The 130,489-nt window shown below is 43.3% G+C and overlaps 1 protein-coding gene across 4 annotated transcripts; it reads left to right on the forward strand.

Annotated features, from left to right (window-relative positions):
- Positions 1-8,218: 8,218 nt before the first annotated feature.
- Positions 8,219-116,185, forward strand: NUP93 (nucleoporin 93). 4 transcript variants are annotated; one of them, XM_058527860.1, is made up of 23 exons: positions 8,292-8,312; positions 10,083-10,169; positions 27,330-27,522; positions 37,249-37,366; positions 75,643-75,705; positions 81,073-81,201; positions 92,283-92,357; positions 94,767-94,856; positions 96,425-96,564; positions 101,530-101,662; positions 103,169-103,326; positions 104,503-104,668; positions 104,954-105,047; positions 105,852-106,043; positions 106,714-106,840; positions 106,957-107,029; positions 107,316-107,360; positions 108,957-109,073; positions 109,831-109,949; positions 110,845-110,962; positions 111,670-111,753; positions 113,218-113,346; positions 115,920-116,185. In XM_058527860.1, exons 3-23 carry the CDS (start codon positions 27,344-27,346, stop codon positions 116,028-116,030), a joined length of 2,460 nt encoding a protein of 819 aa, XP_058383843.1. In that variant the 5' UTR covers positions 8,292-8,312; positions 10,083-10,169; positions 27,330-27,343; the 3' UTR covers positions 116,031-116,185. The 4 variants fall into 4 exon arrangements, with proteins under 4 accessions (XP_058383844.1, XP_058383843.1, XP_058383846.1 ...); XM_058527861.1 differs by lacking the exon at positions 10,083-10,169 and having other exon boundaries at positions 8,219-8,312; XM_058527863.1 differs by lacking the exons at positions 8,292-8,312; positions 10,083-10,169; positions 27,330-27,522; positions 37,249-37,366 and adding an exon at positions 60,542-60,785.
- The last annotated feature ends 14,304 nt before the right edge of the window (positions 116,186-130,489 follow it).

The following is a 130,489-nucleotide window of genomic DNA, read 5'->3' on the forward strand; positions in this document are numbered from 1 at the left end:
CCTTACATTTACTTAGATCTTCTTTTGTTGCTCTCAGTAATGCCTTGTAGTTTTTAGTATCAAGATCTCGCACATTTTTTTGTGAAGTTTATTCCTAATTATATTATTTTTATGCTAATGCAATTTATATCATTAAATTTTTTTCATTTTCTAATTATTTTTGCTAATATATATAAATACAATTAATTTTTTTGTTTGATGAGGAAGATCGGCCTTGAGCTAACATCTGTTGCCAATCCTCTTCTTTTTGCTTGAGGAAGATTGTCACCAAGCTAACATCTGTGCTGTCTTCCTCTGGTTTACACGTGGGACATCACCACAGCATCGCCTGATGAGCAGTGCATAGGTCTGTGCCTGGGATCCAAACCCATGAACCCTGGGCCACCAAAGTAGAGTGTGCGAACTTAACCACCTGGCCAGCACCGAAATACCATTAATTTTTAAATATCAACTTGGTATTTTATAACCTTGCTAAATCATTGATTAATTTTAATATTTTATTTGCAGATTATTTTGCATTTTCTTCTTATGTAGTCATATCATCTGTCTGTGAAGACATTTTTATTTTTCTTTGCCAATCTTTCTACCTGGTATTTCTCTTTCTTGCCATATTGCACTGGTTAAGTCCTCTAGTACAATGTCAAACATAAATAGTAATAGCTGAAGTCTTTTTCTCATTTTTGACCTCAGGGGAAATATTTATATTTCATCATTAAGTGTGATGTTTGAGGAAGGCTTTTTGTAGCTACCCTGTATTAGATTAAGTTCCCAACTATTCATAGGTTGTTAAAAATTTTTTATCATAAATGATTGTTGAATTGTATAAAAGGCTTTTTTTTTGCATCTGTTGAGATAAAGTTATTTTTTCTCATTTACTCTGTTAGTGTGGAGAATTACATTATTCTCTAACGCTAAATTAACCTTGCATTTTTGGGGAAAAAAAATTCCTCATTTGGGCAGGGCTGCCCACTCTCACCACTCCTGTTCAACATAGTACTGGAGGTTTTGGCCAGAGCAATTAGGCAAGAAAAAGGAATAAAAGGAATCCAAATAGGTAACGAAGAAGTGAAACTCTCACTATTTGCAGATGACATGATTGTATATATAGAAAACCCTAAAGAATCTGTTGGAAAACTGTTAGAAACAATCAACAACTACAGCAAAGTTGCAGGGTACAAAATCAATCTACAAAAATCAGTTGCATTTCTATATGCTAATAATGAACTAACAGAAAGAGAGCTCAAAAAGATAATACCATTTACAATTGCATCAAAAAGAATAAAATACCTAGGAATAAATCTTACCAAGGAGGTGAAGGACCTATACAATGAGAACTACAAGACATTATTGAGGGAAATCAACGATGACATAAAGAAATGGAAAGATATACCATGCACGTGGATTGGAAGAATAAACATAGTTAAAATGTCTATATTACCTAAAGCAATCTACAGATTCAATGCAATCCCAATCAGAATCCCAATGACATTCTTCACAGAAATAGAAAAAAGAATACTAAAATTTATATGGGGCAACAAAAGACCCCGAATAGCTAAAGAAATCCTAAAGAAAAAGAACAAAGCAGGAGGCATCACAATTCCTGACTTCAAAACATACTACAAAGCAATAGTAATCAAAACAGCATGGTACTGGTACAAAAACAGACACACAGATCAATGGAACAGAATTGAAAGCCCAGAAATAAAACCACACATATACGGACAGCTAATTTTCGACAAAGGTGCTAAGGACATGCAATGGAGAAAGGAAAGTCTCTTCAATAAATGGTGTTGGGAAAACTGGACAGCCACATGCAAAAGAATGAAAGTGGACCATGTGCTATCGCCATACACAAAAATTAACTCAAAATGGATCAAAGACCTGAAGGTGAGACCTGAAACTATAAAACTCATAGAAGAAAATATAGGCAACACACTATTTGACATTGGGTTTAAAGGAATCTTTTCGGATGACATGCCTACCCAGACTAGGGAAACTAAAGAAAAAATAAACAAGTGGGACTTTATCAGACTAAAGAGCTTTTATAAGACAAATGAAATCAGAATCAAGATGAACAAACAACCAACCAGCTGGGAGAGAATATTTGCAAAACATACATCTGACAAGGGGTTGATCTCCATAATATATAAAGAACTCACACAATTGAACAACAAAAAAACAAACAACCCGATCAAAAAATGGGCAGAGGAAATGAACAGACACTTCTCCAAGGAAGATATACAGATGGCCAATAGGCACATGAAAAGATGCTCAACATCACTAATCATCAGGGAAATGCAAATCAAAACAACACTAAGATACCACCTCACGCCCGTTAGAATGGCTATAATCACCAAGACAAAAAACAACAAATGTTGGAGAGGATGTGGAGAAACAGGAACCCTCATACACAGCTGGTGGGAATGCAAATTGGTGCAGCCTCTATGGAAAACGGTATGGAGATTCCTCAAAGAATTAAAAATAGAGATGCCCTATGATCCAGCCATCCCACTACTGGGAATCTATCCAACGCACCTGAAATCAACAATCCAAAGAGGCTTATGCACCCCTATGTTCATTGCAGCATTATTCACCATAGCCAAGAAGTGGAAGCAACCTAAGTGTCCCTCGACGGACGATTGGATTAAGAAAATGTGGTATATATATACAATGGAATACTACTCAGCCATAAAAAAAGACAAAATCGTCCCATTTGCAACAACATGGATGGGCCTGGAGCGTATTATGTTAAGTGAAATAAGCCAGAAAGAGAAAGACAAACACTGTATGATCTCACTCATATGTGGAATATAAACAAACACATGGACAGAGAAAACTGGACTGTGGTTACCCGGGAAGTGGGGGTGGGGGGTGGGGGGTGGGCACAAGGGGTGAAGGGAGTCATATATGGGGTGAAGGACAAACAAAAATGTACAACCCAAAATCTCACAATGTTAGAAACCATTAAAATATCAATAAAAATGTAAAAAAAAAAAAAATTCCTCATTTGATCATTGTGTATTACCCTTTTGTTGTATTTGGTTTGTTAATATTTTATTTAGAATTTTTGCCTTTATGTTTACTAGGGCTATTGTTCTACTTTTTATTGTAAGATCATGCCAGGTTTTGGATTTAAGATTTTAAGAGCCTCATTGAACAAGTTGGAAACTGTTCTCATTTTCTCTATTCTCTGGAAGAGTTTATGTAAGATTAGTGTTATTTCTTCTTTAAATATTCAAAAGCATTCACGAGTGAAGCCATCTGGGCTTGGAGTTTTTTGGTTTGAGTGTGTTTGTTTTATTTTGGTGGAAGTAGAGGGCGTGTTTTGAAATCTTGTCTATCCTAGAGGCTGTGACACTTGCTGATCCTTCATGCCTCCGCACGGCTGCTCCTTCAGTGATTCAGTTTTCTGCCACCTCCTCAGAGAAGTCCTCCATGACAGCCCCAGCAAAAGTAGCATCCATTCCCCTCAGCTACCATTTCTATCCTTTTATAGGCTTATATTCCCTAAAATTAACCTTTCCAAAATTTGTTTACTTGTTTATTATCTGTCTCCTCTGGCAGATTGTGAGCTGCAGAGACCTTGTCAATCTTATTCTCCTCTGAATCCCCAGAGCTCAGCACACAGCAGATGCCCAACAAATATTTTTCAAGTGACTAAACGAATGAAAGGAAGTCAGATGAAGGCTATTTCCCCACAAAGTCACCAGAAGACAAGAGCAATGATGAGAATGATCATCATCAAGTCTTACCTTTTTTACGATAAAAATTGTCTAGGGTCTCAATCAGACTTAATAGAGAAACAAAAACCTGCCATATAATTCTGTAGTCTCTGCCAAGCTATGATGTCATTTTGAAACAAAATGTAATGAACATAAAATAAGACTTTCTCAGTTTCTTTCTTTGTAAATGGAACTATTTAATGTTATTTTTTAAATTTACAGAAGAAAATGTAATATGATGGTGAAAACAGTCTTCTTAACATTGTTGAAAGTACCACCTTATATTGCACGTGAGGGCCAAGGACATTCGATTGGGAAAAGCTTAATGAATTCTGGCCTACTGACATTGTAACAAGCGTGCTAGATGAGCTGCTAAAGGATTCAAGTGATGCCTGCATCCTTCAGGATTATTTTGATTGCAAGTGACAGAAAACCCAACTGAAAGTGAGGAAAACATGCACTTTTTTTTCTCATGCAACAGAACATTCCAGGAATAGGTTTAGCTTTAGCTTGATCCAGAAACACAATATACTGGATTCTAGCCTCTCTCTACATCACTGCATTGCTCTGTTCTGTAACGGCTTTGTTCCCAAGCAAGTTCTTCCCTCATGGCTAATAAACAATCAAAGTTTTAAAAGGTTAATTTCAGGGAGTGAGAACTTCTGTGAAAACACCTTCACAGTTCTAATTCCAGTGGTAAAGAGAACAATTGTCTGAGTGGAACATCTTGAGAGTGAATTTTCTTAAGTCATAGACCCATCCCCGAATCAGCCCTGTGGCCAGGGTACTGGAGTACTCTGATTGGCTAGGCCTGAGTCACATGCCACCAATCAAAATACAGGGACTGAGAGTAGGGGAGGGGCGGGTCGGCAAAGGGGAGCCAGGGTGCTGAACAGCAGATGTCCACTAGAGACCCACTGTCCAGTAATACAGTCTAGTGTACTGGATGCCCATCCCATATACTTAACGAGTTAATCTGAAGACTAAGGATATCTGACAGTGCTCCAATTCAACCAGACAAGAGTGCAAAGATTTGCATTTTTTAACGTGACCATGCAGGCAAAAAAGGTAAAGTTATGTACTTGGCATGTACATAACACATGCAAAATCTCTGCTATATGTAAGTGCTCCACCAAAGATTTCCTTTGAAAAAAGAGTTTTATTGGTAAAGAGTGTTTGGAAACCAACAGCGCAAATTGGGGGAGTTAAGGATTCCCTGCTGCTCCCCAGATCTCTTTTAAGCAGGAAAGAACGTGCAATTCCCCGACTCGGAGAAAGCGCAAGTCTTACGGGGACCCTGGAGCACACTTCAGGACAAGCCTCAGACAATGGTGCTTGGTAAGTTCTGAGCTCAGTTAAAAAGCGATGTTGGAGAAAACTCTTCTAAACTGTATAATTAATTAATAGACAGAAACAGCTCCACAAATCACACCGATACAGACCTTGTTGTCAGGAGAAAGAAACTCTTGTTTTTGTAGCATTTGGACAAGAAGACCATTCAAGGAGTGGGGTTGGAGGTAAGTTTGGAATCCTCAAAGGAAATTCTTTGGATTATATACCTGGGTAAATATTGGGAAGCTGATGTTTGTTTTAACTCTTGTGCAAACAAAATGAAAAAACAAGTTTTAGTTATTTTTTCTGATTATAGGAGCAATGCATGGTCATTTCACTGCAGAAACTATGAAAAGTGCACTAGCTTTTCAGGGCTTGCCTGTGCTTCCAACCACCCAGGAGAGACTCTGTCCCCGTCTTATCATATTTCCTTCTCTTTTTCTCTCTCTAATGTGTATTTTTAACAAAGTTGAAGTTACAGTTATATTGTTCTGCTTTTTTCCCCTTCTTGGTCATTTTATCCTTTATTATTTAAAAATATTATTTTACACATACAAAATTATTTATATGTAATATATATGTAATAGTGATTCATAATATAACCAACACCTATGAACCAACTACCCAACCCAAGAACTAGAACATATCCAATACCTTACATCTTCCCAGGTGGTCCTCCCCATATCCCTTCCTATCCCTAGAGATAATTACAATCTGTAATTTCCTATTTATCATTCTGATGTTTTATAGTTTTATCACAAATGTATCTATGCATAAACAATATATTGTTTAGTTTTACTTGCTTTTTAATTTTATTAGGAATTTTGAGCTCATATTATACTATATAGTCTTCTGACATTTGCTTTTTCCACGTAACATTATATTTCCAAGATCCACCCATGTTGTGTTTGTAGCTGTAGCACACTCATTTTTCTTTGTTGTGTAATATGCCATTGTGATAATATCCACAATTTATCCTTTTTCTGTTAATGGACATTTGGCTTGTTTTTTTGCTATTATGAACTGTGCTGCTATGAAGATTCTTGCAAATATCTCCTGGTGCACATGTGTAAGAGTTTCTCTTGAGCATATTTCTAGGAGTAGAATTGCTGGGTTTTACGATATGGAAATATCCAGCTTTAAAAGGTAAGTGTCCTGATTTTTCATTTGGCAATGTTTCATGAATATTTGTCTATGTCATTAAAAATTCTTCTTTACATAAAAGAAAAAGCAAGGTAAAAGGATAAAACATTATGCAGATGCAAGACTATTATATTTGTGAATATTGTCTGACCACAGCAGGCTCTGAATACATATTTAATAGCTTTAGGACAAAGGCCACACCCATACATATTGTCAATCAGCACCAATAATTTATACAGAACCCACAATATGCTAGTGTGAAGTGTTCAAGATAAACAAAGCTGGACACTAAAGTGGTAAGACCATATTTTAATCAGTAATATACTATTGCAATAGGGAAGAGTCCAGCAGGAACTGAACTCAACTTGGATTTGTACAGAGGTGACTGGGTGTTTCAAAGGGAGAATGAGAGAACAGGGAAGGGGGTGAGCTACACAGAGTCAGGGAAGTGAAAAATTACAAAAAGTGAGAAGGAAATGTTGGTCCACATGAAACCATCTGGGTTTGCTAACTGGCGATTATAGAAGTTAGGCTCCTACTCTCCCACAGAGGCTGGGAGACAGGGGCCCCATCTTCAGATATTGGCCAGAACAAACAGTAAATTCTTCTGGCAGCCTAGAGTTTTCTCAGTCAGGTACTTTAAGAGGGGCTAGGGTCACCTAGGGATACGACCTTGAGCTGTTAGAAACTATGTTAGTGTTTTGTTCAAGTCTTTATAGACCATGGTTGAGGCCTAGAAGAGAAAATGGCTCAGAGGAGCCTGGCTAGAGTTCTGTCAAGGAGGGAATCTTTGTTAGAGGATAGAGGAAAGACGTGGTGAGGGTGGGCAGAGCACTGTTCCTCTCCTCTCTACCTCTGCTTACTCCATTCCCTAGACCAGGAAAAACCTTCCCTCTCTCTTTGCTAGGCTAATCGCTACTCATCCTTATGGCTCAGTTAAGGTGTCACTTCCCCCAGGGAAGGTCTCCTTGACTTCCAACCCTCCAGACTGGGTTAAACTCCCTTAGCATCCTTACATAGCTCTGTCGTGCACTTAGCACATTACACTGAAATAAAATCTGTTTATGTACTTGCTTCCTGACCTGATGATAAGGACTGGGCCTTATTCATTTTGGGACGTTGTGAGCACTAATGTATGTTGCATGAATGGACATTGTGACACTCCTGGTCCCACTATCTTTATGTGCTGGACAAAGCAGTAATCTCCTAGTGCCACTCTGCTGCCTACTCTCCATTCTCCAACTAGAGGGCTAGGAGGATCTTTTACAAAGGTAAGTCACACCTCGTGTCATACCTCTGCTTCAAACCCTCCAGTGGCTTCCATTTGCATGAAGAATAACTTCAACTTTCTTGCCATGGCCTGAAGCACCTGCAAAGTCTGGCCCCAGCCAACTGTGAGTCTTACCCCACCTGTCCTCATTCATCCTCTGCCGGCCATATGCCCCTTCTTTCTATTCTTCAAACAACAAGTTTGTTTCCCTGAGGAGCCTTCATTCCTGTTCCCTCTGCTTGGAATGTTCCACAGCCACGACTTTGCAAGACTGACCCTTTCTCATCATTCATATTTCAGTGGAGACGTTGTCACCTCCTCAGAGAGGCCTTCCCTGACCACACAGGCATTCTCTTTTCCATCACCCTGCTTTTTTCGTCTTAGCTCTCCTTACAAACTGGCAGTTATTTATTATATTTTTCCCCCCACCAGCCTGAGAACTCCATTAAGTCAGGGATCTTGTCTGTCGTGGTCGCCACTGTGCCCCCAGCGCCTAGAATAGTGCCTGGCACTGGGATGGTATTCAATAAAGGGTAAGAAATCATTGCAGGCAGTTCTGGAATCACTTTCTCCAAGCAGGGCCGACTCTAACCACGTGGGAGGGGTGAGGGCTGTGGCCTCTGGCATGCCGTGAGTGACTGCTCAGCCGCAGGCCCCGCCCCCAGCCCCGCCCTTGTCCTTGTCCTCCTCCACAGGTCTCCATAAAGTTCATTTGGCGGCGCGCCGCGCGGGGGCTTCTGGGAGCGGCCGCCTCGGCCAATCAGGAAGCGCGGGCGAGCGGCGCGAGAAGTGGCGGCGGTGTTCTCCGGCCGGGACCCCAGCGGCGGAGGCGGCTGCGGTGCCAGGTAAGGGTGAGCTGGCCGCGTCCTTCGACCCGGGACTTGCCCTTGAACCCCGGGCCCCGACGTGGGCGGAGCCGGGTCCCCACGCTCGGAGCCATGCTGCTCACACTTCCCGTTCGCCTCATGGCAGCCGGGCACGCGTGACGCCGGCGACGCGGCGCCCTGGCGAACCGCCCCCCGTTATAGCGCGGGCCGCGCCCCGGAGTGCCTTCCGTCTGCCCTCGTTCTGGGTCCGGAGCCCGGGCCTCCCGACTCCCCTCTCCCGGCGCTGGAGCGCTCTGCCGCGGCGCGCCACGCCCCCACCCTTCCCCTGCTCTGCGAGCCCACCATCCCCACCACGACCTTCTGGTTACCTGCCGACCGCGCCCTGCTGGCTCGCTCGCCCCTCGGGGGTACACCTTGTCCGGAGGTGTTGCCCTCCGAGGGAAGGGGTCTTTAGGGCGAGGGCGACGACGCTGTGAGCCTCTCCCAGCCCTTGGCCTGGCTCCTCTACCAGCATCCGGGGGAATGCTCTTCCCCATCCAGGGAGATGCTAGTGATTAGAACCCGCAGGTGGCCTGCACTTTCTCGGGCCCACAGCACCCCACCTTCTGCAAAGACAGTGCCCAAGTTTACGGGGTCTCGTTTTTTAGCGCAGGGGTCTTTGGTCAAAGTTTAGGCGACCCTTTGACAGAGCCGCTGCTCTGGGTTTGCCCCTCTGTCAGGTGTGAGGAGAGTTTTTTTTTTTTCTGTTTTGGCCGAAATGTCTTTCAGCATACGAGGGTCACCTTTAGTATTCTGTCTGGGGGCGTGAGAGGGTGTCCTTGGGCATCGTAGCTTTTCTTTCGTTCCGCTCTTCTCCTTTGTGCGTTTGTTTGGAACGTTTTCATATTTCATTCATGGTAATCTCATCGAGGCTCATAGTTTTAAATACCTACATATTAGGCTAACATCTCATATTTATATCTCCAGCCTGGCTCTCTCCCTTCACCTGCAGCCAGCTGCCTGCTTGATATCTCCACTGGGATGGTTGATGGGAACTCAAACTGACGATGTCAAGATAGGGCTAGCAAGCCCTCCCCCCCATCCCCCTTCCCAAACTGCTCTTCTTGCTGGTTTTTTCTCATCTCAGTAATATAAAAGGCTTTGGCCAATAACCTTTGAGTCATCCTTGCCCCTGCTGTCTGTCTCACTCCACCTGCAATGATTGCCGCCCTGGGCCAAGTCACCACCACCTCTCACCTGGATTATTGAAATAGTCTCCCATCTGGTGCCTTGGCCCCTCTTCAGCACAGCAGCTAGAAGGATCCTTTTAAAACACAGGTCAGATCGTATCACTCTTTTACTCAAAAAATCCTCCAATGGGTCCCTCGTTTAAAGACAAACTCTTTACAGTGAGCTATAAGGCTTTACATAATCTGACCCACTGTTACTTTCCCACTCTCCTTTTCTGCTACCCCCCCCTTCCGCATGTCAGACATGCTTCAGCCTCAGGGCCTTTGCGCCTGCAGTTCAATATCTATGTGGTTTACATCCTCACTTCTTTGAGGTTTTTAGTCAGGGGTCACCTAGTGAGGCTGTCCCCACTTCCTGCCTTCCTTTACTGCTTTAGTTGTTGTTCTTAGCACTTATATTTTACTTACGTATATTGTGTGTTGTTGGTCTTCCCCTCTAGAATGTGAAGGGGGGCTTTTTGTCTGTTTTTTTCCCTGGTGTATCCCCAGCACCTAGATCTGGAACACAGTAGGTGCTCAATAAATATGAAATAAATGCATGTTTCTGGCGCCGTTACAGGCTTGGGGATACAGTGGTGAATGAGACAGGCCTGCCCTCATTGAACCGTTGTTCCTGTGGAGGACACCACCAGCAGTAAACACACAGGTATAGAATGTAGTGTCAGGACTGTTTTTTAAAGGAGAAGGATATCAGAACAGAGACCTGGTTGAAATGAGACAGCAAGTCATGGGAATGTCTGGGGCAGGAGCATTCTGGAAGGGGAAGAGCAAGTACAAAGACCCTGAGGTGGGATCAGCTGGAGATGTAGTGAACTTGAATGTCTGAACCTGCTTCTTGATGGACTGAAGTAGAAAATAAGGTAGAGGGAAAGATGCCAAGAAGAGTGAGGAGTGAGAGCAAAGACCTGGAGGTAAGGGCCTGAGGTGTGTTCAGGGAACAGGTCGCTTTAATTCAGGAAATATTTATTTGTTACTTGTTATATGCCTCTTAGCAGCTGAGGATTCAGTGTTGAGCAGTCTGTGGGCCTTACCCTATAGGAATTCTCCATGTGCAGAGAGAGACAGATGTGGCAAGAAATCATCACAACTCTTCCACTGGAGAAGCACAGTAGTAGGTTCAGAATAGTGTGAGAGGGGTTTGAGGTAGGTGGGACTGCCCCAGCTGACTTTGCAACATACATAGGAGTCCCCCATGTGACAAGGTAGGTTTGGGTATGTGTTACAGCAGAGTGTGCACCTGCATGTGCAGGGGTATGAAGGGAGGAAACAGCATGAGGCACCCCAAGGAGTAGTGAATTGCTAGGGTATATTTGGGGGGAAGGCAGTAAGAGATGAGGATGGTAGGGGTGGCAGTGCCCGTTCTTTGGAGGGCACCCCGTGTAGCCGTGTCAAGGTGCAAGCACTTCCTCCTGTAGGGGATGGAAGGTGTCCCTGAGAGGATTAAGGCAGGGGAGCATTTCAGAAAGACCTCTCCTGCCCAGGGGAAGGTGGGTTAGAGGAATGAGAAGGCTTAGACTGTTGAGATAATCAGGCGAAAAGCATGCGAGTCAGAATAGGGGCGAGAGAGATGAGGGTTCAACTTTACAAAATGTTTGAGAGGTAGACCTGGAGATTGGCTGGATGTTAAGGAGAGGAAGGGGAGCCTGAGGTGACTCCCAGGTGGTTGCTGGCTGAATTGAGTGGGTGCTGATTGTTTTACCAAGAGAGTCTGGGAACCCAGGAGGAAGAAGTGGTGGTGGCTGCTGAGAGGAGAGAGAAGTGAGGAATTTGGTTTGGGATATGTGTAGTTTGAGGCTCCCATGGGTCTTCCAGGTGTAGATGTGAGGTGGGCTGTTGGAAATGCTGGTTCCGGAGAGAGAGTTGGGCTGAACATAGAGATGTGGGAGTCACCTTTGTTTTGATAGATCAGGGTCCTTGCCTGGGCCCGGATAGTGCTCAGAGGTTCTTGGATGTACTTTCTGGGGAAGGGCAGCTTTGAGCCTCCTGATAGCACATCCTCAAGAGTGTGTGTGTGATTCTGTTGTGTGCACCTGTGTACGTGAACATCAGATTCAGAGAGGTCTGTGGCCGTCTGGAAGATTAATAGCCACTGGTAGGGATTGTAGTTGAAGCCATGGCCGAGGTGGATCTTATCCAGAGAAATATATAGTGTGAGAAGAGGAGGTCCAAGGGTAGAAGCTTGGCATTTGCGGGGGGAGGGTAGATGAAGAAGCCAGAACAGAAAAGGCTGAGAGAGGGAGGAGCTGGAGAAGCAGGAGAGGGTGGTGTCTCCAAGTCCAGGGAGGAGTGAGTTTCAGGAAGAAAGGAATGGTCAGGTGTCAAAGGCTGTGAGAAAGGAAGGATTAAAGAGTCCCTTGGATTTGGCAATTAGGTCATTGGTGGCTGTTGAGGAATTCAGGAAATGGGAGGGAGGCAAGCAGAAATTAGATTGCAGTGGGTGATAAATAAATGAGGTGTGACAAAAGATGGCTGGCTCTCTGAAGAGAGTGGGAGCTAGAGGAGGACATGGGGTTGAGGAATTTTTTTTTAGTTTTTTATTTTAGAATTGTTTTAGATTTACAGAAAATATGCAAGATAGTATGGAGTTATCAGTACCACCACCCAGTTTCCCCTATTGATGAGGAATTATTTTAGGAAAAGAGAGACTTGAATTCTAGGAGAAGGAACCAATGAAATTCGGGAAAAGGACTACCATCACTTCCTGAGCTCTGGCTTTGCACGAGTCCCTGCCACGGGCTTTACTTGTATAAGCTAATGTCATCTTCACGGCAGCCCTCTGGTGTCCAGACCTCTTCCCTTCCCTGTCTTCTTCATTTCAGTAAATGGCACCTTCATGCTCTGAGTTACTCAGGCCTAAAACCTTGGCGTTGGCCTTGACTTCTTTTCTCCTCTCACACTCTCGGCGATTCATGTCTACAAGAAATCTATTCTTAAAATACATACATTAATCAGATCCACTTTTGTCTCTTCCACCACTGTCACCCTGGTCCACGCTGCTCTCCTGTATTACATCTGGGTGAGAGATGTAATACTATACATCTGGGCTGGTCTCCCTGTTCTTACTTTGTCCCCTTCCTCCCCCAGCCTGTTCTCCACACAGGTGGGAATGGGCCTTAGAGAAGGCCCAACCCTTCCATAGCTCCCATCACAGAGACTAAAATCCACAGTCCTTACCTGATGCTTACCTGTGAAGCCCACACAATCTGACCCTGCCCCAGCCCCTTCTCCCACTGCTCTTGCCCATGACTGTGTGCTTCAGCTGTGTTGGCCTCCTGCTCATCTTCAAATATACTAGACACACTTCTCCCTTGGGGCTTTTGCATTTGCTGTTTCCCCTGCAAGAACGTTCTTCCCCCACATATCTACATAGCTCACCCCCTTACTTCATTCAGGTCTCTGCTCAAAGGTTTCCTTTTAAAAGTATCTTCTCAGAACATTCCAGCTAAAGCAGCCCCACTCTTCACTCCACCACATTTCCTTGTTTTATCTCCTTTGTAGCACTTTTCAAACCTGGCATCATGTGTCTATTTGTTTATGGATTTTATTGTCTGTCTCCTAACAGACATAAGCTCCTTGAGGCTGGGAACCTTGTCTGGTTTTTCCACAGCTTCATCCCCAGTGCCTTGAACAAACAGTATGCAGCGCATGGCGGATACTTAATGAATATTTGTTAAAGGAAGGAAGGAAGATGGGGCTCTAACTTTGGTGGACCTTATGAGGCCAACGTAGGCATTCAGAAAATAAGGAGTCATCAGACATTTTTGGCAAGGTTTGTGGAGGGTTATTCTTGCAGTTAGTGACTGTATTGAGGATCTAACTACTGTTTGAGGAGACTGTTGGAGTTATAGAAAAAATGTAAAGCTACAGAATGCCTTAAGCTTTAGGCTGTTTGGGGGAGCAGGGATCTAGGTATTAATAGACAATACTATAAGGCAAATAAAAGAGAGTGACAGGAGCAAGATGGCGAACTAAGAGGTCCCGATGCTCTTCACCCCATAAAAACAACAAAAACAGTGATAAACAACTACATATTGATGAAAGTAGCTCTGCGAGAGCTCTAAAGTGAAGTAAGGGGGCTGCAGAAACCCCGTGGAGCACAAAAACTGAGGACAGCTGCGTGGAAAAGTGTAAAACGAATGAATGAAGTAGAAGGAATTTAGATGAGGGGAGATTTCTGTGGGATGGGTATCAAGGAAAACCATTTGGCAGGTAGGACTTGAATTAGTGGTAAACATAACAGCTAATGTTTTTTGAGTGGTTACTGTGTACCAGGTGAATTAGGTACAATTATTTTTCCATCTTACAGGTGAGGCCCAGAGAGAGTAATTAACTTGCCCAAAGTCACCCAGCTAGAGAGTGGAGGAGCTGGTGGGATCTCAGGGGTGCAGTGGAAGGTGGATGGATGTTCCTGGTTGAGAAAAATGACGTGAGCCAGGGCGCAGAGCAGGCGTGCACAAAGATGGCTGGGGACAGAGCACATCAGGTAACGGGCACACAGGGTTTAGCCAAAAGCAGTGCCTCACCTGGACCCCTGTGAGTGGGAGGCAGTGAGGGCTTTTGGGTGGGAGCAACATAGGGAAAGTGGTGGTGGAAAGATTGAGGTGGCCACAGTGAGCAGAGTGACATGGAGTGGGAGGGGCTAGACAAAGGGAGACCATGTTCTAGCGTCTAGCAAGACTTGGGCTTAAAGGGATGGAAGTCTGGCCTCCTGTGATGGTGAGGAGGATAGAAGCAACAGTTAGGCTAACCTATTGTGGTAATCATTTGGTAATATATACATCTTTCAAATCAACACATTGTACATCATAAACATAACAATGTTATATATCAGTTATATCTCAGTAAGGCCGGAAAAAAAATGCCACAGTTAGAAGACACTGCAAAAATACAAATATCCCTTGCTATCTAAATCTGTTTAGGTAATGAGAGTTTGGATAACAAATTTGGAGAGAGAGGGATATCATGTTATCTGAATCTATAGTATTTGGTTTCCTGAGTTTTTGTTAGGGAGTAGCAATAGTTTGGGTAATGAGGAATACCTACCTGCTTTCAAAAAACATGTCTGCATCTGTTTGGTTTCTGAGTCTGGAGAGCAGAGAATACCTGTAAATAAACAATCTGAAGTCATGCACAGATGCAAAGGAGGAGGGTGAGTTAGAACCTGAGAGAGAGAAGCTAGGAGACAGGGTAGGAGGAATTGGGGAGGGCAGCTGATGGCAGTAGTGGGGGTTGGGGTTGGGGGTGGATAACTGCGTTTTGAGACAAGCTGGGTGTGCAGTGATATGCTTGAGTGGAAATGCACAGGCGGCGCCTGGAAACTCGGGGTTGGAGTGAGTGCAAGGAGAGGGGTGGAGGTGTGGATTAGACAAGTCATTGCCATCGAGGATTCGTGGGCAGTGGTGAGACAAACAGTCTGAAGCAGGGCGTTTAGAGCAGTTTAAAAATTAACAAGTTATTACAAATTAGAAAAGGTCACGTACACTCATGGAAGAGAGTTCAGACTGACAGAGAGTATAAAATGAAAAGTAGAAACCTCCCAACTCGTTAGCTTTGCTTTCCAGAGATAATGCTAAATTAAGTTTCTTGCTATGCTAATGTCATGTTTCTTGTGATTTCTTTTAAAAACTATCTGTGAACAAACCTTGAGTTATAGCTCAATGAATTTTTACGCATTTATTCACTCATGTGACCACTACCCCTACTGAGATATAGAACATTTCTAGTACCCCAGTGCCTTAGCCTGGGCTACCGTTACAAAATACCGTAGATTGAGTGGCTTAAACAACAGAAGTTTATCTCACAGTTCTGGAGGCTGGAAGTCTGAGATCAGGGTGCCAGCGTGGTTGGGTTCTGGTGAGAGCCCTCTTCCTGGCTTGTAGGAGCCACCATCTCGCTGTGTGCTCACATGTTCTTTCCTGGGTGACTTCATTCGGAGTGGGGGTGGGGGGTAGGAAGCAAGCTCTCTGGTGTCTCTTCTTAGTAGGACACTAATCCCGTTATGAAGGTCCCATCTTCATGATCTCATCTAAATCTAATTACCTCTCAAGGGCCCCTTCTCCACATACCATCACAATGGGAGTTAAGGACTTCAACCTATGTTTTTTGGAAGGACACATTTCAGTCCGTAGCACCCGGAAAGTTCTGTTGTGCTCCCTCCCAATCACCACCCCCCCATCAGGATAACCAGTGTTCTGATTTCTAGCATCGTAGGTTAATTTTTTCTGTTCTTAAAATCCATATAAATGGAATCATGCATCATGTCCTCTTTGTGTGTGTGTATGTGTGTGTGTGTGTGTGAGAGAGTGAGGAAGATCGACCCTGAGCTAACATCCGCGCCAATCCTCCTCATTTTGCTGAGGAAGACTGGCCCTGGGCATCTGTGCCCATCTTCCTCCGTTTTATATGGGAGGCCACCACAAGCGATGGCCTGACAAGCAATGCATCTGTGCACGCCCGGGATCGAACCTGGGCCACCAGCAGCGGAGCGCGTGCAGGTAACCAGTACGCCATGGGGCTAGCCCCTCATCATGTCGTTTTTTTTGTATTTGGCTGCTTTAGTTCATCATTTGTGAAATTTATCCTCTTGTTCCATGTAGCTGTAGTTTGATCTTCTCCGTTGCTGTATGGTACGCCAGGGTATGAATATACCAGGATAAAAATCCCAAATGGTATCCCATATAATTCTGTGTATACGTGGCGTTAAGATTTTGGGGGGGGGGGGGTGTGGGTGAGGCTCAGACCTTTGATAGAATCTGATAAAAAGTGTAGTGCTTTTCTTATATTAAAACAGAAGTATTCATATACTTCCAGGGGTTCCTAGTGCCTTTGATGCTGGTATCATGACCCTCAGGACAAGAAGCCTTCCTTGGTGTGTAGCAGGGTTTCTCAGCCTCAGCACTATTGTTATTTTGGGCTGCATAATTCTTTTTTTTTTGTTTTGTTTTGCTGAGGAAGATTCGCCCTGAGCTAACATCAGCAGCCAGTCTTCCTCTTTTTTTTGTATGTGAGCCACCACCACAGTATGGCCACTGACAGACGAGTGGTTTAGGTCCGAGCTCAGGAACTGAACCCAGGCTGCTGAAGCAGAGCGTGACAAACTTAACCACTAGGCCACCGGGGCTGGCTCTGAGCTGGATAATTCTTTGTTGTGGAGGCTATGATGTGCATTGTATGATGTTTAACAGCACCCGTTGCCTCTACCCTCTATATGTCAGTAGCCTGTGGCCCCCCTTCCTCAGTTGTGACAACCAAAAATTATCTAGGCGTTGCCAGTGACCCCTGGGGGGACAAATTTTTCCCCAGTTGAGAACACTTGGTTGAGGGAGAAGAGCCAGAGCCCAAGACCTTTTGGAGGCAGGCTTGGTGATCTGGCCCTGTTTGTGCCAGTTGTAAGGTGGGGCCAGTGTCATTCCTAAGGTTCTGGATACAGATAATTTCCATCACCACTAAAATGGAGCTGCTCCTTCTGAGGACACATTAAGTGAGTTTAAAGTCCGAATTGAAATACCCCACGTTGTAGATTCTTAATGGTGGGCAGGCCCTGAGCCAACCCCTTCATCTCACTCATGGTGAAACTGGGATTCAGAGAGGGAGACGTGCGAGTCCCAGGGTCAGAGGGCTGATGTGGGGCAAAGCCAGGCTGGGGCCCACAGTTCTCCACCCAGGCCCAGCTGCTACCCGGTGCACAGCTGAGAGTTGACGAGAAAGTAACCTATGTGGATACTTTCTGTTTCTGTGATGCCAGGCTGCTCCTCTGCTCACTGAAGATGAAATAATACAAGTGATATTTTATGTATCAGGAAAGCTGATACTGCACATTGCTTACTGCAAACACTGAATCATCCAGATCAGTACTAGTACTGAATCACGCAGGTCTTTAATTTCTTTTCTGTCTAGGATAATTTATTTTAGTTCTTTGTTTTCTCCAGAAGTCTACCTTCTGAATAATGATTAGGTCTAATCTCTTTTACTTAGTCTCACAGGACTATAAAGAAATATCCAACAACAGATTTTTTTTGTCATCCTTTTCCTCGTCTTCCAGAGGCATCTGAAACAATAGTATCTGTTAAGATATAATTTTCTTTTTGGTTGTTGTTATAATTGACAGCTGGCAGATACAGTAAAAAGTAGAATGAGATTGTCATCTGACCATAGTTTATGTATTCAGAAGAGGACAGGAGAATACAGAACCAGTCTTAAATTTTTGATACCTCGAGTAAGACTTGACTCATTTCATCTTTGTTGTTGAATATTGAACACTGTTGTGTTTTAATCCTGTTACAGTCTAATGAATAAGAAGATTCGAGGGCAAGATTTCCACTTGAAATTAAAAGCTAAATTTCTTTTGAGTCACACTTTCATTGTGGAAATTTGGAGTTATAATAAAAAGCATATTTGATAGTGGGGAATATAATGTATATTTAAAATTGTAACTGTCTTCCGGAAGTTCTTACTGAATGATCTGAAGTTGTGATTAAAGAAGTTATAATTTAGCATCACATATTTACTAGAAGATTTTTTGAAAAAGAGATGTTCATAATTAAATGACAAGATGTTGCCAAATTGGCAACTTTGGAAAAAAGCTAAAATAGCATTTTACAGTGATAGAAATCAGTAGAGTTTATGAAATACTTTCTGTGTATCATCAACTCCTTGAAGTAGGTAGGGATTATCATCTTTTTTTGTGTGTGAGGAAGATTAGCCCTGAGCTAATCTCTGTTGGCAATCCTCCTCTCTTTTCCTGAAGAAGACTGGCCCTGAGCTAACATCTGTGCCCATCTGCCTCTACTTTATCTGTGAGACGCTGCCACAGCATGGCTTGATAAGTGGTGCATATGTCCACGCCGGAGATCCAAACCTGCGAACCCCAGGCCACCGAAGTGGAGCGCGCGCACTTAACCACTATGCCGGCCAGCCCCATCTTCTCCTTGTTATAGATGAGGAAATTGAGAGGAGAGATTTGGGTTTTATCCCAGGGGTAAATCGACCCACCTTCAGCTAGTAAGTGAACATTCTGGATTTGAACCAGGTGTGTGGGTTCAAAGTCCAGTCTTTTCCTGTATACCTATTCTGTTTAAATATTTTTTTGAATTTATTTTACTGTCACATTAAAACTTTTAAAAATAATTGCAGAAAGGAATAACATTATTAGTTGTACATTTTGAAGAAAAAAGTTGTAAGTAGCTGCATCAGTTATTTCCTCTGATGTGTATAAAACTTCCCCCGACAGCATCCAAAAATATTTAGCTGTGGGGCCGGCCCCGTGGCTTAGCGGTTAAGTGCACGTGCTCCACTACTGGCGGCCTGGGTTTGGATCCCGGGTGTGCACCGACGCACCGCTTCTCCGGCCATGCTGAGGCCGCGTCCCACATACAGCAACTAGAAGGATGTGCAACTATGACGTACAACTATCTACTGGGGCTTTGGGGAAGAAAAAGGAGGAGGATTGGCAATAGATGTTAGCTCAGGGCCAGTCTTCCTCAGCAAAAAGAGGAGGATTAGCATGGTTGTTAGCTCAGGGCTGATCTTCCTCACAAAAAAAAAAATATATATATATATATATTTAGCTGTGCTAAATGCTCATTTGTTAGATTGCAGGATCTTTATAGTTGAAAGAGATAATATTTGGGTATTAGGTAAAATTAGAATTCCAGAGTGAGTGGTAATAAGTATTGTTTGAGTATATTGAAATTCTGCAGGGAAAGTAGTCGGTGTCATCTCCCTGTGCAAGTCGGTGAATTGAGAGAGGGTCCCTCAACACTAACGGAAAAACAAATGGCCTTGTCTTTATCCTTTCATCTCTTTCTCAGCTCTTGTGTTTCTTGGGTAACTGGGCTGTTTGGGTTGTGGGTGATAAGGAAAAGGAAAAATTAGGGAAAAATGGGTTTCATATATTGCATCGTACTTGGACAGAGCAGTGGGTTCCCTCTAGCATTCTGTGCGTTAGGTCAAAAGAACATTTACTGGACAGATTTCATCATTTACAAAACAGATTCCTTCCCCCAAATATATTCTCCAGATAAACAGCTTAAAGCAGGAAGGGGAAACAGGCGTATTGTGTCACTCATTTTATCTTTCTCTAACAGTGTTTTCACTGCTGAGGCCTCCTGAGGGTAGCTTGGCCAGGGGCACATAGCTTAGGAAGCGCTGGACCAGGTCTAGCTCAGATACCCTAGCAAACTAGGGGTTGGCAAACTCTGACCTGTGGGCCAAATAAGCTAAGAAGAGTTTTTACATCTTTAAATTGTTGAAAAAAATATCTAAAGAAGAGTATTTCATGACATGTGAAAATTATATGAAATTCAAATTCGAGTGGCCGTGATTAAAGTTTTGTTAAAGTACAGCCATGCTCATTTGTTTACATATCCACTTTCAAGCAGAGTTGAGTAGTTGCGACAGCCTGGCCCACAAAGCCTAAAATAGTCACTATCTGGCCCTTTACAGAAGTTGCTGACCCTCACCCACTCTCAAAGACTAGAAACTGGGAAGGAGTTTGGTAGACAGGTCTAGGATGGACAGCTGTGAGGCTCTCTCATACTTTCCTTTGTTTTCTGTCAGCTTTGAGGCTCTGAAGGCGCTAATTTTCGGGAGTATGTTCTAGAAGTAACATGGTCTTAAGTCAAGAAGACTAGTGAGTAACAGGCATTTCAGGGATCACCCAGTGATCTTTAAAGCGCTCAGTGGTTCCCGACTTGGGAGTCCGCAAAGCACTGGACGGGTGAAAAGACATATTCTACTTGTGGCTGATGCTCTGAGAAAAGAAACTAATGAACTAATAATTAATACCAGAAAACAGATGTGTAGACGTTTTAATGCAAGAAGCATGAATATTCTAAGAGACTAAGAATCAAACCACCTACAAAATCCTGAAGGGGCCTCTCTTTGAGATACTGATCTAAAATGGTCTAGAGGGGCCGGCCCGGTGGCGCAAGTGGTTAAGTGCGCGCGCTCCGCTTTGGTGGCCCGGGGTTTGCGTGTTCGGATCCTGGGCGCGCACCGACGCACTGCTTGTCACGCCATGCTGTGGCAGCGTCCCATATAAAATGGAGGAAGATGGGCATGGATGTTAGCTCAGGCCCAGTCTGCCTCAGAAAAAAGAGGAGGATTGGCAGATGTTAGCTCAGGGCCGATCTTCCTCACAAAAAAAACATGGTCTAGAAGTGCTCAGCAGTTTGGATATTTAAGTATCTACTTGTAAGGGACAAATAAACCCTCCTGTGTTTGCTTTACTCTCATACTACGCTACTACAGCACTGCTTCACTTCTGACACAGATGTATGGGTTTTCCACACTTTAAGCCGTTCTTAGATTCTCTGGCCACTAGCTGGGTAACTTACCATTTAACTCAGTTCTGACACTGTCTACCTGGAGATAGCGTCAGATCCCGCAGGTTAAAGGCGCAGTCCCACAAGGCACCCCCACCCCCCGCCCCCAACTTCAGACACCAATTGCAAGTCCAGGTTGCTGCCTCTGCTTCTGATGGACTGATTCCCACGACCCTCTCCTCAAGTTTGATTAATTTGCTAGAGCAGTTCACAGAACTCAAGAGAAACGTTTACTTATGTTTACCGGTTTATTATAAAGGATGCAGATAAACAGCCAGATTAAGAAGTACATAGGGGATGTTAGCTCAGGGCCAGTCTTCCTCAGCAAAAAGAGGAGGATTGGCATGGATGTTAGCTCAGGGCTGATCTTCACGCACATACACACACACACACACACACACACACACTCACACTCACACACTCACACTCACACACTAAATAAATAAATTTACAAAAAAAAGAAGTACATAGGGCAGGATCTGGAAGGGTCCTGAGTGCATGAGCTTCTGTCCCCATGGAACTGGAGTGCACCACCCTCCCAGCATGTAGGTGCATTTGCTAATGCAGAAGCTCATCAGATCTCGTTGCTCAAGAGTTAGGTTCTTTTTTGGTGAGGAAGATTGACCCTGAGCTAACATCTCTTGCCAATCCTCCTCTTGTTGCTAAGGAAGATTGTCCCCGAGCTAACACCTCTGCCAGTCCTCCTCTATTTTGTATGTGGGATGCCTCCTCAGCACGGCTTGATGAGCGGTGTGTAGGTCCGTGCCCAGGATCTGAACCCACGAACGCTGGGCCACCAGAGTGCGCCAATCTGACCACTACGCCACTGGGTCGGCCCCTGTTCAAGAGTTTTTATAGAGCTTAATCCGCAGCCCCCGTCTTCCCCTTCCCAGAGGTCAGTGTGTGGGCCTGAAAGTTCCAACCCTCTAATCACTTGGTCTTCTGGTCACCAGCCCCATCCTAAGGCTATCTAGCCACCCCCACCCAAGTCACCGCATTAGCATAAACTCAGGTGTGCTCAAAGAGGGCTCTTGGGAGGTTACAAAAGATTCCTAACCTCAAGGATATACTCCCGAAAATTAGCGCCTTCAGAGCCTCACAGCTGACAGAAAATAAAGGCAAGTATGAAAGAGCCTCACAGCCATCCATCCTAGACCTATCTACCCAACTCCTTCCCAGTTTCTAGTCTTTGAGAGTGGGTGAGGGTCAGCCACATTTTCTGTAAAACTTCCAAGGGTTTTAGGAGCTTTGTGCCGGGAACTGGGGACAAAGACCAAATATATTTCTTGTTATACTACATTTACTCTTTTCTGGCTTAATTAAGTATTTAACATGGTTATATTGAGAATGTGAAAATGACCATATTTTTCATAATTAAGACATGTTAATAGCAAGTGATCTGAAATTATTTGATGCATTTTTGCTCTGCCTTTTTTTTTTTTTTTTGTGAGGAGATCAGCCTTGAGCTAACATCCGCCAATCCTCCTCTTTTTTTTTTTGCTGAGAAAGACGGCCCTGGGCTAACATCTGTGCCTATCTTCCTCCACTTTATATGGGACGCTGCCACAGCATGGCTTACCAAGCAGTGCGTCGGTGCGCGCCCGGGATCCGAACCAGCGAACCCCGGGCCGCCGCAGCGGAGCGCGCGCACTTAACCGCTTGCGCCACCGGGCCGGCCCTGCTCTGCCTTTTTATTTAGTTGATTTCATCCTATATGCAAATTGGGGATTTTTTAAAATCTTATTTAAGAATGTTTATGTGCCTGGAAGGGGCATTTTTTTGGACACTGAATGATGCTGACTAATTTGAGGCAATGGAAGTCTGCCCAGCCCTTGGTTTTAGCTCCAGGTAGGAGCTGTCTCACTAAAGCTGTGGGCTTTTTCCCTCTAGTTAATTTTCTCAGCCTCTTCTAGGTGTGGTGAAGAGATCTGGATCACGAGAACTTCCCACTAAGAGCATTCCTCATTTCTGACATAGTGGGGGGTCCTGCTGCAGCCTCTGGAAAACAGTGGGTTGTCATCCTTTGTTTTGGGGTAACTTTTTTATTGAAGCGTGATACACAATTAGAAGTGCACAAATCATGAATCTAGCTCAGTGAATTTTCTCAAAGTGAGTACACTGTTAAGCAGCACCCAGATAAACAGAAAATTACCAGCCCCCCTCTGAAGCCTCCCTTCTGTCTTTCCCCTGCGAGGGGAACCAGTGGTGCCTTCTGACAGCAGTGGTGAGTTTGCCCTTCATTTTAAGTTCTCGGTTGCCTGGGTGGTTGGGGAGGTCTGTAGAGGCTCTGTAGGGCTTCTGCCAAGTGGTGTGGGAGAGTAGTTTGTTGCTCAGGGCCCTGGTGCCCAGGAGTGCTCTCTGAAGCCCCTGTCAGTGTTTCCAAAGGCCTCTCACAATCAGGGTCAGAGTCACTGCTGACAGAGAGGAGCCCTAGTGCTGTGCGTCTGGCCGTGCTGGCCTTGTCCCGTCCAGCCTTAGTTTTGCTGCATTGACTGTTCCATGTCCCACTTCCGTGGGTTTTCTATGTGGCTTCTTCCTGGCTCTCTCCTCCATAGCTCCCCAGGGGTGCAGCTGGCATCCAGTCTCTCAATGTGTCCTGGCCAGATGTTCTCAGCACAAAGCTTGAACTTCACTCCCCACCGCCGCCCCACCTCTAGTCATTTAAGTTCTCTCTGTTGGACAAAGCTAGTGAGGTTATTTTCTTTGATCAGTTTTCAGTATCTTGGGTCAAAATTGATATTTGGTTGGTTTAACCCCTATATTTTATGGCTAAGTTGACATTATTTTGCAGAGGGCATAAAAATTGTCCTTTAAATTTATGAAATTAACCATAAATTTAAAAATTTTAATGAAATAGGCTGACTATATCAAGGTATAGATTTGGAAACTTGAATAACTTTTTTGTAATTTCCACTGATTGAGTTATAATGCAGGACAGATCCAGTTTTTCCCAAATATAGTGTTATATACATATCTCTCTTCTCTCTAACAGCCATGGAAAAAGCTTATTTTCTACTCAAGTTGTATAGCAAAATCTTTCTATATGTATATTTATTCTTTTGGTTTGGAATTCTGTTCACTGGAAAACTGAACTATTTCTTCTATAATATCACTGGTTTTTGTCTGGGTATTTAGAGGGAAAGCACTAGTCTGGACCAAGTGTGATCTGAATTCATGCCATTTATACTGTCACTGCCTTATGCTGTGTAGCCTCAGAAATGTTAAGTATCAGTTGGTAGTCAGAAGGGAATGTTTTTGCTCTGGTCTCTGCTTGCCAGTGGGTGCCGATTTGGCACGGAGTGCAGAAAGCCTTCGAGAACAGACTCTCCACAAGTGGAAGACTAAAACTCCTCCTAGGCATTCAACTAATGAGCACCTACTATGTGCCAGACACTGTTCTAGGAGCTTGGGGTACATCAGTGAACAAAACAGACCACAATCCCTGTCCTTGTGTGACTGACATTCTAGCGGGGTGACAGACAGTCAGGGAGATGGGGGAGTGCTGGGGTGGTTGCAGGTTGCACTCTTCAATATTTTGTTCTAGTTGGCATCAAAGGCAAGGTGACAGTTTAGTTGAAACAGAGAGAGGGGGAGTCGGCCATCAGCTTATCTGGGAGAGGAGCGTTCCAGTAGAGGAAACAGGGAGTACAAAGGCTCTTGGGCAGGAATATGCCTGACTCACTGGGGGACTAGCAGGGAGACTCCAGGGTGGCTGGAACCCCGGGCGGAACGGGGACAGGGCTGGAGACGAGTGAGGAAGGTGGGCCCCATTTGTAGGACTTAACTCTCTACGAGAGGTGTAAGCAGAGGAGGGATGTAGTCTGACTTGAAAAGGATCGCTGGTTGCTGAGTTGAGAATAACACGAGGCAAGGGCTGAAGCAGGGAGGCCGGGGAAGAGGCGATGGTGACTCAGATGGGCAGAGGTGGGGGAAGAGCTGGATTCTGGATGTGTTTTGAAGGTAGATTTGAGAGGCTTTGTTGGCCTCTTGGCTGTAGGGTGTGAGTCATGGAGGCCTTCAAGGACTTTGGCCCAAGCCACTGAGTCTCCACACTGAGAAGGCCTTTGTAGACAAAAGGATAGAGTTCAGTTTTGGGCATATTAAGTTGAGGATGTTGTTTAGAGTTTCAGCCTTTATTTTACCATGGTCAAAATAATTCTATTTAGTTAACTTTAAAAAATCCTATTTATTGGACCATATTGAGTAAATAGTGACTTTTATTTTGCATTTATTACTTATACTCAAATCCTTCACTCTAAATCTTTGTATGGGCAGTTCATTTGAGAAGTTCAACGTTTCCTTTGTCTGAATTTGTCTGACATGGATGTGCAATGTTAGATGTATTTCTTTTTTCTTTTTTTAAACATAAAAAAGTTTTGTTTCATTCACTTCTTTATTCAGGGAGTTCCAAAATTTTCCTTATGAAAGAAGAAAAAAAGTATTTCCTTCTCCTTGGCTTTATTAGACAAGTTATTTTATCTTAGAGTAAAAATGGGGGGAAGAGGCAGCATATTACTGTTCTTTCCTCTTTTTGATGAGTGACCATGTTTCTGGTAGTTCGTAGAATGTCATTGGCCCTGACATAGGTTTCTGAGGAAGAACATTTCTCCATCACGCAGGAGTGTCTTTTTTGTGTGTGTGTGAGGAAGACCAGCCCTGAGCTAACATCCAATGCCAATCCTCCTCTTTTTGCTGAGGAAGACTGACCCTGGGCTAACATCCGTGCCCATCTTCCTCTACTTTATATGGGACGCCGCGACAGCATGGCTTGACAAGCGGTGCGTCAGTGTGCGCCCAGGATCCGAACCAGTGAACCCCGGGCCGCCGCAGTGGAGTGCGCGCACTTAACCGCTTTCGCCACCGGGCCGGCCCCAGGAGTGTCATTTAAAAATACTCTTCTGTTTCTTGCTTCTTCTAACCCTGAGAATGCCTTCCTCATTCAGCCATCCCCGTTTTCCCACAGGTAGAGATTACCAGTTACAGCCTGATTGTGTTGGGTCAAAAAAAATGACAGTGATTATCTAGAAACTTTAGGTAAAGAGTTATTGTGTATATGACTTTTTGTCTAAAGGTTAAAGTCAGCTTGGCACTTCATAAAGAATACCGAAGTTTTTCATGTTTACTCCAGCTGAGCTATTTTTGTTTTAACCTTGTGCCCTTGCCTTTAAAGTTAATGTCCTTTAATGTTCTTTTTAAAAAGTCCTTATTCTCCTGCTGTGGGTTTATGGTGGTAACATGCCCTTTTAACATTAACCTAATCATAGCTGATATATAATTGTGTATTACATTAACATTGAAACTACAATTCTAGACCAGTGAGATTTCAAAAGTGCAGTAGAAACCATGGGTTTAAAACAAGGAAGAAAAGTATAATCAACAAGAGCTCCTATTTAAAAAATTTTGTTTTTTTTTTAAAAATTCTAGTTTTGTTAACTTTTAGCAAATTTTTTTTTGTAATGGTCGTGATACTGTTTATCTCCTGTTTTAAAGAGTGGTAGGAGTTAAAAACATTCTCTTGGTCAATAACCTTATACAAGGATGGTGCTGTATATATAAGATTCATAAATGTGTAATATCCATTAAATATCAACACTTCATAAGGCTTTTCTGTAAGTTGTTAGAGAAACAGGTGGTCTTGCTAATAATAGTCACGGTCTAGAAGCCAGCTGCTATTTATATTAGTATAATTATTAGTAGCAATGGTATTTCTAAAAGTAATAGGTATAGTAACAATTAATTCTAAATCTGAATGTCATATGTAACAAGCAGACACATCTCTCCTCTCAGTAACCTTGTAAGCTAAAGAACGTGTGAATGGAGACTTGGACATGAATTTAAAAAGACTGTCTTTTATGTTAGTGAAGGAGCAGGTGTGTGAGAAAAATGAAGGATTAGTCAGAAGACCTGCGTTCTTCTGGTCTTGGTTCAGCCACATTGTAGCAGAGAGTATTCTGGGCACGGAACTGAGCTCTGTGGACTGGAGCTGCTTTTCCTCTCTGCTCAGGAGCCTCACAGAGTTGTTGAGAATCATATAAGATAAGGGCCTTATAAATTGCCTGGCACTCTGTGGGTAGTGGTGTTTTCTAAGACAGGTGGAGGAATAGGCAGTGTGGGGTGGTGATTCTTTAAGCCTCCCAGAGGTTGCTGCCATGGCTTCCATTTTCCTGTGGGCCTTGAGTCTGGAAGGAGGCAGGAATTCTGATCTGTGGTTTAATATCTTTGCATTTGTTCTGGTGGCAGGAATCAATCTTGGGGCTGCCAATATGCACAGAAATGATCTATTTCTTCACAGTCTGACTCATTTTCTCTGTCAGGCCTGTTCTTGGGCGATGTTCAGGAACCAATCCTGCTTGTTGATGAGCTGTCTCCTTGTCTGTTTACAAAAAGTCCTAGTGTTTCATTAATCTTGTAACAGATTCAGGCAGTGTTTGAAGCCTATCTTTCCCTTGATTTAGGTCTCCTCTTTTTTCTCCCCCATCTAGTTTCTGCATCTCCAATGGACACTGAGGGGTTTGGTGAGCTCCTTCAGCAAGCTGAACAGCTTGCCGCTGAGACCGAGGGCATCTCAGAGCTTCCCCATGTGGAACGGAACCTACAGGAGATCCAGCAGGCAGGCGAGCGCCTGCGTTCTCGTACCCTCACACGCACGTCCCAGGAGACAGCAGATGTCAAGGCGTGAGTACTGGTGGGGAGGCAGCGTTGGTACTGGGTGGCTCAGGGGCAGGATCCGTTTCTTCTTTCCTGCCTTGAGTTTGGATGCAGTCTGTAAGTGACAGACACAAGCCAGATTCTCGGGAACTTAGAGAGGTTTCGTAAACAGGTCAGCAGCCTTGCTTTGTCTCCCTGCCTTTCGGGTTTTCCAGGCGCTCTGCCTGACCGAGCTGAGAGCCCATATCACAGACAGAGATGATCAGGGTAGAAAAGGGCAAAGAGCTTTGTCATGCAGAAATCCATCACAGTAGTTCCTGCTTGGGTTCACTGATTGTTGGGTCATAAATGGCTCCCGTAAGTATCTTAGTAAATATGGGCCGCACAGCTGTTTCCAAAGCCAGCGAGCACACAGTGATGAGCAAAGTTTTTAAGAGCACTTGGAAGAATTGATGAGCAGTCAGTGACGAGAAGTCATCCTAGTGAGGAGTGGTTCTGTCTGCTTATTGTCAGTGACTCCAGAGGCTTCCTCTGAAAGGCCTTGGAAATGCAGTACCTGCCAGTTGATTGTAGAACAGGAAAGTGGGTGAGCCCCACGAGTGTGCAGATGGAGAAAAGTGCTGACTGACTGTCTGGCCATGGCTGCTGCTGCCACACAATATCGATTGAGTTGTTGATTCCATAGACATGTGTTTAGAGTCCCCACTGTGCCAGGCCTGGGCCATCTCTGGAGCTACAACCATGAGTTAGACATGGCCCTTGCCCACAAGGAGCTTATAATTTGGGAGGCAGAAAAAAAAACCTTGCTCCTTTCCATGAGAAATGTGATTTAGTGATTACTTACTGTGCGTCAGAAACTTGGCTAGACTTAAGATTTTGTTTAATCCTCACAATGAATATTAGGACTGTTGTACCCTATTACAGTTGAGCAGCTAAGACTCAAAGAGGGCAAATAATTCTCTCAGATCACACAGCTGGTGAGTGGTGAGCCAAGATTCAAACCCAGCAAGGCTGACTCCAGGGCACATATTCCTTTAACCCTGATGGAAAGGTCATGGAAGGATGGAGGGGTGCTGTTACTTGTGACCTTGGTGGGTCTGGAAAGTCACTGAGATTCTGTGTGAGAGATGTGGGAAATTGTCAGTCATCTGCTCAGTCCTCATTCCTGGAATTTGAGAAAGACCTAAGTGCTGGTGTTAATGTGGGGACATTGTTTTGGGTACATAATAAATGTCACAGGAGTGAGTATAAGGGCTATATTTTTTTTCCAACCAATCTTGAGAGCTGAATGTTTTGGCTGCTCTGCCAAGTCAGTAAGGATGTTGTGGAAATTCTTCTGTAAGCCTCTCCAGAATTTTATTTTTTAAAATACTAGTTGGTTTTGGTTCTGTTGGTATTGTTAAAGGCAAGTCAGAGGAACCCTGGCAGGGATTTTTTACTATCCAGTCTTGCACCTAAATGCAGCCAACTGCTCCCCTACAGTGTTCCCCAACGCTCCAGCCAGCCTTTAGATGTTTCTGCTAATTTGCCCTCCCTGCAGGCTCCTTCCTGCTGCTCCTGGTTGCCTGCAGTTACCCCCAGTCTTGAGCATGCAGCTTCTGTGCTTGTGTGCGAGGATGCTGCTGGAGCGAAAGGCCCGTGATGCCAGCTGAGTTGCTATAGTTATAATTTAATTGCATCAGCTTTACAGCCTATTAAGAGCAAAAAGGGAAAATGTTTTCTTGGTAACAATTATCAGTCATGCTCTCTTTCTTGTAAATTTCCATTCTTCCTCATCTCTTTCTACCTTCAAGTCATTATTTTAGGGAGGAGGAAGTTGGAACATTGAAAGAATGGGTATTGGGTGGGGCAGATGCTTAAAAAGAAACCAAAGGGCTGATGACTGTATTTTTCCATCTTCTTGATAGGCAGAGACATAAAGTGTGATGTGAATATTTTAGTATAGGATGAGGGCAGAGGAGAGAACAGAGTAGGAAAAATTTTCTTACATGAAATCAATTTTGAAAGAAAATTTTGTCTTTAGGATTTTAGTTAAGATTAGACTGTTTAGTTAAGATTTAAGATGGAATTGTTCTGTGCTGAATTCATTTGTTTAAATATACTTTGTTGGATTTTTCATTTTAGGGAACAGATTTGATAGCTTTTTTGCATGTGTATGTTTGATATTTTTAAATTGTTAAATTTCTTGACACACAAAGAAGAATATGCATAACATATATAAAGGTGTAAATCAGGGATTGGCAGACTGTGACCCGTGAGCCAAACCCAGCCAGCTGTCTGTTAAAGTTTTATTGGAACACAGCCACATTCATTCGTTTATGTATTGTCTGTACTGCTTTTGTGCTACAATAGCAGAGTTGAGTAGTTATGACAGAGACCGTATGGCCTGCAAAGCCTGAAATATTTACTGTCTGTCTTTTACAGAATAAGTTTGCTGACTCCTGGTGTAAATAATAATAAAATGAATGAATACCCCTGTACACATTGCACAGTTAAGACAGAGAATATTATCCGCAGCTGTGAAGCCCTCCAGAGAATATTATCTGCAGCTGTGAAGCCCTCCCTGGGTACCCATCGTCAATTGTATCCCCCTCTTTTCCCATCAGAGATGCCTCATTGGATTTTTCCATTCAACTCAACAGAAGCCAGACAACCTAGATATGTACAAAGAAAAAGCCACTCACTCTCTCTCCCTAACTTTACCCTCCAAAGTAACCAGTGTTATTAATTTCCTTATTCTTTCAGACTTTTCTCCATGTTCTTGCAAAGCATGTATAAACATTCATTTGCCCAAAGTTATGCAGCAAATTATAACTTTACTTATGATAATACTACTAACCTACCTTTTTAAGCACTTACTATTTATCAGGCTCTGTGTCAAGTACTTTACATTCATTACGTACTTTCTTCTTAAGATAACGCTGTGAAATAAGTGTTATTATCTCTGTTTTATAATTGAGGAAGGTCAGATAGCAAGTGATCATGCCAGAATTCAAATACAGCTTGGTCAGTAAGAATCTCTTACATTCGTATGGCACTTTTCAGTTCCCAAAGGATTGTCATAGGCATTCTCTTGGCTGGTCTTCACAAGCCTGCGAGATGAGAGAGGGAGGATTTTTCTCCACATTCCGCAGTCAGTAAGTGCCAGGTGGGACTAGCCCAAGGCCTCCTGACTTTTCTGCACCCCATGTGTACTGAGAACAGCTTTTGTCTTCCTACTCTCCTGGGACTGGAGTATTTGACTCCAGTCTGTGTGGCTTTCTGCTCAGGAGAAGCTGTGTGGCTTAAGAAAATTGGTGGAGGTAGAGGGCAGGGAACCTTTGGATTTTTCCACTCTTAGAAGCTGAAAGTTTCTGGTACAGCCTTTATTTGTAAAACCATCCATACCCTAGATTCCCTGCCTCCTTCTCTTCTGCGTATGCACTGCACAAGCCACGTACTGCACGGTTCCTCCAGGCATCACCCATCTGACTTTTCTAATAATTCTATTAGCTAGTTTTTTAATTCCAAGGTTCTCAACCCTCGTACACTTTAAAATCACCTGGGCACTGGGTACATTCTCACATATCACTGGTGGAAATATAGCACCTGTGGGACAGAATTTGGCAATATCTGGTGAATTTTACCCTGGACCCAGCAGTCCCACTTCCGAGGATCTATCCCAAACATAAACTGGCAAAAGTATGAAGAGATGTGTGCAAGAGGATATTCATTGCAGCATTATTTATAATAGCAAAAATTGGAAACAACTCAAACATCCATCAGTAGGGGACTGGTTGAATAAATGTGGTACATCTGTATAGTGAAGTGCTTTTCAGTAGTACAAAGGAATGAGAATATACACTACCATGGACTGACTCCAAGACATATTGTTAAGTGAAATAAAAAATACAAGATGGAGAAAAGAGTATAGTACTCTGTCATTTAAGAAAGCAGGTGAAAGATATCCCATGTTCATGGATTGGAAGACTTAATATTATTAAGATGTTAATTCTCCCCAAATTGGTCCACAGATTCAGTGCAATCCCTATTGAAATCCCAGCTTGTTTTTTTGCAGAAATTGACAGATTGATCCTAAAATCCATATGGAAATGCAGGAAACCTAGAATGGCCAAAACAATCTTTAAAAAGCAGAAGAAAGTTGTAAGACTCACACTTTCAATTTCAAAACTTACCACAAAGCTGCAGTAATCAAGACTATGGAATTGGCATACAGAAGACATATAGGTCAGTCAAATAGAATTATGAGTCCAGAAATAAACCCATGTGTCTGTGATTAACTGATTTTTAGCAAGGGCGCCAAGACCATTCAATGAGGAAAGAATACTCTTTTCAACAAATGATGCTGAGACAACTAGATATCTTACATGCAAAAGAATAAAGTTGGACACCTACGTCATGCCATACACAGAAATCAACTCCAAATGGATTACAGACCTAAATCTAAGAGCTTAAACTTGAAAACTCTTAGAAGAAAGCATAAGTGTAAACCTTCCTAACCTTAGGTTAGGCAGAGCCTTCTTAGATATGACACCAAAAGCGCAAGTGACTGAAGCAAAAATAGATAAATTGAACTTCATCAAAATTAAAACCTTTTGTGCTTTAAAGGACACTATCAAGAGAGAAAACCCATAGAAAGAGAGAAAATATTTGCAAATTATATATCTGATAAGGGATTTATCTAGAATATGTAAAAAACCCTTACAACTCAATAATAAAACGACAACCCAATTTTTAAATGAGCAAAACATCTGAATAGACATTTCTCCAAAGGAGGTATATAAATGTCCAATAAGCAAATGAAAGGATGCTCAAAACCACTAGCTGTCAGGGAAATGTCAATCAAAACCACAATAAGATACTACTTCACACTCACTAGGATAGCTATAATCAAAAAGACAGATAATAACAAGTGTTGATGAGGATGTGGAAAAAACTGAAACCCTCATATACTATTGAGAGGAATGTAGAGTGGTATGGCCACTTTGGAAAACAGTTTAGCAGTTCCTCAAAAGGTTAAATATAGAGTTACCATACGACTCAGGATTCCACTCCCAGGTTACCCAAGAGAAATGAAAACAGTTGTCTACGCAAAAACATGTACATGAGTGTTCATAGCAGCATTATTCATAATCACCAAAAAGTGGAAACGACCCAGATGTCTGACAACTGATGATAAATAAAATGTGGCATATCCAAATAATGGAATACTATTTTGCAATAAAAAAGAATGAACTACTAATACATGCTCCATCGTGGATGAACCTTGAAAACATTGTGCTAAGTGAAAGAAGCTTATCATGAAATACTACATATTGTATAGTTCCATTTATGTGCAGTGTCCAGAATAGGCAAATCTATGGAAACAGAAAGTAGGTTAGTGGTTGCCTGGGGAGTGGGTGGGTTAGGGGACGTGGAGAGTGACTGCTGATGGGTACAGTGTTTCTTTTTGGGGTGATAAAAATGTTCTAAAATCAGTTGTAGTGATGGTTGCACAACTCTGTAAATAAAAACCAGTGAATTATACACTTGAATTGGGTGATTGTCTAGTACATGAATTGTATCTCAATAAAGCTGTTTTAAAAGAGCAGGTGACACAAATGTATATACCTATCTGCTGATAAAAAAAAAAAGAAGAAAGGAGTTTTAAAAGTACTTGGGATTTGCTCTAATCAGATATGATAAGAAACGCAGACGTAGAAATGGCTGTCACAGTTCTCTAGAAACAGGAGGCAGGGCATGCCATGCAGGGCCACATGGGGAAGCACTGGGGTCAGGAGGCAGAGGGAGAAGGGGAAAAAGTGGGCATAAGCCTTTATTGTGGTTTCTGCAGGAAGACAAGGCGAGGTGGAGTAAGGCTTAGGATTGGCTATTTTGCATAACCTCAGCAGGCTCTGGGGTGTAGAGGCTATTTCTCGTTGTCTGGTACCTAGCCCTGGGATGATTAGGGCAGGGGATAGTGGCCCAGTAAAGGAGGTGGTTGGGGTATGGGCTCTGGTTTGATTGGTTTGCATGTGAAATACGCACTTGCAGGCCTCTGGGAATTAGCTAACCCAGGGAGGGGCCATCTCTCCAGTGTCAGCAAGGTACCAGATGTCAAAGCATCAAATACGAAAAATAAAAAGGCAAGTTAATATGAAAGTAAATAAACAAAAGAGTGCCTGTAGGAAAAGGGAGAGAATAAGGTGGAGAAGACAGGGACTTTTTTATAGATTTGACTTGGAATTATGTAAATATTTTACATAATTATAAAACAAAATTAAATTTCAAAAAAGGGAAAATAAATGCTTATCCACTTGGTGACATAACCACACAGCGAGGAAGTTCCAAGTAATATGTTAATCTATCTTCAGTTATCATATTGTTGGTGGAGGGGTTGTTACTGCTGTTTTGAGACTGTTGTATGTATAGTGTAGGATAAAGCAAGTAAGTAGTTATGGTGGTGATGCTGAGAAGTAGGACTTTTGATGTGGGAGAAAGGAGATACGGATAGAAAATCTGTGAGGTTAACCCAAAACCTTGTGTTTTTAACTTTGAATTGGAAGTATCAGTATGAATTCATGATATAATTTATCTAAAGGAAACTGAAACAAAAGTACAACTCCGTTTCTAGCTCTGCCTTTTGAAAAGGCCCAGAAGCAATTAGCAGTGAGTAATCCTAGTGCCCAGGTTGTGGTCCCTAAAATCCATTTCTTTTGGGCTCTTTGGAGAGTTGGCTGATTTCAGGTCTGGGGCAGGTCTGTATAAGATAAACATGAAACATCTTGTCATACCAGATAGCAAGGAAGTTATGAACATCTACTTGACTCATGTCAAAAGAACTCAGAAGCCAACTTGAAAAGGCTTCTGCTGGCCAAAGATGAGATGATTTGAGCATCATAAGGATAATAACTGCAGTGGATTGAAATACATCAGATATGTTTAAATTCAAGAGTTCATAATGATACTAAAACAAAACTCATCAGTCACCTTTGGAGGATGCTAGAGAACAACTCATTATTCAGAGTTATCACATAGTTGATGAAGAGAGTGTCTCTGAAAAGAAATATTCCAGCTAATAAAGATAGAATATCACCATTTTGCAACCTCTAAGGAATTAATGAATCTAAGCAATGATCATCAGTGTCTGCTAACATTCCAAAAAGGGATAATCAGACCTTCCATACCTCTTGATGAAAGTCTGAAGTAATATAACCAAAAAAATAATGCCACCTGAATTTGATCAAACCTTTAGCGCTTACTTTCAATTTACAGGAAACTGGACAGAAGAGGCCAGAGGAACATGTGAAATGACATCATGGAGATGTAGTCAGTAAAACCTGTTGTGTGGGAAACCGCAGCCTTGCTACTTTGAGGGTACTCCATGGATCAACAGCATAAGTGTCAACTGTGAGCTTTTTAGAAATGGAGACTTCCAGGCTTCATCCCAGACCTACTGAATCAGAATCTGCCTTTTAACAAGCTTCCCAGGTGATTCACATGCACATTTCAAGTTTGAGTAGCACTCCTCTACAGGACAAATAATCCAGAGTCTCTAACAAAGAAATTGTAAGAAGAAAAAAACATGAGATGGAGAGGCAACTTGTAGATTAAAAGAGATTTAGGAGGCGTATTAATCATTCACAAGTAGAGACCTTATTTGTATCCCATTCAAACAAACACAAATTTTAAAATTATGAAATAATTGGGGGCATATCTTGAATCTACTTCAAAGTATTCTGGGTGGTGGAGAGAGGAAAGTAGGTAGGGATGTAGATGAAACAGGGTTGGCTATGACATGCTAGTTGTTGAAGCTGGATAATGGGTACAAGGAGGTTTACTATTTTAATTTTGTGTTAAATCTTTTTTCCTATAATAACTTAAAAAGGGGGCGCTAAGATGGCTATAATCAAAAAGGTAGTAAGTATTGGCAAGGATGTGGAAAAGATTAGAACCACGTACATTGCTCCTGGGAATGTAAAATGGTATAGCTACTTTGAAAAACAGCCTGGCAGTTCTTCAAAAGGTTAAACAGAGAGTTACCATATGATCTAGCAATTCCACTCTTAGGTGTATACCCAAGAGAAATGAAAACATATGTTCACACAAAAACTTGTACGTGAATGTTCATGGCAGCATTTTTCATAATGCCCAAAAAGTGGAAACAACCCAAATGTCCAACAACTGAGGAATGGATACATTCATAAGTATAAAATGTGGCATATCCATATAATGGAATACTATTCAATAATAAAAAGAAATGAAGTACTGATACATTCTACAACATGGGTGAACCTTGAAAACATTTTGCTAAGTGAAAGAAGCTAGTACAGAAGACTACAGATTGTATTATTTCATTTATATGAAATGTCCAGAATAGGGAAATGTATAAAGATGGGAATTAGATTAGTGGTTGCCAGGGGCTGAGGAGGGATTTGGGGGACCTGGGGAGTGACTGCTGATGGGTAGGGAGATTATTTTGAGGGTGATAAAAATGGTGATGGTTGTACAACTCTGTATGCTGAAACCCACTGAATTGTACAGTTTAAATGGGTGAATTGTATGGTATGTGAATAATATCTCAGTAAAGCTGTTATTAAAAGAGGAAGAAGGGTGTTATACTGATACGCTCCAGGCTTCACCCGACACTGATCAGGATCGTTGAGAGGAAATTTGCCTAGGTGATTCTAATGTGCAACCAGGGCTGGGAACCACTGTATTAGAAAGTTAGCTATTAAGGATTGTTAGAAAAGAGAGGCAGGGTTATCTATTTGACATGGTAGCCTGTGAGGGAACCCTCAGACATAGCATTGTAATTGACCTGCCTACATGGAGGAGACAAAAATCTACAGCGAGGAGCCCTCTGGGTACACATCATCTATTTCTGTAGTACTTAGTAGAATGGAAATAAGCAACAATCTAAACAATTAATCTAATTCCCCAAAGTTTCTTTCTTCCAGAGAGTGTTCTAGATATTAGTAAGAATCTGTGATTTTTTTTTTTCTCTTCCATTGTTACATTGCCCCAGATAGTAGAAATAAAGCCAGCTGTGTTATTCCCATCTGTCTTCAAAAGCGTTCAATTAGTCAGGTGACAGCCTCCTGGATTATTGGCCTGGGCAGAGAGAGGGAACTTGAAAACGTACTGCATGTGGTGTTTGGCTTGTGGGAGCTGGCCTTGGATTCCGGTTTGACTGCCTTTTGCAAATCATTGATTGCCCTGGACTTTTAGTTTCCTCAACTAACGAATAAAGTTTAGGCGAGGCTACTCCTGAAGCTTCTGAAATTGTGTGGTGCACTATATCTGTCTTTGCTGATGCTGTGAATATAGGGTGGTTAGGAGTTGGTCTTCTGGAGCTTAATGACCTGACTGCTGTTTCCTGGCTCTGTGACTTTGGATAAGTTGGTTAACCTCTTTGCACCTTGGTTCTTCCATCTGTAAAATGGGGACTGAGAATAGCATCTACCTCGTGATTTTCCTTACTATAAAATGTTTGGAGCAGTCTAGCCTATCATTTTATTGATATACTATCATTTTATTCTAGATAAGTCCCTTACTCTAATTCAGGCATGATCAGAATATTCTCTCTTACTCCCAAAGGCAATGTTGTGTCTGTTATTCCAGGTGATAAGATCTTTATGGAAAGGATGCAACAACCATATAGAAGTGTCTGGGCAGTACATAAGTTTTGAATAAAAAATACTGTCTAGTATTTTATGAAGCATATTAGATGTCCTAATCCTACTTTTTTCTCCCTGCTCTGTATCCTCATAGGTCAGTTCTCCTCGGGTCTCGAGGACTTGACATATCCCACATTTCCCAGCGATTGGAGAGTCTGAGTGCAGCCACCACCTTTGAGCCTCTTGAGCCCGTGAAGGACACAGACATTCAGGTAAGGGCTGCCAGGTGCCAGGACCGGTGCAGGTTGGTCCCTGAGCATGCAACCCAGGCTGAAGGCTCTGGCCCTTTGTTGACCAGCTGCTTTAGGGACTCCGGATTGCTTTGTTACTTCTCTTCTTCCTTAGATATTAAGAGAATGGGAGACAGCTTTGGAGGTAGAGTGGGTATGTACGTTGGGTTATTATCAGAGTGCTCTGTGAGGCTGAATTTAAGAAAGTGATTCCAACCTGCACTTTTTAGATTATTGTAATTATAAGAACAGATTTTTTTTCCTTCCTTGTGCCTAATCCAGGGCACAGAGACATTAGTTGTACGTTTCTCTTGCTTTCTCTGCTAGGTCTCAAATAGTTTTGCTGTTCGTCTTCCACGTTTCTTTTCTACATCTTGCTTGTATTGGTTGGCAAAGAGCTGGGGAGAACTTGGAGTACTATTTACTGAAACCTACTCATCGATTTCTAGAAAGTATTTGGCTGTGTTAGTGGCCCCAGGAAATGGTCTAATAGAGCACTCCAGTCTCATTTAACGTAACATGCCACTGGCGCAATTGATTGCTATTTTAATCTAATCAGAAACTGATATCTTTTGTGTGTGTGTGTTCGCGTGTGTGCGCTTGCACACCCAAAATTGTTAAGGAAAAACTTGTGATCCATTTAGTTTTGAGGAATCGGAACACTGCGTTTGTGTTAGATTGAAGGGACATTGGGTACCATTTTTATCATTCATTTACCTTTGAAATAAAAGGATGCAGGTCCTGGGGCCGGCCCCGTGGCATAGCGGTTAAGTGCGTGCGCTCCGCTGCTGGCGGCCTGGGTTTGGATCCTGGGCATGCACCGAGGCATTGCTTGTCAGGCCATGCTGTGGCGGCGTCCCATATAAAGTAGAGGAAGGTGGGCACGGATGTTAGCTCAGGGCCAGTCTTCCTCAGCAGAAAAGAGGAAGATCGGCATGGATGTTAGCTCAGGGCTGATCTTCCTCACCAAAAAAAAAAAAAAAAAAAAAAAAGGATGCAGGTCCTACAAAGGCAAATCCTAATACAAACAGGTACTAATTGTGTTATTATTTGGGCTCAATTTAAATTAATACTCTCTACCCCACCACCTTTCCCAAGAACTGTTTTAATCCATCTAATGGCCACAGTTCTACTGCATTTATTGCAATGCAGAAACCTAAAATCCCTTAGACTTTATGAGTTGAGAGTTGAATAACTATCGATATTATTTTTCCTGTTATTGATATGTTCCCAGATTATGGAAGTCCATTTTTTTCCAGTTTTATGTACTAAATCATATTTGCCTGTCACCTTATAGATACTTTCTCATTTCCGTGTAATCTTAAAATCACATATATACTTAACTTTTTTTTTTTTTTTTTTTAGTTTTATCTGTCCCCTTCTCCCCTTCTATTTCAACTGCTTGATGCTCTATAAACAAATACTTGTAATAGGTGTGTGGTGGATGAATGGGATAGAGCTCAAATAATTTGAATAATCACCATATATTTTGAGGAGTATTCCTAATAGTGTGGAAAGAAATGGCACTTGCTGAAAGGTTGTTGTTTGTTTATTTTTTTGAGTGTTTTTAATGTTTAAAGTACCAAAGAAGTTGTTCATTTAAAAAACTAACTGCTTTTTAAATTTTCTTTGGCATGTTTGTAATATGTGAATACTCAGCAACATTTAGTGATGTACTTCATGAATCCATTTTTTGCTTTGAGACATTAATGACAGGTTTATAAATGTATTGAGTCATAACGATCATTTATTCTAACCTTCTGCTTAATGCATGAACACTCTCCGTCAACACCCCCATTAGATGGTTTCCTAGCAATATGTGCTTGGTCACATGAAAGAGAGTTTCTTAATTTGGAATGAGCATGGCTAAGAGTTTTGGTCCTGCACCACAGGGAAATCTTTGAACTTTGAGAGGAAAGATGCTTCCATTTGAAAATTTTACTGCTCAGTTGGGCTTTTCCAGAATAGCTTCAAAAATGCAAAATGGTCAGTCTAAGATAACTTTGGATTGATTGGGAATTGATCATCTAGATCTGAAGTAAAGATTTAAGACTTGCTAGTTTGAAAATGAGTCCTCTATTGACTTCATCTTCTTGCCAGCAGAGACTTAAAGGAGAAAATTTAATTTTTAAAAGGCTGAGGCTTTGGCTTGGTGGTTCTAGTTATTGATGGGGATTGAAAGTTTTAAGTTGTATTGTGTGGCTCGGCTGACCTGTGCTTAAACTTCCTATGCACACAGTCTTATCATGTCCTTGGCTGTTGTCTTGTTGAGTAGTCAGATGCAAGAGCAAGCCAGCTTTCGCCCTTAGCAGGGAGTGGTCCTCCTTTTAATTCCTCTCATAATGTATTGGTTATCCAAGAAGAGTTAACTTGGACGTTTTTAGTTTTTTGTTTTTAGAAAAGCCAGATATACTTTTTGTTGTTGTTGTTGAGGAAGATTCCCCCTGAGCTAACATCTGTTGCCAATCTTCCTCTTTTTTTGCTTGAGGAAGATTCGCCCTGAGCTAACATCTGTGCCAGTCTTCCTCTATTTTGTGTTTGGGTTGCCGCCACAGCATGGCTGATGAGTGGTATAGGTCCGCACCTGGGATCTGAACCTGCAAACCCGGGCCACCAAAGTGGAGCACACTGAACTTAACAACTGTGCCATGGGGCTGGCCCTTAGATGTATTTTTTTTTTTTTTTTTTTTTTGTGAGGAGATCAGCCCTGAGCTAACATCCGCCAATCCTCCTCTTTTTTTGCTGAGGAAGACGGCCCTGGGCTAACATCGGTGCCCATCCTCCTCCACTTTATATGGGACGCCGCCACAGCATGGCTTACCAAGCAGTACTTCGGTGCACGCCCGGGATCCGAACCAGCGAACCCCGGGCCGCCGCAGCGGAGCGCGCGCACTTAACCACTTGCGCCACCGGGCCGGCCCCAGATGTATTTTTTGATGGACAGTTTCTTCTCATTTAACAGCTTTATTGAGATATAATTCACTTACCATAAATCTAATGGATTTTTGTGTCTGAACTTTTGTTTACCATCCAGTGCAGTTTTTGAGATGAGAATGCACCACAGTCCCATTTGCTGAGTATCAGTCAGAGTGAATTTATTATGTCAATTTATAAATTCTTAAGAGGAAATGCTGAAGAATCCTCTGACAGATGCTGTCCAAGACTTTGTATCATCCATTGTTTGCATTACTTATAAGCTTTAAAAGGCATTTTCCCATGTATAGTTATATATATAGATACATGTATAGTCCTTTTCTGTTTGGTAAACATTGATTATATTTCCTTCTGTTTCTAAAGGAGCTTGAAATTAATATGGGTTTTTTGTTGTTACTGTTTTGTGGTTTGTCATAATCGGTGGTGTTGGCATGCATTTTTTTTTAATTCTGTAACTTTATTTTTTTTATTGATGTCTTAATAGTTTATAGCACTGTGAGATTCCAGTTGTACATTATTATTTGTCAGTCACCATATAAATGTGCCCCTTCACCCCTTGTGCCCACCCGCCACCTCCCTTCCCCCTGGTAACCACCAAACTGTTCTCTGTGTCCGTGTGTTAGTTTATATTCCACATATGAGAGAGGTCATACAGTGTTTGTCTTTCTCTGTCTGGCTTATTTCACTTAACATCCTAATAGACATGGAATTCGAGAACATCCCTTTATGACCAATGACAAATAGTGTACTGCCTACATTTTCTTCCAGAATTTTTATAGTTTCAGGTCTCACATTCAGGTCTTTGATCCATTTTGAGTTAATTTTTGTGTATGGCGAAAGCAGATGGTCTACTTGCATTCTTTTGCAAGTGGCTGTCGAGAATGCATTTTTAAAAGATAGCTATGGCCAACAAAGGTAACATATTTTACCACTTAAATGCATGTATGGCTGATGCTAGTAGAATTTTTGAAATGTTTATTGATTTTATTTTTGGAAATGGTCATAAAGAAGGCCTACACGTTTATGTAATAGAGGTCACGAGCAATAATATTAACAGGATATGGTACTAAGATGACTACTGCTCTGTTGTGAGTGACTTTGTGGTGCTTGCAAGTACAAGTCCTCTTACAGAGATCCACTTGCTCACTTCTGTCTTTGGAAAAAAAACATTGAGGGCAGATTTCATGTCTTTACTATGATCTGAACAGAGCTAATGTACTGTGGATGATGTGTGTTATATAGTAATAAAGTGCAAATTTACACAGTTTAGTTACATTCTGGGCTTTTTCTCTAGATTACATGTATATTTCAATAAGGCTGTGAAGAATTAGCCTGAGTTGACCATAAAAATGGAAGCTGCAATTTCTCAGCATTAGGCTATAATATTTCCAAATGGCATTGGACCAAAATATAATAATATTATTGCTAAACTTATTGTATTAGATTCCTAGGGCTGCCACAACAAATTACTGTAAACTTAGTGGCCTAAAACATTAGAAATTTATTCTCTCACAATTCTGAAAGCCAGAACTTTGAAATCAAGGTGTAGGCAGCACCATGCTCCCTCCAAAGGCTCTAGGGGAGAACCCTTCCTCTTCCAGCTTCTAGTGGCTCCTGGCGTTCCTTGGTTCGTGGCAGCGTCACTCCAGTCTCTGCCTCCATCTTCACAGGTTTTTCCTTGTTTGTGTCAGAGCTCCCTCCCCGTTCTCTTATAAGGACACCCACCAGTCATTGGATATAGGGCCCACCCTAAATCCAGGATGATCTCATCTTGAGATCCTTAACTTAATTACATTTACAAAGATCCTATTTCCAAATAAGGTCACATTCATAGGTACTAGGAGTTAGGACTTAGACATATCTTTTTGCAGGGGACACACTTCAACCCACTACACTTATAGTGCCAGAAATTTTAAAACTATAAGTTAGTAAAACATCTTCAAAGCTAACCCTATTTCACAGCCGTATGTAATACTGGGATAAGGCATCTATTGGAAGTCGTTCCACTGGCTGCAAACCTCAGCCGAGTATCTGATCTCATCCTCAACCTTCTCTTTCTAGCCTTTGGGAAGTGAGGCTGACTACCCATGTCTGATTCCAGAGTTGCATAGTAGTTACTCTCTCCAAATAGGTTAATACCGTATGTGTTTGAGAGATTTCTGTAGGGATGCTTTTCAACTAGAAACAGTCTGCTTTTTTAAAGTATTAAATACCTAGTTTTTAGGGTATGTATAGGTAGGATTAAATTATGAGACTTTCCTAATGTAGGAGGAGCTACCTTGTGTATGTATATATATATTCTACTTCAACCAACCAGATTGATTCACCCTTGCTTATTTGTTTTATATGTTAGGCTTTTGCTTACCACCTTCCTTTAGCCTGGAGTAGCACCTCTGAAATATCCAAGCCCTAATTTCAGTCTGACACTCTGAGGTTTTCCTTAATGTCACTTCTTTCATAGTCTTCTCAGATCTTTCTACCCCATGGCCTCCAAATATAGTATGTTGGCTTTACTGCTTAGGGAAAAACAAAGCTTTCTGAATTTTCCCCCACATTGCTTTACTTTAAACAGAACATTTATGTTGTTTAGATTGTGTTGTTGGAATTGATGTAGCAGTTCAAATCTTAGATAAGTGAAAATTCAGCCCCTTTTATTAAAAAAAAAAAAAAAGACACTGTACGTGAAGATCTTTGTAATCTGCCTAAATTTCCAGATGGAAATCTGTCCTGTATGAGTAAAGAGAAAAAGAAGTCTTAAATAGAGGATAAAATAACTGTAAGAAAATTAGAATCAGGGAAACTGATTTATCACAATATCAGGCTAATGGTGCAATAACAATTGACTTGTTAAAAACTTTGTTTTGCTTACCACACTGTATCTATAATAAAATATTCATAATTTCCTTCCTTTTTCTGTCCTTTGCCTTGGAAATGTAGAGTGTGCTCAAACCATTCTGAGCTTATCTTTTACATAATCAGAAGAGACTAAATGGCTTTGGTAAGTATAAAAATGAATCACTGGTGTGTAACCCCTTATCACCTAAATTGTTATTTTCATGGTTTATCTTTTGATTTTATATCTTCAGAATTAAGATGCTGCTGTTTAAATGCAGCCATATATAACAGCCAAGAGGAAAAGAAGTTGTGTTGCTTGCTAATTGTGTGTTTGTAGTACTGGCAAGTTGTTGGTGGGGAATTGGTTTCGGGAATCCTGTGGCAGTTTGTTGGAAAGAGGGTCAGGCTTGCCTGGAATGATTAGTGTGCTAATAGTAGCTCTTCAGGAATATTACTGGCAAAATATTAGTATTGAGGAGAAAGTGCCGTAAACTTTCCCTAGCACAAATCAGGTGAAGGAAAATGCAGTCTGAATGGGTGAACAATAATTTAATTCTGGAATTATTTTTAAAGAAATGTAGTTGTCATTTTCATCTGTTTCTAGAAATTGAACTACTAAGCATGAGTACCAAGGAGAGGTCTTACCAGAGTTGTTTTAGTAAATTTAAGGAAGAGATGAGGTTCATTCATGAGAGCTGCATCTATTTGCATACTCTTAATTTGTGTAACAATTCTGAGAAATGGTTTAAGCAGGCAAATCATACTTATCTTCCATATTGTTTCTGCTCTTAATATGCTTGAGCAGGCTTTTCTGCACATATTGGTGATCCAGTCCAAACTGGATGATTAGAAATTTTGAATTGATGGACTCGGAAGGAATAAGACTTTGCTCTTTAAATGTTTTCACATAATATGAAAATATAAGAGACTAAGAGTGAAGATTTTTAGTTCAGCGTTAGTGTTTATTGACCTCCGTTGTTATATTCTTCTTGCCCCTAAGAGAGCCAATGGGAAGTTCATGGTAACCTTTCTTTTGAGCTTTTAGAGGATTTGAATGGATATTTGAATCTTGCTCTTTCCCAGCTCATAACAGCTGCCTATTCTGGACTTAAAACAACCAGTAGTTAATGCTCTTGGGTACACTAGCAAATGAATCCAATTCTCACCGGATCCAAAGCCTGTTAGTTAGAGGGAAACCCTTTCCTGGAACATCGGGTACATTTTAGGCCAAAATTCAGTTGTAGTGACTAATCTGCACGTGGAAAAGACACACATCTCCCTGTGCCTTGTATTCTTGTTCAGGGCAGTAATTGTGCCGGGCTTTGGCCCTTGTGTAGGCACCGCCATGATCAGTCACCCCCACTTAATAAAGATATTTCTTGTTCCTTGTCATTAAACCCTGACCCAGTGTAAATCTCAGAGCTGGTAAAAAACCAGTAGACATTTAAAGAAAAAAGTGTCTTCACAGAGGAGGTTAATGTGCCATCCTTGTTTATGTTTATAATTAGGTAGTCTAATGCTGATTGCTGTGGTAAGTACTGAAATGATTTAATTTTTCTGCCTGTTTGTGATAAGGGAAGAGGTAGGCATTGTGGTCTGGTGGCAAAATATTCAGTTACATTAAAGTATCCTGTGAATGGAATTAAAAATGGTAACTTTGGACTAAAAATGGGTGTTAAAGGCATCGTCTGTGGAAAATGTGAAAAACTGCTTTTATGGGAGCCAGGGATATAAAATTTCAGCCTTTTTACTTATCCATTCACACTTACTCCAGAATGCGGGGCTTTCAGAACAAGCAAGTAAATGGATGCTGAATGCATTCTGAGCAAGCAGGAAATAACAGGCTTTTTTGTCTTCTCAGAGGTTTCTTATATCCTGTAGTGAGCAAGGGAATATCAATTACCAACTTAAAGAAGAAGTTGGAATGGTTCTGGAAGAGTATTTTGGAAGAAGCCCATGGCTAAAATATTTAACAATTTAATAAAGCACTTCAGATATTGGCCAGGGCCTGGTGCCTTTGAACTGGAATTGAGTCATCCCCTCCCTCCTTCAGGAGCTGTCTCTTAACCTGGCAATATCTGTTGATGCTTCAGCGCTCTGGAGATGGGGAACATATATTGTCATCTTCAGTCTGGTATCTTTAAATTGCTAGGTTTCGGGAACCAGAAATGGGCACGTCTTTTTATCTGCTGAACTATTTGATACTGAAGTGGATGTGATTGAAATGGGGAATAAAACCTCATCGAAGAGTGATGCATTACTGTAGACCAGTTTGTCATTCTCATATGGCAGCCCTTGACCCTGTGCGCCACTTTGATCTGCTTGCCACGGCGCCCTGTGATCTCTTATTTCCGTTTTGGAATGTTCCATCGAAAGCTTCCCAGGCCTGCGACCTGATGTGGCTCCTTCCATTGGTGGTGGTTGCAAAGTGTGGCGACTGAGTTACAAAACTTTGGGACCTGGGTTCCTGCTGTCTCCACTAAAAATCCACATCCTGTGAGGGAACTGAGAGAAGAGTTCAGACAGGGGAGACTCTTGGTTTTCCTTCTTTTTGTTTGTTTGGTGGGGACCAGGACAAGAAGCTGGGAGGTAGGATGGGTGACAACATCCTCTGCTGGCAAGCCCTGTACTTGGAATTTATTTTGTGGCAGAGCTCTCATAACCAGTGTGTATTGCTTTCTTTTTAAGCATTTTCCTGCTTCACAAATGCTTGGCTTCCATCTTGCACTTCAGATCTGGAGGCTGAGTACCCCAAGCCCACGTTGCTGGCAGCCTTGATTCTGAGGGCCCCTGGTTTGCAACACTAACAGTCAGCAGCAGTGCATGCGCCACTTTAATTATCCTGGAGGACAGAAGGGCGAGTCCTCGCGTCTCACTGTGGAGTGGCCCTGAGGCCGAGATGCCATCAGCAAAATCCTGCCTGTGCTTTTCAGAAAACCGCAGCCCTTGAAGCAGGGCAGCAGAATCTGCTGAGCAGGGTGGGGTGTGACACAGCTTCCAAGAAACTGTACCGAAAGAACCTTTTTCTCATAAAACATATTTACAACTAGGACTGGGCTATTCGTTTAATTTAATTTATAAAACAAAGGGGAGGATTAAGTCAGCAGAATGGAAGTGGGAGTGTGGGTTACTGGCTGATTTTTATTACTATCTGATTTGGTTTATTTCTTTGAATGGCATGAGCAAGAGGATATGGGTGGGGGAGAGTTTCCTCCCCTTCCCCCTTTTCTTTAAAAAAAAAAAAGATTATTTGTCTATTTTAAAATATCATCACTATCTTAGAGACAGGTAGAAACAGCCATGGAAGGTTATAATATGCTTGATTTGCTCAAGGTACCAAAAAATACACTGGTGTGATGTTATCTGGGAGCACTTTCTCCTCTCTTATTAGTTTCTCTTATCCACAGTGCCTATCAGTCTGTGTCAGCAGAACCAGTCTCTAAGTGAGCAGGGCCTGGTGGATCCTTGAAGGTTTACAGGAATTCACAGTAGCACTTGGTTCTGTGATGAGGTCCCAAACTGCCCCAGATGTCTTCATGTGGAAGGAGTATGGTGGTGGATGTTGTTCACTCAGAAGGTTCTTAATCAGTGCTTCCCAAGCAAGTCTTTTCCAGTTTGTCTCAGACTGAGAGATACTTGTATAAAATACGGTAAAAATGAATTACTAGAAAAAAATGAAATAAAAGACATGCAAAATACAAGCCCTAGTTTTTACAGTTAAATTCAATAGACATAAAATTACTCTGTCAGATTGGTACAAAGTTTTCTAAATGCTTATTCTCGGCTTTTGTACTTTTTTGCTGCAGACTGGTACTCCTTCAACCCTACTTTGAGTAGTGCTAGTTTAAATAGTTGTGTTGTCTTTCTCCCTCCCTCCCCTCTCCCCTTCCTTCCCTGCCTCCCTTCCTTTCTTTTGTTTAGTTTAAGTGTTTCCTGCTGGTGCAGTGGTACAGGGCACTGAAGACAAGTTTGAATAAAAAGTCTTCTATTTTACCCCAGCTAAGATTGGGGAGGCAGAGCTGAGGTTTACTGAGCATTTATTGTGTCCAGACGCGGTACTGAGCACTTTCTGGGTTTCCTCCTTCAGTCCTTCCAGTAACCTCTGAGGCGGATGCTATTGTTAACCCCATTTCACTGATGAGGAACCTAAGGCCTGCAGAAGTGAGGTATGTCAGACTTGGACTCCCTTCTGTTGGTTCAAGTTCAGTGCTGTGCCCTTAGCTCCCTACCTTTTCCATTTCATTTGTAGACTAAGACTGTTTGAGTAAAGAAGTGAATTTCAGGATATATTTGAAGGAGGAAGATAGTGGAAGTATGAAATAGAAGTGTAATTGATTGCTCATTTAGAGCAAAATAAAGAGTAGAAAGCCTGAAGTGAATGGATGTGGTGGGCATTGCTCTTATTTACATCAGCTTAGTAGTAAAATAATGTTGATTGAGGGAGAAGCTGGAACATGCTTTCTAAACCGTGATACAAACCCCTGCTGGTTTTAGGGGGGAGATGAGCTTTACAGGAAGGCCAAAACTGCTGCATCCGTTTATCTCCAGGTGCTTGCTTTTTTGCCATAGTTTTCTGCTTGCTGAGCTGTCAGTTTAATTTACTGTCTAAGGCTCAGCCTATTATTTCTCAGGTTTGCTGCCCTACAGGTACACTGTAAAGGATTTCTGTGAAATCCTGGAGCAGCTTTTAGTTTCGAAATGCCAAGGCTTTGTGCTCGTGAAAATAGGTTGTGTTCAGCTTCTTGCTTGATCGTCTTTGTTTTGTTTTGCTTCTGAAGCTGAGCTTGAGTTAGAAGGATGATGCTAGAAGCAATTTAAAGGGCACATCAAATTTTTACTGTAATCCTGAACTATTGATTGTTGACTTATTTGTAGGTTTAATGCAGACCCATTTCCTTACTTAGCGTCTGACTGGCCATTAAGCCCTGGCAGTGTGCCGGAATGTTGAAATCTTGCATCTTATAATATGATTTGGTTGTCTAAGGGTATTATGTGTGTTTGGTTTTTAAAGACACAGACAGAGCCCTCAACTTTGTATGTGCCCCAGAATACAGGAAAGAATCTCTCTATAGCAAAAGTATTCATTTCTAGGTTACAACATAAAAGTGAGGAGTTGACATTCAGCAGGATATTAACACCTGAAGTCATGCAAACTCATGCCCTTTGGACTGACTGGCTCATATAAATAAATGCAAACTAACATAACAGAATCTTGAATGGAAGGCCAAGCAGGGAACTAAAAAGGCGTGGTAGTGTTCCAGAGTAGGCCACAGTTAAGCACTCCCATACAGGTGGCCCTCAGCGTGTGCCTGGTGCCATTCTCCTGACATGAAGTTGAAATTAGAATCTAGCTGAGGGGCTGGTACAGTGTCCTGCTCACTGAGGGAGCTGGGCTCAGAGTGGTTGGAGGAGAAGTAATCATTGTCTGCAAAAGACTTTTAGCCTCCCTCTTCACAACCTGGATGCCTCTTGACTAGAATACAGGGTGAGCCCTCACCTCTTGAGGGAGGGCTGAGGGAGTTAGATGACAAGAAAAAATTAAATTTGGGGTTTCGAGAACTGGATGGCTTTAGGAGGGAAAAGTCCCTTTTCCCTCAATTACAAAAGTAAGACATGCTTAATTCAGAGAACTTGGAAAACGGCTCTATAGTGCCCTTTCTTGACTGGTGTATTGCCCCTCACAGTTGTCAGAAGAGCCACCATTTTGGGAATGTTGAATTATTTGGACTAGGTGCTTGAGACTATAGAACATCTGTTTGAAATGACAAGGAAACTTGATTTATTTTAACAGAGATGTGAGGAAATTAGTCCATGAAGCATGTGTTCAAGATAGACCATAAAAATGGCCCTCATAATTCAGAATTGTTCAATTCCTATGAAATAATATACAGTCTTTTTCTTTATTCTGTAATGGAAAAGCTTCCTAATGTGTGAAAAGGGATCTGAGACAGGCAGATTTCATGAGCAACCATTACTCATTTCACTATCCCCCTCAAACCATTTAGAAGAATGTTATTGAGAAGTTCTGTGACTTTGTCCTAAATTGGAAGATTGAGGGGGAAGTAACAGGCCAGGAATTTTATGTGAACTTTTAGGCCATAATAATGTGGACTTTGAACCATAGTAATCCTTCCATTTGTGTAATACTTTACAGTGAGCTTTGTCCATCACTGTCTTGTTCCTCACTGCAATGTTTGAGGTGGGTTGAATGGATATTGGCATCATCTTTATTTAGAAGGGGAAGAAATTGAGACCAATATAGAGAGATTACAAGGTAGAGTTACTATCAAAGGTGAAACTTGAGCCACATACTTCTCAATACCTGGTCTTCTATCCTTATTATCGTGCCTCAGTGAGGGAAGGCATCAAGGGGTGGACTGGTTGAGCAAATTCCACATTATTTTTTTTGCAAAGACACTAAGTTAGTTCTTTTGCCGCTGGTCAGGTTTGTGTGTTGGTCCTATCTTTCCTCTTGGATCTTTTCTTACCTGTTTTCTTTCAAGTGACATTTCCATTTATTCCTTTCCATGTGAAAGATTTGCTGGTTAACTAAATCAATTGTAGAGATGAAAATGCTACTTAGAAGAGTAGTACTATAAACGGAGTGGTGACAAACCTCACTTTTTCTATCTGAGATACACTTTGGAACAAAAAGTGATACTGATGTTTGTTGCTGCTGCTGACATAGGTTACAGATGCTGTTTATGTAAAGGGGCTCAGAGTTCTGGAGATTTGCCACACTAGAGCCTGTCAGCCTAGTTTATGCTGTCTGAGTAGGTCATTGGTGCCAAGCAAATGCAGAGTGGCAGACTGGAACAAAAGTCATATTTGAAACTTTAGGTGGACTAGATTGTCAGGGTTTAGAGCAGATTGGGGGAGATGTTTTTTGTTTGTTTTTGTTTTTGCCAGTTTTTTGCTTTCTGTTTCACCCTCCTTCCCTCCGTGTTTTCTTCCTTCTGGCTGTCCTCCCTTCTTCCATTATTTTTGTCTGTTCTTTTGTCTGTTCTCCTTTCTTCCTTTCATTCTCGCTTTTCTTCTGTCCTTTGCATTCCTCTTTCTCTGCCTCTCTCCCCCCAACCTCTTAGACTGGGTGTCATCCAGAGCAGCCATTGCTAACAGGAGTGTACCTTCTTTTTTCCGATCAGGTGTTAGCTGCGACATCAAGGCTGTTAGGATGGTTCCTGCAGCCTGGCAGCATGCACCCACCGAAGCTGTCGTGCTTTGTAGAGTGAGCACGGTGTAGGTGTGAGGTGGAGCTTGGAGGACCCAGTGGAGAGACTGATTCTGTGGAATCCCGGCCTCTTCTTCATGTGCCCTCATTACGTGTGCTTTCTGCATTTGCAGATCCCAAAGAAGTGAAATTTAGTTTATCAGTCTAGCTAACCTGCTCTTGTTTTGCTCTTTTAATGCGTACCCTGAAGTGCATTTCTTTATTTTTGGCCCTTGCCTAAAGCCTCTGCTAATATTCTACTTTTGTTTTTTTGGTGCCTGCCTCAACTTGATATTGAGAGTGTATAAGAGTTTTCTGTTACAGTGCATAGCAACCTGGGGTTTTGGGTGAAGCTGTTACAACTTATTCGTTTTTTGAGGATTGGTTATACATTAAAGCCAAATCCTAAGTAGAGGGGATGATGGGGAAGAAAGTGACCAAGGAAAGGGAGATATTTGATTTTGTTTCTCGTGTTTTAGGAATGAAGTTATAAATTAATCTAGCTCCCAGCTTCATATGTGTTCTTCCCTGTGTGTTAACTATTCATCTTACTAGCTCAGTTCTTTGGGGAAGAGGGAGTGTTATGGAGTGGGGTTTATTTTGGAGCAGGAAACATATTGCAGAGCCCTTCAGGCATCTGGGTTTTTCATTGGGGGCAAGGAAAGGAAAGGAGCTGCGAATCTCATCTCTGTCTTTGTATTAGCTTTCTACCTCAGGTTGGTTTTAATCTCCTTCTCCATTCCTCTCATGCTCTGAATGCCTTTTGTCAACTGGAAGAAGCTCTATGTCAGTGATTCTAAAGTGTGGCGCCAGGCCAGCAGCATCGCATCACCTGGGAACTTGTTAGAAATGCAGATTCGCAGGCCCTACCCCCGGCCTACTGAATCCATATCTCTGGAGGTGGGGCCCAGAATCTGTATTTTAACAATATAGTTTGAGATCCACCAGTTAAGTGATTACAGAAGTCTAGTGTAGGTAAACCCTGATTTGTAGCCATCTCTGCCAACTTTTAAACTATCCATTCTGGGCCGGCCCCGTGGCTTAGCGGTTAAGTGCGCACGCTCTGCTACTGGCGGCCCGGGTTCGGATCCCGGGCGCGCACCAACACACTGCTTCTCTGGCCATGCTGAGGCCGCGTCCCACATACAGCAACTAGAAGGATGTGCAGCTATGACATACAACTATCTACTGGGGCTTTGGGGGAAAAATAAATAAATAAAAATTAAATAAATAAATAAACTATCCATCTGTGAACCAACCCTGAACTTTCAGCCTGCAAAACAGTGTGTTTATCTTTTAAGTGTTCAAGTCCATAAAGAATTTGTAACCACCCTTGTTTTTATCTTTGCTTCATTAAGGACACAGTGGTCAATAAAATATATGTTAAAAACTTATGTATATTAAAAACTTATGACTTATGTTGGTCATTGATTACTTTTTCACCATGAAGGTATTGACTCTGATGCTGAGGCTGTAGCTCAAAATACACTGCCTAAAGAGCAGTCAGAGCCCAGACGGGAATGAAAAAGAGAGGGAGACAGAGGAAAGGGAAGTGGGGGGATTAATAATCCCATCTTGGTTAATCATCATTATCCTCTCTGATAGCTACAAGCGGATGTGCTATTGCTTCTGCAAACGTTAATAATTCATGAATGGGCTATGCCAAACAGAGGCCTTAAATCTGGTCTCTCAGCAGATTAAATACACCGTCTGCCATCAGTAGGAGCCAGGAGAGATGAAAGATGGACTTGTTGTTTTTGTTCATTAACCTGATTTTCTCTGCCTTTCTCCTCAGCTCCTCTCGTTCTCATTTTGTTTACCTTTTCATTGCTTCTCTCTGTACCCTCCCTCCCCCATTAAGTGAGTGCTTGGGATCCTGGGTCTACTGTTAATCACATTAGATTTACTTTTCCTTAGCTGCTAGTAACAACAGATGCCACGAGAGAAAGCAGAAAGGCAGAATAAGTATTTCCTTGGAAATGTCTAAATCAGTCTGCATATTTGAAAAATATATTAAAATGTACAGGCTGTGTTTTAGAAATCATTTGAAATTGCTTCTCTTTGCTTTAAAGAGTCATGCTATTGTACAGGCAGTTGAAGATATACGTAATGTCCTACTTTGTATAGGTCTTGTGGCGTTTTCCCATTTTACAGATGAGAAAGCTGAGGCATGAGGTGAATGACTTGCGTAGGGTTACCTAAAACCCACTTTTTTTGACTCCAGCTTCAGTATGCTTTCTGCTAGGCTAATTACCTCTGGCTTTTAGAAATCATATGGAAGTAGCCTTATGGGGCATTTCACCAGATTAAATTCTAGTAACATATAGGTAGCTTCATAGGAACACTTCAGATTAAATTCTAAATGTAAATTTGCCAAGAAGCACCATAGTTGGAGAAGGCTGATGATAGTCTGCAGTTGTGTAGACATTTCTAGAGCTTCTGCATAGCAACTCTCAACAGTTTATAGGTTAGTCAATAAATATATGTTGAGCACTTAACCCTGTGCATGATGCTTGATTAAACACCCTAAGTGGATATAATATAGTCCCCATCTTTATTAGATTTTCAGTGTTTTAGATCTATCCAAGGGAATTCAGCTACTTGAAATGCCCCAGTATTGTCTTAATGATGTAAGATGGCAAAGTATTAGAACTGGAAATGTTTGAGTTACCTCAGTAGTTTGCTAGAGGACTGAGTGGTAAGAAGTGTATTAATAAAACTGGATCATTGTTTTTAAAATGATTTCCTCTGGTGTCACTGCTAGAAGGCTGGTGGAGAGAAGAATGGTGGAGAGAAGAATGGTGTTGGGAAAAGCATATTTTAAAATAAGCCTAATTTTCGAAAAACTGTTTTAGAATTGCAGATCCTGTGTTCCTGTTGTAGAGATGAGAAGGGTGCAGTACAGAGATGAAAACCTGACCCTGTGTTTTGCAGGGCAGCGTAAGTTCCCGGGGCCTAGACAAGACCACCCGCCTCGCTTGCCTTAGTTGTCTGTCCTGACCTGAAGTGGTGGGTGGTGGAGGCGGGGCCTCCTCCTCCCTGTCCCACCCCTTGGTATGGACCAGCACTGCACAGGATGCCACCATGTTTTCTGTTTCAAATTCATTTTGTTGTTATTTCTCATATGATTTTTACTCTGGTTATCTTCTTTTTCCTTAAAAAAGGAAGGTTTTTTTAAGGTTTGCCTTAAAAAAAGTTTGCCTCCCTGAATGTAATTTTATTACATCTTGATGTCAAATTTTATTTATTGCTTTGAGGAATGGCATATTCCACTTTATAATAGAGATTAATGAGAAAATAGAATCCTGCCTATAATTTTCCTTCATAGAAAAATTCCAAGAACCTGTATTTTTTATGTAAGTGAATTTGAAATTCTGACCAGATAATGAAATAAATAGTTTTCTCCTCGTTTAAATCATTTATGGTTGGATAATTTTAGTAATCCTTTTCTTTCTATTGAGGACTCTTTTTTTTTTTTTTTAATCAGTATCAGGCCTTCACAATATTTTCCAACTAATAGCAGAAATAGTAAATATATACAGCAAAAAAATTACATGAAAATTAAGGTTTTAGTGTCTTTTCTCTAAAATAATAGTAATAATATGATGGACCATGCATTAGTAAGCAAATCCAAATCCTAAATATCTACATTAATGAAAGAAATCTTGGGGTGATATTTAGCTTTAGTATTCCTTCCATTAACAGCTTCCCTACTGAGTTTAAAATAGAATTTGTTTAAAAGAATTCTATTTACAATCAACCTGGTAAGAAATACATCTGTTGTGTAAAGTACATTGGTAACAAGAACTAGCAAACTGGAAGCCCTTCTTTTGTATCCCTCATCATCCCCCATGTAGTAACTTAAAATTCCGTGAAATCTGGGGCCCAGGCACACATCCGAGCAGTTTTTCTCTGTACAGTGTCCCATAGTGCTCTACAAAGAGCCCTGTAAGCAAGAAACTCATATCCCGAACCCAGGACCTGGACCAGATCACTGTGTGACCTCAGCCACAATCTGACTTTCTCTTTGCCTTATTTTCTTAATCTGTGGCAGAAGGGAAGTGAATTGCCCCTGAAATTTTATGGCCATGACTCTGCTGAGTCTTCATATACTTTATTATTTTATTTATTTTTTATTGAGGTAGAACTTCTTCATATAGTCTATAAGTTCTTGCAAAAATCAGTTGTTCCCTCTTTCTAAATACTAAGGTGTGATAGATGCTGTGTGTTTGTTGTGTGTGTGTAAAAGAGAGAGAGAGAAACAGATAGAGAGCTCTCTTCTTTCTGAGTTTCTAAAACTTGGGACTACAGTGAATTGCTTTGGAGGAATATTGGAGGACAGATGCTTCATCCTCCCATTTTAGCCTATTCCCATTAGTAACTGCATTTATTGAGGAACTGCTTCTTGAAAACGTGTTTAAAGTGGAAATCTTAGTTCTGAAATTACTTTCACCCACATGCATTAAGTTTCTGGCTCACTCCTAAATCCTGCTCCCACCCTTTTTGATTTATGGGTATACCAGAGGCAGAACCCCGTGCTGGGGCAGCTGGACTCATCAGCTTCTAAATGCAGAGAACTTTCTTTTCCCTGTTGTTTCTTGATCCCTGGGCAGACAGGTTTGCATATGAGCAACAGAGAATGAAACTTAATTTGTTTTACTGCTAAATAAAGATGTAGAAATCATCTGGTTTTTATTGACTGCCTAAGTCTAGCATTTCTCACTTAAAACAATACTCAAGGTGAAATGTCATTGATAAAATTAGCAAATTGTGTTTTCATTCTCAGCTGATTTGTCAGGACAGATCAGCTGTGAATGCCACACCACCGAGTTTGGGCCAGGACCATCTCATTTTCCCTGAACCTCCTTGGCTCTAGATGCAACTGAGAAGGAAGCCGACTTCGGGAATTGAATATTGTTGGTAATGATGCTTAGTCACAAAGAAGAGTTTGGTGCCTCTGCACATTAGCCAGGAACCACCTCAGCATCTGTCTTACTCCCTGAGGCTGCGATTTTCTCAGGGAACTGAAGAGATTTGAAAGAACAAACAACAAGAAAAAGTAGTATTTAGCTCCCCTCTAAGTAGTTGCCTGCATCTGCCTGGGTGGGGCCTAGTAAACACTAATAAAAATCAGTGAAGTGGTCTGTTGAGTGCCCATTAAGGACAGCACTATGGTAGGCACTGATGATAATTAGAATAAACATAAATTCTGGATACTGCTCTCTGGAAGTTCATTGTCTTCTACCTGGAGAGCCAAGACTAACATTCCTATAATAGGATCAACCTGTCCAAGATAGTGTAAAGTGACAGGCAAAACTGCATGGGAATGACATGAGGTTCTAAATGCCATGGGAGTTCAGGGGAGAGGAAGGGAATAATGATGAGTGAATTTTGGGGTAGTTGGGGAAGACCCCCTGGAACAGACAGGATCCCAATGGACCTTGAAAGATTAAATGGGTTTAGATTGCAGGAAGTGAAAGAGACGATATGACAGTAATAACCTGACCGAAGTCAGGAAGGTGATTTCACAAGTTACGTGCTAAGAAATAAAATCTGTCAGAGAAGCAAGGATCAAATGTAGGAGTGCCTGCCAAGCGGGGGAATGTAGGCACTTGCTGTGGAACGTTTTGGAGCAGGTAAATGTCAAGAAGAAAGGAGAGAGGGTGTGGAAACACCTGTGGAAGTTGGCTTGGCCAGTGGAAGGATACCTGCTGAGGTGTTGTTCAGAGGCAATTGTAATAAATCCAGCCACAGTGATGATGGCCAGGACCAGGTTGGTGGCTGAGAAAATGAAGAGGAAAAGATGTGTGAGAGACATTTGAAATAAAACATCTGCTGCACTCGGTGCCTGATGGGCTTAAGAAGGATGTTCAAAAATAACTCGAGGTTTGGAACAAGGAGAAGGATTGGTGCTATTGGTTGAGACTGAGAAATTAGGAAGATTAACTAGATTGAAAGTTGAGATTTTGTTTCAGTTTTTGATGTTCTGGCAAGACATCACTGTGGAAATGCCCCTGAAACATTTAGAGATAGGATAAGAAACACTGCTCGGAAAATAGCTCCAGACAGAATTTTCCAGAGCCACTGGTCTAGAGGTAAGAGTTGTGGCAGTAAAAATGAATGTACAGGAAATGTGTAGCATGGGGCAAGGGAACAGGGTGTCAGCGAAGAGAGAGGAGCCAGGAGGAGGTTGGTGATGGCTGGCTGGGAAGGAAACTGGGATCCAGCTTTGCCTCAGGAGGCTGGTGGCGGGGGCGGGGCGGGGGGGGGGGGCCAGTAATTGCCCAGCCTCACATTCTTAACCCTTAAAGGCATTTACCCACCACTGGTATTATTTACCTTCCCAGCAGCCCAGTGAACCTGGCAGAAGGCAGAACAGAGCTCACCAGGGATCTGTAAAAGTTTGATTTCTGGGTAAAGCCCTGCATATGGTCCGTGTACTTGAGAGCTTTACAGTTGTTCACTTGAACATGATAATTTCCCCTGGTGATTATTATAATTCTACCTAAACCTGAACACAGAATTTCAGTGGCTTCCTTTTTCTATTCTATAATCTTATTTATTAATGGTAACAGGAAAAAAAAAAAGAGGAGTACTAATGCTGCACCTTCAAAAAAATCTCCTCATCCTTGGTGTATTTCAGGTTTGGGCCCAAGGAAATTGGAACTGTCACACACACCGCACCCCCTTTTTTTTCCCCTACTCAGAAATCTTTCAAACCAGTTAACTACATGAGGGAAAACAACCGAGTCTTGGAATCTGGATATCTTAACTTGGAGGAAGTATCTCTACTTTTTTAGGAAAAACATCTTTCTTTTTTTCTTGGTCCTATACTTGTACTTTGCTGAGAAGTTCTTTAAGAGAGACTAGTGGAAGACTAGAGAGACGGAAATAGAAATAACAAATTTGAAACTTTTCTGTTAAAGATTCTCATTACAGTGGATTCTAAGGAAATATCTAAAGGCATGCTTTGTTGGAATTTTGTATGGAATGCTGTTTGAAAATTCAAGCCCTCACCTGAAATTTGGAGGTCTCTCAAATACAGAGACCTTAATATACTTTGGTCTTTTTGGTAGTAAGATGCGTCTATCTTTACACTTTTGGGTGTCTAGTTTTTTTTATATAGGGTGTGTATCTCATGTACAAGTTGGCTGCTGTTGTAGTTCAGAATGGTGCAGTGCACAGAGGATTTTGAAAAGATGGTGTCGATCCCCTTTGGTAGAAAGGCTCAGATGTCATCTCTTCATTTATATACACAAACCCATTTTTATTCCTTATATTAATAAATGCTGGGTCCACTAGTTTTCTACTCGTTTCTTTTTGTTTTAGTTTTTGGTGCTTAGGGCTGTATAAAGCCAAAACACAAAATTAAACAGTGGACGTTTAGGAATGGATCACTTCATGTTCAGCTAGTGATAAAACAAGTGGAGACGCACCTCCTTAGTAAGGTAACTTCTTTCCAGCGTTTTTAAGACCTCCACATACATATTCAGGCATCTGGGATCTGAAGGCAGGTTAGGTACACTTCTCAGTACCCTCTGCTCCGAGGTCCTTTGCAGCCATGATATTCTGCAACTCACCTGGATTCCTTGGGATAATCATAGACCAGGAGAACACAGCGTCTGAGCTGGTTTACAGTTTATTCTAGCATAAAGATATATCCTTTTAATTTATTTGTTGGCTGTACCAACGAGGAAAAATGTCTTAATGTTTGTGACTCCATGAGTAGAGTTTTTTTTAGTAATTAAAGGGAGTTTTCTCACTTCCCTGTAGTGAACTTCAGATGTCTCCCTCAGGAAGAGGTTTTAACCATCAGTGGAATGGTTTGACTCTAACCGCACTTGGGTCTTCTGGTTCTTTTTTTCTTGCCCCTTCCATCCCCAGGCAGAGACTCCTATTGCTGCATATCCACTATGCTTCAATACAGCATTTATTTGATCAGAAACAAAAGAGTTTGCTTCTTGCACTGGTTCAGAGAGAGGTCCCCCAGGATTGTCTTTTGTTGAGTAATTGGAGCATAAGCTGAGCCTGGTTAATTTCAAAGCCATCCCCAACACACTTTCCCTCCCTCCCTCCTTGTGCAGTTTCTGAGCTGCTAGTGGTACCTTGTATTGGGTCTGGAACAAAAAAACCTTGAATTGTTCAATGTGAGCTACAACTACTGTGACATCTGGTATGGCACCAAATAGCACTGTTAGTACAGTTAATTTTAAGTTAGGGGAAGAAACAAAACTAGAAAGCTCTTCAGCTTTACAGAGCTTGTTAACACATGCACCTCCAAATTATGCATTTGGTGCTATCAGAATGAATAAAACAAAGGAAATCATGGGTTGATTTTTATGTTAGTAACATAAGTTCTTTCATTGTTATTCACCCTTCAGACACCAATGTGTTCCTCTGCTCATTCTTTTTCATTTATTTATTTTTTATTTATTTTTTTTTTTTGTGAGGAGATCAGCCCTGAGCTAACATCCGCCAACCCTCCTCTTTTTTTGCTGAGGAAGACGGCCCTGGGCCAACATCCGTGCCCATCTTCCTCCACTTTATATGGGACGCCGCCACAGCATGGCTTACCAAGCAGTGCGTCGGTGCGCGCCCGGGATCCGAACCAGCGAACCCCGGGCCGCCGCAGCGGAGCGCGCGCACTTAACCACTTGCGCCACCGGGCCGGCCCCCATTTATTTTTTTTATGAGGCAGAAATGTCTGAAGCATCCTCAGCTCTGAGCATTTAATTGGCAAAAGTTCTGATGTAAGAAATATAAGTTAATTATATTAGTTGCTTCTCTTTTACAAAGCAGTGAAGTCTGTAACTTGGTTCTGCTTCTTTAAATACCAAAATGGTGATTGTAGATGAATAAGAACCTTAAGTTGCCAAATTCTAGATGCTAAGTAGCCAAGTTAATATTTGTATAAAAGTATATTATGAAATTGGCAAGTATCATGTGTCCTTCAGGTTCTACAGTGTAGGTGTTGGTTTTGCAACCAACAGATTGCGATCACAGGGTTTGTGGGTTTCATTTTTGAAAATGGAAGGGTCCTTCTCTCGATTTTTCTTTTGCAATCTGCACCGTAATGATGGTCCACTACCTGACTGGCCTGACTTTAATTATCCGGTGCCTGGTTCTAAGTGCAGTTTCATCTTTGCTTTTTCACAAGCTTTCCTGTAATTGTCCAGTTGTTTGCTGCATTGAATTTCTTTTAGTGACAATGAAAAACACATGTTAGTATATTAATGTAGTCTTTAATTTTCAGGTTATACATTAAAACATGGAGGAAAAAAATCCCTTTCTGAGGAGCACTTTTAAAAACCATTACAGGAGAATGGGAATATTCCTTACTTACACATCATATTTTTTTTTCCTAAATCTTATACAAAGAAGTGACAGTTGAGCTGAGCATATGTTAATAAAAGGTCTGCATTTTTCTGTGTCACTGACAGTTTCATTGGCTGTATATTCCTGAAATGCAAATAACCTCAGTTCTGTTCAAAGCTATAATTAATCTGAATAGTTATTTAAACAGTATCGAAAATTTTTAACTACTGAGAGGCCAAACATTTAAGATGGTGAATGTACTGTTTTGTTTGAAGGACAGTGCAGTTGAAGAGGGCACAGTGATCTGAGATTGAGAGGCTTGTGTGTGTTGGATCTACACATTCTGTAGGCTAAAATGGCAGAATCTGTCTGCTGCTGTATAAAATCTTTTAACTACCATTTATTTTAGCATCATGACATGTGCAAATTCCTGCTGCTCAGTTAAGGGACCAGCTTCACAACTGGTGTTACAATCTGTGGCCACAGCACTGCATCACAATGCAGCAAATGCATTTTCCACGTTAACCGAACATGACAGCTGAAGCGATTATTAACCATGCAAGATGTCGGAAGTCATCAAAAATTCACATCAGAGTAATTGCAGTGGCTTGGGTCGGGGAAAAAAAAAAGTATCATAGCTTTCCTTGCCTACATGTTGTCTCTCCCCCTCTTAAATCTTAACTTGGTACAGTCCGTTAACAATAAAATACCCTTCTGTAACCTATAAACTGTTACTCCCATCAGTTTGTGCTTTCAAACTGATGGCTGACTTCTCTGAATTTGTGTAGAGCAGCAGGAGTGATGATGCTGTGCCCTGGGGGCTGCAGGGCACCCTTTTTAAGGGGACTCTGCAGTCTCATTGTCTAATTGGACTCTTTAGTGCTCCAGTCACATCAACATTTGCAGGGTGTTCTCTTTTCCTTTTTCTTCTTTCTTTCTCTCTCTCTCCCCTCTCCCTCTTCCTCCCCTCCTCTCAATTCTGGCTGTTTGGAGTGGGAAAAACTTGAGCACTGGTTCTAGTGTAGCTCATCCCACATAGAAGGTATGGAAAAGCTGCAGTAACCAAGAGCGTCGACTGGTCTGTTACTCTAAATTTGAGAGCTGCAGGTAGGATTACCAATGTTTTGTAAAGAAATTAAGATAAATGCACGCTGGTAAATAGAGTGACAGCATGTTATTGCAGTACCTCTGAAAGACAGTGTCTTGGTTTAAAATTTTGAGATAAATTCAAAAGCATTTAATTCATTTGATAGAAAAAGTACTTGATTCTCCTGAGAATTGTTCAGATTTGTGCCTTGTCATTCTGATATTTTTCTTTAAAAAAATCTGTTGGGTGGGGCAGAGAGGTATTTGCTTAAAGATTTAAATAGTTGGTTATTTAGGATTTTTGCAGACTTCATCTTTAAGTAGTAAGTAGTGTAAACTTTCTGTAGGATTTTTTTAAAAGATGCATGTAAACTGCAGAATTCTTATATGAGGTAAAATATTAAAGTAGAATTTCTTTTCTTTGCTAAAACCAGATCCTTCTTTGAGATTATAGGTTACTCTGTGTGTGTGTGTGTGTGTGTGTGTGTGTGTGTGTGTACGTGTGTGTGTATGAGTATAAGATGCCTTATTAAGGAATTCAGTCATATTTTGTTATACTATTAGAGGTATTTGGAATTATCTCATAGGAAATACTTTAGCATAAGGCTTTAAATGAGAATAATTAAATAGTAACACCAAAGATTTAGATTCTTAAGTATTATCAAATGTTGGTAATTTAAATTAAGATAGTTACGTTTCCTTTCTTAAATTCATCCTCAAAAGAGTATGATGAGTCCTTTAAGTATATTTCAAATTTTTGATGTGGAGAATGTGATTTGTGTAAGTGAAGTGAAAACTTCCTCAGTCATATAAGCATTATCTGGAGGGTAATAAAATTATGTTGTCTTTAACACATTTAATACTTTGATTAATATCAGGGATAAAATGCTTTTAATTCAGTGTTAGAAAAGCAACGTGCTTGTTGTTTCCTTTAAAAACAACAGAAAAAGACAATGATGGATATAGCTTTTTATCCCAAGGAATGTATTTGTATCATGGGACCTGTAGGGTCTGGACTTCTTTCTGAAGCATGGACTTGGAAATTGCTCACCTAGTTGAGACGTTTAGCTCCCTTCAGAGGTATGGGACTTTCTGTACTCTTAACAATAGGAAGACTTGAGGAGCTGTCAAGTGGGGAATGGAGGAGAGCTGCTCAGGGAAGGGAGAGGAACGGTGAGAATTTCGCTAGTCTCGGCATTGGAGGTCTGCATTTACCCACGACTAAGATTCCTTTAAAACTCTGACCCAGTGCAGCATTGCAAAGAATTGATTTCTGAGATGAGACAATGAGCTGTGGTTTGCATTTTGTAAAGATGGAGGAAACCTCTAACACTGACCCTGTATGGGAGATGACTCAATTATCCATGCTTTCGTACAGTTGCAAATTATTTTCCTTTGTCTGAAGTGGGTGGATGCCAGCGCCTTCATCAGAGCTCCTTAATTTAATGTATGGAAAATGTCTCAGCCACCATTTTTAACAATTAGCTGTATCATGGTTGAGGTGAGCTGGGTTCTGAAGACAGCAGCAGGGCCATTTCATTTACATTAGGTTCTGTGGCACAAGAGCTTTGTTACTGTAAGACTCAGAAAATGAATTTGCACACTGCATAGAAGAGTTCTCTAGGAGGGTGGAGAACATTCCCAGAAAGAAAATGGAATCCTTTTGTCTACAGTAAGTATTTCTCATACTCATGTAGCGGTAAGAGGTTGAAAATTTGTCTTTGATTGAATGAGCAAAATAGACTTTAAAATGAACACCACAAATATGAAAGGTGTAACACAGAGGTTCTTGGATACATTTTTTTATGTATGTGTTAGAAACTAGTTGTGATATATATACTTGAAGTGTAGGTTTTATGAATGATTTTAACATATGCTTTTAATTAATTATTCATTGGTAATTTAAATTATTGAGAGGTATGAATTTATCACTAGTCACAGAAAATGACACTTGAGAGAAAAAAGAAATCTAAATATGGTCTATTTAAAAGAGTTGTCTTCTTTTCACTGTCTTTTACAAACAGTTTGTTTTCCATTCCTGAAGAAAATTGCTGTATTTTAGTTTTTTTTTTTTAATTTAAGAAAATGCTTCCATGATAGTGATCTATGACGGCTGAGTAAAATACGTAAGAAAAAATGTTTTACAAAACAAGATTTTGTCTTAAAAGATCAGTAGATTGAGGCTTTCACTCTCATTAATGGGGATAATTTTTATTGCCTTCTGTTTAATTAACAGTTGTGACTTCAAAGCTACTTGTGGAACACTCTCGTTTGTGATTGTAAGCTTAGAAATCTTGATTCTTAAAATTAATTGGATTTGACTTGGCTTATTCCTTTGTTCCTTTATGCTGTTACTAAGAGGAAACAAGTGGATTTTAACTTTGATTTGTGTGTTTATCTTTTTAAAGGCACTTAACCCTGAAGAATTTATAGTGAGCGTATTTTACAGTAGGCTGTACCATGAAGAATTTGCTCAGAATGCTTTAGTAGCTGTTTCAGGAGTTGAATCTTCACAGAACTGGGTATTTGAGAGTCCTTTTAACTTGATACCAAATTTATAAAACCAGCTGTTCCTCCAGGTCTTGTTGCACTAGCTGTTGTTCATCCTGCTCACTGAATGCTGTTTTCTCTTCTGAAACTAGGAGAGAGGAGGATTTTCACATGAGTCTTTTCATTGAAATAAGAAGGCTCAGTTTTCCTAAGCTCTGCTTAGAATCCTACAGACTCCATAAATCTTGCAGAAATCTTATGCTTGCAGCATGAGAGCATAGATCTCAATGTAAATTTTTTAATCCTGGGAGGGACGTTTAATATATTAATTGTTTAGATATATGGTAGAAGGCAAAAGGATTTTTTCCCTTGATTTTTATAAGGCTTGTGCTTTGAAATAGAGTTTTAGGGCAGCAAATAAGAACTCCATTTTAACCGCAGCTTTGCGTGCATAAAATGTTTGGTTGGGCGGCATGAAGGGTGTCACGAAGCCTTCCTTTGAAATTTTTAAAGTAAAACTTGGTTAAAGATTCTGATCTTATTTTCTTTCTCTGATTTTCTGTAAGCTGTGTACTAGATGCTCTGGGAGGTAGCAGACACCCGTTTGCTTCCCATTTTCTTTGCCTCCACCATGTCTACTTAAGTTTGGCTTCTGGGAAGAGGCTCTCCTTTCTGGTCCTTGTAGGAGATTCCCAAATTTCTCCAATCTGAGAGCGCTTCAGTTTTCTCATGAAATTTTAGCCTGGTTGGTACTAACGAGTCATAGGGCTCATTCTTTTTGCCACAAAAAATGTATTCATATCAAACCTTTGACTGCTCTGGCAGTGCCATAATCTAGATAAGCAAGCATGTCGGCCAGCCTGCTAGGAACATTCCGTGGCACTAAGATGGCAGTGAGGAAGAAATAAAATGGCGTCACCAGGAGCACTGTGATCAGAGGTGGACCGCACGAGTCTTTTCCTTCATTCAAGTTTGAAGACACCTCTAGTAGCACTGCCTTGCCAATTTACAGTTACTTGTTTAGAAGATGGGAATTTTGAGATTTTCCTGAAGTAAAGACTTAATTAGCGCTTATAAGTAGATAGCTTCTGATTGTTGCTTTTAAGAAATTGATGGCAAATATGGATTAAAAAAATTTAAATAGGTATTTTATATCAACGCTTCTGAAATTCTTTGCTTTGTGCTTTATTCTTTTTTTTTTTTTTAAATACAGAAACTTACTCTTTCTAATATAGGATGGATTTTCAGAAAACAGGATAGTATGCTTCTCCTTTTATGGCAACGTGAAACTAGCATTACTGTGAAAATACGTTATTTGTCTTTGATTCTGATTTTCCTTCTAGCTCTTTGTGGGCTTTGGTTATTTTATGTATAAAATATGTATCAGCCTGCCTTCAAAAACAAAGTTTATTTTATTTCTTTTGTGGTCCAAGGTCTGGATTACTTGGAAGTGAACTATAGTCATAGAGGTGGCGACAATGCTACCTTCTTACGTTTCCACCTCTCATGGAGTTGGAATTTCTGGAGCTGGCCTTAGAGTTTATGTAGTGCAATCAGCTCACCCTATAGTTAAGTAAAGCAAGGTTTACTGTAGTTAAACAGCTTTCTCAGAGTCCTACATCTAGAAAGCAGTTGATTTTGCCCTGAATCCCAGCCGCCTCACTCCTAATCTGTCCTGTGCTATGCCTCTGTCTGCATCTGACTCCTTCTCTTTCTCTTTGTGGGCTTACTGGTGACTCATGGATCTAATGGATTGAGCTCTTAGCAAAGTCTGTCTTTGCTTTAGCAAGCTAACTTATAGAGATGTTCCTTTTCAGTCTTGTCAGAAATGACCTACTGAGCTGTGCTTGGAGTCTTCCTGGGCCTGTGTTGTAGATGATAGGCATTATAAATTTATCATTTATAAACAAACGTTTAAAAATAAGATATATCCTGCTGGTTGAGCTTTTAGGGCCATCATGTTGACTCCGTGTGAAGAGTGAAGTGCTCATCTCCTGGGATGGGAGATGGTGTCACATCCATCTGCCCTGCACTGGGGTGGAGCCAAGCATTCTGGCATGTCCACCCAGCAGATCACTCCTTTAACTCTAGCTGTGACGGGTCCCACAGTGCAGGGTTGCCCCTTCTCCTGGTATGGATGGTCTGGGTAAAAGGTTTTAGCTCCCTGTCAGTTTGGGGCAATTTGTATTTGACAGTTGGTCTTGCCCTCTCTTCTCCTGTTGCTTGTATTTGCCACTCCATCTAAGCAATGTTTCGTGTTTTCTGTACCCATGGTGACAGTGGTGAGTGATGCATCCTGCAGTATTTCCTCAGCTCTGACGGGGCAAATTCACAACGTTTCCAAACTTAATTAAGGTTTTAGAGAGAGTATGAAATTCCAAATACTGTTAGCAGGGGAGTGCCGTGACAAATTCCATTTACGACAACGTGAAGTTATAAAACAGAAGCTCTCTTATTTGTTTTAGTGGTCCCCAAACAAATAAATTTTTGAAAAGAATTTCTGAATAAGAAGAAACTGCAGCAAAACCAAAGCTCCGTTTTCTGTGACAGCCATGGTGATCAGTGCTCCAGTCCCATCAGCATAAGCAGTGCTGCATAGCGGGAGGAGCTGTGATTTTCGACTGCAGTGTAAATGACTGACACCGTGTACCAGCAGGGAATTAATATGACACGTGGTTCCCAAACATTGTCTTGACTAACAGCGCTCCTTGTGCTTGCTAAGTAGAACTCGAGACTTGATCCTGAGCTCTGTAAAACAGCCTGGCAAAAACTGCTCAGCTCCTACCTGACTGTCTTGGAGACACTCTCGGCTGTCTGTCCTTCTCACAGCCTCAAATCTTGCTTTTGTTTCCTGTTTCCAAAGGGAAAAGACGCTAGATCTGACAAAGCCAGGGGATCTGTGTTTTTTTAATAATACAGGGTTGTTTGAATGAGTTCTTTTAGGGTGGGTTGGGAGGCTGTGGAGGGGATGTTGGCCATGATAAAGGCCGTTATTGATGCATTCCCATTTTATACTGCAGTGCAGTTTTAGTGCCCACTGTTCTTTGCATGTGGATTCACCCATCTCCAAGATGGAAATCAGTGCCCCAAAGACACATTAAAACATTGTTATCGTCCCTTAATGTATCCCCCTTATCTTTCCATCCCCTTAGAGTGACTGTGGGGTTAATATTTTTTTGGATCTGTTCATACCTTTGGGTGAGGAGAGGGTTCTTCAGCTGCTTTTTGAAGATAGACATACTTTGGCACACTGTTATATCCATTTGCAAAGCTAGATTGAAAAGTTTTCTCTTTAGAATCCTCCCTGTTCTTGTGTCCCTAAAGGTTAGCCCCAGCAAGTGTGCTGGGTGTTGGTTGGGGTGGGGGGGGATAAAAATGCTCAGAGTACTGTCCTTGCTTTCTCCCACAGGGCACCTCAGCAGTCTGAGAGCAGTTGGCTGGCTGCCCTCCCTCTCTTGGCTTCTAGTGTTCCCAGTCCTCCCCCGGCCCCCCTTCCGGAAGTGGAGAGAGAGGATGGCCAGCAGAGGCCCAACCACTGCAGCATGGCACATCCTGCTGCATCACGGCCCGTCTCACTAGGATGCAGGCTCTGCCTTGTTTTTCTGCAAGTGGTGAGGTGTCAGCACTGAGCAAGTCACATCCTCTCTCCCCAGACCTCTTGTGACCAGCAGGGGAAAGCTGCTTCCACAACCCTGAAGGGTTATTGCGGGGCTTTGCTGGGTTTGAGAGGAGGGGGGAGTTCTGCTGAAAAGCGTTTTTTCCCCACTAGTGCTTAACTGGCCATCATTTCTTATTTTACTCATTTATATTATGCCCTTACTACTTGTTCTCCCTCTACATGGGGTCTCCCAGTAACTGAGTTGGACAGGTTGCTTTCCTTTCCTGGATGGCAAGAGATAGGTAACAGATAATAGGAATGCCCTGGGCCCCCTAAAAGGAGCAGAACTGGCTTTGCAGCAGTAGCACAAGAGATTTAAATGGCCCTCGCAGGGATGTAGCCCGTAACCTTTACCTTGCTCTCAGTACCGCAACCCGATGTGCTAATAAGCAGCCCCGGCTTGATGTCTTGGTGTAGCAATAGGAAGAGGCATCTAGTAGTTATGTGCTTACATTGTGTTGACAAGGGAGGTGTGCTGCACACCCTGCACCCCTCACTGTTGCACCCCAGGAATGGCATTTTCCCATTCTCAAAGATGACTTTCCCTTCTGGGTGAGTCCTACCTCTTATATTCGTTCTTTACCCAATGCTGAAAATCTTGGAAGTTGGGTTTTTGTTATATGGTAGTTATTGTTCTTCTTTTTGTGTGTGTGTGTTGGGTGAGGGGGCCGACATAATAGGGAGGGGTTCACAAAAGGCAGTTAGATGGACTTATATGAGTGGCTCTCTTGAAGACCTGTGGCTTTTCCAGAAGGCACAGGTGAGATGGGATTGTATCATGGCTGTATTGGCATGCCCTTGAAGAGACCGGGCCTGCCAGTATCTGAAGTCACAATGCTGCCCGTAAGGCTGTAGGCAGGTCCAGGAGGAGGCACTGCTCAGAGCTGTGTGCTGAATTCTCTTCAACCTGTGAGAATTTGTAGACCATCTTGTAAACCAATTTGAATTATGGGAGCAAGTGATTTGTTTTGCCTTAATGGACCCAAATCCATCACATAATTGTCTGACCCTTTGTTTAGCCCAGTAGCAGAAACCATGTACAAAATGGGACCCAGCAGTCTGACAGTGACAGATGGCCTGGTGCCCACACAGCGCCATGTTATAGCACCAAGGTCTGCCACCTGTGGCTCCAGAGCTGCCTGCAGGCCCAGGGACCTGCTGAGCTGGCAAATGGTGGAACTCCACAGCCACTCATGCAGGGTCTGCTGCCACCTGCTGAATGAGTCCGGCTATGCTTTTGCATAAATGCACAGGGAGAAATCATACAACAGCGTTAAAAATATATTGCAGTTGGCGATGTCAGCTCTGCCAGCTTAGCACTGCTTTCTGCAGAGGTACTTTTTGAAGATAAATATCTCTATCTCTATATAGAGATAGAGATATATATTTAATGAAATCTGTGAACAAATGATTTAAAAATATTAAAAATTTTTGTAGAATACATGCAGTGAGCCTTACTCTAAACATCTTAGTTGGAGAATAAAGCCTGAATTTACTGTTCAGTCTGTATTCCTTGCAAAAGGAGATTCAGTCTCTCGTGGGCCTTTTAAGCTGACATTTTATGTATTCTTATTTTATTGCATTAACTATTGGTCTAATAAAATAGCCAAACATGCTATAAAACCATATTCAAGTTCCCCAAATCTTGAAAAGGCCCAAATTTCAAAACCTCTCTCTTCATCTTTTGGGCTTTATCAGTAATGCACATCTCTTTGCATTTGAAAAATTCCTTGAGGCGTTCTCTGTAGGCACCACAAAGGGAGCTAATGAAAAGCTTGTATACACCATCTGATCAGCCCAGCGGCTCCCGAGTACTGGCAGGATTTCTGTTGTGCTCATCTGAAAACAGTATCTTACTTCGTCCTTCCTCACTTTCTCCTTAAGTAGCAGTTTTACCATTGCAAAAATTTCACCCAAGAGAAGGTTTCAGAAAGGTCATTCGTTCAGAAATTGGGAAGAAGGTTTGGGCGAGGTTAAGGGAGTAGGTATTTTACTCAGGACAAGCTGAAGCAAAATAGTGGGTACAACTCACAGTCTTGTCCATATGGAAATCAGACACTTGTGCATTTCACTATCTGAAGTTCTAATGAATAGTTGCAGTGCTGCTTGAAATTCTTGTTTCATCTTGGAGCAGACCCTCTTGATTATTCTGTTTTTTAAGTTTATTTTTTGATCTACTTATTTTGCTTTCTTTCGTTGTCTTCCTAGATGTTGCTTGTGTCTTGGCAATGTTTTTTTCAACCACAGTGAGCATTTTCTACGGTAACTGCTTACTTATGTTAATATTATTTTGTTTGGAATGTTGGTTACAGATTTCCTACTAATTTGTATATATTGTATGTATTAAATGAGAAGAAATATAAGATTTTTATGGCACCCACCGTGTGTTTCTGTCTTGTATCAGATACCTTCTGGTAGCATATCTGGCCTGCTGTGGGTGCCTCACTTTTCATTTTGACTGGGTAGATTGTTAAAGGTTGGTTGTTGAAGGGGAAGAGACGTGGAATGGTCTTTTGTGTTTTGAGGGTCATGTGAAATATGACTATCGCTTTGTGGGGCCAACTTGGACTAATTATTTTATCTTACTTTGTTTTGTTTTTTAATGGTCAGGAAATTTATGTGTTCTTCCATTCAAACCGTTTGTGTAACTGTCCAGTACATCACTTATTTGTTGTAGGTGGGAAGCAAAGAACTGTGAAGCAATCACTTTAGGCTCTTTTTTGCCGTCTTACTTTCCTAGCTCAAGTGGTTACTGAAATTTTTCTTAGGGACCCTTATTTCTTATAGTTTTCACTTCTGGAAAGTAAATAAGCTGAGAGAATTTGGCCATTTGACAAAAACAAACATATTTTTGCCCACTCCCTTTTTCTACAATGAGAGTTAGCTATTCTATGGTTAGGATAGTTGTATTCTGAAACCCAGAGTCTGCGTGGTGATTAAAAATAAGGCAGTTTCAGGGCCGGCCCCGTGGCTTAGCGGTTAGGTGCACACGCTCCGCTACTGGCGGCCTGGGTTCGGATCCCGGGCGCGCACCGACGCACCGCTTCTCCGGCCATGCTGAGGCCGCGTCCCACATACAGCAACTAGAAGGATGTGCAACTATGACATACAACTATCTACTGGGGCTTTGGGGGAAAAAAAAGGAGGAGGATTGGCAATAGATGTTAGCTCAGAGCTGGTCTTCCTCAGCAAAAATAGGAGGATTAGCATTGATGTTAGCTCAGGGCTGATCTTCCTCACAAAAAAATAAACAAATAAATAAAAAATAAGGCAGTTTCATACCTATCTTTCTCTATCTTTGAGCCATTTAAGAGCTAGTTTGGCTGCCAGCTATGTGACCACACGTTTGATAGGAGAATCAGCTTACCTTGCGGTTACATTCTGGATTGTTCTCAGCCAGTATACATTGCCAGGCAGTGCACTTCCTCTGTTAAAGGAACACGTGGCTGGAGGTATTGCTTGAACAGATGTACAGTGTTTATTATTCCACAGCAATAAATAGCAATAATGTTTTGGAATGCTGTGGGGTTGACATCTGGAGCAGTGATTTCCAGCTTTTTTGTCTGTGACCCATACTAAGAAATACATTTTACATCATGACCCACTTCATATGTACAATTAAGTATATATAATTGAAAGAAAAGTTTCACAAAACAATATTTACCCATACCACATATCTCTGTTGCATTTTATGTCATTAAAAACATGCTCATTGATTTCATGACCCAGTTGTAGGTTCTGACCCACGTTTTGAAAAACACTGTTCTAAAGGAATGCCAAAAACTTGACATTTATTGTCTCATTCTTCCCCTAACTATATGAGGTAGGGGGAAGAAAGGAATGAATGCAAGTGTAAAATATCTGTTTATCACACCTTGACTTGCTGTGGTGAGAGACAGCATGGTAGAGAGGAAAAAGGTAGAAAAGGGGTCAGGAAATGTGGATTCGAAGTCTGAGCTTTGTTACTTACTAACCAGGTGACCTTAATATGGAACCACAATATTTTAGAGTTGGTAGAAGCTCTAGAAACCATCTTGTACAGCCCTTCCAACTTTTAAACCTAAATTAAGACCATACTTTAAAGTATGATCCAGTTAAGTAGCATTGAGAGACAGTTTAGCATTGGATTAAAAGTGAGGACTAGAACCAGATGTGTGTAACACACACCTAGCACAAAGTAATCACCATATCCATGCTTTTGTTAGTACTGGGGTGCAAATTAGTATTCTCTGAGCCTTCAGCTTCATCCTCTAAAGGGGAACTAATAACTGAAGAAGAAAACAAATTTAAGGATGTTTTGCTCCCCTCCTGGACTCCATCCTTTTAGAGAAAAAAAGAAGTTTGTCTTTATTTTCTCGATTTAGAAGTTTACTGTACTCTCAGTATCTCAAGAACAGTTGGTCTCTTGGGAGTTAGATCTCTGTTTGAATCCCACCTCTGCCTCTTCCTGGTTGGGAACCCTTGGTCAAGTTAGTTAAATGCTGCAATCTGTTTCTTACCTGTAAAATGGGGCAGGAGTGGATGGGGGAAAGTGGGATGTTCATGTCTGTTCTTTCATATTGTTAAAAGATTAGCAGTAATGTCTTAGAATTGCTTAGAGCAATGTCTGGCCCTTAATTGTTTCCTGAATGGGAGCTATTATATGTTATAGAAAGCTTGAAACCAAAACCCATTCAAGGAGCCAGTTAGAAGAGGGTCTGTTTCCAGGATTCTGGCAGTGAGGAGCGGTATACAGATGGAGAAGTCAGGAGTAGCTATCTTACTTAGCAGGCCTGTAGATGTTTATGGAATGTTCTTAATATTGAGTAGACCAGCAGTAGAAGGTCTGAGTGGGGGCTGTGAACAATTAAAAAGTGCTTGTTGGAAAGAAGAGAGGATGTTAGTGATGAGGAGCTCTGTGGGTAATAGGCGCCTGGCATCTCCCAGTGGGAGGTGACTGCTGGGCCCTCTCTATGCTGAGGGGTCTTCAGTGTGGCAGGGAGCCACACTCAGTGAGAGAAGCCACCTCCTGGTTCACCCTTCATGCCCCAGCTCGCCTCTACAGAAAACCTACTTTCTGATAAGCTGTAAAAGTGTCTCTTTGGGATGAGGGGCTTGAGAGGTGCCCCACAGAGAGCTGGAAGGAAAGAAAACACACATGTGGAAGGGGAAGTCGAGGAAGAGACCTGTGGGAAACTTGGGCTGAGGCAGGTGTGTTTCCGCCCAACTTTTCAGTTCTTTAATTTATTTTTCCTTGAGGTGTGTTCTTTAAAAGAAACTAACTGCCACTAGATGGCACACAGATCTCAGGACTATTCTGACTGTATAAATTATTTTTCAGATTCTTTTCAAAAGATAGATTGCTAATGTGTTAGGTTTAAAAATAGAATATTATGTATAGCCTATTTTATTGTTTCATTTTACAAGAGAATAAAGGAAGAAAACTTAAAATTTAAAATCTACGTATTTTGTGGGCTCAGTTTGTGCTATAGAGAAAGCCCAATTGTTGAGGTACATGATGGCTCCTGGTGTTTGTTCAGATGTGGGTGAGGTCTAAAATTTGATTCTCATGCACAAATGCTTTATTTAATTTATTGAGATTTTGGAATGTAGCTTTATAATGAATATTTTGTTTTATTTTTATTTATTTATTTATTTATTTGTGTGAGGAAGATCAGCCCTGAGCTAACATCCATGCTAATCCTCCTATTTTTGCTGAGGAAGACAGGCTCTGAGCTAACATCTATTGCCAATCCTCCTCCTCTTTTTTTTTTTTTTCCCCCAAAGCCCCAGTAGATAGTTGTATGTCATAGTTGCACATCCTTCTAGTTGCTGTGTGTGGGATGCAGCCTCAGCATGGCCAGAGAAGCGGTGCGTCAGTGCGTGCCCGGGATCCGAACCCGGGCTGCCAGTAGCGGAGCGCGCGCACTTAACTGCTAAGCCACGAGGCCAGCCCTATAATGAATATTTTAAAGAAGAGAGTAATCTGCCTCAAAGCAATATCTTTTCTTCTTTTTTTTCTTTCTTAACCACTACTTGAAATTTCATCTCTTAGAAATTTTGGAATTCTGTGTTTTACAGAATATTATGTTGTTTTTAAACAAATATGTCTGATTATTGCTTTGCATTTGTGTTTTGATTTTGTGTATGTGGGTTATATGTAGACATGGGTGCAGTTAAAAGAATGGAATTGGCTGGTCGTTGACTGGGAAGAGCAGAGGAAACTCAGAGAGGGGTGGGGCACTTGGCACACTCCAACCAAAAAGAGAACAATGAGACCAGGCCTTGTCAGGCAATGGTTATCACCACCCCCCCGACCCCCCCAAAAAAACGTGGCTTGCTTAGACAATCAGCTTCCCATAGCAGCAGCCATGAAGAGGTACAGCAGAGCACGATCTATGCCTACCCTTTGTTCGGGAACAGCAGTCGGTGATAATAGTTTCATAGCTTTATTTATAAACTGACACTAAAGCCTTTAGCTATTGGAGACCGCTCATGAAAGGGAATTCGTAATAAAGGTCTGTTGACTTCATGTAATCATTTGCCGTGAAGAGTGTAAACAAGGTCCATTAAAATCCTTCCCATCATTTCGTGTCTTGCTCCCCTGTGATGGCCAGGAGCAGGCATGTGGTGACAAGCTGCCCCCTTCTGAATGACCACATGGGATCCTAGTTTTATGTCTTCTGGTTTCTTGAGGCCATCGCGTTAGTAGGTAAGTGACCAATGCCTCTCTCCACCCCACTCCGACACCAGTTATCAGTATAGGAATTTGGAGCAGTCTTCATGTTGTGTCCTAGAGCTGCCTAAGAACTGCCTCAGAGCCTGCCCTGGAGGAGCCTGTGAGGGAACTGTTTCCTGGGCTGCTGGCTATTGTCCCTGTCCATGCCAGTGCACTGCCCAGGTTGGGGTGTGACAGCAGGTGTGGGAGAATTGTGGACCAATACCTGAGAGATCTGGGAAATCTCTGAAGATTAGTAATATTTTATTTAAATTTATGTCACCAGTCTTATCTGGCCCCTCACCCTTGTTTATTTAAGAACCAGCAGCCTCATATCTGGGACTGTTTGAACAAAATATACTAAAATATTACAGTTGTTAAAATATAGTAAGTGATCAAAAATTAACTATGACAATAAGTTCCAAGAAAACTGTCAAATAATATTTTTTAATTTACCATGTCATTTAAAAAGCTTTAGTTTAATTCTGCTTTGTATTATATTCCCCCAAGAGTTCCTTAAAAAAAAAAAGCAAAAACATGATTCTGGAAAAAACAGGTCATTTTGGACATGTATAAATGCAACAATAACATGCTTCACATGCAGGTACATTGCATTTCAGAGTATAGGTGGATCTAACGTATAGGGTGACTCGAATTCTTTCATATTACAACTAAGACTTTGATCTCTACCTATTAGTTGATGGATCATCTTTGTTGTTCCTACTTGGCCCTCACGCCCCAAGCTGTGGAAAAGAAGCTTCACCCTTGTGTGAAGGTCAAGGTGTTGGTGTGGCGGCAGGTGTGGAAGCCATTCTATCTGCAGCTGTGACTGACTGTCAGGACACTGTCAGGACAGTGTCCTTCCGCCTCCTCCCTACCACCTCAGCTTGAGCAATGAGGACAATGAATAGCAACAAGGAGGTCACCCTGGGCATCTCTTTCTTTAATGTCACCAACAGATCTAAACGTAATAGATACTCAGAACTACATGTATGAACCTTGGGCCAAACACTTGATTATGTGATCTCATTTAATAATAATTTTTGTGTGTGTGTGAGGAAGATTAGCCCTGAGCCAACATCCGATGCCAATCCTCCTCTTTTTGCTGAGGAAGATTGGCCCTGGGCTAACATGCATGCGCAGCTTCCTCTACTTTATATGGGGCGCCGCCACAGCATGGCTTGACAAGGAGCGCACCGGTCCGTGCCCGGGATCCAAACCTGCGAACCCCAGGCCGCCAAAGCAGAGCATGCAAACTTAACTGCTACGCCACCAGGCCAGTCCCTAATAATAAGTTTTCATATGAGTAAACTAAGGTTTAGAGGGTTTGGGTGAGTTGGCTAAAATCATGCCATTAGTAAATGGAGGCATCAGGATATGAAACTAGGTCTGTCATCGTATTATTGTGTAGTTGCATTTTGCAGGCATTTGACCTGTGCATATTAAACCAGACTTGTGGACTGTCTGCTCTTCACCGACCTATATTAAACAAGCAGCAGATGTCATCAGGCATGAAATAGGGAGTACATGTGGCAAACACCAGAAGAAATGTGTAAATAAATTATTTTGAGGGTATCCCAGCCATTGACAAACAAGTGAAAAACACCCAGATGAATGGATGGCGATGGCTTCCTCAGTGTTGGGAAGAAATTAAAGAATTAATTGAAAGTAACAGAGAGATAAAAACTAAGGAACAGTTAGAGGAAGTGTGACTGGCTGCATAGTCAAAGCTGTATCTGTAATATGGGCCATTTAGGAAATTTGAAGGGCCGTCTTGACTGTTCACATTTGATGTGGAGTACTGCCTCAGAGGGGCTTTACCTTCTAACAATCGTCATGTGCTCCCAGAATGGAAGAAACTAGGAAACATCTGTGAAAACCATCTATTTTAATGTTTTTGAGTTGAGAGAGTTTTGTGAGGGTTGGCAAGGTAGCAGATATCCTTATGTTAATTTTTTTTTCCTACAGTGTACTTTTTATTATTAGAAGGTTTATTTTAACCTAAGTTGTGTCATTTCTTCCCTCTTTCCTAGGGCTTCCTAAAGAATGAGAAGGACAATGCCCTGCTGTCTGCCATTGAAGAGTCCCGGAAGAGGGTAAGAAACGAACCCTAATATAGATGTACGCCATTGTGGAGGGGGCATTGTGTACCAGGGTGTGCAGGTTCTGGAAGCTGGAGCCTGTGTCCCACGCCCACCTTTCCTACTTAGACAGTTAGTTCACCAGAGGAAGTTCTGCAGGAACTGTTTTTAAGGAAAATACCGTGCTTATAACTCTATGTGTATTTAGTGACTGAAGTGCATCTGAAACACTGGACTGGTTAATTAATTATTAGATTCATCTTAAAATGGAAAGGCCAGACAATTCTTTGGTTTCCTTTTTATAGTATAAGTGGTATTTTGGTTTCTACTGAATCAGCAGGTCAGAAAAGCAATTATGATCATTGATAATTTTCCTCAATTTCTTTTCCTTTTCTCACACAATTTGACTTTCTGTGCTACTTTTTATATTAACATTTTCTCCAAGCTCTTTAAAAAAAAAACGTAGCTTGGTGTTCAAAAGGATGGTAAATCAGTCAGCCAGAGCTGCCATTATATGTGCAGCAATATTTTGCAACAAGTATTCCTTCAAGATACTCAAAAGATCGTTTACTTTGCTAACGTGAGTTATCTCCATTTGTTTCTGACAAGGATTAAAAGATCAAAACCTTTTCAAAACATCCCGTTATGGAGGAAGAGATTTTTCAGGCCACTGGGGTCTTCTGGGGAGGGAGGAGAAAGGTTAGCAATCACATGGAGTTGGTTCTAAAAATGCAGCTTTTCCCAGGAAGGAGGCTGGTGGGTTTACGCTAGTCTGCCAGCAGTGACTGTCTCTGCAAAGGCGAGTAGGGGTGAAGGGGACCTCTATTTTGCTGTTTATTTATAGAACCGTTATATCAAGTGAAATATATTTGTGTATTATTTATGTAGTTTAAAAAATAATAAAGAAAAAAATGCTGCTTCTCAGTGTGCTTTATTAAAACCTTCCGTGTGGGTGGAAATGTCTCGATAGGGCTGATACGAGTGAGATACAGGGCAGCAGGGGGCTTGCCAGCTCTATTTTATAAGAAAATGTTCCAAAAGCATTACTTAAATGACTGATAGGTTTAATTATCAGAGTAAAATTCCCTAAAATTTCATTAATTATATTTTTGGCAATAGTACTTATTTCTAGAAATAGAGAAATTCGTATGATTCAGATTTGAAAATATAAAAAAAAGGCTTTTTTTTTTTTTTGTTCACCCTTTGAGTGAGTTACCAACATTGACTCTCCTGCTGTAAAGGACCAATAAAATTAAATTAGGATTGTCGAATGCCACCGGGCCTTATTAATCCATTTACCCTGCGGAATGTGTTTCTGGAATTGGCAGTCTCTGAACATTGTGCCATACTGAGACTAAATGTGCAGCCAGCCAAAACATTTAAGTGACATACCACAGTGCAAAATGTGTGCATATGTGTTCGTGAGGGAGATGTTCCGGTTTTGGGAGCCGGCCTTGGGGGAGACCTTTTATCTGTCTGGACACTGGGAGACTGCTGCTGAGCAAGAATCATTTTCAAACAAAAGGTGAGTGGCTTCCTGGCATTTTGGTGGTAATTTCATGTTTGAATAACTTGCCAGTGTCCTGCTGAAATGCCAAGAAAACAAGCTACAAAACCACAAATGTGTCCTATCTTTTCTCATTTGGTGCATCCCAGCAAAAACAGAACAACATTATCAGAACATATGTAGAGTTTCTAAAAGCCAGCAACAGCTCAATAATAAGCGAGTGTGAAGTCAAAGCATATTGCCCTCTTCCCTTTATGAAAATGGGGTTCAAGTGCTCCCCACCTGTTCTTAATTCAGTTGCCCAGTTCTCTTCCTGCTTTCCTTTCTTAACTGTGTTCAAAGAGATACATTTCCACACATAACTTGATTTAATCTACAATAGTTTCTTCACTGCTTTGTCGTTTTCTGTGGTTTGTCTTGCCTTCCTTTTAATTTTTAGACCTCTGCACCTTTCCAGGGTATCCCTTCTCTCTTCCCTTGAGTTTCTTTCCTTCTTGTCCATTCTATTCCCTACCTCCCAGCTCACCTCAAACCCTTAGTGTCCTCCTCTTCTCTTATGTCTTAGTTGAGTAGCTCTGTTGATTCTCTCTCATTAGCTCCCCTAGTTGACATTCTTCTTTGCACCTAATCTGGTGGTTCAGACGTGGGTCTAAAGGGAATAGGCTGGAGTAGGGTGGATGAGTGGCTAATCATCCCTGATCAGCCCACAAATTGGGTGTTCCCTTATCTCTAATGTAATTAAGATGAGCTGGAGTTGGCATGGTCAAGGGAAGAGAATTTTAATGTTGGGCCATTTATTTTTATTTGAAGCTCCTTATCACACTAATGATGAATGGAACCACAGTGCTGTTCATTCACGTTGTGGGGCTGTTTCTAAATGAGTAAGCTGGCATACTTCTCAGATATATCTGAGGATTTGAGCCCAGAAAGCTGCCAGTTGTCAGAGTACCTCCTATGTTCTCAAAGCAGGAGTTCTTGGCACACAGGTGGGCAGCCTGATTAACAGGGGATGGTTAATTCCCACTCTTGTTGCTCTGACACTTACATGATGCTGGAGTCTGCCCTCACCGTCCTCATCAACAGTGCCTTTGGGTGGTAAATTGTCTATTTTCTTCAGTTGCTTTTACTACTCTGCCATTCTTTATCAGCCAGAGGATTTGTTCTTAAGAAAAACTCTTTTGACACTGTGGTGTCCTGGGTCAGTGCCACAGCTTAATCAGTGCCTCCCTTCCTGTTGCAAGCTTAGAAAGCTGTGTGGTGTGCCAGCCTTCCCTCACCTCCTTATTTCTACCCACCCTCGTCCTTGTGCCGCGTGGCCCTCTGTTTTCCCTTACTGGGAGAGGCTCGAGGCTGAGGAGGTGGTTGGTTTGACTACTAAATAGGAAGAGTTTTAGATGAAATTGTGGCTCACTTATACGCTGTTTCTGGATGCTTTCTAGGAAAACTACCCTTTTCCCTTTCCCCCCACCGCACTTTTCTGTTCCAACATACTCCTGTCTATTCAAAATGCATAGCATTCATGTTTAAGTTCACTAATGTAACAAGAGAAAATGATTCTTCTCTCAGTAGTTTTTCAGTCCAGGCTAACTGGAATGGTCCATTCTGCCTGGCTCAGTGAGAAGAAAACCAGGTGGAAGACTGTTTTTAAAGTTTGCAATTGTCATTTCTCACTTTGTCTTCAGAATACATATCAGAAAAGGGATCCATTGATAGATGGACCAAAATCAAACTTGCATGATGTGCCAGCCTTCTTCCCGATCATTTTTGTGTGTGTCTGGTGTCAGTCTTTTTCTTAATAAATGTTAGTCCGTACTCAAACATCCCATTTGTAGGAACTGAGTATATGTTTTTCTAAGAGTTTGCCAAAGCTCATGTATATGGATATTATCAGTATAAATGATCTGCATTGCCAAAAATAAAGCAGGCATTACTAATACTCATTCCCTTGGTGCTGCCTAATTAGATGCCAGTCTGATTGTAAATGAAATGGCTTTTTGAAAAATGGGCTTAAGCTGATGGGAAACCTGGGCCTGCCAATTAAAGAATAATAGGCTAAGAATGGTCATGATTCAGTATATCTCTATAAGTTGCTTTAATTTCCTCCTCAGAAGTTTTTTGTCTTCTTTCCTCCCTTCCTCCGTCTTTTTTCTTTCTTTTCTTTCTTTTTTTTTTCCTTTTCCTTCTGAGTGCCTTTGTTTGACAGCAACCTGCAGTGTCACCAGTAGACAGGAGTGAGATTTGCCAGACATTTCAGTAGTGACTTTGAGCAGACTGATAAGAAATCTAATCGCAGAAGGCTGTTTTTCTTTTTCCTATGAAATTATTACTGTTCCTTAAAAAAAATAAAGACACTGGGAGAATCTTTTGTTTTTCTTTTCTTATCTTAGGTGCTTATTAAATCTTAAGATACCATTGATTTTATAATCCATCATTATTTTATGTACTACAAAGAAAAAGTACTTCAATTTAAACTGACATGCTATCAATTGTAATATGTAGCCTAATTTCAGAGGTTTTAAAAAGATATTTGTCTTAATAAGCACATGAAAAGATGTTCAACATCAGTAATCATTAGGGAAATGCAAATTAAAACCATGGGATATCACCTCACACCCATCAGGATGGCTATTATCAAAAGGAAAACAGAGGGCCGGCCCCGTGGCGTAGCAGGTTAAGTACACACGCTCCGCTTCAGCAGCCCAGGGTTTGCAGGTTCGGATCCCAGGCGTGCACCAATGCACCGCTTGTCAAGCCATGCTGTGGCGGTGTCCCATATAAAGTAGAGGAGGATGGGCACAGATATTAGCCCAGGGCCAATCTTCCTCAGCAAAAGGAGGAGAATTGGCATCGGATGTTAGCTCAGGGCTAATCTTCCTCAGCAAAAAGAGGAGGATTGGCATCGGATGTTAGCTCAGGGCTAATCTACGCCCCCCCCCCCCCCAAAAAAAAAGAAAAACAGAAAAAGGTATTGGCAGGGATTTAGAGAAATTGGAACCTTTGTGCATTGTTGGTAGGAATGTAAAATGGTGCAGCCTCTATGGAAATAGTATGCAATCCCTCAAAAAATTAAACATAGAATTACCATATGATCCAGCAGTTCTGGGGGATATACTTCTGGGTGTGTACCCTCAAAAATTAAAAGCAGGAACTTCAAAAGATATTTGTACACCCATGTTCACAGCAGCATTATTCATAATAAACAAAAGGTAGAGGCAGCTCAAGTGTCCATGGATAGATGGATGGATAAACAAAATGTGGTATGTACATAGAATGGAATATTATTATTCAGCCTTAAAAAGGCAGGAGATTCTGCATATGCTACAACATGGATGACCCTTGAGAACATTGTGTTAAATGAAATAAGGTAGTCACAAAAAGACAAATACTGTGTGATCCACTTATATGAGGTACCTAGAAGTAGTCAAAATCATAGAGACAGAAAGTAGAATGGTGGTTGCCAGGGGCTGGAGGAAGGAGAGAATGGAGAGTTATTATTTAATGGGTATAGAATTTCAGTTTTGCAAGACGAAAAGAATTCTGGAGATGTGTGGTGTTGATGGTTGCACAGCAGTGTGAATTTATTTACTACCACTGAACTGTACACTTGAAAATGGTTAAGATGGTAAATTTTATGTTATGTGTATTCTTCCATAGTTAAGCCTTTTAAAAAAATGTTAGACTTGATGAAATATAGAGTATATTGCAAACAGCTGTCAGTAAATTCTTTAAGGATGTTTTTTAAAGTAGATTGCTTTTGTTCCACCTATGGAAAGGTGGTAGATCTGGGGGCTTTGAATTTCTGTTGAACTTTAAAGGAAACTCTGTTCTTTGTTTTTTTTTTTTTTGGGTCATCTCTTTCTGCTCCTCTCTGACAGACCTTTGGCATGGCTGAGGAGTACCATCGAGAGTCAATGCTGGTCGAGTGGGAGCAAGTGAAACAGCGAATTCTGCACACACTGCTGGCATCAGGAGAAGACGCCCTTGACTTTACTCAAGAAAGCGAGGTAGGTTGAGTCCAAAAGATAAACCACTATTCGTAAAAATGTGAGGTCAAGGAATGCTTATCTCCTTTACTACGGGCAGTCTTGGCACAGCTGGTTACTGTCTCCCACCTGAAACTCTTTCTTTACTTGGCTTCTAGGATGCCCATGTTTGCCTGGATTTCCTCCAACGTGTCTGGCTTCTTCTGCTCAGCCTCCTTTGCTGAATTTTCCTCAAACTCCCTGACCTCTAGATGTTTGAGTGTCCCAGGGCTCAATCCTTGACCTGTTCTTGTTTTTCTCTCAGTCACTGCCCTGTTGATCTTATCTAGGCTTGTGGCTTTAAATACCATCTGTGTGCTGAACACTCAAATTTACATCACAGTCCCAAACCCAACTCGTTTACCTAGTGGCTGTGTTGGCTCTATTTGGATGTCTCATAGCCATCTCTAGCTAAACATGTCCAGAATTGAGTCATGATAATGACTGCCCCCCACTTCCCTCCCCATGCTAGCCTTTTCTTCTCACAGAGTTTCTCATCTTTATAAATGTCAGGTCCAATTTTTCACTTGCTCAGATCAAAGGCCTCAGATTGCTTTTTGTCCTCTTCTTCTCCCACCTAGTCTTTCTCACATGTTGACAAATCCGGTTAACCCTACTCTCAAAATATACCCAGAATCCAACTGCTTCTTACCACCTCCACTGTTAGCACTCTGGTCCAAACCACCATCATCTCTTGGTCAGATTATTGAGCTAGCCTCCTAACTTGCTGTTTTAGTATCTATTCTGTGTAACAAATTATTCCAAACCATAGTGGCTGAAAACAAGCATTTAGTGTAGCTGGGTAATTCTGGCTCAGGGTCTCTTGAGGCTGCAGTCAAGGTGTTGACTGGGGCTGCGCCCATCTCAAGGCTCGACTCGGGAAAGATCCACTCCCAGGCTCACTCATGTGGCTCTTGGCAAGCCTCAGGTCCTCTCTGGCTCTTGACTAGGCACGTCAGTTCCTTTTCCTCTGGGTGTCTCTGTTATGCTGCTCACAGCGTGATAGCTTTCTTCCCCTAGAGCAAGAGTGAGGGATCTGAGGGAGAGCTAAAGCACCCCCAAGATGGAAACCACAGTCTTTCCGTGACTTAATCATGAAAGTAATATCCTGTTTCCTCTGTTTGTTTAAAGTAAACCACTACATCCAGCCTACACTCGAGAAGATTATACAAGGGCTCAAATCCCAGGGCATGGGAGTTACTGGGGACCATCTTGGAGGTTATCGACCACACTGGTCTCCCTGTTTTTACCCTTGTACAGTCTCTTCTCAACATAGCAACCAGGGTGACACTATTAAAACACAGATTAGATTGATCGTGTCAGTCCTCTGCTCGGTCCCTCCAGTGACACCCATCTCAACTGGAATAAAAGCCACAGTCTTCACCGTGACCTGTGGGTCCCTGCGTGATCTGGTCTTGTTGCCTCTCCGAGCTCACCTTACGCTGCTCTCCCCGTTGCTCTTGCTGCTCCAGCCAAACGAGCTCCTGACGGGTTCCTTGAACAGACCTGGCAGGCCTGCTCCTGCCTCAGGTCCCCTGTGCTGCCGCCTAGAATGCTCTTGCCCCGAATAACTGCGTGGCTGTCTCCCTCACTTCCTTCAGACATTCGCCCAGTGCCATCTTGGTGAGACCTTACAAGGCCTTGATAGCTGAAATCCAAACCAGCGTCTCCCCAGTCAACACTTCCCATGTCCCCTTTTCACGCTGTATTTTTCTTTTTAGCCTTCCTCCCACGTACCATTGTATATATCGTATGTCTTTATGTTGCTTGCTGTGTGTCTCCCAGTGGAGTGTAAGCTCAATGAAGGTAAGGAGTTTTGTTTGTTTTGTTTACTCTTACATCGCCAGTGCCTAAATGAGTGCCTGGACATAGTGGATACTCAAGAAATATTTGTTGAACAAATCATTTGGCTCTAGCTAACTTTGTGCTAACTGAGGTATTAGAGATGATGACTTTAGAGTGAGTGTGTTAAACAGGGTTTGTTTTAATTGCCAGTGTTCATGGACTGGTGATAGTGTAGAGTTGAGGATTTTCTTCTCTTTAAAATCCAGTTTTTAAAAAGGCAGTGTATTTATGATTCAAGAATCTACCCTGTCCCTGAAAGCCCATCCCTACCCCCTTTACTTCCCACAGAGGTAATTACTATTATTACTTTCTTGTGTATACTTCCAGTGTTTCTTTACATGAATACAAGGATATGATACTATATATTCTTATCCACCCTGCTTCTTACACAAAAGTTAGCTTACTTTATGCTCTGTTCTTTATCTTGCTTTTTTTCACTTACTATATCCTGGAGATCTTTTCTGAGAGGAATTTTGAGGCTGCATCCTGGGACCAGCAGGAAGGAGTGTCTTGCTTGGTTAGTGATGTCTGCCCTTGTGCCAGGGGTGCTGTGGCTTGCCACATATTTACCACTCTGTGTTGCGGAGAGAACACTCCTGGGGTTCAGATCGTAGCTTCACCGCTGACTAGTTCTGACCTTGTCCAAGTTATTTGACCCTGCAGACCTTCAGTGTCTTCAGTGGTGAAATGGGATTCCTGGGAAGATCCGTGGTAATGGAAAGTACCTGGCCCATAATGGCCATGCCTTACTATTGTCTCAAAAAAAAGTCGTTTCAGATCATTTGGAGGTCAGATTAAAAATTATAATATAAAAATTATGGTGTTAGACATTTCAAGTATTATTGCCAATGCTTCCTGATAAGTCTTTTTCCCAGAAGTTCTTTCATAGCTAACTAGCATTTTTTTTCTCATGAGAAATAGGACAGTTGAGGCTCAGAGAGACGTGTAATATGCTGGTGAGACTCAGGACTGTTGGCTTCTAGATCATTGTTCTGTTGAAGTCTGGGTCAGCGTGGGTAGCTTGGCAGTTTGTCATGCCTGTAGGATAACTTCACACATCCTATATCTATAAATTTGCTTCTGATTTAAAAACCAGTTTTTCTGTTCTATTAGCCCCCAAATAATAGATGCTAAAGTCATTTATCTTAGGAAAATACTCATTAAGGACTGTCTTCCACATTTCTTAGATTCAAAGGCTTCAAAGACTCAGATCAGAGTCTTTGGGAAAGAAGAAAACCCTTGGCCAGCCTGATGTTTCTTTCTCAATTTCTTGTGAGTCTGGGCAAATAAGTAGAACAGCTCATGGTTTTATAAACTTCATTTTTAAAATGGTGTTAATGGGTTGTGGTCTGTATTGGGATTTGGAAGTAATTATAAGCTACTAATGAGATGTTCTTTCTTGATTGCTCTTCTCTTAAAAATAGACTAGCCTATTTAGTAGACTCTTCTTCCTTGACCTTGAGTCCCCTTGGAAGGGAGTTATTGATACTTTTGCTGTTCTCTGTCGTGACACCTAGCAGAGTGGATAGCTTTGGTATAAAAGCTGGCAAGTGATGCAAACGGTTCTCTCTTCAGGTTACCTAGGGAATTGCTATTTTTAGAACTTTGTAGGTTTTGTTGTTTGTTGCTATTTTGAACTTTTTTCCTGAAGTAGAACATATGTACAGAAAAGTACACACATCATAAGTATACAACTCAATGAATTGTCACAAATGGAACACACCCAGATGAAGAAACAGAACATTACCAGCACCCCAGCAATGCCCCTTGTTGCCTTTCCAGTTACTACCCCTCACCACCATCACTAAGGGAACTGCTGTCCTGATTTCTGACATCATAGATTAATTTTGCCTGTTTTTGAACTTGATGTAAGTGGAGTCATACAGTACGTACTCTTGTTTCTGGCTTCTTTTCCTTAACATTCTGTATGTTGTTGCATGTAGTTATAGGCCATTCATTCTCATGACTGAACAGTCAAACTGCAATCTGTTTATCCATTCTGGTGTTGATGGACATTTGGATAGTTTCCAGTTCTTGGCTTTTGTAAATAGTGCTATTGTGAACATGCTTGTAATGTGTCTTTTGGTGAACATATGTTTGCATCTCTGTTGGGTATACCTAAGAGGGGAATTGCTGGGTCAGAGGGTATGCACATATTCAGCTTTAGTAGATAACTGCCAAACAGTTTTCCAAAATGGCTGGAGCAATAAACCCTCCCACCAGCAGTGTGTGAGAATTCCATTTGTTCCATATCCTTGCCACACTTGGTATTTTTTGTTGTTTTTAATTCAGCCATTCTGGTGGATGTGTGGAACCATGTGTTTTTACAGGCTTTTTCCATATACTTTTCTTCAACATGATGGAGAAGGAATATTACCTCCACTTGGCTGGGCACTTTCTCTACCCTTTTTATGGGAAACCTCATAGTGTGAAGGCCGGAGACAGGCGTTGGAATTCGGCAGGCTCGGTTCCCGGCCTGGGTTTCCTCCTTGTGGAGGCCTCTCTTGAAGAACTACTCTAAGGGATGTGGAACATGCATGAAGAGAGCCGGGGCCGGCACAGAGTGCACACTCAGTACATCCCAGCAGTATTTATGGTGGTGGTTAGTGGTTAGTTAGCTGCACATTACTAAGTTTGTTTTAATCATTTTAATATGAATCTGTCCCTTTTTAAGTGTTTCCCTTGATTTAGAAAGTATCACTAGGAATGAAAAAACAATCTTTGGGCATAAATAGAAGAAATAATTAAAGAAGTATGAATTGCTATCTAAATCGTTCTTTTCTGGGCACTTTATTGTCATGAATAAGGTTGTTAAAATCCAGAGTCATTAGTTAGGAAGGAGGCTTTCGATCATTTTGAATTGACTTACATTTGAAGGAAAATGTCCAAATTTGGATAATTTAATATAAAGAGAGGCTTGAGGCTTTTTAATTATTATTATTAAGCAAAAATGAACTAGGGTATAGTGGTTCCTGAGACATTTTTTCTCCGAGCCTTCCAATAACAGAAGAGCAATGACACATTGGTAGTATCTGTTCCTGGCAAGTTTTAATAAGGGAAATGAGGCTTTAATCATATAAATTCAATTTGGAAATTAATTTCCTTAGGATATCATTGAAGAGGGAGGTATAATTTTTAAAGGAAGGCAGGAATTGAAAGATTGTTAATAACTTTTCAAATTATAGTCTGAATAAAAATGGTATGCTTTGAAGTGTGGGGGAAGAGGGAGAATCCCCCGCTGCCCTTTCCCTTAAGGTTCTTATGGCTGGCCAAATAATTAACAAAACAGGTTAACAGGAGAAAATAATACCAAATGTAATAACACGTATACATGGGAGAAACCAGGGACTCTGCATTTCTCAACACAATAGGAGAAATTCTCATCTTAAATACCATATTCAGCTAAAGACAAAGGAGGATGTTGGGGGTGGGGGGAGTCAATTACAGGAGATTACCACTGAAGCACGGTAAACAAGAGTAAGGTTATTATGCAGATTTAAGGCCTCACTTTTCACATTGATAAGTTTCTAGAAATGAGGTCATCCCCCCTCTTCCCAATACAGAGAGGGAGATACCTTTACAAATGGAGAGTTCCCTTATAAATGTAAATGTTTGGCAACTCCTCGAAGGGCCATCCAGAGAATGTGGCCAGAGAGACAGAACTTCCGATAAGATGGGCTTGTTGGTGCCTTTTCTATTGTAACATCTATTTTACATTATATTATAGCCATCAGATAGAAGATCTGTTCCAGGAAGGAGTTACTATGTCACATTCTTTAGGCAGTTAGTGGGGGAGGTCAAATGTCCATCAGAGAAAACAATCAAGGTAAAGAGATATATTTCAGGGTGGCCAATCTTGATCTCCCACAGAAGCAAGAAAGAGACTCCTGGCTAAGAACCCTTGTGCCCTCGTCCCTGCACCTGGTCAATGTGAGGAAGAACACGCAAGTCTGTGCTGCTTACGTTGTAGCACGAGGGGTTTGAGCAGTGTTGGCAGTTGTTGCCATATCTTAGCTGACTTTTAAAACAGTATTTAAAGAGAAATTTATCTAACCTCAGTGAAATCTAGTGGCTGTGTTGGTATTAGACATAGTCAGTGGGTGGTCCTTTAATGTATTGTCTGGAAAGTGACAGCCTAGCAAGCAACAGGCTCGATAGCAACAGGCTAAGTTGTAGCTTAATAATTACAGATAATGGTGGTAACATTCCACGCTGTGATGTGTGGACAGTGTGTGTTGAACATAGTCTCTAATTTTGATAGTTGAATTACTACGATATTTCATCAATTCCTATTCACACATCTTTTCCACATTCTAACATTTCTGAAATCAGGATATGTCTTAAATTCTGTGATGTGTCATAGTTTAATTGACAGCATTTTTCCTTCCTACATAAATAACATTTTGTCTTACAATGGCATATTAGATTTGATGGACTATAGTAAAATATAGACCAACAGAGATTGAATTTAAAAACCCCGGACTAGATGATTCCAAACTGTATTTTATGGTGCCCTGGTAGGTTTGAAGTGGATCGATTTGTTTCACATATTAGAGTTTGAGTAGGATTTCAAGTATAGAAAGTGCTGTACTGCTCTTTCAAAAAGAAGTTTAAAAAAACCAACTCAAAGGCCCTTCGTTATATCATCGTGATGTATCATACATGAACACCCCTTCCTCTTGCACAGTATTCTGGTAGGTATATAGACCTACTTGTGAAAACTCTGCTGGTCTCCTCCACCCCCACCCAAACAGCCTGTGCGGTGCTGCACATCCTTCCAGTCCCCTCTCAGGTACTTATGTGCACATTTATACGTGTACGTCCATCTGATCAATTCATTCCATAAATGGCATCATTTTCTATATTAGATTCTGCAACTTAGCATTATGTTTTGATTTTTTTTTAACTTATTTTGGAGCTTTTTCTAGGTTAGTGCATGTAGGTGTCTGTCACTTTTTAGTGGCTGTCATAGGTTTCATCGTATAAATGGCCTAAGTAGTATTCTCATTTTATCCACAAAGAGCGAGGCTCCAGAGAAGTTAGATGTTATTACCCAAGGTGACACAGTCATTAGTTGGGTTGCATTGAGAACCTGGGTCTTCTGGTCCTCAGTTGGTGTTTATTTCTGGTAGTACTGGGCTTCTGTGTGCAGATTTCATAGCCAACTATTATAAATTAATCATTTTGGTTCCATTTTGCTTACATAAAGCCAGAACATTCCACTTGGAAATTAAAAACTCTCTTCCTTCTGGGGTATCATCATATTTCCTTTTTACTCTGGACTTGTTTTGCTAGGAGTGCTAGTTACATTCTTTTTCCCGTAACTAGAATGTGCCCTCATCGGGAAAGAGTTTTATTCATCTCTCATACACTTTGCACCAAAGTAGTTACTTAATAAAAGTTTGCAGTTTTCTCCAGCCACGTACTACATGTTCTGGAATGCTCTCTTAGAATGGCTGTTTTGGGAACACCGTCTACTCTGAGAAGACCCTTCTCGTGTCTCTGCTCTCAGAGGCTGCTCTTTCTCCACACATCTCCAGACTCCTGGGTGAGCCCCTTGTTTTCCTCTCTGGCCCTGCCCTCCCATCTTCCTTGTCTTTCTGGTCTCTCATTCCCTGCTCCTGTCTTCCCTGCTATGGTTCATTCAGGCCCCAGTGCTGGGAAAACCCAGAGGTCTGAGGAGTCTGGAATGTTATTCCCACAAAGCATGCTGGCATCTACTTTCCCAGCCCTCAGGCAGGCCCGGCTTTGAAATTCCAATGAACATTTGCAGTTCCTCTGCTCAGGAATGTGCGTGTACACATCCTGTTGATGGGTAATTGACTTTGTGTGTGGTGAAATAGAGGCTTGGCCAAGGGCAAAAGAAGGAAAGGTACTTTTGAAAACAAGAGCATTAGGCAAAATTAATTTAAATGGAAATTTGAAAGCTGAAAACCAACTACTTTTTTAATGGACAATTTTTAAAATTAGGTCTTTAGTATTGGAAAATATTTCTCAAGGCTGTTTATGTATATTTAGCTGAAACAACTATGTCCTTGCAGAAATGTTTTAGTGCTGTTCCTCTTTTCATCCCCCTGTTTATTCCCCCCAGTTAGGTTGCTGGAATTAACAGGCTTAGTGCTCTGTTCTTTAAAAAGAGTTGGGGATCATCAGCTTTCAGATGGTTAGTTCTGTTCCAGAAGGGTGGCTGCCTTATGGTTCAGTCCTTAACTCAGCGTTACTGGGAACACTCAGAATTAATCCAGCAGTAGAAAATGAGCTGGTGGTCGGTTCTGTTTATATAAGGAATATATGTTTGCATAGAAAAATGAGATGAGAATTTCTAGCCAGCACAAAGTTAAAGATTTTAGGTTATGTTTCTGTAGTGTCCATATCTATCCATTGTTCAATATAAGATTTATTCCTGTGTTCGTTATAGTTTATTTTTGTTTAAAAAGTGATAACAATAGCTAGCATTTATTGGCCAAGTGTTGGGCATTGTGCTGAACTCTTTCTTCTTATTCGTCACAACAGTGCTGTGAAATAAGTACTGTTTTTCTCCCCGTTTAATCTTCATCACAGACCTTTGAGGTGGGTACCATTACTGCCCCTGTGTTACAGCTAAAGAAACTGAGGCTCAAAAGCAGTATACTCAATCAAGATCACGTAGCTAGTGAGTCATGGAGCCGGGATTTCTAACCACTACCCTCCCTTGTTCTCTGATGGCTGTCTTTGGAAAGCTGCCCTGGCAGGCAGTGTGGTGCCTGACTGGAGATGCAAACCATGGCTCCACTGCTTCCTGTTGGAGTGACCTCGGGCAAGTTGCTTTCTCTGTGCTTTGGTATCTTCATCTGTAAAATTGATGTAATAAAAGTACCTCTCTCATAGGGTGGTGGAGTTAATACATGGAAATTAAGACAGTGCTTGATGCGTAGTAAGTGCTCAATGTGTCACTATTATTATTGTAGTACGGTGGTTTCAATAATTCTGTGTTTCGATAGGGATGCTTTCAGCTGTGAGTAAAGAAAATTTGAGTTTCTGTGGCTTGAATGGGGATTTATTTTTTCCACCTAACAAGAAGTCTGCAGGTGAGGAGAGTGTTGGCCTTAATTCATTTGTTATGCAGTGCCATCAGAGACCCAGTGCCTCCTTGTCTTTGTATACCACCATCCTTAGCGCATCCACCTACTGTAGGTTCACAAGATGGCTGCTGCAGCTCTAGACATTACATTTGCATTCAAGGGAGAAAGCTGAAAGGCCATGCCAGGCTCTTTGTTCTCCCTTTATCAGGAAAAGCAGAAACTGTCCCCAACACACACTACCAGACTTATGCTTTCATCTCATTAGCTTGGACTTAGGGCACATGGCCACTCCTGGTGCAGTAGAGGCTGGGAAAGGGTATATTCAGTAGTGGGTAGGAATCAGCTTGTGAAGGCCTTTTGTTAAATTTCAGAAAATTTGCAGTCTAGTTGATATCACCTGGGATAGCTTGAAATCTACCATGGTGGGAGTGTTTTTACCACAGAAACCAGCAAATACTACAAATCAGGCCCCCTTCCCAAAACTGGTTGTTAAACATTTACCAGCACACCATTGTATTTAACTCTATATATAGCTGGAAAGGTGGCAGGGAGTAGAGGTGAGAGATAGGGATTGGGAGTGGTCATTGGGTCAGCCAGCCAGCAGCATCTACCAAAGTCAGTAAACTGTTTAAAGCTCTTTTAATACCAATGACTGCAGAAAATCAGAGCTCAGGAGGACCTCTCGAGATTGTCTAGGACAGCCCCTTCATTTGACTGATGCAAACCTGAGGCTCCAAGAGAGTGTTCTTTGCTCCAGACCCTGAAGCCAGCGAGTAAAGTGGTGCTCCTGGAACCCAGGTGTCCTGACAGTCCAGTGTTCATTCTCCAGAACTTGTGGGTTTAAACCCACCTGTCTGCCTCCTGCTCCTCTCCTGTTCTCCTGTTCTGAGGGCCTGCTCACGCTAGTGTTCCTTTTACCAGCTTGGGTAGTGCTAGGAGGTTCTGCTGCTGTCTTCCATTGGTTTCCAGGAAGCCTACTCTAAACTGCTTTGTTTTGGATTTTAGAGAATAGAGCATTGATTTTTTTTTTTTTTTCTTTCAGTGAGAGAAGCTTAACAAATTTGATCTCTGCTACAGTACAAACTAATGTATTGGAAATTTAAAGATATACCTAATATACCTAATAGAATATACCTGATTTTTATGTGTTTACAGTAGGGAATAAGCTTAGCTAAAGATTAGTCTTCCTAAAAAAATACTAATAACGTTTTTCATATGTTTGTGCCTAACTCTCCCCATCAGAAGGTAAGCTCTTTGGGGACAGGCTCTGTGGACGGGCTTATTGTCATCCTGTGGGGATGGATGTGCGCACAGCTGTGTACGTGGCAGGCGCTTAGCAAATGTTTACTGAAGGAGTGAATGACTGCCCAACTTACACTGGCTTCACATCTTCAGATGCAGAAAATTAATCAGCAGCTGTTGTCTTAGTGTGGACTCTAGATTGGAAATGTCTGAATCTCCCAGGATCGTGACCGTGTAAATTCCATTCCACAGGCTGTCTGATATGATTGATGGAAACAGGAGGCTCACACATAAGAACGACAGCCTCATTGGTGTGAAGACACAGGGAGGGAAGATGAGGTGGAGAGGGGCTTGGGATTGAAGCTGAATATTGAAAAGATTTGTTTTCAGAAGCAGTCGTTGAGATATCCTCATAGCTTACCCAGCCTCCTATTATTTTTAAGTTGAGTCCCATACCTGCTCCCTTCTCATGTGTTCATGGTAAGAGAGTTGCATTCTCTTGAAACCTCTAAAACCATCATTTTGAGGAGTCTGACTGGGAAACAGACTCCTCACAGCTTTGTTAAAGACGGGCGTATGTGGGGCCGGCCCCGTGGCCTAGCGGTTAAGTGCACGCACGCTCTGCTATTGGCGGCCCGGGTTCGGATCCTGGGCGCGCACCGACACACCGCTTCTCCGGCCATGCTGAGGCCCCGTCCCACGTACAGCACCTAGGAGGATGTGCAGCTGTGACATACAACTATCTACTGGGGCTTTGGGGGTGGGGGGGAGAATAAACAAATAAAATTATCAAAAAAAAAAAAACTTGTCTTTAAAAAAAAAAAAAAAGATGGGCATGTGTTTATATGAATTTTTTTTTCCTTTACATGGCTGAACGCTGTTCTTAACCAATTCCGAATGTGTATTTATCTACAGCCAAGTTACATCAGTGATGTCGGCCCCCCTGGTCGAAGCTCTCTGGATAGCATCGAGATGGCCTACGCCCGGCAGGTGAGCATGCTCTCGAGGAAGATCGAATCTGGGAAAATCCTGTGTGAGCCCTTTGGGGAGTAGAAGGGAACAGAGACTTCAAGTGAAAGTCAAACCCTGAAAGCAAGTTGGGTGTTCGTTCAGAGGACTGGTTAATATTTTACCATCTAGGTCCCTAGAATTCCATCAAATTGGGTAATAGAATACTCAGATTTGATTTAGGGAAATTGAAATTGGCCCTCTGCACTGACTAAGGATCTCATTTTGCATTTGGCAGTAGCCCATGTACAGTAAAGCCTTGAGTAACTGCACTGCTTAGCAAATGGAGTTCTGTATTAACTGAATTACCTGGTAGACTGATGGTATTATCAGAAATCCTTCTTCACCCCTTGCTGTTGAGAGACATTTTCTAAATGCTTTTCTGCCTTGGCAAGCATAGTGTACTCAGCACTGCTTAATATTGTCCTAGACAAGCTCATGATATTTGGGTATTGTGGTTCTGGTTGTGTGTGTCATGACCGTGCAGTAGCAGGGGTATGGATTGAGATGCTTTGTGGTAAGCGCGGGCATGCTGTTGGACTGAAACTGCCCTGAGGGCAGTACATAGCTGGAACTGACTTTTTGAATGAGCAGTGCTTATTCAAAATGTGTGTTTCATTCTAATTTGCCACTTCCCTGCACAAAGTACCAAGAAGGGAAGACGATCTGGTTTCTTGAATTGAGGGTGGTGGGCTTCTGTCCCCCTTTAGATTGTCCTGTACCAGCAGTGGCCAAGGAACACTTGCTCAGTTGTGACCAACTCCCATGATTCTTTGAGGGGAGAACACATTGGTGCCACTGTGGCCCTTAGCATTACCCACTTCCTTACTTCTAACCTGGAGTGGGTGGTTGGAGGCAAAAATGCATGGCAGCTGCGGAGGTGAGCAAGGGGCAGTGAGAAACTGTTAGACCCTCTGCCCTGTAATAGAAGTCTACTTTGAGCTGCCCATTACTTGGGAAATGGAGTTCTGCATTAACTGAATTACCTAGTAAGCTGATGGTATTATCAGAAATCCCTCTTGCACTGCTTGTTGAGAAAAATTTTCTAAATGCTTTTTTCAAGTCTCTCTCATTCAGCGTACCGTTCCACTTCGAACTCGCGGCAACCGAAGCCAGCCTCATCAGCTTCCCGCACACAAGTCTCCCTCTTTTCAACTCCCTCATGTTTTACTACTGGGCCTTCGTATATTTCTTTCTGCTTCAATTTTTAGATGCCTTTCTCCCCGGCTACATCTACGTCCTTTAAATTTCGCCTTCATTATGTGACTGACTGCTTCCATTGCCATCGCCACCACCAGATTTCAGGCCTAGTGAAATGTATAAGCTTCTGAGGAAAGAAACTATGTATCTTCTGTATCTGTAAAAACAAAAGCTTCATAAAACTAACTTTTTCTAGCACTTAGGACACCATAATGTCATGTATCTGTTTACATGACTGTCCCCTCCAGTGAAGAGTGTATTTTTGTATCCTGTTGAACACAGTACTTTGCAAAGGGAGGGCCCCTAATAAATGCTTGTTGAGTGAATAAACACCTCCTTATAGTTTAAAAACCATTTTATTTAATCTTTATAATACCCCTGGAGGCTGCCTGATACCATCTCCCATTTAAAGTAGAGGGAATTAAGGCTCGGCGGGGTCCTGATTGTCTAACATCACTACCTTGTTCAGTCCTTGGTAGAACGAGGACTCCGGATACAAAGAGTAGAACTTACTAGTTTTTAGCATTGTTATTTTAGTACTTTTAAAGTAAAATTCAAAGTAATAGTGGTTTTCCCATACTTTAAATAAACATCACATGGTTCCTTTTTTCTTGAGAAAATTTAACCAGAGGAGCAGAGATTCCTTTCAGGAGAAATAGGTACTAAATGTGCAGCAACTGCTATTCTAACATCCCTGGAGGGCTGCGACTTGACGCTCCTACCCAGCCTGCAAGCCTGGGCCTGGGGCCATCAGTCCTCACGCCAGATGGATTGCCGAAATTTGCCTCAGGTTCTTAGGAAGCGGCAGCAGTGCTTCCGTTGTCCCATCTCTCTCTGGTCCTTGCTTGCTGGGATTGAGGGTCTGCTGGGCAGGAAGGCGCGGAACTGCCTGTGGTGCTCCTCCCCCAGGACCCCCCTGCTCCATTCTTCAGGTATTAGGAAGGCTGGGGGAGCAGTTACCTTTGGTGTGTGTTGATGCTGCCGCCCAAAGCTCAACCGCAGAGCTGGGGGGCTGGCCAGAGGCCTTGCCCTCCGGGCAGTGTGGATAGCTCAGCCACTCTCAGGAAGAAGTTGGCTGAAGCTTCTGCTGACCATTGGGCAGAAGCTGGCTTCAGAACTGCTTCAAGAGGTTTTAAAAAGAAGAGGTAAATATAGAAATTACGCCATTTACTTTGGTTTTCATCATTTCAGATTTATATCTATAACGAGAAGATTGTGAATGGGCACCTGCAGCCTAACCTCGTGGACCTCTGTGCCTCCGCCGCAGAGCTGGATGATAAGGTAGCGCCGGAGCTAACCCAAACAGAAATGAGGGGCCCCGGGCTCGGGTGGGATTAGCAGCTGCTAACTTGGCGGAAATGTGCTGGAATGAAATATTCCACTTTATTCCATGGAATGAAATGTTGGCTGTTCTTTAGAGTTTTATTTTAGATAATTTTGGAATGGTGTTTTGATGATGATGCTATAGATATGTATTTTTAATGCATCTTCAGAAGGTCCAGCCAGGATCAATTAATAGTCACAGGAATTCTCCTTAAGCTGTTTTTGCTTTGAAGCCCTGTCAGGCTCCAACTCCTGCCTCACCGTTTCCCTCCTTAGAGTAACAGTCTCCTTAATGAGAGCCGAATTGTAGAGATGATGCAGTTTTCACACCCGTGGGTGAGCCCCTGGAACTTGACTTGGGTGGGATATTTACAAGCATTCTTCATATGCTGCTGGTTCCATTCCCCTCTGACTTTCCATCTTTATTCCCATCCCTCAATTCTTATCCATGGCCAGTTTTCTTCCCCTAGGGGGGAAAAAAATTAAAAAGTGGATGGCTGGATTGGTAGGTGGGCAGGAGGAAGGGGAGAATGAGGGGAGGCTATAATGGAAGCAAGTACTCATACACAAGTTTTTTTTGTCCTCAAAAATACATTCAACTTTATTTTTTATAAATAGTAAAATGTTAGGCAATATAAACAGATCTAAAGAAGAAAGTAAGAATCACCTGCTATCTCACCACCTGGAAGGAGTCGCATTTGGGTGGATTTTCTACAGTTTGAATTTTTGAGAGAGACAATGAAAACAGGATTTTCTCTTTTCCTTTGGAAAAAATATAAACCTGCTTTTCTCCAGTCAATGTTGTCTTCCAAGGATTCTTGACTTGAGAATGTTGCACAGTGTTCAGGGAACACATTTTTAAGGAGAGCTTTACGGCCAGGAGGATCTGGGGAGAGGGAGTCCCAGCTGTGTGGTGGTAACACAAAGGAGAGAACGCCCGTTCCTTTCCTTTCCTGGGAGGCTGTCATGGAGGCGTCTTTTGAAGGGACTGAGTAGGAAAGCAAATGGGAGGCTGTGCCGCTCACAAAATGGAGTGAGAGCAATAGCCCCTGGAGAGCCTCTGGGAGGACAAAACCTATGTTATTTAGGTGAAACTCTTATTTTAAGCCTTTAAAAACTCAAATGACCTTGTAAAGACTGAAGTGCAGCTGCTTGAGTTGAAACTCCTAGAGCTTTGGACGATTATAAATGTGTTCACTCTCATTTAAGGGTAACCCACTGAGATTCAGTGTTCTTGTTACTTTTATGTGGTCTTAATTATGTAAGTGCTTATGTCAGACCTAGAATAGTAACTGATCTGAAAACCAACTTGGGACAGGGGGTGCTCGTTGGAAGGTGGAAGCCCGGCAGCTGGCAGGGCAGAGGTGCATCTTCCGTACTGGGCATAAGCCTGGGGGCCTCAGACAGAAGACATTGCCCTCTTCCCCCACCACGTCCCGCCTGCCATTGAGGTCAGAGTGCCAAGAAGAGCCACACAGTTTCTCCAGTCCCACAGCATTGTCACGTGCAGTCTCATTTGTGTGCAGAACATCTCTGACATGTGGACCATGGTAAAGCAAATGACAGACGTGTTGTTGGCGCCGGCAGCTGATGCCCTGAAGAGCCGCAGCAGAGTGGAAGTGCGCATGGAGTTTGTCAGGCAGGCCTTGGGGTACCTCGAGCAGAGGTAAGGCGGCAGTAGCACAGTGCGGCTGGCTCTCAAGTCCCCTGACTCAACTGTTTCTCGTGTTTTAAGTAGTTCTCAGGCTAAGTGCTCTGGAGCTGGTATAATTTAAACAAGGTTGAGCAAATCTGAGAGGTGTCATCTTGTTTTCAGAAGCACTTCTCTACCAGGACTGTTTCTGCAACAATATAAAATCGTGATAAGTGGGAGCACTGTTAGACTTTTTTTCTATTTTTCTGCTCTCTTTCCCTCAGTACCGAGACATCGTGATTATTAGGCCATAGTGCCTTAGGTCAGGATCCTGTTCCCTAATATGGTTCACCCGTTACTCCTTAGGTTCTTTTGTTTTCTCTCAGTATTTTAATTTTCGCACCCAGCAATATTACCACCTACAAACCTTAGGAACTTTATTTTGATAAATGAACCTTGATCCTTTATTTTCCTTCAGGCTCTACTCGGTTAATCCCTGTGAGTCCAGATCCTTCCCAGGTCCTAATGCCTGTGATTTGTGCCTGAGTTTCTTTGCCACCTCCTCACTAATTGGAGTTGGTCACTGAAGGGTTTGTGGCTGTGCCCTTGTGCTGTAACTATTGTCTCCTTCATTGGTAGGGCCTGTGCCATTCATCCCTCCCTGTGGACGCTCCTTCCAGCTCTGAATTGGCCAGCAGGGGTTGTCATGAGTGTGCAACAGACCCACTTTATTTCAGAGACAGGGTGCTGGGCCCCTCTCTGCTGGCTCGAGAAGAGAAAGCCACGTTGAATACACTTGCTAAGTTGCAGCTCTTTGCCACTGAGCCTGTGCAGCTGCCAGTGGCCTTGCAATGTGGTCGCCCTTTATCAACAAAAGACTACTTCGTTAGGAAGTCATAAGATTTCCTTATGTGTAACTGAGGTAATTCAGACTTGGTACAGCAGAGAATAGGTTTTTATACCAAATACTTTATTAATTATACAATAGCTACATGAGATACCATCAGACTTATTAAACTCACTATCCTCCATTCTCTTATTAAGAAAAATCTGAAACTCCAAATGGTGTTTTACTCATTATGGCATAGGCACAAAAGAGTCTATAAAATATTTCATTAGGCTTTGGCTAAATTTTTGTAACGTTAAGTTTTGAGTGTATTGATCTTCAGCCTTAAATAACCTAATGTATGCAGTAGTATTTATTTGCTACAAGTCAGCAAAATGTGAGTCAAAATTTCCTACACTATATAAAAACCTTCAGGATTTTTTTTAATGGGTATAAGTATGTGACTGCTCATGATTGCTTTTTCTTTTTTTTTAATTTATAATTTTATTTATTTATTTATTTTTCCCCCTAAGCCCCAGTAGATAGTTGTATGTCATAGCTGCACATCCTTCTAGTTGCTGCATGTGGGACACGGGGCGTCAGCATGGCCGGAGAAGTGGTGCGTCGGTGTGCGCCCGGGATCCGAACCCCGGGCCGCCAGCAGCGGAGCACGCACACTTAACCGCTAAGCCACGGGGCCGGCCCATGATTGCTTTTTCTTTAATAAGTCTAATTCTTAACCTTGGTGCTTGGCTTCACCAGTGGTACCAGGCTGCATTCCTTTGTTTTATATCTGGGAAGCCATCCCGTTTCTTCTATTATTCTTTTCGTTTAGTTTTTTAGAATGATCTTGTCCCATTAATTCCTTTAGCAGCACTTGGAGTTATTTGAGAGTTTCCTGTCCACAATGATTGTAACTTTATTTTCTTTTTCACTCTAGTAGCATCACTCCCTGATGGCATCCTTTTCAAGGATTCATTGTCACCTTTTGATAAGAGAATATTTTAGAATAATTATACTCACTTTTAAAGTATTTTTGCTGATGCTGATCCACTGACAGTTTACATATAATATTTCAAGTGATGTAATGTACCAGGTGGCAAAGTCGAGTCAGTTCAAAATGATTTTTCAAGTATAAGGCTGAAAACATTGAGAAAATATAGGGTTGGTCTGTTCCCTGCCACATTCCAAGATCTTGAAGCAGGATATGTATTTCTTAGCCCTCAAGAACTTTACGCTGCGTCTTCAAACTATAGGGCCTTGCCCTCTTGTGAGTTGTCTTAATTCATGTTGGAAGAGACCATAGTGGGCATCTGTTTGTCCTGCTGCAGGACTCTTTTCTCGAAAATCTTTTCCAGGCTCTGCCTTTAAATACTTCCGGTGATGGGAAACTCATTACATTTGTTAAATTTTGTTTGTTTTTCATTATAAAAATGATGCATGCTTGTTATAGAAATTTTGGAAGAAGCCAAAAAGAAGACCTGAAGAAAGGGGGGAGGCTCCTGGGGTACCTCCAGGATGTATGGTGATATATAATGAATGGTTATATTTCATTTTTCCCCCCTTTTTTTGATACATGAATATTTTGTTTTATTTTATTTTATTTTATTTATTTATTTTCTTTTTGTGAGGAATATCAGCCCTGAGCTAACATCCATCCTAATCCTCCTCTTTTTGCTGAGGAAGACTGGCCCTGGGCTAACATCTCTGCCTATCTTCGTCCGCTTTATATGGGACACCACCACAGCATGGCCTGACAAGTGGTGTGTCGGTACATGCCCGGGATCCAAACCTGGGCCGCCAGCAGCGGAGCGCGCGCACTTAACTGCTATGCCACGGGCCTGCCCTGATTTTATTTTTTACACAGTTATGATCCAAATGTGTATGATATATGGTTTTATATAGTTTGCTTTTTAAATTCTTTGTCAATATCATTTTTTTTGTAACTGCATCAAATTCCGTTGAGTCTGTTTTCTATAATTGACATTTAGATGTTTCTCTCTCCCTCACTCTCACTCTTTTATATACTTAATTTGGGGTTGAACATCTTTGTACATATGGAGCACCTGGCTTTTTGAGGCAGTCTGTTTTGCTTTGGACAAGAAACATATTTAGGAAGTCCTTTTTATATTAACTCCATATTTGGATATCTGTAATTTGGACCATTTAATCTTAGTATGGAAGCACTTTAAAAACACTATAGAGAATTTTAAGAAGCATGCTAGCAAATAAATGAAGAGGGAATAATAGAAAATCATTTGCAACCATCAGTGTGATGATTGGTTCAGCAAAGACCATCAATGGAAACTGAAACCATTGGGTGCGAGACTGTTGGTGAACAGAATAGTCACATGACCTCCAAGTATTACCCCACAGAGTACTCACTGATATTATAAAAGGGAAAGGTACTTTTACAATGGTGAAATCTGGTGGACGACACCTTTTAAAAGTGATCAAACTGACTGTTACCGAGAATGGGCAAACGGATAGTACTTGCCACATTATGGGACTCTCTGGTCAGTACCAGCATTAGGTGTGTGAGATTCTTGGCAAATTTGAACCTGAATCAAATCATGAGGAAACTATTCAGGTTGTAGGACATTCTACCAGACAACTGGACTGGATTCTTTTTAAAAGATCAATGTCGTGAAAAAAGATGGTAGAATTACCCTAGATTAAGGGAAATAGAAGTAGCATGGCAACTAAATGCCATGTCTTTCTTTGATTAGATCCTGGACTTAAAAAAAAAACTATAAAAAAAAACTATAAAGGACATTATTAAGAAATTTGACCAAATGATCCAGCAATTGCACTTATAGGTATTTATCCAAAGAAAACGAAAACACTAATTCAAAAAAATACGTGCACCCCCATGTTCATTGCAGCATTATTTACAATAGCCAACATATGGATGCAACCTAAGTGTCCATTGATGGATGAATGGATAAAGAGGATGTGGTATATATACACAATAGAATATTATTTAGCCATAGAAAAGAATGAAATCTTGCCATTTGTGACAACATGGATGGACCTTGAAGGCATTATGCTAAGTGAAATAAATCAGAAAAAGACAAACTGTATGATCTCACTTATGTGTGGAATCTAAGCAAAATGAAACAAAAACAAAACCCAAGCTCATAGATACAGAGAACAGATTGCTGTTACCAGAAGTAGGTGATGGCGGATGGGCAAAATGAGTGAAGGGAGTCAAAAGGTACAAACTTCCAGTTGTGAAATGAATAAGTCATGGGGATGTAATGTACAGCATGGTGACTATAGTTAATAATACTGTATTGCATACTTGAAAGTTGCTAAGAGAGCAGATCTTAAAAGTTCTCATAAGAAAAAATAATTCTGTAACTACGTATGGTAATGGATGTTAACTAGACTTATTGTGGTGATCATTTCACAATATATACAAATGTCAAATCATTATGTTATATACTTGAAACCAGTATAATGTATATCAATTATACTTCAATTAAAAAAGAAAGAAATTTGAATATAGGTTATATTTTAGGTAGTAACAGCATATTAATGTTAAATTTCTTGGTGTCATAATGGTATTGAGTTAGGTAGGAGAATGTCCTAGTTCTTAGGAGATATGTGGTGAAGTATTTGTAGATGAGGTAGCCCCTGATTTCTATATTTCTATAACATTTTCAAATGGTTCAGAAAAAAGTATGTGTATATATGTATGTATGTGTATGTGTATCTATATACATAGAAAAAACATGCACACAAATGTTAACAATTGGTGAATCTAGGTAGGTTTTTGAGCATTCATTGGGCTATTCTTTTAATTTTTTGTGGGTTGAAACTTCTCAAAATAAAAAGTTTAAAAAGAACCCACTAGGGCATTAGGCTGTGAACTGGAGCAATTATTATTCTGCACATTAGCCCTTAATGCATTTGAAGTCCACAATTATATTCCTCCAGGGATTCTTTTAAGTATCCGCAGTGATGAGAAATCTTTACAGTGATCCACTGCCCACTGAATAAATAATGTAGTTTGCTTCATTAAGCATGCACTATTTCCTCTGCTGTGTTAGCTTTGAAGTCCAGGCCCTGTCCTGCAGAGTTCACAGTCTAATGTCGTGGATATGGACATAGATACGTGTAATAAGTGTTTTCAACCTTTCTTGTTTTCTCCTTTAAAATTTTTCCAGTTATAAGAATTACACCCTTGTGACTGTCTTTGGAAATTTGCATCAGGCCCAGCTGGGTGGGGTGCCTGGGACTTACCAGTTGGTTCGAAGTTTCCTGAACATTAAACTTCCGGCTCCCTTGCCTGGACTTCAGGTATTGGTAACTTTCTCCATGTGATTGGTTACACTCCCAGAGCAGTCTCTCTCAGATCGATGTTTTCAGTTAAAATGAGGTCATGTGTGGAAACTACTGTATGGAGAAGAGGCCCAAGGAGGGCGAGGAGAGCAGCTGGGAGACCTTGGGAGACTAGTAGTGTGGGAGTCCAGCTGATGACGGTGGGTGCTCAGCTCAGGGTGGGGAGGGTGCAGGGGGATAATGTTGTTGGCTTCTGGATGTGTTTTGAAAGTGGAACAAATAGGACTTGTTGAAGAACTTGGAGGTGGATGTGAGAGGCAGAGTCAGGGATGACTTCTGAGATTGTTGGCTCAAACACCTGGAAGAATGGAGTTGGATATGGTTCCTGGGATGTGGCCTCTCTTCTGTGTTCACCGTCCGGTTGGGGGAATTATCTGACGGTCAATTATCGTACTGTGTGCAAAGCACTACACTGGAGCTTTGCACCGAGAGTGGTGAGATACATGGGAGGCTGGCTTCATAAAGGAGGTGAGGTTCACGCTTGCGCTTGACAGATAGGGGCTCACCAGCCTGAGGGCTTGGAAAAGAGTATTCCAGGAGGAGGGAATAGCATGAGCAAATGCATGGAAGCAGGAAAGGGTATCTGATGTATCAGGAGTGTGGTATGGCTTGGCAAGCTTGGGACCAGCTGATAAAGGGCTCAAGTGCCAGGCTAAGCACTTTGGATGTAAATAGCTCAGAAGAGTTTAAGGGGGGAAGTGACACAATCAGGTCTGAGTTTTAGTAAGAGTCCTGTGAGGGGAAGGGTGGAGGGAGAGGCCAAGAAAGATGTCTGCAGTCCATTTCTATGGAGGAGCTGGGCAAAAGCAGAGAGAGAAGAGTAACCACACGCCTGCTGTGCAGGGAGATGACAAAGCCAGATTTAGGACAGATAAGCACTAGGGCTTATCTGTCCTAAGAGAGTGGGAACAGATCCCCATTGCCTAGCAGTTTCTGAAACAAAGATACCCAGTAAGTGTTTGCATGAATGGCAAACAAATGAATGAAAACCCCAGTATCCATTTAACTAATCATTAGAAGTTAACATTTTATAAACTCAAGTGTGATGAGGATAGCCTCTTATTGGTCAGTGAACATCTTTAGCCCTTACTTTGTGGGGGTTGCAGGAGTGCACGTCTATAAGTTATCACAGAAGAACATGTCACCCAGTTACTGCAGGCTAATAGGGTTCCATGGAGAAACCACAGGCTGGCCTTGAGTCAGATGGGGCACATGCTTTAGAGGAAAGGTTCTAGAGCCAGACTGCCACTTACCAGCTTACCTTGGACAAATTACTTAACATCCCTGTGCCTCAGTTTCCTCATTTGTAAAACAGGGAGGAGGAGACTGTTGATGGTCCCTTCCTAATGGGGTTGTGAAGATCAAGTGATACTAATAGAAGGAGAGGTCTTAGCTGAGGGTCAGCACATCAGATAGCCATCAGTTAGCTTTTGTTTGTTTATTTGAGCATTTTTCCTCTTTAAGGATGGAGAGGTGGAAGGCCATCCTGTGTGGGCATTAATTTATTACTGCATGCGCTGTGGAGACCTGCTTGCCGCTTCACAGGTGGTTAACCGAGCCCAGCACCAGCTGGGAGAATTTAAAACCTGGTTCCAAGAGTACATGAACAGCAAGGACAGAAGGTACGTGAATGGGATGGCACATCTAGAAGAAGCCGCGTGGAATCAGCAGGGTGACCTCCCCTGGGATTGCTCTCTTTTCCCTGTGCGTGGCTCAAAATAAGTTTCTACTTGGGAAAAACTGAAATTTAGAAAGCAGGTAGAACTCTCATGAGAGTAACAGTTGAAAACATTAAAAGAGCCCCATTCTGACACATGTCTAGACTTACATATGTCTGTGTTTGGGGATTTTTCTGTTCCAGTGCAGGAGGGACTTTTTGGAAACATGATTTGACCTATTCTATAAATTCAGGACATGTCAAGGATGCCTTATAAAATGAAACTTTGTTGTATTACATCTCACTTAGCACTTAGTGCTTTTCTGGTTGGCCCAATATGACAGTATGTTGTCATGCACTTCATAGTGCAAGGGCTAGAATTAGAAGTTAGTAATCTTGAAAGATAATCATTGAATTAATTCACTAAGTTTCTTTTTTTTTTTAGTTTTCTTGCATTAAGAAACTGCTAAGTATTAGATTTTCTGTGGATTTTGTTAATGTAATCGGACTTGAGTTCATATTCAAGCTTGGTTTAAATATGTGTACATGTATGTAGAAGAAATAATGGTGGTTACCCCAGTTATACCTGTGGAAAAGTAGGGATCTTTTTTTGGCAATGTTAATAATGCCATGTGTGGAGATTGTCTTAAACCATGAGACCCTGTCTTGCTCCTATTACGGAGTTTAAAGTAGGGTTCATGTCTCAGAGTTCCCCCAGAAGGAGACCCCAGACAAGGATTTGAGTGCCGGTGGTTTATTTGGGAGGTGATCTCACATGGAGAAGGGAGTGGGGAGGCCAGAGGGAGGCCAAGACAGTTAAGGGAAGAACTTGCTCTTGTCCGTCACTGCCTGAGGGCTGCGGGGACATGGTGTGGAGTATTAACTCCCCAGTGTTTCTCACCTGCCCCTGAAGGTCTCTACTAGAGGCAGCCGATAGGCAGAGAGACAGAGAGACGGGGGCTAGTGGCTGCAAGTCAGATTAAAGTGATGGTACCCAGGGCATATGGGCGGGGACAATCTGTTACCCTCAGGGAAGGAAGGCTTCATAGCTCTGTTATATGGTTGGGCCTGGGGGTGCTTTCAGCTGCCCTTGAGGCTCTTTAGTGAGTGTGTGTGTGTCTCTGTTCCCTTGTGTCTGTAGATTGTCCCCAGCAACAGAGAACAAGCTCCGGCTGCATTACCGCAGGGCCCTCAGGAACAACACGGACCCCTACAAGCGGGCCGTGTACTGTATCATTGGCAGATGCGACGTCACTGACAACCAGAGCGAAGTGGCTGACAAGACCGAGGACTACCTGTGGCTGAAGGCAGGCACTGCTTCCCTTTTCCAGGCAGGGCATTAGCCCCCTCCCTCTGGTCGCGTTGCACACACAGATTTTACCTGCTTAATGTGTGATGCCAGTAAGGTGATCAGTAGTGGACTTCCCCTCTCCTGGCTCCATTTTTTATTGTGTAATTCCCAACCCATAACCACAGCCATTAGCAGAGTCTCCAGCTCACAGCCTCAAGCACGGCTGCTGAGCAGTGACAGCCCTGCGCGTCCAACTTAGAAGTAGTTTGTACCAATGCATGTGTTTCTCTTGGGGGTTTAGTTGAACCAAGTGTGTTTCGATGATGACGGCACCAGCTCCCCACAAGACAGGCTCACGCTCTCACAGTTCCAGAAACAGTTATTGGAAGACTATGGTAAGAGATCCTGAACATGACCCCCTTCTCTTGTCCCCCTGAGGTTACTACTTAGCTTTCCTTTGGGACAATCCTTCATCTCTGAACTCTGTCTCTCCTTCAAAACCCTGTGAATCTTCAAAACAAAGCACAGCAAAACAATTTCAAATTCAAGTAGAGGCCATGTGGCCTTAAGAAATATATGTGTCTTATATAGTCCTGTACAGTAAACTGTTTTCTTCGGTTCTTTGAACTGCTCTGGTAGGCTTTGCTCAGGGAGAGATATAAAAAGGACTTGGCTATTGCTTCCTCGCAATGCATGTATCTGAGCATAAATGAGGGAGAAATAGCTTTTTGTCCCCCTCTCTCATTGTTTAAAAATTCTGGGAATAAAAGAAGATTCCAGTAGTGGTCAGCAGTTGTTGAATTCAGGTATCTGTGAATCTGAGTGAACTGAAGCATCTGAAATCTTCATTCGTCTCCTTATTGAACGACTGTTATCAGGGTAAAGGAGATAAACAGCCCCTTTTGTATTCCATTTAAGATCCTGGACTGTGTTTGTCTCCCACCTGATGCAAGCAGTTTGGGTTTTACAACATGACATCCACTTGCCAGTTGTGTTGTGAGATCTAGAGAAGGTCGTGGAACCAGATCACGGTTCATGTGGCAGTCCACTGGGTCCAGGGCCCCCTCCGTTAATTCAGGCTCAGGCTGGTGCTTTCATCCTGCCCAGCAGGTACTCTGCGCACACATGGCTTCTGCCTGGGGTCGGGGCTGCCAAGAGGCCAGCTCAGAAGGAGTCAGCCTTATCTCCTCTCCCCCCAGGTGAGTCCCACTTCACGGTGAACCAGCAGCCCTTCCTCTACTTCCAAGTACTGTTCCTGACAGCGCAGTTCGAAGCTGCAATTGCCTTTCTCTTCCGCATGGAGCGGCTGCGCTGCCATGCCGTCCATGTGGCTCTGGTGCTCTTTGAGCTGAAGCTGCTTTTAAAATCCTCGGGACAGAGCGCTCAGCTCCGTGAGTATTTGTTGACAGTGGCATAACCATAACACACCCCCCATCCAGTGGCACTGGACACATAACTGCAACCAACAAGGATTTGGGCAACTGATAACAATCATTTTAGAGCCTTGTAGACAGTTGGGCTTCTTGGGTGATTAGTGTTAGGGTTCTTGCTTTTTTCTCCTCATTAATGTTCCCTGGGGTGTTTAATGTAATGCTGTACAAAGTGCTAGTTTTGTGGCCAGTCAGTCAGGTTGCCTGCAGAATGGTGCAGGAGAAGCAAGCCCTCAAGTCACGAGTCTGCTTCCCACTGGGGCTCTGATTGGAAACATGAGAAGTCCCAGCCAGCTATCTTATGTGCCTATCTGCACGGGGTGGGAGGTCAGAGGAGAGAGAGAAGATAAATGTGGGTGAGTGGCAGCAGCTTTCACCCCAGAGCACATGCCATATGGTCAGCTGTCTCCATCTTTTCTTTCAAAGACTGACATACTAGTAATTCACTACAAAATGCCATTTTATGCATTCCATACTTGGAAAGAAATTGAGGACAGGGTGCTGAAGAGGATTCACTGGCTGGGCTGCAGGTGTAGATGCTGCTGGGTCTTTGGATTCCGTTCTCATGGTTCCTGGTGCACGGGTCAGAAGGGCAGTGTGGTTGTGACCAATTCTGTCTCCCGTGTTGCAGTCAGCCACGAGCCTGGTGACCCTCCCTGCATGCGGCGGCTGAACTTTGTGCGGCTACTCATGCTCTACACCCGGAAGTTTGAGTCCACGGACCCGAGGGAGGCCCTCCAGTACTTCTACTTCCTCAGGTGAGACTTGCTGCTGACCATTGACTTCAGCTGGCTTTGATCTCCACCATTCTGAGAATGACTGTTAGAGACCTCGAATCCACACCAGAAACCAGGTTGCTTTTGTCCCCTTACAGGGACGAGAAAGATAGTCAAGGAGAAAACATGTTTCTACGCTGTGTGAGTGAGCTGGTGATAGAAAGTCGAGAGGTATGTTGTTTCCTTTTCTCTCCCGCAGTGATTCTCAATACAGTGTTCTCATGCTAATGTGATACTGCATGGTCACCTCACTATGATTATGGTGGATATGGACTGGGGGATTTTTAGTTTTCTTCAGTTTCTGACAGTGAAATTATTGATTCCGTCTCACTGTTTTCTAGTTTATGTAAGACTTCTTCCACCTTCTCTGTTTTCTTCCCATCTTGTCTCTAAAGAATTGTGGATTATGTGTATATCCTTGTCCAGTAAATTGAGTAAACTTTTTTTATCTCCACAGTTTGATATGATTCTTGGGAAACTGGAGAACGATGGAAGTAGAAAGGTGGGTTACATGCCCCCCTAGAGATACGTTAGTTTGTAGTTGGGGATTTATAATTGTCAAAAGAATACAGTTAGATTTTAGGATTCAAGGTATTAAAGATACAGAACTGAATGAAGTTGCTTAGTTTAAAAAACAAAAAATGAACATTACAGGCCCCAAATAATGACCTTGATTTTACACACATTTATATTTCTCCTTAAAATAGGTAAATTTGTGATTAGATAGCTTTTTTTATTAAGTTCAGAATACTCATCTGTTCATACCTGCCATTTTTTGAGCTGAGAAGGCTACATTTCTACCATTTTTGGCTCAGAAAATATGCAGGAAAAGAAATTGATTACTGCACCTACTCTTCCCAGATGGAAAAGTTAGAAATGCGCTCGGCATCTCTCACACGGTAGTTTCTGAGGGCTCAGAACGCTACGCTGACCCTGGAGGTGCAACTGCTCCCATGAGCCTTGGTGATTCCGAGCCCCGTCATGCCTGTTGGGTGGCGTAGCAGAAGGGGCAGAGGCACTGGCGTCAGAGACCAGTCCTGATCCCACTCGGGCACTCTCCCTGTGGCCTTGGGAAAGTCACCTGCCTCTCCCAGGGACTCACTTTCCTCACTGGTAAAAATGGGTGGCTTGGAGCCAGCGATCTCGAGAGGAGCTCTCACTGCTCACAGCATCCAGCTCAGATGAAAGGCCAGGGACGGTGCTGATGACGATGGCCCTGCTTATTGAGCAGTGACAATTCCCAGACCCTGTGCCGAATGCTTTACATGTATTTTCTTATTTAATTGCCACGGTAACCCAATAAGGTGGGAACCATTATTATCTATGTTTTCCAGGTGGGGAAATGGAGAAAAGAGAGGTTAATTATTTCCTCAAGATCACACAGCTAGTAAGAAAGGGAGCTGGAATTTGAACCCGGTCCTTGACCCCAGAGCCCATGCTCTTCACTGATCTTCTGTGCTGCCAGGGTGGCAGAGCAGGTCACTCCAACTTGGTCCAGGGCTGATGGAGAATCAGAACGGCCATTCAGGCGTCACATGATCCGCCCTCTCTCTTCTGTGGTTCCTAAGGCCTCTGTCATACCCTCCTGACCATTTGGTTGCCGTTGACTGATGATGATTTTTTTTTTAATATCCTGACACCACTTGCCATATATTTTTTCAGCGCTGGATATCTTTTGCCATCTGTCTTAGAAAGCAAATCCAAAATCTTTGAGATATTTTTTTCCTAAGCTTCCTGATTTTTTTTCCCCTAGTGCCTACTCCTCAGCAAAGTTAAAATCATTGTTGATTTCACCTACTCTCTGGGTTGTTTTAGAAAATTAGAAAGCACAGAGTCTGATTGCTGACTCCTCTGTGCTGCCCGTGAGTCTGCTGCTTCATGTGTAGTTTCCTTGGTCCCTTTCATATGTTTAATAGGCCATGATATCTTCAGGGAAGCCAGGGTCTAGCTGATGGAATATATGCATTGCCCAGGGCAAGCATTTTCAGTTAAAGTAGTTTTCAGATCCCACTTGCTTCTCTGTGTTTAAAGTAACAGCTCTGTGCACCCTCTCTCTCCTGTCTCTCTCTTTCTCCTCCTCCATCATTTGTCTTGTCAGCCTGGAGTCATAGATAAGTTTACTACTGATACAAAGCCTATTATCAACAAAGTTGCTTCTGTGGCAGAAAATAAAGGACTGTTTGAAGAAGCAGCAAAGCTTTATGATCTTGCCAAGGTAAAATGTGCCCTCTTCCTTCTTCTGTACTTAATAGATCTGTCGGCCTTTTGGCATTAAATGCACAAACATTCTGATGCCATCGTTGTACCACTCGCCCCGCTGAGGTATTTTCTCCTAGTGCTTAGGCAGTTAATGGTCCGGTCAGAGTGAAATTCCCATTTTACAGAATTATTTTTGCCCATAAGGTATTTCTGGCCAAACAAGAGCGACATTGCAAGGATATCCTGTGGGCATTGAGCTGTAATCTCACTTGGCAGCAGAACAAGTGTCCATCACATTTCATATGGTGAAGTTGCTGGTGAAAATGCCTTTGTGCTGACCTTCCAGGCAGCCGCAGACATGCTGGTGATCAGTGTGTGTTAGGGAATATTATGACAGCTGAGGTATTTTGAGAGAACTGGAGTAAGTATTTCTACATAAGAACATATGGTGACTGCTGATGATTGCGTGGCCTAAAAAGATTACAGTCTCTCCTTTTATCACCTGAGAAAAGTGGGTGAAAGAGGGTTATAATTCATTTTTTTAATTTAAAAATGTTTTTATTGAGGTCTAATTAAGATGTAGGAAAATGTACAAATATTAAGTGTACAGCTTGATGAATTTTCCATAGGTATATATCTGTGTAACTGCCACCCAGATCAAGATATAGAACATTTCCGTCCATCACCCGGAAAGTTCCCTCTTTTGTTTATTTAGTTTTTCCTTTCATTGATTATTTAATTGATTCCTTCCTTAATTTTAAAAAATCAAACAGAATGCTGATAAGGTGCTGGAGCTGATGAACAAACTGCTCAGCCCTGTTGTCCCCCAGATCAGTGCGCCGCAGTCCAACAAGGAGAGGCTGAAGAACATGGCCCTCGCCATCGCTGAGCGGTAAGGCCAGGAGCCAGCTCCCAGGGCCCTGGGGTCCCAGTGACAGTGCCAGGCCGCCAGCACCCACCCAGATGCCCCTTCAACTTCACTGGTAACATCAAACAGTTTCCCAGAGTGCCTCTACTGACTCACCATCCCACCAGCTGTTTGCGAGTTCCTGTCTCCCCACGTCATAACCACCACTTGGTACTGTCAGACTTAAAAATTTTTTCCAAAAAGAAGGGTATGAAAGGAAATCTCACCATTTTAATCCTGTACATTAGGTTTAATTCTAGGCATTATACTCATCTATGTACTGTTATCAGCCATCTCAAAGGCATTTTGAAACAAAACTAGTGATGGATGGATGAGGGAGTTCTTAGAGACATAGTGGCCAATTTTTCAGAATCGACCTTCCTCCCCGTGCGTTAACTGAGTTATCAGACTTTAACTGGTGTAACTCCCAGGCTGAGGCAACCGTCATTCTTTTCGTGTTCTGTACAGATACTCCTAATAAAGTGAAGCCCAGAGAAAACTGGGTTGGAGATGCTTTCCTGGGGTAGCACAGAAAACATTCTTGGCAAATGAGATATCTTCATTTAGCAAACAATCTCCAGGGATGGCCCCTGGCTTTTGGCCCATCGGGACCTCCCATCCTCCCTGGAGATTTCGATGCTGAGATGGTGGCTGAGGCTAGAGAACCATGCTTCATGCAAAATATTTATAAATGATTCATATCAAATTCACCATCAAATGCTTGGCCATTTCAAAAGAAACACTATTTTCTGCTCCTTAATTCACTTCATCAAGAGAGCTCAAGAAGTTTTGACATTTTTCAAATGCTATTCTAAAGTTACCGATTACATAGAAATTCATAATATACCCCTGCCCCCCTTACCTCTTTTTTGTCTTCCAGGTATAGGGCTCAGGGAATCAGTGCAAATAAATTTGTGGACTCCACGTTCTATCTCCTGTTGGACTTGATCACCTTTTTTGACGAGTATCACAGTGGTCATATTGACAGAGCCTTTGATGTAAGTTTCAGGAGCAGTGTTTGAAGTGCAGGTTAATGTATGCCCTTGAAAATTCAGACCGCTTCATGGGATTCATTGAAAGCAAAGGAAATGTCACCAATATGCCTGTTAAGTGAAGAGCGGCAAGTATGATCCTGGGATTTTAAAGGAGATTTCTGTATTGCTCTCTTTCCTTTTTCTTTTTTCTGTTTCTTTCCCCTTTAATCTGAAAACAGAGAGATTTCTGAAAGTAATTTGAAATCTCTGAATGTTAAAATTGCCTCAGAAGATGAGGATGGGAATTAAGTTAGTCAGGAAGTTAGAATCAAAGCTTTTGTGTATATGAGGGGAGCAGCATCTTCTATTAAGAAGCCCTTTATGGGGGCCGGCCTGATGGCGTGGCAGTTAAGTGCGTGTGCTCTGCTTCAGCGGCCTGAGGGTTCGCAGGTTTGGATCCCGGGCACGCACCAGTGCACCACTTGTCAAGCCATGCTGTGGTGGCGTCCTACATAAAGTAGAGGAAGATGGGCACGGATGTTAGCCCAGGGCCAATCTTCTCCAGCAAAAAGAGGAGGATTGGCATCTGATGTTAGCTCAGGGCTGATCTTCCTCACAAAAAAAAAAACAAAACCTTTATGAACATGTTAAATGCTGACTGTATGTTTAAGGAGATGAAATGACCGTGATGGTTATATCATATGGGGCTGGTGGGTTTTTGTTTTAAACAGATAATTGATCGCTTGAAGCTAGTGCCCCTAAATCAGGAAAGTGTGGAAGAGAGAGTAGCTGCCTTCAGAAATTTCAGTGATGAAGTAAGTCCTTTTCTTCTGAGTTATGGAATTCTTTTTTTCCCCACTTCTGCTGAAAGCTTTTGTTTTAATGTAGCTAATAAGTTTAAGAGTCCTAGTACAGTAACCATCCAGACTGAGTTTTCTAAGACAAGTCCAGTTTCAGATACCCTGGGCTGGTTTTCCTGTGAGTACACATATCCCCACCAGGTTATTGTCCAAATTCCTGACTCAGAAAATACAGTCGCTTTGGTGATCAGACATGTTCTTGGGAGAAACAGGTTTCTGGTTGATCCTGTAAGGTCTGGTTTAATTCTTTATTATCTGCTTGTTCTAGAGGGTTTTCTAGTGCTTAATGCTAATCTTCTTTAAGTAGTTCCGTTGAATGATGAAACATGCATCATGATTCACTTGCTTCCTTCCCCTCTCTGAACTGTTTTGTCTCAAGAAGCAGGTGCAGTGACTGTGGACTCAGTTATCAGCCCATGAGCCCCAGAGCCGCTGTCTGTCTGCAGAGTTTCTAGCATTTTGCTACCATCTGGCCCAAGAGTGCTCAGCTGGGCTACACACTGGAATTGCAAGGAGAGCTTTAAAAAAAAATCTTTAGGCCCAGGCCCTGCCCCCAGAAATTCTGGTTTCCGGGATCTGAGCTACGGCCTGGAACTCTGGTCATTCCCCTGTGTAGCTGGGGTGAGACTCTACCCTAGAGCCACAGACACTCGGGGCCAGCTGCCTGGTTCTGGGATGTCACCAACACTGATTCAATTTAAAACTGTTAGTCAATAAGCAAATACCGTTTAAAAGCATGTTTCTGTTTTAGAGGAAGAAGGAAGGCCAGCTTCACATGTGGTGAGGCAGTTGCCCTCTGTGGTACACACAGTTCAGAAGGTGTTGCTTCTTGCCAACCTTGCCTTCATCCCTGCTGTTGAGTCTGCCTCTGGCCACTTGCTCTTTTGTTGCCTCTTGACTTCCCCTGGATACGTCGTTGATTGCATCGTGGACTGAAGTAGTGCACCAGGGCTTGCCCTTGTAGGCCCTCCCAGGGACTCTGCTAGGGCCGTGGGGGTCCAGTGGAGACAGTCTGGTGGGTCTGACAGTGGGGAGTGGTGGGGACTGGAGAACTAGCATGTGTGTCCCTACCTGCTGACGTTCAGATCCAGGGTTTTTTGGTAACCACTGGCCGGATGTGGTCAGCATGCTTTTGGCTCACTGCCTCTGCCTGGGAGGAATGGCATAAAGAAAAGAGCAGACGAGTGACCCCCTCCCCCTGCCAACCTTCTGAGCAGTGTCGCCTGGCCTTTGTTCTCACGCTTCACATTTCAGTGCCACTGGCTCCTTTTTGGTGACTGTAGCTCTCCACCTGGCAGCCGTGGGACTGTGGTGTGACCAGGCCTGCCTGGAGTGGCCCCCCGCCCCCGACACCCTCACCTGTCGTTGGCCCCGGGGCTTGATGCCTTTTCCTTACTTCATGTGTTTCTCTCTGTGCAGATCAGGCACAACCTCTCAGAAGTGCTTCTCGCCACCATGAACATCCTGTTCACGCAGTTTAAGAGGCTCAAGGGAACCAGTCCATCCTCAGCATCCAGGCCCCAGCGAGTCATCGAGGACCGCGACTCTGTAAGATCCCAGCGTTGGCCACAGCCATCGCTGAGAACCACCTTTCCGGTCTGCCGTCCATTGCGCCTCATGAGACCACTGCTCATGACTCCTAACTGCCCTTTGCCCTTACCACCTGGCAGCTGGGTAAACCTCGTGTTAGGAGCTCCCAGAAGAAATCAGGCATTAATGGGATTGCTGCTGTTCTCAAGCTAAAAAAAAAAAAAGATCTACAAATATCATCTTTTGAAAAATCAAACAGGACGGTTATTTGTAGTGATTCCACAAGAGTTTCCTGCTCATTTTAAAATATAAGTTTATTTTGTGAGTCTCAGCTCAGCACTTTTGTCAAAACCATACTTAACTTTTGTTCCACACATTAATGTGATGCAAACCCTTGTATCTACCCTCATCTGAGCCTCACGGTGACCCCACAAAAGTCATTCAGGGCCGTCAGTGTTGTCCCCATCTTACTCCTAAGGGCACTGGGGCCTGGAGTCGGGAAGCAGCTTGCTTCTGTGGGCTTATCAGGTGATCAGTGAAGGAGCCATGTCTGGAAGCCGGGTCTGTCTGACAGCCGGCCAGCACCCTTTCCGCTGCTTGAGGCCTCCAGCAGTGGGTGGGTCGGGCAGAGTCCAGGGGGGTAGAACCCTGGGACTCACACAGCATGTGTTGTCCACTGATTTGACAAAAGAGCAAAGGTGTTGGACCCAATTAACTATGAAAACTCGTAGTGTTTTAAAATTACCTTTTCCTTAACTTTTTCATTTAATGTTTGATGAGACTCTCAGTATGGTATATAACAGCCATATCTGATTTTGGCAGTCAGAAAACTAGAGCCTCAAAAATCTTGCCTTTTGCCTCCAGGGTGTCTGTGGGCTCTCTCTGCTGTGTCCCCCACAGGCACTGTCATTGACGGAACTTCTGCCTAGTGAGTGGTGCTGGAAATTTTCACCTTTAGCAATGGAGGTATCAGTGCTCAAGAGTGGTCCACAGAGGTAGTAGGCCCATCTGTGTGTGCACCAGAGGCAGCTGCTGGTCTGCCCTCTGACCTTGGATGTCAAGAGCCTAAACAGCATAAAAAGTCATTGTCATGAGATGTGCCAGTGGTGAGTTCACTGTGCCTGGGCCTTGGCAGCAATCTGTCTATATGATGGAAGAAACCCAGTGCAGTGCTATAGTGAATACGAGTATTGAAATGGTGGGCGTTTCTGGTGCTCTGGGGGCTGCTTACAGGTCAGAGGAGGGCTTGCCCATGGAGAGCAGAGCTGGTGGCCTGGCAGGCCCGTTTTCCACATCTGAAGGGAACTGTTTGAAGACCAGCTGAACTCACATTCTATGTGTTTTAATCTCCTTTTTTTTTTTTTTTTTTTTTTTTTTGTGGCACTTAGGTTTTACATATCATGAATAAAGCCATTCTCCTACATTCCTTTTGGCCACCGCTCTCCTTGTTTATGAAAGGCAGGGACTGGTAGGGTCGAGGAGAGACTTAGCTCTCTGCCTGAGAAGTGGCTTCATGGTTTAAAGGGCAGCACTGCCCAGAAACGGGATGGGTCCCTTTGCCTGAACACCCCTAGAGCTCATTTAAAGTGGCTTTAAATCAGGCATGAGAGCCCGTGCACTTTTATGCACTTTTGAAGCAAAGCTAATAAGCACTCTCATTATATGAACATATAAAGTTCTTTTGGTTTGGACATTAATTAGGACATATACTTGCCAATTAATGTCGCATATCGGGTAAAAAGCACTTACCTTTCAGTTTTTTTCTTGAATGGTCCTTAAGAAGCCTTGTAAGTGATCCTTGAATTTTCCTTAAAAGTCTTGTTACTCATCCAAAAGATGTTGATAGACTCTCTCTTTCTATTCCAGATACGGTTTCCTTTCTTGCTGGTATAAGCATCCAACACACCTCAGTATGAGCAACCTAGAGCTGTTCTCCTAAGTTTCTTGATTCCTTATTCAATAATTTATCACTTGGAAATCAGAGTGAAGGTTCTCTCTTTTTCTGTTATTGGAAACACCTGAGTTAAAATATTTTTCCCTCTGGAACAATCTAGGAATTCCCATTGTTACCTGGGAAAAGAGGGCCAAGCACTTAGGTCAGGAAGGAAGAAATGGAAGGAGTGGAAGGAAGGAGCAGGGAAGAGGCAGGAGAGGAAAAGAGCTGGGGTGGGACTGTGCTCAGTTATAGCCGTTGCCTCTAGTATTGCAGGTGCTTCATGGGGGCCCTGGAAACTCAGATCCCCACAGAAGCAGGTAGACAGAAACCAGCCAGGAGAGAGAGAGGCTCCGAGGAGAGCAGGCAGTCTAAAGCACAGGGCCGTGTCAGAAGCTGGTGAGATGTGTCGGACGAGGCAGCTTGCCTGGCAAACCCATCTGTCTTTTGCTTAGTAACTGGGGCCCCAGTGGACGAGCTTTGCTAACTCTGCACCATGCTGGCAGAACATGGCGGTGGAGGGTAAGACTATCGTCCACCCGGCAGGAATCTGCCCCTGACACCAAGAGGGGACAGGGAAGAACACGCTGGTTGTTCCTGCTACAGCGCCCTGACGGAAAGTTAACTGGTTTTCCTTTCTTCTTCCCCTTTCTTTCAGCAACTCCGAAGTCAAGCCCGCGCCCTGATTACCTTTGCTGGGATGATACCCTACCGGACGTCTGGGGACACCAACGCGAGGCTGGTGCAGATGGAGGTCCTCATGAATTAAGTGCGAGGCTTTGAGGGGCTTCTGGGACTGCACGCTGTCAGTACATCAGGCGCATGGGCCCACCTGGGGGGGTTTCTGGGTTGTTTCTGTTGCGTTTTGTTTTGTTTTTTGTATTATGTATTTTTGTCAACATGAATAAATTTCTTTGATTTGTATTTCTTTTCACATTCTTTTATTTTGTTTTTTTTTCCTTTGAGATTTTGTTTAAATTTTCATTTGTGTGGGAGGAAATGTCTTCCGTAGTGCTTGGACCAGAGAATGATAGGCTGGTATAGGCATCTGTGATTTGGTTAAAGTTGACCTTAAGTGATTAAAAATTCACCCAAAGTGAGCAAAGAAATGAAGCCTTTGGGAGTTACTTTTATTTAGATATATTAGTCCATGTAGCGGGGTCATGGTTCATTCTTCACATTTTTATTAGCATGTGAAAGCCAGCCTTGGCCTTGGGTGAGTTAAGATGTGTGTGTGGAACACCAAGGGCTCCATGTCCTCCATCTTCTTCCGGGTGTGCCTTGGGGTCCAGGTGGTCCGAGACTATACTCCAAATCATCTGCTCTGATTCCAGGATTAATTAGTTCGGTGTTCTCTTGAAATCCCACTGGAGATGAGAACGTAGGCCTAGAAGAAGATGGCCTTAAAAACAAATGTTATGGGTGTCCCAGCTGGGACTTGAGAAGGACAAACCTCACCGCTTCTCCCTCTGTAGCTGCCCCACTGAGAGGTGACTCCCCTCTTCAAGAGGACTTCTAAGCCCCTCTTTTCCTTTCTCTGGTGGTCGGTTCCTCTGCTTGGACAGCCCACCTGCCACCTTCCCCACTCCTGAAGCCACTTGGCCAGGCAAGCCCATGGGTAACATTCAGAGTGTCTGATGGACAGAATCCAGACACCATTGGGCATCAGCACTGTGGGTATATGATCCCTGAGCAGAAGTTGTCCCCATCAACATCTCTGTTTTTCCTGCCACCAATCTCAAAGCCCTGGACTAAACTCAAGAGGAAATGAGGACCAGTGTTCCTGAATGGGCCAACTGAGAAATTGGGCAGTGGTCGGCTCTGCTGGTTTTATGGAATGCTGCTGAGGTAGACTCCCAGGAGGATGTTAAGATCCGCAGAGTCTCCAAAGGTGCTTTTGGCTCCTAGGGAGAAATCTCTCTCGTCACGGGGCATGGTTGCCCTCGCCATCCTCTGGTGGTTAAAGTAATCGTTACCTTTCCTTTTGGGAAAGAGTGGATCTATAGATAGTGGGACCATCTGCTGTTCATCAGTTGGCTTCCGTATATCCATCAAGGAGGCAGCCTGAGGGTCAGCAGGGGCTGCTTCTGCCTGCCTCCTCTAGGCCATCTATTCACCCTGGAGCGCTCACCTTCCACTGAGCTTTACGAAGAAAGTCTCAGATGATGAGCCCAGCAGGGGACTTGACTTAGCAAGTTGTGCCCTGTTTATATGAACTGATTTATATTTTAAGCAAATCAAATGATTTGCTTTAACAGTGCTTTAAAAAAAGAATACTCTGTGGACTTTTCATGAAGTGTTACTTAGTGTTTTGTTTTTTAATATTCAATCTTCCTTGTAGATAGAGATGTAATGATGCCAAGATGAGAGGAGGTTCAGGTTGTTGTGCTGTGTGTTTGCTCCCTGGCTCACCTCTTGTTCATCATTCTCACCATGAGAATTAATTGTGAACTTGCCTTTCCTTGCATCCTGCAATTCTGGCAGCTCCAGATAGAACTACACGTGAGCCTGGCGTAGGGGGATGAGGTCCTCTGCTCTTTGACCAGTAGATGAGACGTAAAATCAGAAGGGAGAGGAAAGCGACCAGACCTTGAGCTGCCCTGATGGGGGGCTGTGTCTCCGGAGTTGAGAGGAAAGCGGTCCCTGGTTGGCATTTGAGGACTTGCCCAGAGAGATACATTTATAGGAGAACTAAGATAACTCGGTTCATACCAGAAGGGCCGGGCTCGTGGAGCAAATCCCAGTGCTTGTTCTGTGGGCTGATTGTGTGGTAAAGCATGGCCTGCTGGGTGTGGAGATCCAGGAGAGACTGAGGCTGAGTTTGCAAGGCCACAGCATCAACAGCTTCCCGTGTACCGGTGGTTACAGCTTGTGCGCAGAAATCACGATCCTGTGATCCGGTTATTAGGTTAAAAGTCATCCTCAGCTCACCTTTTCAGGAAACTAAATCCTTTCCCACACGTTGGTCCACAATTTCACCATTTACCCAGAGAAACTGGGTGGCACTGGGCATCTTTGGTCTTCAGAGATGAGATTCCAATCTTTCTAACAAATCAAGGGCACTTGGAGACACTCAGGGTTAGTGCCTGCCTCAGAGTGGCTCCTAATAAACTCCTCGAGATATTCAAAGGGAAGCGCTGACATGATCTCGGTCCTTTTCAGAGCCCTTGAGATTTGATTTCAAGGATTCAGGGGTTTTTTTTGTTTTTTTTTTAGTGTAACGACTCTGGCTGCCTAACTTCAAAGGGAAAACTGGAGTGGAATCGGTGAGCTCTCAGAGCGAATCCTTTGGTTTGATTGCTCCTTAGCTGCGCAGGCTCATCACCCAGCGGGAAGGGCCCGTTCACACGAGGCCAGAATGCAGGCCCAGCTCCTGCCCTCCAAGAACTTACAGTCTAATTAGGGACTCTTAAAAAATGGCAATACGGTGGCCACTGTTGTTATTCTTTTGATGCATCATTTAAATTCTAGGGTTTAGGTGACTTTAAGCACAGTACTATAGACTCCTTCCCACAGTATCCAGCATGTGCTGATTTAGAAAAAACAATTGAGGACTGTTCGCTCTTGGGATTCTCACCCCTGCCTTCTCTATTTGAGTAAACTCTCCTGCCCAAACCCTTCATCCTAAATTTAGCGATTGTGAGCACATGTGCCAACATTTACCGCTTTAGGCTGGAGCTCCACAGTCTTTTTCTCCATTAGGCATCAGAACGCTTGTCCAGCTCATTAGTAGCTCCCATCACTGCCAGATTTCCATCATGCCACTCAGGAAGTGACTTGAGCACACTGAATGCTGAATAAAACCCCAGGCTGGCGTGTTGCCCCGGGCCTACCAACGTGCTGGTAGGCCCCACACTGGCCAGACTCACGCAGCCTCAGTCAGCACGGAGATTGATTGAGCCTGTGTCCAGCAAATCAGAAGGTGTTATAAAATTTCTAATGGAAACATGCACTTTATGGTATCACTCAAGGTGCTCATTTTATATCAGTAAAATAAGGCTCTTGCACCTGATATTTCAGAAATATTAGGAAGAATTCAGCAACTCTAAACTGGAATGTGTAGCACTCAGAAGGAAAATGAGGCCGTTTTGAGGGTCTTGAATGCCCCTCAGTCTTCCTTCTTCTAGGCTGAGTGCAGAATCCACCTGCGTCCAGCCCGTCTTCTGACAGTTTTGTGTGTACTAGTCTCCCTCACAGGGCAGGGAGAGGAGGGAAGTAAGTGTGTTCTTGCCACTTGTTTCTAACTGAAAATGTAGGTGGAGAAAAGCTGAAAACCACTAACTAAAGTGTCTTGAAAATTAATTTCAAATGATCTGTGTCTCCCCTTGCCTTGTTATACATACAATTATTGTCACAGGCTGTCGTCCAGGGCCTGGCTGAACAGACCCACCTACTGATGTGTCAGCCCGAGTTCAGTTCAGCAATTACTAAGCTCCTGCGTGTGCTGGGCCGTGCTAGGTGAGGGGGAGAGCCAGGGTAGTCAATCCCCATCCCAGATTGCTTCGTAAGTCTGAGAAAGTGGCCTCTTTCTTCTGTTCCTCTTTTTGCCAGGATCACCTAAGTGGAAATACTGGTGGTTCTAAGTTGCTAACCCCGGGAAGGAGGAAAATCTTCTGTCCTAACCTTGATTCTTGACATAGCTTCGGTGAGCCCTCTCCTGGGTGGCTAGCCCGTGATGGCTTGCTCTGCAAATGTTTGAATGAGCAGATTCCTTGCTTTGGCCTCCTGTCCGGGCTCCTCCCCGCATCCTGGGTACCAGCTCCACGTGCCTGGATTCAGAGTCCCTGTTTTGGCTTGGGGGCCTTTCACAGGCATTCAGTCTGAAAGAAGGTGGAGAGGAGTGTCTGCTGGGGTCAGACACAACAGTCCGGGCTGATCCTTCAAAGAAGGAAACTTGCAGAGCTGCACAGTCTGCAGGGAAACCAGAGAGGAAGGGGGTGGAAATGTGATTTACTGTTACCAGCAGTAAAGGCAGATCTTTTAAAAAAGGAAGGGGGGGGGCTGGCAGAAACCCAGGTTGCACTGGCGTACTCCATCCTCCCTGTTGCTTTTGCCCGAAGGGTCCTTGAGAATCTGTTTCTTGGGGATGGCGAGGGCAAAAGAGTTTGCCTCAGACAGTGGCTTCTCTTTGAGCAGGAAGTGGGGGAGCCAGTGATCCCAGAGGGGACTTCTAGCAGAGAAACAGAAATACCGTAGCCCCTTTGGTGGCCCCAGCAGGGCTGACCTAGACAGGCTCTCCGGTGGCGTCCAGAACTGCATGGCCTGCAGCTAGAGCCCGTTCATCCAGGCCGGATTCAGCAAATAAAAATACAGGACGCCCAGTTAAATCCGAATGTCAGATAAACCATGAATAAGCTCTTAGGATAAGCGTGTGCCAGTTTCATGTGGCTGCCCGATCCAGGCTTGCCTCTGCCGGCATTTGCTGCCTGGAGGCTTCCAGACTTGGGACGGCTGCCAGGAGCTCTCCAGCTAAATTGGGTCACCCTGATTTGTTGCACTGTTTGTGCTTCTGTGGGCAGCAGAAGTGAGTGTGAGACACGAAGTCACTGGAGAGAGGGCAGTGACTGGAATTTGGTTTTGAAGAGCCAGTCAGGCTGGCTGATGGGGTGACTGTGGGCCCCAGGTGACCTCAGCCGCTGTCATCTGCTGGGTGTTTTCCCATCAGGAATTTCAAATGTGTGTTTTATTAAGAGGAAGGAGGCAAACTACAGCTTTTTCTCACTTGATCTGTAAATTTTATTAGAAACGCAGTAGGGAGAGTTCTTTGCTTTATTCAGTTGATGGATTATTTTCCTTTCGTCTTTGCTTTTCTGACATCGTTGCTCTGTGTGGTGTTTGTGGGGAGAAGGGAGAGGGCGGGAGAGAGTCGGTGTATGTGTTCTGCATGTTCCTTTCTATACGGTAACTTCTGCATTTACTCTGTTTAGGATGGTTTCTTCATCACTACCCCTGTCTGTAGCCAGTAAATTTCTGGAATGTTCTCCCAGAGTGCCCTGTGCCCCCTTTGTTCAGTCCTTCAGTGGAGCAGAAACCTCTCGGGCCTCCTTTCCTGGGAATGTTCTTAGCTGAGGCACAGCCGGGGGCTCCTCAGAAGGCAGCAGAAGTGCATCTTCCCAGCCTCTGGGGGTGACTGAGCCAGGCCCCTTCTCCACTCCCGCAAGCAAGGCTAAAGCCTGCCCGCTCCCTGGGTCTGTGGAGTCCCCACAGGTCTCTGTAAGTACAGGACTCGCATCCCAGCTCCAGAGTCTTGCTGTCCCCCGCCCAGCCTCAGAGTTCAGTCCCCTGGCCAGGGGTCTGAGGAAGGCCAGAGTCTGGCTGGAGGTGTGGCGGGGCGATAAGTCAAGAGCATTTTGGTGATAAACCCAGCACGTGGCATGCATTCTGGGGCTGGGAGCTGTTAAAAGTCTGTGGTCGTTTATTTTGGACTCTCAGTGGAAGCGTGTTAAATGGGCATGAGAGCCAGTTATTGGCCTTGGGGAAGGGGAGGCAGGACTGGGGGGCTATGTTGTGATCAGATGGTAGGACACAGACTTGGTCCTGATCACAGGACAGATGTCTCCTGCACTCTTGGACAGTATCTCCTGTGTTTCTGACCAGGAGGGGCATTTTCAGGGTCTGGGGCGTGGGATTCTACTTGGGGATATACAAATGGCTGAGGAGGTGAGGGGTGTTTCTCTCTCTCCACCTGGGGGACTTGGCCCTAATGAGAAGCCCTGAAGTGACTCAGCTCCAGCTGCCTGGTGGCCTGAGTGTTCTCTCGCTGAAGGGGCTACATGGAAGAGGTTCAGCCCATTCCCTGCGCATGGGGGCCCTCAGCTTGTTCTGGTCCCTGGGGCCTGTGGGAGGCCATTTCCTGATGAATCACCTGGGAATCTGGGCCTCATGTAGGTGCCCCCACAGCCTGTCGTAGGGTTTAATGGTCTCTTCCAGGACTCTGGAACACCTCCTGGAGCTGGGGCTGGTGAGCCTGTGGGGAAACTATTGAGGGGTAGGGGGCAGATGGAGAGATGGCCACTGCAGTCAAGTGTGGCCTGTTTATCCAGGTCTCAGAGCCAGAGACCTTTTAGTGGAGTCCTCTGTTAAAACCTTTTAAAATGCCAGCCAGGTAGCAAGAAAAGCCAACGAGGTTAGGGCCATTGGTCACTCCAAATGAGGAGCACCCTAGCTGTTCCCTGGGAATGGCCAGGTTTCCACAGAAACCCTGAGAAGCAAACAGCCGCAGAGAGAGATGAGGACTGATGATGGGCAATGAGGCCCCAGAACCTGGGACTGCTTATGCTGCAGCACTGTTGCTAGGGAAAGACGTTTTCCTTCTGGAAGTCGGCTGAAAATGCCTTCTCAGTTGCCGCAAATGTCTTCCTCCCAAACAGTGCCAGCCTGGGGCATCACTCTCGCTGCCCGGCTGACCCTCCCACACTCAGTGTGGGTCCCGGGGTGAGCTTTCCTGCTGATAAGACTGACAGATAAGCTGGCTTGTATTTTTAGGAAAATTAAACCAAACCAGAAATTGCACTTCCTTTCCTCAAACACAGATGTTAGGGATGTGGTCCTCTGGTGGCCGGTGGCGATCATTAGCGTTAGAAAGCATGAACTGCCCAAGAAGGATTTCCAGACTTCTTTGAAAACTGAATTCTGGAAGGAGAGCTCAGCAACACTGAGAACAGGGAGAGGGAAGGTGGGAGACAGGGGAATAGTGGGCAAACAGCCCCGAGACCGAAGGCTCTCCCAGCACAGCGCCCTGAGTGGAACAGGCGGGCAGCCCCCCAGGCTTCAGGCCCCGGCCAGTTGAAGAGACAACCCTAAACTTTGGAGCTGACCTGGAAGTTGGGTTAAAATCCCTTCTCGCCATCAGGTAATCGTGTGACTGAGGGCCAGTCATTTGACCGCTCTGAACCAGTTTGCTCAGCTATAGAGCGGGGGATACCAGTTCCTATCCCATCAGGCTATTGGAAAGATGAAGTTAATTTACAGAAAGGACCTACCTATTGCCTGCCACACTGTGGGTCCTCCATCAGAGTTAATTTTGGCGACCCTGCTCCCAGCCTTGTTTATGCGGCTCTGCAGGGCCGTAGGTGTGTCCTCTACTATTTGGCTTCTGTCTTTCACAACAGGTTTTTCACATGGGTACGGGGTAGAGTCAATTACCCCAACCCCGGGCATAGCTTTTTCAAAATTATTCTGCAAGAGACAAAATTAGGTCCAAGTTGGCAGCTAAAAATATGCTCTTAGGGGACTGGCACTGACATGTCAAGTTCCACTTGTGATCCCTGTGGATTCGGTGACTGCTAATATTTGGGCATCTGCCCTGTGCCAGGCATTGTTCCAGGCACTGGGGACGCAGTGGTGAAATGAATCAAGATTCCTGCCCTCAGGAGCTTACATCTGAATGGGGTGAGACGACAGCAAAGGGCCTCTTCCTATGAAAGTGAATTTCTCCCCTAGGCTGACTTGAGAGCTCCACTCAGCCGTTCAGCACCCACCAGAGGCCTTGGGGCTAAGAGCCACGGGTGACTTTTGAGACGGAGGTGCAGTCCCTGCTCTCTTAAGCTCACGGGGTGGTTGGGGCAGAGAGAGAAGCAGCTGTGTGTGCACGTGCACACAGACACACCATAATCAGATAGGAAGCCTTAAAAATGCCACAAGAAAGGGACAGATAAAGAAGATCAAAGGCAGGATTCCCTGTGGCCGGGGGATATGGGAGCCACCTGCACGTGATCAGGACTCAGACCTGCAGAGATGGGGGAGCATGGTGTGCGCGTGGCCATCCTGCTAGCCCAGGATACCGTGCGCCCCAGCCCTCCTCTTGGCCTGGCCCCAGTGGTGGTATGCAGCTGTTAATCTCTCTGATGACCCTGAAGCAACAGCAACAGCAGGGCTCAGGTGAGTTGAGGGGCCCTGGAGCCAGGTGGGGACCTGCCAGAGGTCTCAGGCCTCGTGTTCAGCCCTTTCTGGCCAAGCAGACGCCTGACATAGGGCATCCACCTGTTCAGGAGGTGAGTACGGGGGGATTGGGGGAGAGGGGACCTGGGGGGGTGTGGTCCATACGGCAGAGAGATGAGGGGTGATCTGACTTGGGGGCACACACTTGTCTACAAATCAATCATTAGATGGCTTCCTGTTGGCCTTGGGTAATGCATCCAGCACAAAGGACTGGTGGCCTGCTCATGTGTTCATGAGTCCACTCGGGAGAAAAAAGCTCTTTGAAAACCTTTTACAACATGGAAGACAATTTTTTTTAAGAAACTCTTAAATCAGCATCACCTTTACCAAGAAGAGCCAAATTTTGTGCTGCACACAGCCTTAGTCAACTCGTCTTTCCTCTAGCTTAGAGCTCCAGCTCTGCCGTTCTCAGCCCTCCTAGGGATTAGAATCACTGGGGGAGCTCTTAAAAATGCTGATTTCCAAGCCTCTGCCCCCTGAGCTTCTGACTTAATTGGCCTGGGGAGGGACCTAGGCACAGATTGGTTTTATCAAACGCTCCCCAGGTGATTTTCATGCCCTGGGTGAAGAACAGGGTCCAGAACCCTTGCTCTGACTGAAAGCAAGGAGTGAAGAAGTAAGCTCTGGGCCTCTCTAAATGTGGAATCCCCCTCCCTCACTTCTCAACACAGGTTTTCATAAATAAATAAATCATAGAATGTTGAGATGCACTACACAGGAGGGTGAAAATTCTAGCTGCTTAGGAAGAATATGCACCACACTTAGGCCCATTGAGTAGGCTTGCCCACTGTGCACCCACCAAGGTCAAAGCCAGTTGTCCAACATGGTCTTTGATGTTGGGTGGTTAACCAGTAAAAATGGCGTCAGTTGAAGAGCATCATTGTGTGTGTGTTGGGCGGTGGGGTGGGGTACCCAGTTGCCAGGAAATCACAAGTGAGTGACCATCTGACAACCCTGGTTGAGTCCCTGGCCCGTCATCAAAGATGTTCTTTCCTAGTGTCCAACTGCCCCTGGCCTTCCTGTGTCCACCACTGGCGGGCACATGCCTTGACTGGGGCTTGTCCTGGAGCCTCTCCAGTGCATGTGCTCAGTGCTGCTGCTGACTGAGCTCCCTGGGGGTAAGGACCCGACTTCCGCTCCACGTGCAGCCCCCAGACTTCCTGCCGTGGGCCTCCATACCCTGCAGGACGTGCACCCAGTCGGAGAGACCCAGTCTGGAGGGGAGACTCCCCTTGATCCAACCCCACTCCCCACTTGAGCACAAAAGCAGCTGAGTGCAAGTGTCATCTTGCCACTGAGCCCTGGGTGCTGAGTGACCACTGGCAGAAGGTCCTGTGGGATTCCGCTTTGGGATATTGAGGAGGTCAGCAGCTCATTGCATGTATCTGGTAAAGGGGCGACCAGACGATGTGGGAGAGCCTCTCCCACCCAGATTCTGGGACTAGGAACGTTGCCTACATTTACACGCAGCTTCCGTCACAGCCTGAGCTCTGATGACTGCAGACGACCGAAGCCAGCTCCCCTTGCGTTTCTGCTTCTGATCCTGGGCAACTCTTCCCCCACTCCTCCCCATGCCCCAACTTGTTTTTTTTTTTTTAATAAATGTTAGCAACTGCCTTTACTGGAAAGCACTGCCTTAAACAGTCGAGGATGGGTTGGTTTTCTACCGCCTTCCTGTTCTGGAAGCTAAAGAGGGGGCCAAAAAACCCCACATCATTTATATTTGCAGAGCACTACTGTCCTCTTAAATGCTTCTTTCACAAGTTCCCTGTCTTGATCGTCGGAAAACCCATTGACAAGAGGGATTATCCATTTGACAGATGATGAAACGAAGGCACCCGGGGACTGGCTTGAGGTCGTGAGGCTGGAGCAGAGCCAGGTGCAGGCTCCTGTGGCTCACGTCTGTCCCGCTCCCTCCGTGTGTCTGGGGCCCGGCTTGGGGGAGGGGGTGGGGAACCTGAGCTTTTAAAAGCAGCTCCGTGATTCCAGGCCCCCGGGTCTCAGCTGCAGGAGCAGGTCAGAGGCTCCTGGGCTCCAAAAGAGCCCATTAAACAGTGTTCTGATTAGAAATGCACCCGTGGAGTTCAAAATCGAGCAGAATGCTTTCCAGAAAGAAAAAAGGTTTACGGTAATGTTAGAAAAGCCAAAGATGTGTTGAAAAATGAAAGACAAGTCTGACCATGAAGGAAGAGGATCCAGGAGTCCTTCCTTTAATGATGAAAATATCTTAACTCATTAAACATTTTTCCCTTCTTGCTTCAGCGGCCAGTAGCTCCAAGGTACTTCCGTGTCCTACTGCTATGACACTGTCTGGGTAGAAGGACCAGGATTGTGAAAGACACACTCATGTGGTCTGCAAGCTCAAGAGAAACCCCAATTTCTTGGTCCTCATTACTGGAGAGGTTGCAGTCCAGCCTCTGCTTCCCAGTGCCTGGAACCTCCATGGTTGCTCTGCCCCCCTGCACTGTATAGGGTTTTGTATCTGCTCCCCTCTTCCCTGCCGCCATCCAGTCTGTGAGCCCCCTGTGGGCAGGGACCCAGTCTCCATTGTTCGCAGCCCTAGGCCCTGGCATCGCACTGGCCCGGGGCAGCCATCGGGACCGGGAGGACGTTTGCCCAGGCTCGTCACTGTCTCAAAGCCGCAGAGCCACGTCCAGAGGAGGAAGCGACGGAGTTCTGGTATGGTTGCTGCAGCTGGTGTTGTGAATCAGGCCGACGAGCAGCGCATCTTCTTACCCGGCTATTTCACGACACCAGGGTTGCATCATACCCATCCTCTCCAGGCGAGCCTCGAGGGACCATGGTGGATGTGGGCATGGGATGGGGTAGGGTGGGGTGTGGAGTCTGTGTGTGAAAGATTGTTCTCTGTAACCCACCGGATCTTGGTCAGACTGCTCCCCAGGATCACCTGGGCCCCTCACCCCCTCCTCCACCCCAGGCCCACAGAATCCAGCATGGGCCGCCAAGTCAGCATCTGGTAGAGCTTCTGGGTGATGCTCAAGTCCCAGAGCAGTCAGGTAAGCCCTAGCGCTCACAGCTAGGATTATCTCTTCTTACCTGACTCTTGCCATAGCCCCTCCCGGCCCTCCCTGGCCCTATTCTTTTTGCCTTGCACTGCTCACCACACACTGCTGCCCCCACCAGCCTTCCAGAAACAGATGGGATTGATGCCCCAGGACAAAGGCCAGGCTCCTTACCCTGGCATTCGAGGCCCAGGTTTCCCTACTCAGAAATGAGACCATCATTCCCCATAGAGTCCTCCCTGTTCCCTTCTTCTCTCAGACCCCTGCCCTACATGAACCCACATGCTGGTTCTGTCAGCTCTGCCTTCAGAATATATCTTGACTGCCAACACTTCTCACCATCCTGCCATCCACAGCCACTCCCCTGGCCTGGCCACCACCATCACACACCTGCGGTGGCCCCTGACTAGTCTTGCCTTGCCTCAGTCTATTCTCCACACAACAGCCAAAGTGCTCTTTGAAAAATATAAATCTGAACTGCACAGAGTATGAACTTATAACCCTGGCTTACAAGGCCCGATGTTCCCCTTTCCGTGTCTCAAACCCCATCTCCTTGGTCCCTCTATTCCAGCCATACTGGCCTCCTTGCTATCTTGAAGCCTCAACCATACTCCTACCCCAGGGCCTTTGCACATGCTCTTCCCTCTGTCTGGAACCCCTGTGTTCATACCTGCTTGCATATGGGTGACTCCTTCTCATTATTGGAGATCAGCTCAAATTTCTCATTTTCAGAGAGGCCTAAATGCCCCTCCAAAAAAAAAAAACAGCTTTGTTTTCTTAATAGCACTTATCATGAAATGTATTATAATGGTTTTTTGCTTATTTACTGTCTGTCTCTCCCACTAGAATGTGAGCTCCAGGAGGGCAGGGCCTTTGTCTTGTTCCCCGTGGTGCCTCCCTTGCCTAGCATAGGCCATGGTATACAGTAGGCACTCAATAAATGTGTGTGAATGAAGAAACAATCGGACCCCTTTCAGTGCATCTACCATTTCTTCCCTCCTCTCCCCACCCCCATGGCATTGTGTGCACCCCTTCCCAAACCCCATGCCTCAGAATCCCCTCCATCCCTGCCTACCCATCTCCCCTCTTGGCTCCCCTCTCCTTCTCCCAGGCAGCCTCCCTCCTCTGCTAGCCAGTTGCCACAATCTCCTTGGGTTTGTCTGCCAGGCTAGGCGGTGAGTTCCAGTGCCTGGTACACAGGAGGAGCACAATAAATGCTTAGGTGCCTCTGTGGCCATGGAGATAGGAGGCCCTGAGATTCAGAGGTCACAGCAGGCCCTCCTGTCCTCATGATTTCAGTCGCCCGTGTCCAGGGTTTTTGCTTCTAGGGAGTTTCCCGACCGCTGAGTCCTCCGTCCTGAGAGCCCGGAGACGCCAAGGGCCCTAAGTGGCTCAGCCGGGGCCGGCGCTGCACGGTGAGCCGTAACTGTCACTGGTGTAGGTGTTGTTTCCATTTTGCTGCTGAGGAAGCAAGGCTCACTGAGATCAGCTGGCTTCCTCAAAGCCACACAGAAACTGACAGACTGAGATGCGAGCCTGAGACTTCCCGGGGCCAAGTCACAGGGCTTTGTCAGGGTGCATGTGATTCCGAGTCCCGGGTCTCAGACCTGAAGGGCCGTGAGGGCCACCAGGAAGCTGAAGCCCTGGACGGCAGGAAACGCGTGTGACCCAGTGCTGTGCCCATCCAGAGGAGAGCCTCTGTGAGCATTCCTCAAATGGATGAAATTCCATCCACGTGCAAGAATCCCCTTTCCTGGGGGTCTATGCTTTGGGACAAGGTGTTCTGACAGTCCCTTTAGCTGGTTCTGTTGAGAAGCCCTTTGAGGGGTCCTGCTTAATTCCCATCCCAACCCAGAGAGATGCAGAGGGGCAGGAAAGGCTTCTCAGAGCAGCAGTGCTCCTGGCCCAGGCTGACGGGGGCCTGGGAGCTGACCCAGGCCTAGGTATTGCGGAGGGAGGAGGAAGTGACTTGTCCAAGGTCATCCAGCAAATCTGTGGCCCCTCACTGCCCCCGGCCCCAGTGCTGCTGGAAACCAGCCCTCCCACTTCTGGCCCCTTCCTCTTCTGAGATCTTAATTAGGAATTTTCCACAGCTGCTCCCGGGGCAGGGCGTGCAGCAGAGGTGGTGTAAGGGGATGGGGGGCAGTCCAGTGGCAGTTTAAGATCGAGGGGGCGATAAGATCCGCCCTGAGGCCTACGGCAAAGAACGAGTAACTTGCAGGCCTCCCCTGCAGATCCAGGCGGGGGCTGCCGGGAAGGTGGGACATTGACCACGACTGGGGTCTTTGCCTTGGGGTCCTCATCTTCGGGCCTTCACCCTACTAGCCGCTGGCGTGGGAGTGGGGACCCACTCCTGCAGAAGCCTCCTGAGAAGGGGATGGTGATCCTGGGAAGGGGGTAGGCGAGCCTGGGAGTCATGAGGAGGAGCCCCGAGAAGAGTCTTTTTAAAAAATTAACACATATGGTAAATGTATCATCTTTGCAAAAAGGTACACAGTGATCATAACCTTTTGGGTTTGTCATCAAGGGCCTGGCATCCTCAGCTCACCTCCATGCCCAGCTGAGCTGGAAGAACCCCGAGAAGCTGCCCCTTGCACCCCACCTTGGGGTAATTCTGTCAGCCAAGTGTTTCTACGGCAGCCGCTCTTTGCCCTCTTTGGTTCCGGGCTCCATTTGTTATTCATTCAACAAGCGTTTGTTGAGGACCTACTCTGTGCTGTTCTAGTTCTTGGGATCATCAGTGAACAAGATGGGCCTAGATCCCTGCCCCTGTGGGCTTGCCTTCTAGCAAGTTGGATGAAATTTATGTCCCCCTTCCCAGAAAAATGCACTTAAGTATGAAGCCTCTTCCACAATTTTATGGGGCTCCTGGACCCCAGTTTAAGCATCCTCATCTTGGAGGGTGTCTCCCTGATGCAGTTTGCTGCTCTAACACAGTCTGAGTGTTGCCACCCGCCCCTTCTGCCTGGCCCTAAGGTTGGCACACATGTCCTGGGCCGGGAGCGAGGGGGGACAGCGTGAGCCGCCCAGGCCCCCTCTGTAAGTTCTCAATCAGCTAGTGCTGACTTGCTGTTGGAGGTCATGGAGCCTGAGCACTCCAGGCAGCTGAGAGCTGGTCCTCTGGGGACCTGTGTGAGCTCTGAGAGGCCAAGTCTGAGAGGCAGGGCAGGGAGGGAGAGAAAACGTGTCCCTCCCGAGGATGGCCGGAGCCTGAGCATCAGCCTAGCTCAGAAGCCTGGAGCTGGCAGTGGCCTTGATGGATCCA

Source organism: Diceros bicornis, chromosome 32 (genome assembly GCF_020826845.1).
Source record: "Diceros bicornis minor isolate mBicDic1 chromosome 32, mDicBic1.mat.cur, whole genome shotgun sequence".
Classification (NCBI taxonomy): Eukaryota; Metazoa; Chordata; class Mammalia; order Perissodactyla; family Rhinocerotidae; genus Diceros; species Diceros bicornis.

Excerpts from the sequence above, each read along its gene's own strand:
- NUP93 (XM_058527861.1), top strand. The coding sequence starts at position 27,344 with ATGGACACTGAGGGGTTTGGTGAGCTCCTTCAGCAAGCTGAACAGCTT. Across the intron at positions 27,523-37,248 it reads GAGACAGCAGATGTCAAGGC|GTCAGTTCTCCTCGGGTCTC; the intron begins GTGAGTACTGGT and ends GTATCCTCATAG. Across the intron at positions 113,347-115,919 it reads TCATCGAGGACCGCGACTCT|CAACTCCGAAGTCAAGCCCG; the intron begins GTAAGATCCCAG and ends CCTTTCTTTCAG.